The sequence below is a fragment of the Pseudoliparis swirei genome, chromosome 3 (assembly GCF_029220125.1).
Source record: "Pseudoliparis swirei isolate HS2019 ecotype Mariana Trench chromosome 3, NWPU_hadal_v1, whole genome shotgun sequence".
In the NCBI taxonomy this organism is placed as follows: Eukaryota; Metazoa; Chordata; class Actinopteri; order Perciformes; family Liparidae; genus Pseudoliparis; species Pseudoliparis swirei.
In genome coordinates, this window is record NC_079390.1 from 13,838,961 (window position 1) to 13,982,023 (window position 143,063).

Sequence of the window (143,063 nt, forward strand, 5' to 3'; positions counted from 1 at the left end):
CAGAAGACACCGCGATACAGAACATCTTACAGTCTGTCTAAAGACATCAAATGCCTACCTTCAATGAATCCACAGCAGTCTTCAGCTCCTCCAGCTCCTTCACCCTCTCCTGGTATTTTTGTCTAATCTCAGCTTGGGAGATTCCCAAGAGTTTCTGTGGGATAAAAGGCACATTACACACCTGTCTATTTCACTGTTTTGTTCTCCGTGCACTCCCATGCTGACTGGCTTTTAAATTTTTTAAATTATGCAGCAGAAGTTGATCATAAAAGTCGCATTAACTCCGATTTATAAGATGTAGTTGAATGTCATGCTGTGTTATTGTGCCCCACATTTGTTGGTTGAGTAGAAAAACATTCTTTATCATCGAGGACTATCTGGGGAGGCCCTTTGGCATGTCTAATAAAGCCCGCTCAAAGAAGCTTCTTAATACGGCCGTCTTTTAGGGGGAGGGGGGTAAAAAAAATCTGTGCTGGAATTCTGATCACGTTAGGAATGTGAATCTACCGCTGCCTGACTTTAAAAGAGATGTTTTCAAGGTGCACGCAGCACTGACACACAGAATAGAGGGGTTTCTAATTCAGCTTTTACTCGAGCCCACCAACCCATTCTTCAAGATAAGCTTGAGGAATGTGGGGAATCTAGGGGGGGTGAACATGAGAGGAGGAGGAAGGGAGGGGGGGGGGGAGAGAGCAGGAGACGGAGTGGGATGTGTGAGACTCAGGTTGTTAATCTTTGGATGAGAGAAACCAGACTGAAAACAGTGGGATGAATTATCATTCAGCTTGTATGGCTGCTATAAAACACACCTAAATTACTCAAACCAGTTGCTCTGAATGCTGCAGTTGTATACTGCAATATCTGTGAACGTATCTCCTCTTCATCCCTTTACTGTGATTGTTGAGTCATTTGAATGTGCTTTGCCCTAGTTAAAGTGCTGTGATTGGTTGATTGCGAGGCATTTGAAGGCCTTTCCTCCCTGACATTCCAGTAGCATTACAGACCCCCACTCCCACAGGTGGGTATCAATGCTGCAGAAGGAAGTCCAGAGATACACAGTTTCTGTGTATCTTTCCCACAGCTGGAATGCCACATTCTCTGAAAAGCAGCTTTCAGAGGGTGATAACTGGAAGACACTCCCACGGCTTTCCCACAGCTAATCAGAGAGCTGGATTTGTTTTGGCGGCGAATGCATGCCAGTTTTAGCTGATAGTGTCAGTGAAATGGGTCAAGGTACAAATGCCAGTTGTAGTGCAGGGGCTGGGAAAACGCTGTTTGCTTTAACTCAAAACACTCCAGTCACTGGAGATTTAGATTTACATAGGCACTGGACTCCAGTGCCTATGTAAATCTATTGTATCAAGCATGTGTCTCTGACTCTGAAACACGCTCAGCTTTACTCAGCTGTACTGAATACACTGCTTATCTTTCTGACATGACATCACACTTTCACTCCCTGAAAAGCTGAAGTTGTACTTGTATTTGTATTAAAAGGATGTTTACCTGTTTCTCTCCCCTCTCTGCCTCAGCAGAGACAATGTCATGGCCCCTGTGTTCACTGACTGTGCAGATGGCACAGATACACATCTGGTCGGTTCGACAGAAAAGCTCCAGGGACTTCTGGTGCTGCGGGCAGATCTTCCTGTCCAGGTTTCCCAGCTCGTCCACCAGCTTGTGCCGCTTGAACGTGGCTGACTCGTAGTGTGGCTTCAGGTGCTTCTCGCAGTAGGACGCCAGACAGTTAAGACAGGACTTCACAGCCTTGAATTTCTTCCCGGAGCAGAAGTCACAGGGGACGTCGCTCGGCCCGGCGTAGAGGTTCCCCTGGGACGTGCTGAGGTTGAGGTTGAGGCCGCTCTTCCTGATCTTCTCAGCCACCATGTTCAGGGTGGCGTTGGGCCGCAGCACCGGCCTCTGGGTGAATGTGATCTTGCACTGGGGGCAAATGTAAATCCCTGTGTAGTCAGCCTCGTTCCAGTAGCCACTGATGCAGTCCATACAGAAGCTGTGGCCACAGGGGATAGCCACGGGATCCTTCAGCAGGTTCACACACAGGGTGCAGCTGAAATAATCTGAAGAAGTGTGATCAGCCATCGCGATGGGCTCCAAACACAGTCAGACCTGCGGGAACAGACAGAGAGTGCCAGGAGCAGATAGAGATTCCGTCGAGTGTGCCTAAAAGCCCGCCCTCAAGAGTGTGGTGCAGCCTGCCAGAGACAGGACCTACTTGTATTTCTGAATTCCAGAGGTTATTGATTGAAAGCAGCCAAGGTCCTCCCTCTGTGCTGTGAGTATAGTGAGCCCTGCCCAGTTCAGATAGGCAGGTTGAGCAAGGAGAGAGAGAGAGAGAGAGAGAGAGAGGGGCAGGCAGCAGAGTGTGAACAGAGTAAAAAAAGGGAATGAATGAAATGTAAAAAGTACACTAATGGCAACTAATGTGCGAGAAAAAAAGCTTCCCTTTTCCTTGCAGTTTCCTTTATTCTCACATTTTCTCATGTGGCTTGTCTGCGGGTAAAGTGTGCACACAGTTCTCTGCAGCTGTATTTCCACCTATTGTTGTTGGATAGAATCGCCATTGTCTTAAACCGGTTGTAGTCCGACAAACATAAATGCAGCCTGAAGTACTGTTGGAATTTCAGGGGCCACCCAGTGAACAAACAGTGACACACTGAGCTCAAAGGAAAGTTTTTGGAGCAATTTCAAACATCATGGAGGTCGCTGCTCCTTTTCCTTTTCAGAAAACGTGTTGAAAGTTGAACCTGCTACAGGCCGTTTATCTAAGAGTTGCAGTATTTACACAGAGTTCAGTCAGACCGGTTTGACTGCGTTCACAGGTCGACTCTAGATGTGTGGATGTGTGAGCAGCAGAAAGGAAATGTCAAGACAGCAAGCGGAAACACACGTGCACGAGCGTGCGTGTGTGCGCATGCAGCACATTCCTGCCAGGTTCAGGTGTGTTGTTGCAATGCAATGTCTCACATATTTGTGTTTCATCACAAATTCGTCATGTCGCATTTTTTATTTCTTAAAATATCCCTTTCCTGCTTACCTAGTGCAGCTGGGGGGAAATACTTTAGAGGCCGCCCCTGACTCACTGTGCATCATAACATGTCTGCTGGCATAGCGTCTCATTAACATTTTAAACAGGCCTACTGGTTTCTGTTGGTTCAAGAGTCACTACTATAAAGGAGAAGAGTAGTTTCATTTAAGTCTAGTAATGTTATGTTCTGCCTGATGAGGAAATTATGTAGCAATAAAAAAAGTAAATCAAAGTTGTAAAAAGTGTATTGGCTGCACCTTCGGTTCATAATTGCATAACTTCATTGACTCGTCAGTTTCACCTCTCCATATTTGGTCAGGTTTCTGATAAGCCAGTTTTTCCTTCCTTCCACCAGGGTAAAAGGAGCGCTCTCTGCTTACAGATCAACTGCTTGTTTGTGGCTGCTGCCATGGGGGGTGGGGGGGACCTTTTGATTATTATTGATTTATTAGAGTTACTAACTCATGATACAGAAGTGACAACCATACAGTTTACATGTGGCTAAAAATGTCTCTTTATCAGGAAGTAAAAATATGAAGCACGGTAAGGTTTCTGTTTCAAGATACTTTAATAAGACTTAATAACAGACTTCTGTAAAAGAGTTGCATGCCTGTTTAAGGGTTCTTCCATGAGGACAGACAGAAACTGAAGCTCAGTCCAAGACCAGTCAGAGAGAGGTCATGCTGCTTTCAGCTGGGGAAGTGCACGAGAACACAAATGGCTATTTGATTAAGGGAAACAAACGCCCGTATAAAAAAACAGGAAGATACAATAATAAAAATGAATTCTGCAAAATGTCATTTGCATATGCTGGTGTATTCACAGAGGTGAAGAATATGCAAACCGGCAGGGACCGAGTGTGAATGAAACGTCTGCCTGGAGTTGCGCGAAAGGCAGCACATGCTGAGTGTCGATCATGCACACATTCATACGAGGACGTCCTAATTAAAAACTGCACAATCCAAGAATAGCAGCCCCATATTGCTTTTATGGTTCATGATAAAAAGTATGCAAATCTGACATGAAATATAACTTAGCATGGTTAGATTGTGTGTGTGAAAATATTGAATGAATACATATTTGTTTCATCGCAAAGCATTGCAGTGGGTGTGGCAAAATATGCACGATAAGCAAGTCGGTCAGCCAAACTGAGACTTGAACGCTTGATGGATATTCATTTGATCTTGTTTGCGCTTTACTGATATGACACCAATAATTGGGAAAATAAAATTGCCTGTAGGTGTGGAGTTCAGCATGAATGCCAACAGGTTCTTCTCCTCCTCCATAAAATGCTGACATCTTTGTTTTATGGAAGCAAAGTCTGTCCCACGACTAAAAACAGGGTCAAAGGGCCAGCGATGTTGGTGGAAGAAGGCACAGAGAAAACAGAAATCTTTGAAGAGAAGCTTTGCCAGACAATAAGAAAAAGGCCCTCATTGATTTGAGTGCCAGAATCCTGTTGAAGTGTTATTTTAAAGGCTACTGGCGGAATTTGCAATCCGATGAGCAAGCAAGTCACAGTGACTTAACCATTTTCACTGTTATTTTGTATCACCTTCATTAGAGATAGACCAGACTTATTTAATACACTGGACATGTAGTGAATATTTAATTAGAATATTAACCTTTTTCAAACCGTGAGATAAAAACTTAATCATATAAATCATAATAAAGTCATTCTTACACATGTGTAACATCCCCTAAATCGGCGGCTCAAGATCTTTTGTTATTTGAAATAAAATAAAATGTCCCAAGATGTTGTCACTAAAAATAAGCACGCGTATAACTACAGAACATTTTTATATCTGTTTCTGTGTGACAGCTTTCTCATTATTGCCATCAATCTATGAAGATGTTCCCTGTGGACTATGACCCCTGTCACTGAATTTCTTTTGGTAAAATAAGATGCCACATTTAGGATCGCATATCAGCTGTAGTTACTGTTGTTGACGGACAACAGACCCTATAAAGTCTGGCACTCGGCTCGAGCCCTGCTGGGTCTTGCACAATAGAATCTTTGAAGCAGGCTCTCTCGGCCCTCCTGTTATCTGGGCTATCAAGTGTAGTCACATTCCTATCGCCATTTCGACTGCCCTGAAACTCCATCTTGGCTTGGAGGTGTGTTCACTGTAAGGTGAAATCTACAGAGGAAGGTATTTAGCTCACAAGAGAGTTGGTTTCAAGGTGCACATCTTCTTACTTGGGACAGAATAACAGTTGAAATATAGTTTTGGTGTTGACTGACAGAAACTGCAGGCAATCAGAAACTACAGGCAATCAGTGGCAATGAAATGCAAAGTAACGAGTTGATAATTAACTCGTTCCAGGTGAGGTGAAGGTCAGGGAAGTCTCAATGGCTCCAGAACCTAATCATGGCCAACAACATGGTTCATTTGGCATCACTACTTTCTCCGTTGACCCTACATCACAAACTGCTACTGACGGGACACTGCAGCTGTGTTATTATTAGTCCAAGTGCAGAAGGATAATCTCTAGAGGTCAGTTTGTACATGCCCAAAGGGAACAGTCTCCCATGAGGCAATCTCTAGGACTACAATGAGACTACACTCAACTATAAAGAGTGACACACCTGCGGTTCCTTTACGATACAGATTGTAATAGCTGACTTCCTACTTTTCAATGAGCTCGCTTACACTCATATTTGAATGGGATGCACACAAACAGCATTCCTAACAGCACTTGTCATGTTCTGTTTGAACCTCTTTGCTCAGAAATGTATAAAATCCTCATGGCTTATATTTATTTTTTTATTTTTGATTAAAGTAAATCACAAAATAATTTTGAGGAACGACACTTTCACATGCCAAACCTTGTATCTGATGATCACACATTTCATTCGTTGTCATTACATTCTGTAGCTGAGTTAATCACTCTGTCCTTGTGTTGCCCCGCCCTTGTTTGACTGGTTTCGGCTTAACCAGTTTAGCCGCCCTCTCTGTTTACTCTATAAAACTCGCGCACATAGTAGCTGTGGGATCACTCTGCCACTGTGCTGACACGAGCCACTGACTGTTGTGTCTACACAGCACCTTCACTGCATTAGAAGGAACTACATTGACTTGTCACCATGTCATCTGACCAGGACAACTGCCACCTGTGTAAGGAATACCTCAGGGATCCCGTGTCCATCCCGTGTGGCCACATCTTCTGCGCCGTCTGCCTGAAGACATACTGGGACCATGCCGACCACACGGGCGCCTACATCTGTCCAGAGTGCAGGGTCACGTACAGCAAGAGGCCCACGCCGAGACACATGGGAGGCTCCCGGACCTCCACCATCCAACGCAACTCCGAATCCTTCCCGCCTCCGCCTCCGTCCCCTGACTACAACTACGCCGGACCCCAGGACGTAGGCTGTGACATCTGCATCGGAAAGAAGCACAGAGCCGTCAAGACCTGCCTGATGTGTCTGGCCTCCTACTGCGAGAAGCATCTCAAGCCCCACTACGAGTCAAACACGTTTAAAAGGCACAAGCTGGTTGATGAAATCGGCCACCTGGACCGACAGATCTGTCCCCAGCATCAGAAAGGTCTGGAGCTGTTCTGCCGTACTGACCAGATGTGCATCTGCGTGCTGTGTACGGTGAAAGAACACAAAGGTCACGACATGGTGTCTGCCGAGCAGGAGAGGGCGGAAGAGCAGGTACGTTTCACAACGCTGGTTTTCAGACTGGTCACCAGCTCAGCTACAGGTTTACTGGGAGCAATAAAATGTGCTTTGCTCAGCAAGACACGCGCTGATTAATGTGTTCGTGAAAGCTTTTGTTATTTGGGAATCGCCGGTGAAACATGTACCGTGTACTCTCGACAGAGCAGCTTAAAATAGATGAAAAAAACATAATGCGAGACACACCCCTATGATCATAAAGCTGCTTCCTTGTAATAAAATATACAAAGTTGCTTCCCTGTTATAAAATGTGATGATTTTTTTGGTCAATTTGAGATGTTATTTTGTGGGATTGTAGCTCAGTGGGGTAAGAGGGCCGTCCTGCAACCGCAAGGTTGTGGGTTCGATCCCCACTCTCCCCATTAGTTGCAAGTCGAAGTGTCCTTGAGCAAGGCACTGAACCCCCAGTTGCTTCCCGGGCGCATCACTGCAGCCCACTGCTCCTTAATAACTAAGGATGGGTTAAATGCAGAGAACTAATTTCCCCTTGGGGATTAATAAAAGTGTATATTATTAACAACGCCTGTTGTTTTCCCCACAGCAACGTCTGGGCGCCACCCAGGCCGAGATCCAGGAGAAGATTCATGACCGACTCAAGCAGATGGAGGAACTGAAACAAGCAGTGGACTCACTCAAGGTTTGTGCCACCGTCATCGATCACAGTTAAAAACAGACTAACCCACGTGACGCTGAATTGAAAGTTAAATTGTCGACCAGGGTGGACGACATTCCTCCATGTGGAAGCGGTGGCACAGCCTCTCTCAGTGTGATTTATTCCTGTGCGATGTTTTCTTCCCGTGCAGAACTCAGCCCACACCGCGCTGCAGGAATGCGAGAAGATGTTTGCCGACATGATGCGCTCCATCGAGAGGATGCAGCAGGAGATGACCAAGCTCATCGCCGCCAACAAGAGAGCGGCACTCAACAACGCTGAGGGCCACGTGGAGCGTCTGACCCATGAGATCGCTGACCTGAAGCGGAGGGACAACGAGATCACACAGCTGTCCCGCACTGAGGATCACATCCACTTCATCCAGGTAACTGTGGGACAGCCCCTGCACAGAGACACAAGCTAGAGTCAGGGCCATCAATACAAAAGTTCATCAAATACAAGGAGGCAGACCCAATCGCGTTCCAATGTGTATCAGCAATGTAAAAAGAAAAGAAGCTCGACCACCGTTCTGCACGTTGTACCATGGTGGAAAAACAAACACATTGAAAGTAGGCCTACACCTTATCGTGGCTGTTTTTCTTCCCTGCAGAGCTACCACATGCTGATAGCCCAGACGGCGGCGGAGGAGCTGCCAACGGTCACTGTCAACCCCTACTTCACCTTCGGCCCGGTCACAAAGGCCGTCTCTGAGATGAAGCAGCACCTCAACGAATTCAGCAATGACGAACTGGTCAAGGTGGCCAAGACAGGTGAGTTCAGAAGCACGGGATTTAAATACTAATACATTGTGCATGATCTGGTATCACGATGCACGTGTCAACATACTAATTTTTTTCATTGCTTTTTTTTGTCAGTTAACAAAATGACCTTCTGCCAACTGGACGAATCCAAAAAGAAAAAGTTGATAAAAAGTAAGTGACAAAAAAACCACGTAACTGTTATATGGGATAACATAGTGACGCGGTTTTAATAATAGCACACATGACTTTTTGACAATCCATTAAGCCAGCAGAGCAATTATTGTTAGAAATGATTGAAAGCAACATTTAAAGTAAAGCATCATTTGACAATGGGGCGGTTCATTAAGAGTTACTTTTCCCTCGTCCTCAGTAGGGCTTTGTGCAGTCCTGTTTGATGTTGTCCATTAGAGGGAGGCCGGGGGGGTCACTCAGGTGCCACATGGTTAAATGTTTACTTTGATTAGGATGTCAATCTGCCAGCGAGTTCACATGAACAGCCTTCCTTTCAAAGCTGTTATATTCCATTATGCCACTGTCACTATCTTATTAAATGATTTACATTTACTTTCCCAGGTGACGAAGCCCCCGTGTACAAGTCTCTGCCGGTCCAGGACCCTCAGCACAGGGACGATTTCCTGAAATGTGAGTCTCAGTTCCTCCGTTCCTCTTTCTACTACTCTCCCGGCTCGTCTCAGATCAGGAGGCAAATGAACTGCTGATGAGCTTCTGTCAGGCCCCGTAGTCGATAGGAACTCTACTGAACGTCCTCCAGTGTTGACAGAGACGAGGGTTAACTCGTTACAAATGTATCAGCTGGCACTCACACAGCTTTGGGACTTTTGAGGTTGCGGTTGAAGTGCTCCCTCCTTGTTTTAAGTGAGTGAGTGAAGCTCTGATGTTCACTAACCAGTCAGATTACTACACAAACAGAACATCTGAGTAGATCCTTGAGAAAACATGTTCTCGTGTTCTGCTTTGCTATGTATATTCTGTTTCAGGCAAAGGGACAGTTACTGTTATTTAAATCAAACTGCATCGTCTCTAAGGTCAAAGGGGGGAGGGGTTGAAAGGTTTTGGGTCTCGCCTTACAGCTACAGATCTAGATTGGCCTTTGTTAGCCGGACTTCTGTTTGTGGCCAAACTCACCAGCAGTGTTGATACTTCTGGCATTCCAGATAATAGGCCGAGCAGATCTAGGAGAGCCCACCGGGTTTCCCACCAGCTGTGACCCGCAGAGGGGGAGATAAACAGCAGGTGACATCCAACCCCAATTATTAATCTGATTCATGTGTCCAATCAGAAGGTCTCCCAGTTTTCTTTTAAATCACTCAAAAGTTCAGAATATAACAAAAGCAGAAACACTAACTACTTGCCACTGGTGCTGCAATGCTGCGGGAGTGCTTTGTCCATGTTGGGTTTCCTCCTTCACATTTAACAAAATCACTAAACGCGTCCTCTTGTGAATAAAATGACCATTTGTCTTCCTAGATGCCTGCGAGCTCACTTTGGACTCAAACACCGCCTACAGACAGCTCTACTTGTCTCGGGGGAACAGGAAAGCCATCCTCAAGAAAGACCCGCAGTCTTACGGTGACCACCCTGCCAGGTTCGACTCCCTGCCCCAGGTCCTGTGTAAGGAGTCTCTCTCTGGGGGGGCTTACTACTGGGAGGTTGACTGGAGCGGGGAGGGGGCTGCCATCGGAGTCACCTACAAAGGCATCAAGAGGACGGGTTACGGAGACAGCTGCCGCATCGGCTACAACCGCAAGTCGTGGAGCCTCTTCTGCTCCGATGCCAGCTACTCAGCCCGCCACAGCAAAGACCAGATCGAGATCAACGCACCATACTCGTCACGTATCGGGGTGCTCCTCGACCACGCCAAGGGAACCCTGTCTTTCTACGCTGTAGGGGAGACCATGTCCCTCATTCACCGCTTCAAGGCCTCCTTTACCGAGGCTCTCTATCCAGGCTTCTGGGTTTGGTATGACTCAGCCATCACCCTTATCAATAAGTGATTAATTAACACGCCTCCTGTGATCAATGTACAATGTGATTCAGAGTAGTACGTATATACAGACCAAAACCATGATTATTATCTGGTAATATATTATAATTCTTTTACAATACATTTTTTTATTGACTATGTGTCACGTTGTCATTCGGGGGAACTGTTCTTGATGACTGTAAATATTTTGCAAAACAATGTAAAATGTGTGAAATGTACGAAGTGAATACATTTGAATTATCGTTTGAAAATAATGTAGTTTCTACTTGATTGATATATATATCACGTGATCATTTATACAGGTTATGATACAATGTTTACAATGCAATTGATCAATAAACTTTTTTTTAACAAAGATGAACTGTGATATCATTGTGTCATTATTTATAATTTGTTTACCTCATTCTTCTATGATCACAGACTTTCACTCCGCTAGCTAATTAACTTTCACAAATATCATCCACTATGCTTTAAGATTAATTTAAAAGACGTGTTTGCATTACCAACATCAAAATAAAATGCACCTGCTGTGAGACAGAGGGAGAGAATATGTGTTATGATCAATACACCATGTTGTCTGAGCAGTGCTGCATGGCTTTAAGGAGGTCTGAGAGGTTCAAGAGGATTCGTAGAGGAGTAGCTGAGGTGTGGCTGAGAGGCTCCGGAGTTCACAGATGGTTGAACGTCATCTAGCTTTTAAAATGTTTGTGGTATGTGGAACTAGGGTTTGGCCCAGTCTGACTCGAAAGACGTTTATCATTGAGTTCGTCATAACACTCTGGATTCAGTATTATGCGATGCAAGACATCAATGCAATTCAAGCTAGTGGCCTTTTTTCTTTTTTCTCTTTACTTAATCTTAAGTGCCTATAATGTCAAAGTATCCTGATAATAGGACTGTGTTGTTATTTTGGTTTCACTGGCAGAATTTTACAGCTCGTACAATTAGGAACTAGAAAGATAATAAGACATGTTCTTCATCTGGACTTCATTATGTGTCAGTTACATATTCCCATATCTCATTCTTTTAATCATACTTTAGTTGCCATGCAATGAAACATTCCAGTTTATGACATTGACAAAAAAAAAGTTTTTTAGTCCTAATAATCTGTAGCCTTAAGCATCCTTCTCTTGTGATGGTGGAGAAAAGTGATTTTAGATTGTGGAATCCTATCCCTGTAGCCTTGGGGGAAACACTTTGTATGGAGGACTCAAAATGACTTAAGTATAAATAAATAAATAAATGAATGCATGAATAAATACAAGAATAAATAAATAAATGCTTAAATAAATGTATAAATAAATAATAAATGCTTAAATAAATGTATAAATAAATAAATAAATACAAGAATACATGTATAAATACAGAAATAAATACAGAAATTAATAAATATAAGTTATAACTCAACAGGACATCATTAAATAAATGTATTTCTACATTTCTGTATTTCTTCATTTATTTATATCTCTATTTCTGTGTCCACACGTATTTCTTCATTTATTTATGTATGACATTTACGTGTCCGTATATTCAAATGAGCTGGGGGGTCCGAACCTCATTGTTGAACAGGATTGGTCAAGTCAGGGACCAAGACAGAAGCAATCGATCCCTAGCACTTGGATCTGTAGACGAACAGCGTTTATTATGCATTCTTGTCTGTACATTCTAAATACTACTGTTGTTGAGTCACGGAATGTAATTTAAGGATGTTTTCAGCCGTGAAGTTAGTAGTTTAAGCATCAAATCTGTGGTCGATTTATCGAGATTCAGCCTAATAAGGATATGCGACGGAGATTTGAGGTCCTGCTCGCGGGACCTCTGAGCTCCGGGCGCTCAGCGCGCTGTGTGGCCGCCGAGAGAAGCCTGATCTCGGCAGGACTTTTTGAAATGCTCCGCTGGCTCTGACGTCTCCGTAGCGGCTAAACATGAGATATAATTAGGTTTTGGAGGATCTAAAGAGCACAACGAGTTTATTATTTCCTAAAAGATAACGTTACGTCAATTTGACTGAGGGTTAAGATTCATAACTTCATATTGTAGCGACCCTGGGTCAGGAAAGCTACGAGACGTTGTATATTTATTATCGTTTATTCGTAGCCTACGCCAAACAACAGTGAACACCGCAACACATTCTACTCCACTGTAAAGTATTTTACAGTGAATAATTGGAGTAAATTCATGCGCAAGAACAGTTGATGTGGTGACGTCACAAGACCAGAAAGACCGTCCTGCGTCCTCGAGAGTCTGGACTCCCAAAACCAGACTCACAAGACCAGATTCCAAAGACCAGACTCCAAAAGAACACGAGTCTGTACTCAGTGTTCTTGGAATTGATAAACGGCTGAAGTCAAAAAGCTGTCTAGTCTAACTTCTGCTAACGGTGAGCTGAGCGAGTCAACTTCAGCTTCATGTGCCAGGCAGAAGTAGTAGAGCACAACACACCAGGTGCATCACACTCCTGTGACCAATCATGCTTGAGACAGAGGTTCGGACCGCCCCAGCTCATTTGAATATACGGACACGTAAATGTCACACATAAATAAATGAAGAAATACGTGTGGACACATAAATAGAGAAATACATAAATGAAGAAATACAGAAATGCAGAAATATATTTATTTAAAGATGTCTTGTTGATTTATAACTTATATTCATTCATTCCTGTATTTATTTATACATTTATTTAAGCATTTATTTATTCATTTATACATTTATTTAAGCATTTATTTATTTATTCTTGTATTTATTCATGCATTCATTTATTTATTTATTTATACTTAAGTCATTTTAAGTCCTCCATATTGGGGGAAACACTTTGAAGCTACACAAGAGAGGGAAAAAAAAACCAAAAAACTTGGTTATGGCCATTGGGGAAACACTTTGAAGCTACACAAGAGAGGCTATGAAAAACTGACCAAAACCCTTCAGGTTATGGCCAGCGGGTGAGTTTTGCCTTTGTTCAGTGATACCGTATACCTGATTGAAATGTTTCCTGAATAAATATTTTCCCACAATGTAACTAAACGCCAGGTTCTGGATTTGCACTGCAAAGAGGGATTGTGCCATTTTAGTAAATACCTATGCAATCCCTTGTGAGCTGGTGACCTCTGGTGGACAAATGTACACAATGCTCACCAAGGGTGCCTTCGGTCACTGTTAACCCCACTCTGGGAAAGCTTCTGGGTGGGAAGACGATGCACTATTGGAGATACAAAACATACTGAAACAGAGCAAGAACTATGGTAAAAAAAAAAAACGTTTAAATTGGCTAGACTGTTGTTCCAGCTAACTTATAGCTAAGAACTTGCAAAAACCGACCTACTAATTGTGACACACCAAACTGAACAATTTCACCCCACTTGTACAAGTTTGTTGTTTTTGTAAATTCTACATTGTGTAACACATGAGTACGCCGACTTGACATATTGCAGCAGATGGAGTGAAAGGAAACAAGTAACGCTATTTGTGAATTAGTCACCCTGTCTGTTGAGGGCACTCAACCCCGGTACGTACGCGAACAAGAAGGAATTGTTTCTCGTCGGACACAGTTACTCTGCGCACCATTAGAAAGAACCGCCGCATTCTCACGTTTACTCTGGTGTGGTTGCACAGGTGAGTTTATATTCGTAAACTGGGAAAAAATACTCACGACCTGATACCGTAACATGTGTTATACAATGCCAAGCTTTTCGCGTTCGCGTAACGTCTCTGGCGGTGTGAAACAGCAACGTTAGTTACTGAAGACAGAAGACCGTTTCATAGCTAAGTTTGCTAACACAACATTAGCTAGCGTTAGCTTTAACTGTATTAACGTTAGTGCTGTCGATAATATAACGTTTAGCGTTAGGTAAATTCAGATTTAGGCCTCTGCGTGTCATTGGATTCGATCTAGTTGCTGACAACTAAGATGGGTCTTTTATAAAACCGACAAATCTGTCAAATGATAAGTCACAGCAATGTGGTCTTGTGTTGTGTGCCATGCGCTACAACTGTCACTATGACAACCGACTAGACAGGACTGACCGAGCTATATGTATGTAAGCTACCTTCATATCACCTCTGAACCTCTGAAACCTGCTGTTTTTCTTATTTAATTGGAAAATAACTGAGGTATTAACAATATTAACAGAGGTGCAACCTACACGAGGAGAACGCCCTGACAATCTCAGGCTCATTGGTAGAAAGTTTGTTGTCAGCTACAGACTATCATTGATTGTAGTTTATTATTACTGACCTTTTCCTCGACCTTTTCCTCCCGGACACTCAGCCTGTACATTATGGCACGGGGACAGACGATGGAAATCAGCCTTGTGGCTGTAATTTGGTGCATTTACATTTTAATTTAAACTGTTCATCAATATAGATTGTCTCTCTCGAACAAATAAAAAACTTGAAACTTGAAGTTGGAACATTTAAATTGCGTGACTGCGTGATTTTTTTGGAAATTGATCAACCAGAAATCTAACCTGTATTCAACCTTGTTGACATGTGAGACACATTTTTATTTCAGACTTCGATGCTAAGTTCTACTGTTCTAATTTTATTGCAGTGTTTCTGTAATATGTTGTTTTGTGCTTTAGTTTTAATTATACTCGACATTTGCACCACTTTCATTCTATTCCTTTGCCTCAGTGTTATTACAGTGTCCGATAGCCCCTCCTTAACCACCAATTACGTCCTTTTCCCAACAAAACGAGAAACGGAAAAGCTGCGAGGAGTATTTATTCTTTGAAACTTATTACTCTAAAAAAAATTAAACAGATTTATGCTGTCTGCTTCGAACGAAATACAGATGGCGAGTACAAAGGTGCCAGAGGTTCGTGACATCACACGGATCGAGAGAATCGGTAAGCATCCACTTTACACTGTTCCGCTGTGGAGGAAAACAAATTCATGACTGCGAGCTACATGTGTGCTGTCACAGGTCATCCCTTGCATATGTTTATGCCAGATATACATGGTGTTAACTCCCTCATTTCTATCTTGTTTTTAGGAGCGCACTCTCATATTCGTGGCCTTGGTTTGGATGATGCTTTGGAGCCAAGACAGGTAGCGTGCATTATAAGTTCATAGTCTGGAGCTGTGGGATTTGTCCCCTCTTTAGTGGGCATTAAGTTCTGAAAGAGGTGGTATATAGATCTATTTAGGGGTATAAAGCTCAAAGGATCTGTACTTGATTCCAGTGTATGTCAAGAAATTCAAAATGACCACTTTCTAAAGATGCAACTTAACTTTATTAATTAATGTGTAGTTCTACTTCAGAAGAAAACATTGTTGTACTACATTTACTTGATAGACAGCTGTTAGATTCAACGAGCAAATTATAACAGTTTAAAAATAATGCACTATTATTCATTAACCATCCACCTTCATATTAGAATTTAAAGTTCTACCTTTGAAGTAAATTTAAGTACATTGTGCTTTCTTTCACTCTGGTCTTGAAGTAAACATTTCAATGTGCAACATAACTGTTTTATTATTAATAGAAAAATATTTTGAGGAGGCCTACTTTTGCCAATACTTCTGCCATTACCAACAGTTTCAGTTCGAGAGAGAGTGAACAGGTGCACCGCGCTGTTTTACCCGGCGCCTTTTTGCCAAGGCGTTTTTGGAGCGGCTGCGCTTTTGGGAGTCGCGTCTGGTGTGATCGCGCCCTTACTCAACTTCACAAACACCAGTAAAATGCACTCTGGTTTGTTTCTGTTATGCTCTTGTTTGTTGTCTATAAAAAGTTTAGTGACATTGAACATGTCGCGTGTCTAAATTGCATTAAATCTGACAAACGCTTTCTAGGGAGCAACACACCCACAAAGTGTGACTTCGACCGTAATGCGCGGTTCTCGAGATCTGCAAAGGACAGACGGGCAGATTCTCTTGCCTGATGGTTAGATATTGGATTACAGCAAAGAATGCTGTGCATTAATTTGTGTTTGGCTTCAAGGATACATGTTCCCGTTCACCTGCAGGTATCTCAGGGGATGGTCGGCCAGCTCGCCTCTCGTCGGGCTGCGGGGGTCATCCTGGAGATGATCAAAGACGGCCACATAGCTGGCAGAGCGGTACTGATCGCTGGCCAACCTGGCACAGGAAAGACTGCCATCGCTATGGGTAAGGGCCCCATTGGAGACATTCCAGAACACAATATCATTGCATCCTCTTCCTCTGGAAGTCATACGGTTGTTGTAATTGGCTTCAGTTTTAGTTTCGTCAAAGCAGGTGTTCCTTTTTTTTCAGATTCACGAGTGTAGGTTAGCTGAGCTGTTGTTTTAAAAACTTTTTTTATGCAGGCATCGCCCAGTCTCTTGGCCCCGATACACCCTTCACGGCGCTGGCCGGTAGTGAGATCTACTCCCTGGAGATGAGCAAGACCGAGTCACTCAGCCAGGCTTTTAGGAAAGCCATCGGTGTGAGGATCAAGTAAGTGAGCAAGCACAAAGAAATTGTTTTATTTTTCTTTTCTCATTGTTTGAAATGAATCAGTATTCAACGTGGGCTTCTCTTACAGAGAAGAGACGGAGATTATTGAAGGAGAGGTGGTGGAGATCCAGATTGATAGACCGGCCACTGGAACGGTAGGCACTCAGAGCTTGCTGTCGCACGCTGTCGTTCTTTACGCCACAACGCGCTATCTGACTTGCTCGAAGACAGTTGGTCATGAAAGATGAACTTATACATATTTTATTTTTCTCAGGGTGCCAAAGTGGGCAAGCTTACTTTAAAGACGACTGAGATGGAGACAATCTATGACTTGGGCAATAAGATGATCGACAGTCTCAGTAAAGATAAGGTTCAAGCAGGGTGAGTTAATCTCTTCATAGATATTTACTCTTTGGGATCACTCGGGCTTGTCGGATAGCTGTACACAATCTAAACTCTATGTCTCTATGTTCTTATCTCAGAGATGTTATTACCATTGACAAAGCCACGGGAAAGATCAGCAAGTTGGGCCGCTCCTTCACCAGAGCCAGAGACTATGATGCCATGGGAGCGCAGGTATCCAGTCAAGTCTTTACACTTTCTGCCGCAGTTGGCCATCGGCCCTGTGAATGAACTTTTATTTAAAATATGTTTTATTGTATTTCTTTGTCATCCTTTTAGACACAGTTTGTACAGTGTCCAGAGGGAGAGCTGCAGAAGAGGAAGGAGGTGGTCCACACAGTGTCACTCCACGAGATTGACGTCATCAACAGCCGCACGCAAGGCTTCCTGGCTCTCTTCTCCGGAGACACCGGAGAGATCAAGTCTGAAGTCCGCGAGCAGATTAATGCCAAAGTGTGCGAGTGGAGAGAAGAAGGCAAGGCTGAGATCATTCCTGGGGTAGGTGCAACTGTGTGTTTGTGTGTGTGTGTTTTATATATATATATATATATATGAATACTTGCGTTTCTTTTTTTGACTTGCCTGATGTCAAGTATGTTTTGTGGTTCCAGGTGTTATTTATTGACGAGGTTCACATGCTGGACATGGAGTGCTTCTCCTACCTGAACCGAGCCCTGGAGACCGACCTGTCCCCAGTTCTCATCATGGCCACCAACAGAGGCATCACTCGGTACGGTTTCGGTGTACATTTTCCGACCATCCGATCATTTGAGTTGTCTTATTTATAGGGATGCACCGATCTGATCGGCACCGATCCATATCGGCCGATATTCCCATTATCGGTTTTGATCGGCGTTCTCAAAACGGCCGATCAGATGACGTAACATCTGCGAGAAAAACTATCAGAGACGTTTCAATCGCCGCGCACCGCAACGGAGACGATGCGCCCGGCGAGGGCCGCAGAGTGAGAGGTCCAAGAGGGGATCCTCACGCACCGAGCGGCGTCCCCGTCCCCCGAGTTGAATCACTGGGTCAACTCAGCCGACTCACATGTCTGAGCCCCTAGAGACTGATGCTCACGGTAAACGCATTCGATCGGAAGCGCGCGAGGGTTTTGATAAAGTTAGCGGAAAGAACCACGTGAAACAACATCCGTTTATCAAAATAAGATGTCGACAAATCAAACACTAACATATAAAAGTAAACAATGAACTGATTTTGTATCTTTATAGATCGTTTCTGAGATTTAGCTTAAATTATGCTAACATTAAAACATTTGTACTGTACCAAGGAAGAGTTTATACAAATAAGTCAGACTTTTGTATGTTAAACAAAGTCCTGTAAATGGATTTCCCCAAGAGTTCCAGGAAATGAATAATGCAGATGTGTTCCATACATATCTGAAATCCCCATCACTGGCAATCAATCAATTTTAATGTATCAATTAGGAAATTTTTCAAAGTAAAAGTCCTAAATGTTTAAAGAAATCTGTAATTTCTTTAATGTTTGAGGTGCTTTATATATGTATTTCCTCATAGTCGTAGGCAATAATGCTACACAATAGAATGCTTCAATCGACACCGTGATCGGTATTATCGGATCGGCAGATACTGATTTCAGTGATCGGTGATCGGTATTATCGGTGATCGGCAGATACTGATTTCAGTGATCGGTGATCGGCACCAAAAAACCTGATCGGTGCATCTCTACTTATTTAGGAATACAACAATATGGAATTTGTCTCATACCGTTTTTTAGGTTGATTTTAATGACTTGCAACCTGTACGTCTGGCTATGTGTTAGACTACTGTAAACTATTACATCATATTTTACGAGATGTGTGTGTGTGTGTATATATATAAATATTAGTAATTTATTTTTAATTATTTGTCGCTTTTATCACTTAGTATCCGAGGCACAAACTATCAGAGCCCTCACGGCATCCCCATCGACCTGCTGGATCGCCTACTCATCATCGCCACCTCCCCGTACACTGAAAAAGAGACAAGGCAGATCCTCAAGATCCGGTGAGAATCTGCGTTCTTCCTTTTTGAAGTTTTTTTCTTTTTTGTCTTTTTCCCAGCTTTCTAGAAGGGGAAGAATAAACCTTCATGATTTTGTTGTATTCAGGTGTGAGGAGGAGGATGTAGAGCTAAGTGAGGAGGCTCACACCGTCCTGACCCGCATCGGCATGGAGACGTCGCTGCGCTACGCCATCCAGCTGATCAGCACCGCTGGACTTGTGTGTCGCAAGCGCAAGGTAAACTCAGTCTGGACCAGCGGATTGTATTGTTGCAGCTGGAACACATGGAGGAGAAAGAAAGGCAGTTTTCAACATCTACAAAGAACCTTTTTGTTCAAGTCTCCTTGCAGATTATATTTCAGTGGGTTAGGCATGAATTCCTGTGGTCTCAGTATTGATGTCATCACTGTTTTGTTTTTTTGGCTTCTTCAGGGGACAGAAGTTCAGGTGGAGGACATCAAAAGGGTTTACTCTCTGTTTCTGGATGAGGCCCGATCCTCTCAGTACATGAAGGAATATCAGGACTCCTTCCTCTTCAATGAAACTCGTGAGTCTGCTCTTCATCCTCTCTGTTTCTGGTAGTTTCCAATTCGGTGTCAACACACAGCCACACTGCACATTGATGCTGCCGTTGAGGAAAAGTCCAACAGTGCATCAGAATATTGAAACAGACTCTGATCCAGGTGAACCTGCTGTAGTCAGTCAGTGATTAGGGAAGATGTCTGCTTTTACATGACTAAGACTCCACAGTGCTGATTGGGCAACGCGGAGAAGAGAACAGTAAAGATTCCACCTCAGCTTTGCTCTAGCAGGCTCAGTTGTCCCATCATGTTATTTATTATTTTTATAATATTAATGGTAATAATAAAAGGCCTTGCAACTGTAAAAACAAATGTGATGTAGTTTTAGAAGGTGAATAATCTTTCTACTCAATATATTCCAGTTGAATAAGCAGTGTGTATCTGTTCTTACATTTCAGCAACGGGTTCAATGGACACCTCATAATGAAGATGACTGGACTTTCTTACTCTGAAGTCTTTTTATGTTGTCTATCGTTTTACTTTTAAATTTGATTTCAGCATTGAATTACATTGAAGATAGAACTCAAATGTATTAAAGCAATTAAATGCCGCAATATGTTTCTTCTGAGATCACCTTTACTTCGACATTGTTCAAATTTATTGACTGAAATTTGACTTAAAATTCTGAATTGAACACATTCCTGTTCATCGTTGAGGCCTTACGGCAGGAATTTCCATTCCTTGTTTCCTTTTTCTTTTCACTTGTTGACGCAGTTTCTTTTTATGAAAATGATTAAACAGGCTTTTCTAAGCACAATGTGTTCATTTGTTATTTCTTTTGTCTCTCAGTCTTTGAAACAGGTTTTATTGGTGAGAAAATGTTCATTTGGAACATCAATATTACTTTAATATAATAATACTGTAAAGGGTGCACGCATGCACTAGAGACACCCCTTAATCTGTGAAGCCCCAAATAAGAATTACCTTCGCAAGTCACATAATTAGATCATCATCTGGTTAAGATGCATGTTCACTGTAGGTCTGAATAACAGAAGCACAAACAACAATTATTTTTTTTATACAAAAAATTGTTTTTATGAATACAGTTAAAGTCGGAGAGAGCTGGAGAGACTAAACACTTTTGACATCATTTATCATTCCAATTCAAGCACGTGTCAGGTTTTATGAGTTGTCATTTCAATTTCCTCCAAAACATTGAGCCTAAATAAATACATTTGTGCTCTAGAGAACATATAATCATATTATTGATTATTTAACAATGACAATTTAAAAATGGAGACCTGCATGAATAAGATAAATGCATTCCGCTGGCAGAAATCTATCCTCCGCTTATAAAGAACAGAATACACTGAATGCTACACACTGTATATACATACTCAATGCAGGTGATAAACTACAGAGAGAAAACACACGCAAGTGAGGGAAACAGGGATGCAATTAAGAGACTCGGGATGTACCCTGAGACCCCATGACGACCAAAGAGCTCTACAAACGGGTCCAGGACAAGGATATGAAGAAGTACAGATCAGGGTTAAATAAATAATAACTCCAAAACTCTTAACATACCGCAGAGCACCACTAAATCCATTATTACAATATGCAAATAGTTTGCCATCACAATAAGCCTGCTAAGAGAGGGCTGCCTACCAGAAACTCAAGACTAAATAATTAGCGAAAGGCAGAAGTTTGCAGAACATAGTTTCCACCAGGTGGAGCCCAAAGATCTCTCTTGTCGATGTCTGCTCTGCAAAGAATTCACTGTGCACACTGCCTGGAGATAAATGAAAGCCCAGAACACGTTCTTCAATGAACAAGTAAAACGGCATTGCTGACAGCTTAAAAATATCTTCCTTTTGCATCCTTTCGGCGATCAAAGCTGCTTTTCCCAGTGATGGGTGTGAGCATGTACCTTAAATGACAGCAGCTCATCCACACCTCAATCTCACACCCAGTCAGTCGTAGGCTAATAGGTGCTACCCTGCTCTGACACACACACACACACACACACACACACACACACACACACACACACACACACACACACACACACACACACAAACACACACACACATACTGGGGATCAGCCTTTCTCACACCTAGATTCTTCTGTATTTGGATAATCAGATAAACCCAACCTTTTTTGGATTGTTACTCCAACATGGGCTTATAGATAGATAGATAGATAGATAGATACTTTATTAATCCCCAAGGGGAAATTTGTCGTCATAGTAGCAGCACCAATAAACTAAACACACGAGAATAAAATATAAAATATAAAAAACAGGGATGAAAGATATAGATGTATACAAGTAAAATATAAAATACAAAATGAAGTATATATATATGTATATAAAATGAAACATATATGTATATATATATACACACACAAACAAATATAATACAATGACTGTGCAAAGTATACAAAGTAAAATATAAAATATATATGCATACACAATACAATACTAATGACTGCAGTGTAAAATTAAATTAAATATTAAAATATTAAATATAGACAGTGTGCAAAATGCAAAGTGTGTGTATGTGTAGTGTAAATGAAAATGAAATGTATGTGTGTAGTGTAAATAAATGAAATGTGTGAAGTGCAGATCAACATAGTGTAAATATGAAGTTATTATTACAGTTATTGCACTAGGATCTGGCAAGAGGTGATCTGTTATAGAGCCTCATAGCCGTCGGCAGGAATGTTCTCCTGTATCTGTCCTTGTGGCAGCGGAGCGTGAGGAGACGTCTGGAGAAAGTCCTCCTCTGTCCCTGTAGGAGGTGGTGGAGAGGGTGGTCCGGGTTGTCCAATATGGACACAAGTTTCTTCAACGTCCTCCTCTCCACCACCTGTTCCAGGTGCTCCAGCTGGCAGCCGATGATGGAGCCAGCCTTCCTAACCAGTTTGTTAAGACGGCTGGTGTCACCGGCCCGATGCTGCTCCCCCAGCAGACAATGGCAAAGTGCAGCACACTGGCGACAACCGACTGGTAGAATAACTCCAGCATCTTGCTGCACACGTTGAAGGATCGAAGCTTTCTCAGGAAAAAGAGTCGACTCATCCCCTTCTTGTACACAGCGTTGATGTTGGCCTTCCAGTTCAGTCGGCTGTCGATGGAGACGCCCAGGTACTTGTACTCCTCCACCATGTCCACGTCCACTCCCAGGACACTCAGAGGTGTAGGAGCTGTCACCTTCCTCCTGAAGTCCACCACCATCTCTCTGGTCTTGGCCACGTTATGATCTGTTTAGTTGTTTTGAAAATGGTTGCCATAATATTACCTACAGTCCTCTACCAAGAAGCTATGTTTCTTCTTATAGCTAAATATAAAAGATAAATCTAATTTACCTGCATATAGACTGTCTCCTACGTGGGAATGAATATTGAATGTCTAGTGCTGGTGGGAGAGAGTTCTGTGTGGATTACCCTGCTGCCTACATCCCATAAATCCCCCTCAGTCCCACGAGTGTGCTGTTGGCTGCTGCCTACCAAAGCATCTGATGGATTCGCTGGTTGGATTAAAGCTGGGATGAACTTCACGAAGGCTCCGTTGTTTGGATGCGAAACAAGGTTTGGTGCCCTGCCTCCCTCTCTTGGGTTGAACCCATTTCCTGAACTATAGAGAGTCGTTGCAGAATCCCGCAAAGCCCAAATACCTCTCAGCACAATCACGCCAGCCTCCGTGTATCTGATATCGGTTTGAATGGGACCCGCAGACATTAGTGCGTCTCCAGTGTTTCGCCGTGAATCCAAAACGCTGTTTACGGATCATATTCAGATCTGGGCCCTCTGGCCCGTGAGCCGGGTATCTTGGATTGGTTCCCACTCTTTGTCCCCACACCACTGTCCACAGGCTACAAGGCTGCACAGCATGCTGACGTGTTGTGGCATCCTGCCTGCTGCCCTCTCTGCGCCACAGTCGGGCTTGATAGCAGAACCCGACCATCACATCTCTTCATGTGGAGATTGGTTATCACCGGCAAGTTCGGTTTTGCTGGTGATTATGAATCAGGGAGGGACCTTCAGAATAGTACTGATGGTTTTCACCTGGGTCTCTGTGGCGGGCCGGAAAGCTCCTCGCACTATCGACTGCTTCAAAGGTCATTGGACATTCTCAGTCTGGCGAGGCTCTCAGTGTGAATATCATTAGCTTAATGGGTGCGTATAAAAATCAATCCCATCGCTCGCGTAATAAATTTACTTAAATTTAACTGAGAGCCTTTTGAAATATCTACGCTATTTCATGATTTTTGTCATCTCAATCCAGCTTTTGTTCACCTGGATGTTTGAAGCAAAAACACCACGAAGCTTTTGAAGCAGCCATGTAAGCCGCCGCCTTTTGTGAATTTATTGGCGTATTACAAAGTCACACAACTTAATAAGTCCATTTTGTTTGTGGTAGAAACAAATGCAATGACTTTGGATGTGACATGACGATACTCCTGGGACGATGATGACGCTACAAGCTCTCTCGCTTTCTCTATCTGGACTTTTACAGTTCTAACAATTTCTGAAACCGGGCCCCTCTTTGTCAAAACTACACACACAAAAATATACAGCCAAACACAGGGACTTGTCCTTGAAGGGAAGATGTTGTGACGGTATTATGTTCTAAACTAAACACAGTATGTTTTAAAATAACAGTCCTCTAACTCTTCAGAATTGGCTTCCAGTGTTATGCACCAACGGGTTGAACACCTGAATCATATTTATGGTGGTCAAGCTCTGCTCTCTATGTGATCTAATTTGTCACAGGTGTTTTCACAGATGCATTCTGGGTGCAAGTGATAGGTAATTGCGTGTAGAATTTGGGAAGGAGATCAGAAGCAATAAATCAAGTTAGCTATCAACATAAAAAAGACAAGAACAAGAATGGACACTCAACACGAGAATAATTTACATCCATCTGGTACCGAGCCCTCGAGCATATTGTCTGTGCTCTTTTTATTCTATGTTTATTATTCACATATTTTCTTCCCTGATGTCATCGTTCTTAAATAGGATTTTAGGATTCAAGCACCATGTGGAGCGTGGCGCTCGTGAATGGATTGAATACGAGTCCATTTCCTGAGGTTCCAAATAAAAAATAAATCTTCATCCTCTCTCTCTCTCTCTCTCTCTTTGCCATATGTGAGATGTGCATGAGATTCCTGTGGTAAAATTAGAGGATGAGGTCAATGAAATCGCATATGTGCTTTCACACATGGCAGTGAATGTATACATTCTTTGATGTCGGAAAAACTGGGATTCGGTCACACAATGTTACTCATTCTGCATCAGATTTGATGCAAAGTAAAGTCTGGAAGTACTTGAATATAAAATACTTGTGGGCTGCCAGACTGCAGTGGCCATAAGCCATCAATTTAACTTGTAAATGTACATGTCATTCCACTTTGATCCCAAAACTATTTAATATTTTGCAGCATAAATATCAAAACATACTTTTCTGGATAGACTGATGAGAAGGATGCGTGGCAACATGGAGAATACCGTGCCTGGTAGATCATATGCCAGCCTGAATAATCTACCAACCCCATGTATATCTAATTTCAGAGAGATCGGTGCTTAACAGCCCCCTGCTATCCTCCCTCTGGTTGTGCAAGTGGGGGGTGAGAGAAGAGAGCAGGGCATGAAAAGAGTGCATCTTCATCTAAGGGTTGGTCAAGAGTATTACCTGCATTTGAATAAAGGTTCAAATATATTACGAGCGACAGAGAATGTGTTGTAATGTAATGACTGAGGAACTAAAAATAGATTCATAAAGAGGCCGGGGGGCAGAAGAAGAGGGGGTTGTCTTCCAATCGAAGGATCCTCATTAGCATAGTACTTTTCTAGTCTACTGACCACTCGATGTCCATCAATACGGAGGTGGCAGAAGCTGCCATGCAAGGTGCCGAGGTTAAGTATGAGGGGCCGTGAGGGACATTATTCAGAATACCCTCTCACACACACTACTGAAATGCTCTCACACACACTACTGAAAAGCTCTCACACACACACACTACTGAAAAGCTCTCACACACACTAGTGAAATGCTCTCACACACACTACTGAAATGCTCTCACACACACTACTGAAAAACTATACGCTCACACACACTAGTGAAATGCTCTCACACACACTACTGAAATGCTCTCACACACACTACTGAAATGCTCTCACACACACTACTGAAATGCTCTCACACACACTACTGAAATGCTCTCACACACACTAGTGAAATGCTCTCACACACACTAGTGAAAAACTATATGCTCACACACACAACTGAAAATCTCTCACACATACTAGTGAAAAGCTCTCACACACACACATGATATGAAAAGCTCTCATACACACATATAAAAATTTCACTTGAAACGGAAGGCATTTCACTTGAAACGGAAGGTGCAGTGTTGCCAGGTCCGCGGTTTTCCCGCGGCATTGGGCAACTTTTGAAGTGTTGCCGCGGGTTGAATTTTGTGTCCGCTGGGTTATATATATATATGTCTAGGATCCGGTAGAGGACTACCATCCGTGTATGTGCTTTTACACAATGCATGTTCACCTGATCCTCTTTGTTTTTCACGTCCAAACTTTATTTTTTGAGGTAAGAGGCAACGAAGACGATATTGTACGTTTTTTTACTAGTGCTCTGCAATGCATTGAGTCATTGCAACGTGAGGAGTCCAACAATTACGGTCAGGAGAGGCTTTATAGAGAGCTTGAAGATCATACACGAACTCTATCTGCATTTCTTGCTGTGTCCAGATATAATCATGATGATAGTGATGTGAGTAATCTACTAGGATCATTGTATAGATGCTTTCAACTTTCTTCATGAACATGAGGCCAGACAGGGATCCAGTGATGTGACCAACAATTTGATACCCCCAACAATCTTGACTGGCCATCCAGGTCGGCCCCGATACAGCATAGCCACGAACAGATTGCTCACTGTGTATCCATTGGTATGACATGGCAGAGAATTGCATCGTGCTTTGGAATCAGTCGAAGAACCCTATACAGACACAGACAAACTCTGGGAGTTGAGCCATTAAGATATGCAATATTGTCAAATCAAGACCTGGACAGCGTTGTGACGACTATACTACAGAACACTCCAAATGCAGGTGAAGCATACGTTCTTGGAAGCCTGAGATCACGTGGCTTAAGGGTTCAGCGTTGGCGGGTCAGACAGAGCCTCGATCAAGTGGATCCCATTGGGCGGTCATTTAGACGCCGTCATGCCATACGCCGAAGGGTCTATAGTGTTCAGGCCCCCAACCAATTATGGTAAGTTGACTAGTAACTATTTTGTATTATCAATAAAGGTAATCAACAGTTTGCAAGCTTTACCTATATATGTTTTTATTTAATGTACTTTATATCTCCCAACAGGCATTTTGACGGCAACCACAAGCTGATTAGATGGCGGATGGTCTTTCATGGCTGTGTTGATGGCTTCAGTCGGACCATTATATACTTACGGTGCTTATCTAACAACAGAGCCTTAAGTGTCTTGTCATTATTTTTGGGAGGAGTACACAACTTTGGTTTGCCCTTACGGGTCAGATGTGATCATGGTATGGAAAATATACGTGTTGCCCAGTTTATGTTGGAAAGAAGAGGACTGAACAGTCGTAGTGTTATTACAGGAGTTTCAGTACACAACCAAAGGATTGAGAGACTATGGGCAGAATTGAATAGAGTTGTATCTAGACACTTTATTAATATGTTTAACTTCATGGAGGAGCAGGGTATACTGGACTCATTGAATGAAGTACATCTATTCTGTCTGCATTATGTTTATTTCCCAAGAATTGAAAGGGCAGTAACAGAATTTATCAACCAGTGGAATAACCACGGCCTGTCCACACAAGGGGGGAGGACTCCTCTTCAGCTGTGGCATACAGGGTCATAAACAATGTAGGAATCCATCCCGTTATAAATGACATTTTTGATGACGATAACTACTATGGCATTGATGAAGAAGGGCCATTACCTGAACTTCAAACCAATAATGATGTTAGAATTCCAGACATTGATGTAACGATTAATGAGACCACAATGGACAGTATTCGACAAGTGAATCCACTTGAAAATGATGGGAACCATGGAATAGATGTGTTTTCTTCTCTTCTGCATTTTCTTCTCTGAAAACATGCATGTTATGTAAGGTTTTGTTAAAACATTGTTTACTTCACCTGTGCAGTTTTCTCAGTGAATTACAAGAGTTATGTTAAAGTTAACATTGTTTTATTACACAAAAATGAACAAACATTTGTGAACGCATTTTTTCAAAAAGACAGGCAGAGGGAGAAACAGACAGACACATAAGACACGGACGGATAAGAGACAGAGGGAAATGACTCAATATACTTTAACTTTAACGTAACTGCCTAAGGCAATATCTATGGAAGCCGTTTCCGCCACTGTGATAAAAATTAAGATCCTGCAAGTCATTATGACTTCACTATCTCATAATTATTAGATGCTAAGTCATAATTATGAGATAGTATCTCATAATTATTAGATGCTAAGTCATAATTATGAGATAGTAAGTCGAAATTATGAGTGAAGTCATAATTTTGAGACACTATCTCATAATTTCGACTTACTATCTCATAATTATGAGATGCTAAGTCATAATTATGAGATCGTAAGTCGAAATTATGAGATAGTGAAGTCATAATTATGAGATACTATCTCATAATTATGACTGACAGGATCTTAATTTTGTTATCACAGTGGCGGAAACGGGCTTCCATAAATATCAGTGTGAGGGGAAGAACAGTTCCATTTTATTCCTTTTTCAAAGACATATATGTTTATGCCCTGCCAAACCCATACGAGTTTCCGATTGCAAAGTCGAACTTCTCCTTAAAGAGCCGATATGAAACATGTAGTGGCAACTTGAGACAGTTGACACACGTGTTGGCCACAGGGAACATTGGGGTCGAGGAGAAGTCGTCATCTTCCTTCTGGATGAACTGGATGGAAGGAGTTGGAGAGAAGCCAATCGGTGGTAGCACAGATGCTCCAGTTGCAAAGGCCAATATTTTTTGGAGTTTGGATGGCCCTTCTTCCTCTATAAGAACAGAAAAACATTGTAAGTGGTAGTTGGTCCAATAAGCATGTATATGAAACAGCAACTCATTTGATACTAAATAAATTGTGAAATAAGAGTATTGTACTTGAAAAAACTGAATAACTCTTATAGCAATATATTTACAAAACACCTTTCATCTTTTAACAATCTCAAAGGTGCTACTTGATGACATTACAACCAAGAAAGTAAGTAAGTTTAAGCTATAATGTTTTTGTTACACAAGTATTTTTTTCTTCTTCACAAAACACACACAAAAAACAATAACACTAAAATATAAATAGACACATAGCTTTACTTATACACTAAACTGTCAATTACCCTCTGCATCCTGGAGATAGTCTCTCCAGAAGGTAACGACTATCTCCTCAGCAGCTCTCTTGTTGCTCCCTTCTGGAGACAGCCAAATGCTGAAAACATCATCCATCTGGTCAGCAGTCAGTGTGCTTGGCTCATGACAGAGCAGGGACGAGCTGTCTGGATGCCTTTGGATTTTCTCCAGAACCCCAAGCGTTTTCAGTCCTTCACAGAATCTGTACAAATAACATGGAATTTTGAAGAATTTAATTAGGGTTCCTAATTCACTTGTGCATTGTAAATTTACTTAGTTTTATATACAAATAATAGATTTAGTTGGTCTATGGGTAAAATTCTGATTGCTACTCTGATTAATCTGACTGCAAACAACCAACACCTCTGAATACCTTTGAAATGGACCTTGAACCCTGTGGATGATCTGGAACATGACAATGTCATGTACCAGCAAATCCCTGTCTCTTATAGAGCGCATAGGCCTCAGACATCCTGCATTGGCCAAGTAGTCAAGCAGAGGTGCCGTTGTCATCTCAAGGTCCTCAAGGGTTGTACTTTCAGATACCTAGCATCACAAGGAGCATCAGGATAGTTTGTTATGGAGGCTACTTATTAGTAAGAACCCAGACACTGGACGTCTGCATAATTAACAAGGGTGCCCTAACTTGTTTTCTTCCAGATAGCTACAATGTGATAAACAATAAGGAAAATACACTTTGCCGACAACCTATAGGAAGTGAGCATTCAGCAATGAGCAGACTGGGCTGGATTGGTATTCCCTCTCAAATGGAAAACGGCAAGAGAATATTATAATGTAACCTAATTTTAATGCAAGATAACATTTAGACTACCAACTGACCTTTTTTACTTTTTCCAAAAGTTCATTGTCAGCTATGTCGTCTAGCACTGGCTTTGCTGAACCATCAACCAGAAGAGAAAATATTGTTGGCGAGAGGAAGTTTGGTGGCGGACCACCATGTACCAAGCTTACAGCAATGGCTCTGCCAGCTGTGTAGTACCGGTCCTCTCTTAGAGCTTCAAAACAACAGGATAAAAGGAAATGTCATATTGATAAATACATAAAGACCCACTACCACATAAAATCATGGATTTCATTGTGCCATTGAATACATTGTAAATCAGTTCAAAAGCTGAAAGTTGTATGTAAAAAAAAAAGATTACAAAAAATTAAAATGGTCATTACCAGCACTGTCAAGAGCCAAGTTCTTGCTGTTTTCTTTCCCCTCAAACATGGGTGACCTGGCCATGGTCTCCATCAGCAGCCTCAAGAATTCCTCCTTGGCCCTCCTAAATCAATCCCTTCCTCATTTCTCCCCATGTCATCTGAGAATTTCACGCAGATCATCAAGTTGGGGTTATAGGACACCCTTTGAAATCCTCGCACGGCTCCCTCCCAGACAGCAGAGCGATTTATATTAAATTTGCACTGTTGCTTTGTGTTGATTTTGCTTGAGAGTTCCAGCAGTATCTCTTGAACCGGGACCTTTTCTACACTATAAAGACAACATCAAAAACAAATGATCAGATATGACAAAATAATCTTAAAATAAATAGTTCATATCAACTATGTGATCACATCATCCTCAATAGTTGACACATTCTGTGTTTGTGCTACTCACATTTGACTCTCCATACTGGCAATTATAGCCTGGTTGAACTCCTCATCATCTGAAGAGTCATCAGGAAGAGCAGCCATAAGTCTCAAATATGAAGAGTAGTCACCATCTTCACCACTTGTGCCAGGGTTGCCATCACTTCTTGCAAGGCTGCCTCCATCATCACCGCTTGTGCCAGGGTTGCCATCACTTCTTGCAAGGCTGCCTCCATCATCACCGCTTGTGCCAGGGTTGCCATCACTTCTTGCAAGGCTGCCTCCATCATCACCGCTTGTGCCAGGGTTGCCATCACTTCTTGCAAGACAGCCTCCATCGTGACCACTAGTGCCACTTCCTTGCATTGCTGTACGCCTTCTAACAACACTTCTGGTGGCGTGTGTGATGCCATAGCCATGTTCATCACCACTGCCAGTGCCAGGGTTTCCATCTCCATCCTGACTGCTAGTACAGGGGTCATCCCTACTTCTCATTGCTCTTGTAGCAACCCTGGTGGTGCTAGGTCTGCCAGTGTGGATTTGTGAACCATAAACTTCCAAACAGTCATCATCCTGGTCCTTAGCAGTTGCACAACTGCTTAATGTTGATCTGGTAGTGATGTTGGAACATTCATTTTCTTCATCTGAGTCAGTCTTAAACAGAAAAAGAAAGACCAAAAATATATATCAAAAGCAAAAATCACAACTTTGAAATTAAATAACCATATTAGAAACAAGTTATCGTTTGACCGATTAAAACAAGGAACCTTTGTTTGTGCTTTTCTCTGGTTTGATTGCGCTCAAACCTTTGCTTTAATTGTATATATTGTATACTGCTACAAGTAATAAACAGTTTACATTTCATTTTCGAAAGATACAATTCTATTCAGTGAAAAGTATTAAAAACAAATAAAAGAAAGAAAGCAAACTTACTAAAATGGTCCTTGATGGTCTCACATACAGGCCTTTGGTTTTAAAAATCTTATGGATTAGCATTCCATTCAGCTCCTGGCCCTCCTGGAGTTTAGGGACACCAGCTTATTGCCACAAGCCATTAGAAACTGGAGGCTACAAAGAAGATGGGGATATTACAACAACAAAAATGCTTTTAGGCTATGTCGTTTGTTGTACGATGGTGTGAGTCTGTGTGTCTCCTTGGTTTCTTGCTCCTACGAGGTATGTGACCGAGTCATGTACATTTTATAACAAATGCTATTGTATTATGTTTGTAATAATCATGATTGCACTTTGTAAACCTGTGTTTGTTCTTTAAAGTGTTCTATAAATAAAGATTATTATAATATTATTTACAAAGTAAGAAAAAAGTCTTTACCTGACATCCTCTGGAATGTGCACACCAAAACCATCTCTGATGCATTCCACAACAGTCTGGTGGTCCCAGGCCTTCTGAATTCAAAGGCACTGAGGATGTGCCCATGTTTGTGTAACCATAATTTTGGATTTTGTTTGCACACTATTCCCCATGATGGATTGGGAAGTAATATTACGTCCTTGTTGAAATGGTCATGCTGCTGTGATCTAGCTCTGAAATGAGAATGTAACTCTTAAGACGACATGAAAACAGCCACTGCACGTTAAGTCATGCTAACATAGATAAATACAAGACAGAGACCACAGTCGAGAACAACATACAAACAATAGATATCTTAAACACGTCCAGTTTGACAAGAGCAAAATACTAACCGTCACCCCTTATCGACCCTCCTTTGGCTGTGAATTAACTAGGCTGCAACTAACGATTATTTTGATAATCGATTAATCGGTTGATTATTTTATCGATTAATCGGATAAAAAAACTTTAATTTTCAACCCTTTATTCAAAACAGGGTCCGTACGGTCATGGAAAACCTGGAAAAGTCATGGAATTTTTAAATGGCTATTAGCAGGCCTAGAAAAGTAATTGAAAAAAATAAAATCCCAAAATATTTGGAAAAGTCATGCAAATTTGTTTTATTCAAATGTTAATTTACACGGTATAGATACGGTATGCTTTGGAATTCTCATTGTTAGTTTAAATACTACATCTTCTCACTTTGTCACGTATAGACAGAGTTTTCACAAAATGTTTAATCATGGAAATTTGGTTTAAAGTCATGGAAAGGTCCTGGAGATCCACTGGTCACCATGGTGATGAACCCTGTTCACTGGTCACCATGGTGATGAACCGTCACAAACAGACTGACAGCTTTCCTCTCCTGAGCAGTGGTCCCCATGTGGACCCCTGAACAATATCAGAGACGCGTTCCGATTTATTATTTTTCTCACCTGGCCCGCTGCCGTTGAGATTGCAGTGAGACGCGGACAAAATGTGAAGTGGTGCTCTTCACAATAAAACATCTTTGATGGACGTGTCGCGTCTCGGCCAATCAGCGTTCAGATGTCGACAGCGTTTGGGAAGTTAGGTTAGCTTGAATGTTAGTCCGCTACATCTGCTGCTGTCACGCTGCACGGTGTAGCGATGCTAACAAAGTACCCGTACGTTAAACACGATGTGATTTAGCATATTTTTAGTATCGATACTTCATTTAAAGAGCGCCCGATCAGAGCTCACGCGCTGCTCCGCTCCGTTAAATATTGTCTGCACGCGCAGCGCACAGCGAGTAGCGTCGTGGCTTATCTCCGTTGCCTTTCTCCGTGGAATAAATAACCACGTTTTCACGTTATACTCTTGTGGAAATGCCACACGTCGTGACATGTAGCGCCCTGGTGTCTGGGTTCATAACATCACCCGTAGGCGCACTTAGCTCCGTGAATGTCTCCGACTACGTGAATGACTTCCGCATCCAGCGCCACGTGAGCAGCAGCAGCCAATTAGATTCATCAACAGAGGAGCAGCTGAGCGCTGATTGGCTCTCACAACGCAGCGTTACGTCTCTCCCTCCGCTCTTGTTTCTCCTGCGCCGCTCTGCGCTCAACTCAACTTTGTTTATACTCCGTGACTTATTGAGCGCTGTAATAATCGCGACACAACGAATCGATCATGAAATTCGTTGCCAACTATTTTAATTATCGATTTTTATCGTTTCGTTGTTGCAGCCCTAGAACTAACCCTCCAGCTGCCTTTAACATTATATATTTCCTCTCGTTTTCCCGCGAACATTTTGGTATTTGCTTGGCGAAATTGCTAGCCAATGTTCATCGTACATTTCATACACGTATACGCCATTCCTGGTTTCAGTTTAACCTAATTCCCACATTTACTCCTTCGAGTTTAATATCGTTCGTTCATTCATTTATTTATTCATACAGTAGGCTAGGCTAGTGTCGTAGGGGTGAACTAGCCAGCTAGCAAACCACACACGAGGGTAATATGAAAGATAATTTCAAACTGCGACTAGGTGTAATTACCTTTTTCTCCTCATGCCTTTTGATGTCCATGCGCCGAAGTGCTGCTGCGCTGATAGCGGGTGCAGGTGCACAGTTGCTCCTGACTGTACCTGCAGCAGACAATGGCACGCCGCTGCGCTGCCGGGACGGAAAGAGAGCTGCTAGGTGGCTGTCTACTGTATCCACACCTGGAGCTGCTGCAACGACCGGCTGCTGCCGAACAGTTGAGGCATTAGACAGTGTTCTGATTGTCTCCGCTGAGGCCAATATGTTGTTTAGCAACGCCGTTGCTTCTGCAAAATTGCTTGAGGGCTGTTGAGCACATGGTTGATCTGCCATCCTTGATCACCTTCCGTTTCAACTGAAACACCTTCCCAGGGTTGCCAGGTCTGTGTGACAAAACCAGCCCAATGGCCAATAAAACCAGCCCAATATCAGAACTCAAAATATGCCGTGCCAAACCATATACACTGCTTTTAAAGTCCAACAGCATTGCTATCATTACCAAATGTATTGTAATATCTACAAAGTAACACCAAATGTTTAGTATGCCAGCATTAAAAGCAGTTTATGGTAGGATTTGGGTATAAATAAATTATTTCATTTAAAATATGGATTTTATTGAAAGATATTCATGTAATCTGCATGCAAAATAGGTCTACCGAACCAGCGGACACAAAATTCAACCCGGCAACACTTCAAAAGTTGCCCAATGCAGGGAAAACCGCGGACCTGGCAACACTGCACCTTCCGTTTCAAGTGAAATGCCTTCCGTTTCAAGTGAAATGCCTTCCGTTTCAAGTGAAATGCCTTCCGTTTCAAGTGAAATTTTATATGTGTGTATGAGAGCTTTTCATATCATGTGTGTGTGAGAGCTTTTCACTAGTATGTGTGAGAGATTTTCAGTTGTGTGTGTGAGCATATAGTTTTCACTAGTGTGTGTGAGAGCATTTCACTAGTGTGTGTGAGAGCATTTCAGTAGTGTGTGTGAGAGCATTTCAGTAGTGTGTGTGAGAGCATTTCACTAGTGTGTGTGAGAGCATTTCAGTAGTGTGTGTGAGAGCATTTCAGTAGTGTGTGTGAGAGCATTTCAGTAGTGTGTGTGAGAGCATTTCACTAGTGTGTGTGAGAGCATTTCAGTAGTGTGTGTGAGAGCATTTCACTAGTGTGTGTGAGCGTATAGTTTTTCAGTAGTGTGTGTGAGAGCATTTCAGTAGTGTGTGTGAGAGCATTTCACTAGTGTGTGTGAGAGCTTTTCAGTAGTGTGTGTGTGTGAGAGCTTTTCAGTAGTGTGTGTGAGAGCATTTCAGTAGTGTGTGTGAGAGGGTATTCTGAATAATGTCCCTCACGGCCCCTCATAGTTAAGGCCTGGCGTCTTGCTCGAGGACATTTCAGGTAGTCGGGGATCAAACCAGGAAGCCTACCAATTACTTGACGCTCCCTGACCCCCGATCAACTATAATTACTATATGCTGCAAAGTATTAGAGCGTGACTAGTTCAGCCCGGTTGGAGAGCACTTCATTACGCCATCGGTACGTGTATTCTATTCCTGGACTGAAGCACTTTTAATTAAACGGCACATAATTACGGAACCACCTGAATTAATGTCTTTATCTCTACAAGAAAATGCTGAAATCAACCCACTTGACCTGTTGTTCTCTTGTAGACTCCTGTTTGCATTTAAAGCTGTGAGCGTGAGTTTGTTTGATCTTTTCGTGTTCGTTGGCGTATTTGTGGCCCCTCGTCTGCGCACACCTGTGTAACCTGCTATTTGCTGTGTGCGTAAACATGCATACATGCTCTTCTGCTTCCATTCACACACTGTCGCCATTCATTGCCTCTGCCTGCACTCCACACACAAGTCATTCACAAAGCCCCGCCCATGCCTTTGCATTCACGTGTGGGACCCATGCAGATGCTGCTGTGCACACACACGGGCGCATAAATAGCCCCCTGGAAGTATTCCCCATGAATCAGTTCATGCTGCAGTGGAAACAGGAGTTCTAAATATGGAACCATGCGAGCTAAAAACAGCAACGAAAGTCAAATAACATCACTCACTCTTAGCGAAGTCGAGAAGAAAGCTCATGCTTAATTCAGAAAAAACTCATAACTCACACTTGCTGCACCCGCGAAACCGGGCCCCACTGCGGCACATAACAAGCGCAGCCGCGGTCACACTATTCCACTGTCAATTTACATTACATCCTCGTTAGTGAGCATGCAAATCAGATTAATCCCTCGTCGCATTGGAGACCACTGGCACAGTTTGAAGTGAAGCCACTGCTTGGAGGCCTGGAGAAAAGCGTTGATCATTATCACTGGCTGTGGGGTAATGACGTCTTCTGGCTTGGCCATTACTTACTATTCACGTCTCCTTGACTCGTTCGGTGTTGGTTGCTTCATTTATATTGCTCAGCCCACCATGAAGCACATATCTTATTCATTCCACATGGGCAGACACGGAGGAGGAGGAGGAGGGCGACATCTCATGCTTCCCCTGGAATATGTGTCGGCTTTATTAATGACACATGCGGAGCCATGCATTAAATGCAGACCCTGACAGCTGAAGGGGTTAGTTGGCTCCTCGGGCCCGGCCGTCCATTCACACATGAAAGAAGTGAAGTGATGCTCAACAGCAGGAAAGGATGAGGTGGAGGGAAACCTCTCAGCTGTAAGACGCTCAATGTGGGCAAAATAATGGGCACCTTCTCTCAACATCAAATGTGGATCCATTCCTTTCTCCCCAGCTGCTGGTGTATTGGCTGACTTATTATGTTTCCAGGTTGTTCCAGTTTCATTTTCTAAAACCTCTACATTAGATTAAGAACGCCATATCCTTCACATTAGTAATACTATTTAATCTGAAAAATTGGTCGGTAGATTGTTTTATTATCACAGAGATGGTTTGTGGCACCCCTCAGGGATCAGTTATCGAACCACTTCTGTTCTCACTCTGCAAGGACAAATTATATGTGATTTGCATTGCGGTATAGGCGACAAGTAGTAAAAACCCTGTGATTATTTTCTCCAAATTCACCACCAAGATACAAACATCTCTGTTTTAGTGCTGTTGCGTGGTTGTTTGAATAGTTAGTACAGAGGGCTGTATCTTGTCATTATATCTCACAGCACACTTCATGGTCTTGCCATAGTAGAAGAGCACAGCTGTTACTAATAGCACCAACAATGGCTCTGTGCTATTCAAGTGAGAGTCACAGTTGGACAGCATGCACAATTCCTGGAAACCTGAAATCAAAGCAGCTAAATGTGCTTTTGCTGCTAAAAGCACATTTTAGTTTGATGTTTTCCTGTCTTTTAGGTCAATTAAAAGTATATACATTTGACTTATTAATGCAATAAAAACACTGCATACTGTATTATGTAATACCAATGTATTGATTTCTGCATATGTCACTGTCAACGCCCTTGTTTCCCACATTTTCTCAAATTGCCCTTTTAACAGCCTCAGCGTGCCGTGAAGGTCACTCAGCAGTTTGATCCACATCCTGTCTTCTTGTAATGACAGTGGTTGAAAACGTGAGCATGTTCCTGCCTCAAGCCAACCTCTAAAGAAGCAGCTATTTCTGCCTTTTCCCCTCAATTGCACAAACAGCCTGAAGAGTCGATTGTTGTTTTCTGTTTCTCCTTTTAATCCCTCATGTTCACTTGTGTTGGGAGTAAGAAATATGTGCTGTGGGCCGTGAGACGACTTCAGTTAGTCGGTTTTCATTCATGTCTTCCCACAATGCAGCGTGTGCCATCGTCCTCGTCATTTCATCAATGAGGACTAAAAGCAATTCCGTCCAAAACTGGTATTAAACTCTTGGTGTAATAGATGGAAACAGATCCTGGATCTCACGGTCACATCCAGATGAAACTATTTCTCATGGAAGGAGTCTGGAAACATGACAGCGTGCACCAGGTGAGACTTCTGCAATGTTTCCGCCACACTTGCTGTTACTGTGTTTCTACAGTGTGAAGCAGCTCGGAAGAGTTGGGCGGGTGTCAACAGAGAGAAGGTGAGAGATTCACAGTGGAGATGTGATCCTGCTAATGATGGGTTTTCTCCACACAAGAAAGAGAAGTCAGAAGTCTCCTTTTCTTCCCCCGACCTCCCGATTTGTTATGGATAACGGTTCTTGTCGAATTTTAAAATTCACTGGTGTGAGTCATGTTCCCTGGCAGATTGTTACGTTAAAGAAACAGTAATTAAATGTGATTGCGGTTGTCACCGCAACACAAACCTATTGTGTTCTAATGTTGTAATTAGACGCTGCCAGGATGGGCCCGCAAGTCTGGATTTAGGATAGAACCCTTTCTTAAATAGGAGCCTTTGCATGTTTATTGTGTTTGCACCCATCGCCCCTTCGTCGATGGTGCATCGTGAAACCGGCTATTTTGAATCTCTCGGGTAGAACACAAAGTTCTCATCGATTTATTACAATTGTTGGACTGTCATCTCAACCTTCTGCTGTACATTCTGCCGTGCACGGTGACTGGATTCCTTTCTGGATTGGTCTTTCTTGAAAATGAACGCAATGACCAATACTTTTAATTTGACCAATACATTTATTTAATAGTGCTTGCAGTCCATAGAAGTGTTTGTGTTTTATGGGCAGAAGTGTGCAATTGTCAAAGTATTTAATAACATAAATTAACACACTGTACTTTAACTGTATCTTGTAAACACATATTTTAAATTAAACATTGATTACATAACTCAAAATGTTTGGTTCAACAAATTCTTACACGCTCCAAGTATCACCCCTCATATCAGTTATGGAATAATATTTAGAGGTATATTTCATTCATCGTTATGAATTTAAGATGTCCATTTCATGAAACACATGAGAAACATGTTAAGTAATAGTATCATTTTCAGTGTAAACCTTGTGTATAAGTCTGAAAGCAGTATAAATGTATCATTTTGACTCGGATTGAAAGATGACTTTATTCTTCACGAGCACATATCAAACTAGAATGGGCACTCGAGGTGACACCTTTCAAGATATCACAAGATTAGCAATTGATTTATGAAACATTTTGCATTTGTTGCCAATTCGACACAAACAATATGGTATGTGCAATGGTAAAAGTTTGACCTTTTGACCTTTTTGACCGATTGATTTGACCTGATTATCCAAATCCAAAAATCCATAATCTCGGTTAATCATCAATCATCCCACACATGCCTTCAGCTGATTTTTTGACCCATTCTGACCTGACCTTGACCTTTGACCCCCGATCGATCCCAAATCAAAAAATCATGGATACGGATCATAATATAATAAAACAATCATCCCACCAAATTTCACTTTTTTTTTTCAATACTTTTTGAGTTCTTCGAAGATTTGGACCTGTTCATGACCTTTGACCTGATCATCCCAAAATCATAATAATAATAAACAATCACAAATCAATCATATTCAATTCATTACTTTTGAGTTTCTCATGATTTGAAGTTCTCTGTTCATTGACTTTGATAGATGATCCGACGAATCCTAAAATCTAAAACAAAATCTAATCAATAAACAAATCATAAACCACAATCATCCCACCAAATTTCATACTCAATTCTAATACTTTTTGTTTTGACCTGTTCATTTTTGACCTCATGACCTTTGACCTTTCCTTGACAATCATCATCCCCAACTCTATAAAACTGTATCATAATAAACAATCCTATCCCACCACATTTCATGTTTTGGTTCAATACTTTTGAGTTCTGCCTAAGATTTGACCTTTTTCAGACCTTTTGACGGATCCCTGCGATCAAAATCTAAATCTAATCAATATAAATCAATCCACATAACCATCATCAAATTTCATTGTATTTTATATAACTTTTTTTGAACAATACAAATAAACAAAAATAAAATAAATAAATAAAATAAATAATAAATAAATATACTAGAAAGTAGAGCGTAGCGCATACCTTATTGGCATTAACATTATTGAATTTGGATTGTTTTATATTTTTGACATAATTTGATGCAAAACAATCAAAAAAAAAAATTTATGACCTTCCAAATTTTTGACCTTGACCTGACACGACCCGATGACCAATTGATCCCAAAATCCCAATCAAATGGTCCCAATCATCCCACCAAAATCAAATAAATTCAACCACATTCAATTTTGACCTTCAATTGACCTTTGACCTTTTGACCTGACCCGATCGAAACAAAATCTAATCAACTGTCCCCCGGATAATAAACAATCATCCCATCAAATCATGCGATTTTCGTTCAGCTTTGAGTTTCTTCGGAAGATTTTGACCTGTTCATGACCTGACCCTGACCCGATCCGATCCAAAAATTCAATCAGATCCTCCTCGGATCTAACACAATCATCCATTTTCAACAATTCTCCGCGATTCGTTCAATCCTTTTGAGTTCTTTTTGACCTTTTCAACCTTTTGACCTCTTTGACCTGAAATGAAATCGTCAAAATCTAATCAACTGGTCCCTGGTCCCAAAACAATACCCAATCACTTCATTTTCTGGTTTCTTTTACTTGCCACTTTTTTAAACAACAGGCGGCTTTGATTCCTAATGCACAGTGACATTTAAAAAGTGGACGGCCTGAACAAAGCTGCTTTTAAAACCCCTAAAGAAGCTGACATTTTGAAACTTCCTCTCCACCGGTGGCTCTCTCTCAGCCTGAAGGTACGTTGTACAAAGTCTGTCGACTCCTCTGTGAGTTTAAGTGGCAAAGAGCAAATGGAAATTCCAGCTCTCACTAGAACGGCTCCCCTTTTCCTGCCCACGCCCCGCTGTTTCCTGCCTGCTGCATAGGTGTGTTGACTTTGAGATTGGAGGCGTCTGACTTTGGGGTACATATTGGTCTGACTGTGGGAAAGGGTGTTGGTTTCTCCTGGCCATCCACCGACCAAACACTAATTCTTCTTCTGGCTCCTATGTAATCTAGCCCTCTTCAAACTGAGGGTCCATTTAAAATAGTGGCTCTGCCTAATGAAAGGCCTCCCAGCCCACGTCTCATGTCGTCTTTTGTCACAAATGCATACTTACTCTTTGTGTTCGTGCAGCCCTGTCATACACAAGTCCATCAGTGCTATTAGTTGCCCTTTCTAATGAACGTCAGCACACAGAGGGCCTTCACCGGTGGACTTCCTCGCTTCCTGCAAAGGTAAATATAATGTTTTTTCTTCTTTTTTCCACTGCATCCACAGCACGGATGGGTCGCGTCTGGGATGTGCCAGTGAGTCTGTAAACCACTCTGGGGGCCACGAGATTACTTTACAGACCGAGCCTCACGGATGCCTGCCTGACTGCACCCGAACAATGCGGCGGCTCATTCGCGGACTGAAAATCAAGTATTTGTAGGAAAATGAGGAGACGAGGTAAATGATATCCAGTTCTCAAAAATGGTGCGCATTTCAGAATAAAGTAGTCTCCGTATAACCTTTGACCCGACTCATCCTTTTATATCTTTGCTGAACAAGTGTATGAAGTCAGCTTTGGCAACAATAGCTGTAGCTATTGCACAACATACTAGTTATTTCAAGACTCAACGTTGGGGTTTTCAGCCAAAATAGACAATTAGCGAGAATTATTCCACAAACTGCATATGGATATGATGGCAAGCTTTAAATGTTTCTGGTTCTTTGTTTTCTTCTTTTGTTTATCGAGGTAAAAAGTCAAACAAATGACTCTTACCCTCAGGTGGAAAGCCTTTTAGCTTGGTGCACCAATCTCTCTTTTCTCCCTGTCTTGCCACCATCCTGATCTTCCTTTGTTGTTGGTGTACTCTACATAATAGCTTTTGATCAAATCTAGCTATTAATCCATTAGAGGGTAAGGGTATTCTCTCATTACTGCATGATCATCTTATCGTGACTTTATCCTTTTTATGCCCCCGACCAGGAAAGGTGAAGCATCAACCAACAAGTGTGATGTACAGGTACGTCCACTTTTACCAGAGTATTCATAAGTAGTTCCCGAATAACAAACCAGATGCAGCAGGAACCCCCCAAAAACATTTTAACAATCACATTCAGAGCTACAATCATGTTCATTGTCATATGATTGCAGATTGTTTGATGCTCACCACCAAACTCAATACACGCAATTATCTCAAACTAATAGTTTGGAAAAACCTGCAACTGGAAGTGGAACTGGGAAAACAACAACAACATCAACATGTAATGCTGCAGAATACAACACATGGATGGGAGCAATAACGGAGATGTGCTCTGACAATGATCCATGTAGGCATAGCACAGATATGCACAGCATGTTACATCATATAGCGAAATCTATCTGTTTATGATTCATTGTCTGAAGAACAGACGGAGACAACGCGGTGGTATCAAGTGATTAAATAGGTTTATTTGATTTACAGACATGTATATTTTATATCAGCTCCCCCCCCCACCCCCCCCCGAGGGAGCGTCACAGTTCAGTTCTAGAACAATATTCTTTTGATTTCTCGACACTTCTCTTGTATTGACGCGCTCTAAACATAAAAAATAACCTCTGTTTTCTGCTCAACATCAGAAATAGGTTTCTTTATACAGGATTCTTGTATGACAAGAAGTAGCACATTTCTCAGCACATCACGTCAGTGATTAAGAATGTAGAATTACTCGGTACGGATTGATACTCCTCAAGGATTTATGCTAAATCAACTAAATTTGGCAAAGTGAAATTCGTGACCCATTTGACCAGAGCCGATGACAGATGACAACATGCATGACAGGACCTCTGAGGCGGAGGCCGTGGAGTCGGTGGAGTCGATGCCGGGCTGCGGTTCAAATCAGTCCCTGAACTTTAAGTGTGCAAAATGGTTTGATCAGTTGTTCTTAAAATTTTTAAAAAGAAGGGAAAAAAAGCATTTACAAGAGCTACAAAATGGATGCAAAAAGTGTTGCACCCTAAACATTAGAGCCGTAAAATCCATCACATCGCAGTGCCTTTTGTGTGTGTCATATGTGTGAGAGGTCCAGTTCATGATCACAGTCGATGGGATGAATCTCAGTGATGTGAGAAGGTATTGTGTAGTTTCATCAAGATACAAAAGGATGAACAAACAGGCATTTCTAAACCCAACAACATACAACAACATGTAGTATAATCAAACCTTAAACTTCCCTTTATAGATAATTCTTCATTATAACAAACAAATAAATACATTGCATCCAAGCCATCATTTACAATATATTAAAGTTGCTGCGTGATATAGCTTTATATATCTCTCTCTCTGTATATATCTCTATTGTAGTTATTAAAAATTCAAACTCATTTGGTAACATTAAGAAAAAGAAAATCAACAAAAGGAAGGTAAGAAGCTTAGTCCATTAAGAAGATGTAGGTGTGTAAACGCGTCACATTCAGAGAGCTCCACACAGTTGGAGAGAAGCTAAAGCTAACGATCAGGCAGCAAGGGCGGCGCCCACACATCACCCGCACACAGCCGGTGAGTCATGCTCGCACATCAACGCTACAAGAACCACCTCGACGTTTCCCTTTCGTTCCTCCGGTAAAGTCATTCCATCCTCCTCCTCCTCCTCCTGTAGAAGTCTGAGAAGTCCTTTTTCCTACGCATCACTTTTCAAACCTTTGACGCCATTAGTGGCTTCAAGATTTTAGTAAAAGTGTGTCCACCAGGTACGATACACGCTTCTAATGGGTCTAATGGCGCTTTTACCTAACTCTTCACAAACAACTAGCTATAGCGGAAGATTTTTCATCCTTGTGTGGTTTTGCATTAAAGTTGCATGATTAAAAATATAAATTAAAGCATATGAGGTAATCTAATAAAAACACGTTTTCCGTTTGTGTACTTCTATGTCTTGTGGCGCAGGTATGAAAGGAAAGCCCTGCAGAGGGATCTGAAGACCTGCTGGTCTGGTTTCAAAGAGGAGGGGGGTCGGGGGGGGAGATTCCTGTGTTATCTGTTATCAGCGATAAGAGCTCGCCATTAGTCTAACCTGGTTCCGAAGGACTTCCTGTTCCTGTCTGGAATTTTGATTTCCCTCAGTAATAGAGTGATGACCGCGACCCCTGCTCTCCTCAAAGGTCCTTTCTCCTAATGGTGGAATGGGATATGTACAATTGCGAGGGGGAACGGTCTCTCTCCACAATGCGCGGTATTGTCACCAGCATGGACTGGAAGTGCAACCCGTGGTTAGAAGCGACTCCGTCTCTGTGTGGGCCGCGTCTCCGGAAATTCAAAACCAACCATCAGAGAGCTAATCTCTCTGAAGAGAAGCCTCGCTCACTGATAAGGCAGCGTGGATCAGAAAAGTTTCTTCTTTGTATTGCTTCTCATGTACGCAAAGCACATAGGCGCTACTCCTTAAAGGTCGGGAGAGAAGCCTGTCATTTACTTTTGGGAAAAGCATGTACATTATAAATTATAAAAAAACATATAGTCCAGTGTCTGCATAGAATCGGCCAGATTGCATCATCGTCCTTCTGAAACAATCATAGGCAGCGACCTCCAGTTTCAAATCCAACAGAAAGAAAAGAAAGAAAGAAATCACAAGAAAATGTTCATGAAAAATAATGTGCAGAAATCTCTCATCTCTGCCACGTTCTCTGGCACTGTCTACGCCGATGTAAGTGCTAAAAGTTAAAACTATAAAAAACACATGTCGGGGTCAAAGGAAACAGCTTTTTGATGGGCAAGCTCCCATTTTTAAGGCTGATTCACTGACGGTAACACTTTTTGGCTTTTGACGGCTATGTTTACATGCACAGCTGAACTCTGAACGATTGTGAGTGTACTGCATTCACTAGTGACCAGTGCATTTAAGTTGGATGTTGATATCGAAGCTAAGATGTGCAGAGTGATCAGGTTTTAGTCACATTATCGAAAGGCCTGATGAACGGATGAATAACAGCAAACTTTAATGAACCGCATCACTCGCTTCACATAACTTGAATCTGACACCTTCTGTCTCTTTACAGGCTCCAAGTGTTGAAAAGCCAGAACAGAATGAACTGTGGGTAATTTGCATTGGAGCAACAGAGACAGCGATGGAGCTTGATGACTGCAGTCCACACATGCTGCTGCTTCTCCTGTCCGGCAAATACAAACATAATCTGCTGAATTAGGGTGTGCATGTAGACATAGTCAGTGATCAGAAGTCATGAGGTTGTTGTTGGTGGTCAGTGCAAAGTCGGAAGGAATGTTATGACGCTATGGCACTTGGTGCAGATTGACAGCCAATGTAACAGACAGACAGATGGACAGACAGGGCAGGTTCATGGTCAGCATTCAGTAGTATGGCATCAGGAGTCGGAGGGGTGACGGAGGATTGTGACGCCCCCTCCCCCCCACGTCCTCCCTGGACGGTTCAGTGGATCCTTCACGGACAGAGGCGAGGAGGACACCAGCTATCGGCTCACCGCTGTGCTCTTTCTCAGCGACCTGTGATTTAGAGGCGTCTCAAGGAGGAGCAAGACGCTCCCTCCTTTCAGTTCTGAGCAGCCTCCATGAGTGTGTAGAGAGGACGAGCAACAGTAGGCAAGAGGAGGAGGAGAAAGAGGAGGGGGAGGAGGAGAAAGAGAAAGAGGAGGAGGATGATTGTGGCGTGGGCGGCGGTGACGAGAACGTGGACGTGGCTTTCAAGGAGTGGATCAGCTGGCTTTGCTTTTTATCTCCAATTTGTCATCCCCATAGAGTTTGGCTGCTCTTTCGGGTGGCTCCTCATGTTGTTGTCACCTGAGAGAGAGAGAGAGAGAGAGAGAGACAGTGCAGTTAGATTCTGGCCTCACCACAGGACACTCTCATGTAATTAATGTTGAGGTCGAAAGCTCCCGGGCCATCTGTTAGGACCTTCCTGATAATGCCTGCACACCAGGACCAGCCTGTGACCTCAATGTTTTCCTGCACACTGCATACCAACACACAACCGTTTGTTTAATGCAGACCCCCCCCCGCCAGTCTAAACTACAACAAGCCATAAACCGCAGTAAGACACACACTCTCCATTTTGGGGCTTGACATTCGATGTTGATGTGATTATGTCTCTGTGTATATCCAATATGTTACTAAACTTATACAAAAGTATTCATGACTGTAAAGGTTTGCTGATGTAAAGAAGTCTTTGCATAACATGTGTCAAAAACATTGACTGAGCAATTAAATAAAGAGTTAAATGTTGCAATATTCCAATCTATTAATGTTAAAGTTATATTGTTATATATATATAGAGATACAGTGTTGTTTTTGAATGTAAAATATTAATAAATTGTGGTGTAACTTCAGGATTCAAGTACATTTAGTGGAGTAAAAGTAAAATATTTCACACTGGATTGTAGATTTTTTGCATTGTTCAATTGCCCGTATCATTTCCACAAGGTCTCTCAAGGTATTTACTTGTGGAAGAACACACATCTCAAATCATGGGCTACATAAATACAAACAGACTTATTTGTATTATTATTTGTTAATGACTATAATTGATTGCTGAAATGCACATAAACAAAACTCATATGAGGAGAAGTGTGGTGCCTGAGGGAAAACTACTCTCTATTTGGAGATTAGACCAATATACGCCATGTGATGTCTTCAGATTGCATGAGAGAGTTGGCTGTTTGTATGGTGGCCTGGATGCTCCAGTACACACGCTACTACTGCTGCTACAATAGCATGAGTGTAGGGAGCTAGGAGGAGCAGTGTCCCCAAGCTACTGTTTCGCATTCCCAAACACACTCCCAGGGATCCACAGTGTGTTCATATGAACTGTGAATTGTTCGTGAGCCAAACTCAAAATGAGGTTGCTCGAATGCCAGAGCGACATTGAGATAATTAGAGCTGCGGGATGCTTTGATATGCACAAGATGGGCCCGCCTCCTTGCAGATTACAGCGGCGATCGGGTTCTCTCTTTCACGTGTTCGTTGTATTATGAAAGAGCAAGAAAGTTACAGGCCTTTCTGAATATGCTAAACAGGTCACATCAGAGCCTGCTGTACACTGTGTGTGTGTGAATATGTGTGTGTGTGTGTGTGTGGTCTGTGGTCACTGCCCTATCCGGCACCATGAACCCATTCTGCTGACTGAGGACTCAGAGCTTTGGTTGATAAGAGTGTGAAGAAGGAAAGTATGCGCCTGCAGCTGTGTAAACACTTCTAACGGTTAAAGTTTGGACAGCGGTGACCAAATCAGAGTTGGACCTCGCGATGGGAGTTTCCTCCCACAGTAGCATGTAGATTGTGGTTACTAAATAAATGAGTGCCAAGCTCCGCTATCAGATCTCACGGCGATCTTTTGACAGCCGCCTCCAGTGATCACGCGGCGTGGGGTCGATCTGGTCGGGACAGGACGTTAATTGGATCTCAGTGTATCTGATCTCCGTGTGGGATTGCATCACCGGTGATTAATAGCTCGCGATGTCCAACATCTTTGTCGATCACTGCTCCTCTCATTTTGTCCAGCGTCATTTCTCTCCTCCACTAAATTCCTCTCCTTCACTTCCACTCCTTGTCAGTCCGGCACTGTAGCGCCTCACACCGGCCCCTCCCCGTACGTCTCTGTCCTAATGGTTTCCCGGAGCAGCGTAAAGACCCAACACTTGTCGTCGGACAGCGGATAAACTGTGAACTGTATTGATCTGCGAGTCGGACCCGAGGGAGGAAATAGTCCCTGACACTGATTGGATTATCCTCCACAACAGATTTGTTGAAAATCAATCAGTGGTTCACTTCTGAATTGAAAAGATCAGCTCGCAGGTACATTGGACTCTGACCTCACACAGCTGGAGTCGCTGTTCTCTATTATTCGCTCCCTTTGGACAGCAGGGAGAAAATGCTTGAGCTGCTGTGTGACAGACGGAGGACGGACGAAACCCTCAGGCTGAGAGCGTCCACTGAAACCTGATATGTGTGGCAGCCATGTGGGAACCTGTCACGTCACCGTGTGCATGCTAATGCCAAGGACTTGGAGTAAAAGACCGTACAGCTTTAGTTTTACATATTGTCGCCCCCTAATTTGCAAACCGTGTATCCTCCATTTTTCTTCATAGATTTTTCCAAAGCATGCCACAACCTTTTTTGGGGGGGATTAATTTCCTGCTTTCAAGAGAGCCATTGCTTCCCGTTCACAATGCACAATGCAACTTGTGGGGCCTTTACAGTTGCTTGTGATGGGCAGTCTATCACACTATCACAAGGCAGTATGCACTCAAAGAAATGACTCATTGGATGAACTCAATTAAAGTGTTGGCAGGTTTTCCATCCAATAATTATATGCAACTCCAACTCAAATTTAGCACATCAGTGCAATAAAATGTAATTAAGTTAGTCCAACTCATTTGTATCAAATACATCTAAAATAAAATAACGATATTCATTAATCTAAATTAAATTGTGTTTGTCCAACTCAAAATATAAATTGGAAATTAAATATTCTATTCCATAACGCTTATCCTCATTAGGGTAACGGGGCGCTGGAGCCGACCCCAGCTGACATTGGGCGAAGGCAGGGTCACCTGGACAGGTCACCAGTCCATCCAGGGCTCATATAGAGACAGACAACCATTCACACCTATGGGCAATTTAGACACCAATTAACCTGACGGCATGTCTTTGGACTGTGGGAGGAAGCCAGAGAACCTGGAGGGAACCGACGCTGCCACGGGGAGAACATGCAAACTCCACACAGAAGGACCGCCCCGACTGGGAATTGAACCCACGGCCCTCTTGCTGTGAGGCGACAGTGCTAGCCACTACACCACCACGCAGCCCTGAAAGTGTGTTCACCTCATGCAAACAACTGATTTTCAGCTGGCGCATGCGCAAAGGGTAGTCCCCAATTAAACACATTTATTTTGCGTTGATATGCACACCATCTAACCTAAATAAATCTAATAAATGAAAGTATTCCTACATTTTGTGTTACACCCATTAAATATAAATATCTATTTTTGTAATTGATTTATTTAAATGTATCAAACATTAAGAAGGCCTTTAATCGTTTTTTTGAGTGTGGGGTGATGAGGCCTCAGGGTCTCTGTGCTGGCACATTCAAGGACACGCTGCAGATTTGAAATGTCTCCGACTGCAGATACGTAACATCTAAAAGACATTAAATTAAATCCCCTACAAAATCTTCTAACCACAATAGTTATGTCCACGCTCTGAATTATTACCCACAGAGTAGTTTCTAATATTTGCATTCCATCGTCAAATGTTGTGTCGTAATACAAAACAGCACCGCACGACGAGAAGAGGAAACCGGACCTTGAACCTGGAATGCAACGTTTTTCATCGGCCGATGATCAAATGTTTCTTTAAATGTACAAAGGAGACATCTTTTTTTACAATGGACTTGATTTATGACAGACTACCAGGAGGCCCCCGGTGAGGAGGGTCAAACATTTAAAGTAAAAGACAACCATTGTTTTGTATTATAAGTTGTCTGTACTTTTATGTTTTAAATATGTTTAAAGTGCCGTTGTTTAATACTAACTTTAGGTGAATTTAGTTATTATTAAATATGTTAATGAAGGTTTAAGAATAAAGGTAGCAAGATATGAAGGGTTCTTGTATTTCATGGGATTATCCCGTCATCTGCCTCCAGGAATTTGCACCTTTGTTCAGCTTTTCCATCAAATGGACTGCTTCATACAAATACTGCAAGGAGTTGCAACTGGCAGATCATACTGGTTCCCGAACTGACCTCGAACCATTCTGTAAGAAACCCTTCACACATCGACCCCCCGCTTCTCACAACTTGGTGCAATTTCATCGTGAAAAAACATCATCAGAGCTCTTCTCAGCGAGTTCTGGATCACGTCTTGGTTGACATATTTTAATCCTTGCAAACCATGAAATAATTCTTTGGTTTTTTCAGGATAGCGTTTGAAAAAAAATATTAAAAAAAGAAGAAGTGATTTGTTAGTCATCACTCTTTTTCTGACCTTCTCCATCCCACTCAGGAGCATTATTAGGTGTGGGGGGAGGGGGGGGGGGGAGTACACACATCCATGACCTATATCCTTTGCTCTTGAAGTACACATAGTAGGAATGTTTAGAGGACAAATAAACCCAGATAAGGTTACAAAGAATGATTAGGAAGGGGTAAAACCTTGACCTTTTGGCTAAACATGATACCCTTTACAAATAAGTCAAAACATATTCCTTATCCTTCTAATCAGTGAGTCATAGTGTAATCTTGTTATTCTTTCGCGGCAAATACAGTAGTTCCCCATTGTCCAGCAGTGTAGAGTTGCGTGTGTGCTGCCAATTATTGTGTCTTTTTTCTTTGCTCCGTTAATAATTAGAGGGGTTTTGCAACGTGTGTGTGAGTCTGATAAAGACAGGAAGGAGGGAAGGCAGTTTAGGAATTGATAAGAGGCCAGATAGGTGGTCAAACAACCAGCACTCAAAGAGTGCCTGGATACTCCCTGAGTACAATGGGAAATAGATTATAGATCAATAGTATGTGTATCATCACCATGTGTCCACTCCAGCGTTTACACTGTCATTAAACTTTGGACAGCTTTGGGTCAAAGTGCCTTTTAAGTCCTGAATCTTGTTTTTCCTGTTCCTCCTAATGAGAGGAGTCTTGTCAACACGGTGCTTCCCAGGTAATTAGAAGAGAGACCCATAAATGCTGATGTTCCGAGACTGTCTCTTTATCAGCAGTCACTTAAACCGCTAAGGTGAAAAGCACTAAAGTGGAATGCGTCTTTGTGAGAAAAGGTAATTTACCTGGTCATACCTTGACTAATGAGGGTGGTCGTGTCATCTGGCTCAACCTGGGGAGAGAGGAACGGTTTTAGGAATCAGGAATGCACAAACACCTTCAGACAGACTGTCTCAAACCACATTCATCACCTGCTCTTCTAACCCTAACCATCCCACATTTCCCAACAATTCCTCCCAGTTTGGCCCATCACATACTGTCAGTCAGCAGTGCTCAGCCTGCCTTTGACCCAGGCTGACTCTGTATTGGGAAGGCGCACTGGCATGACCGAGGAGACAGTCCTGCTCGCACACATCACTAAGTGTAAATGTGGACTGGGTAGGTGCGTGGAGGGGACACACACACACACACACAAACACACACAACGAACCAGAGCTATTAATAGCAATCCCGCAGCCCTAAAAAAGCTAACAACCTCGAAATAATAAAGCACTCTTTAAGGCTGGAAATAGAAAGGCGTGCTCCAGTGAGCTACTCGTTCCGCGCCTTTTATAAATAGCCCTGAATATCTGAGGACCGACTCAAAGGAGGAGAAAAAAAGCCTCAAAACGCTCCGTAAAGACAGAGCGGATTTATAAATCGGGGACTTTATAGCGTGAATGGAATCTATAAATATTAGTCATGAAAAAAGTCTAGTTTGACAAAGTTGTGGATGTTGTCATCTTTCCTGGTCCCCGAGGTGCTGTTCGGAGCTTGTTACATAAGAGTCGCTGCTGTTCAAGTTAATTTTCCATTGGGAGGCTTAGTGCAACTCTGTAAAGTTTTGGAGAGGCCTTAAGTTTACCATGTGAGGTATGCGACGGTATGAATATATATACTGTATACATATATATGTATACACCTTGATGTAATCTGACAAGCTGGTGCATGATTAACACATCTGTAGCTGAGGAAAGCAAAGCTGGAAGTGAAGAAGGGCTATTCTGGTGTACACATGTGCTAGATACATGATGCACTTTCTAATGAGGTAGATTATTACCATTTATAACTGCAGACTTTCTATTTATTACTGTTAATCAATGAGTGCTGCTGACTTGTTTTCTCATTGGACATACTCTTGACCCTTTAGTAATGTTTTAATGATTTGACTTCATAGAGTGGTACCAACAGTTTGGATACTCTTCTTAGTAAAAGTCTGAAACAACTCTAAAGCCAGCCTCCACACATCTATGTTAAGGATTGTACTTGTGAAAAAGTACATACAGGAACAAGCGTCCAATGCCTCCAAGTGTCTCTGTGTTGTTTCGGAGAATGTTCCACTCCATCTGTTGCTCTATTAGCATTGCCCTACAGTGTGTTGTGTGAAAGTCAAGAGGTTGTGGTTAGATGTAGTTTGACTGTACTTGTGCCATCTGCCCACACTGCAATAATGTGGTGAGATAGCTTAAACCACATACTGGACCACACACTCCTATCTATTACTGGCACGACGGACGGCAAGAGTGTGACTTTTCTTTTCGTCATTGTTTCCGCATTTGACCCTGGATCAGGTCCAACAGAAGCCACAGCAGGGCTGAGTGATGCCTTTGAAGAGACCCCTTTAAAACTACCAACATTACACCGAGGCAATATTAACGGCTTAGATGGTTGCTCGACTCCGGGAGCATAAGATGTCTGAGCCAAGCTCAGTCCCCCACATTTCTTTCACATATTTTCACTTGACATCTCCAGTACATATGATTACAAATGGGGTTGTTCTGCTTAAGTTGTCCAATAATCTATTTTATACAAAGGAGTTTTTGGCGTGGGAACAACAAGCGGCCAACTCCACGGGGTGAACGTGAGGCGGCTGCAGACGGACGTCAGGCATCAGACTGCCATCCTGTCTAAAAATGTCCCCCATCTTCAACAGGAAGGAAGTCATTTCTGAGGGCGCTGGCACCAGGGGAGTCAGTCAATGTGATAAAAAGTAGGAACAAATAGTCAGAAAGAAACATGAAGTCATGTCTCACCATCTGAAAGAGGATGAGTGTGTTTTTTTGCCTTTTAAGGCCATGGCCAGCCCCACCGTGCCCCTCTGGGGTCACGTGTTTGGTGTTTGAAGGAGGAGAAAAATATGAACGCATGAAAAAGAGGGGCAGCAGCTGGTGAAATTAAGTATGGCTAGAAGCGCTTGTGTCAGCGCTGGAGCACTTTTAGCTGACTGGGACTTTGTTTAGACTCTGGGGCCTTTCTGAGTCGTACAGGGTTGGCACCATTGTTGGCATCACTGGGCAGATTGTCTCGGACACGCGTCAAAGCCCCCCCCGCTCGGGTAAAGAGTACAGCATTGTCCAGTCAAAGTCTCCAACCTCTTATGGCACTCAGAATAAAACCAATATTATTGCTCCTTCCCCTGCCTCGTGCACCGAGGTGCTGTGTTTGAATTTGTGGAGCTCTAAGTGAGGAACTCAGCGGAGGACATCTCAAGCGTGTCTTAAATATTTAAAGAATGAACAGCAAATTAAATAATGACGAGTCATTCAAACAATGTCTGAGTCACTTACTGTTTCTCGGCCTTCTCCCTGTCATCCAGGAAAAACAGCGCCGTGGCCAGGAAAAACATGCCCCCCAGGACGATGATGAAGGGACAGAGCATGAGGGCATAGCCCAGACTGAGGAACCGCCACAGCGCTGACGTCGCATAGCTCTGCTGAAGGTCGTCGGAGATCTGCACCACAAATACACACAACAACAAACACACAGACACCATCACCAAAACCACCACACAGACACACACAGAGAGAGAGAGAGAGAAAGAGAGAAGAGAGATTTTATTCAACATAATCATCTTCAAAATATCACTTCAGGAACTGACACACGCCGCGATGTTGACCGACTAACTCAACGTGCAGAGCGAGTTCTGCACGTTTCATCACAGCGACAGACAAAAGTGACATGATGTAAGACGCCCTGTTTTAGTTGAAAGCGAGGCAGGATTTCAGAGCTAAAAGAGAATATTGCTATCAAAGGATTGAGGAAAACAACAGCTGGAGAATGGTGGGTGTGAAGGAGGCTGTTTCTGCCTGCCAGCGTCACTCACAACTCTCTCTCAAGCAAATCACGTCTCGACAATCGTGATGGGGAGGAGGCCGCCGATTATGTGTATGTAAGCACACCAGGAACCAGAGCTTCTCGTCCGTGTGAGTGAGTGTGTGAGAGTCTAAGCAGCCATAGGTCACCACGGACGAAGCACGTTGACTGTATGTTAGCGTCAGCAGAATGAGATGCTCTACAGAGAGAGAGAGAGAGAAGTGCTGACGGGAAGATGTCAGAGGTATTTCCTCAGGTACAGTAAATTGCCTGCGATGGAACGGCTAAAAATACGTAGTGAACCGCTGCATGTCTAATTATCGAGCTCAAAGGCATTTCTTGGGAGATTGCTGAGCGATTGTTCCTGGCGTTGTGCTCATGCAGTATAGGAGGAGTCCATTATGTGTTTCTCGGGGGACTCTTATGTGACAACTGCTTTGGTCTACGTGCTGATGGAGGGGGATCTTGGCTGGAGCTCAGGAGAATGTAAGACTGTTTTTGCACAACAGGAAGTGGTAGTTGAAGTGGTAGTTGAAGTGGTAGTTGTGCGGCATTTGGACACAAATATCTACACTGGGAACACCGTGTTGGTTTGTAGAGTTGAGCGCATCATCTTGTGGGCTGGTTGGTGCGCATCTGAAAACCGAAATTGTGAACTCAAAGGACTGATTCACACCCTCACTTTCTCCTGTGGTTGCCTAGCAATAACAACCGGCCTGTTTTCCTTGAGATTCTCCACTTATGCTCATTCAGGATTTGTGCCAGTCTGCAGGGGGGACTGTTTATCTGCCTGAACTCAGCGTGCGTCACGACGAGGCCGTCGCACTCGCGTGCTAAACCTCAGATCAGGAACCGAGGCAGGGGGCGGGGACGCACCCGGAGAGCTGAGTGCCTCACCGGTTTGTGTAGGAGTAAGAAACTCCCCGACATTCAGTGTTTCAGTCAGAGGAGAGACGTGACCCCAGAGGTCAGAGTGAGAACTCTGGGGCCATGCCTAGGTAATTCTGGCTGGCAGTGTGTGTGTGTGTGTGTGTTGCATTATTCTGACCTATGCAACTTGTCGGAATATTAGCAGAGCAATTTTATTGTGTAGCCTCCCCTTTCTACATAAGTTGTAAGGTTGAAGCTGAAGGTGGAACTAACGATTATTCTAATCATAAATTCATTTTTTTCTTTGTTTAGTCTATGAAATATCAGAAATTAGTGACCAAATGTTCAGAGAGCCCAAAGTGACATCGTTAAAAAATTTTTTTGCCAGTCTAATAATCTAAAACACAAATATATATAATTTGTAATTAATTAGTTGATATTCTGGCTATACTCAGGTTATGTTTATAGGTTTATTCCTCTTTTATTTTTACATTTTAAGATCTTTCAGTTCCTTCCCTCCTCTGGCATCAATTACTCACTCCACTTTAAAAAATCACTCTACCCTATTTAAGTACTCCTTTGTTTCTCCTTTTCTGCTGCCACATTTTGGATTTGTTTGCTGTTCGACCCTGAACTGTCCTACGAAACAAGCCAGCCCTCACATTTGAGAAGCTTGGGTTTTTGTTTGATGGACATCTGAAATGCTTTATTTGTTCTCAAAATTACTGTCAATTATAATCAGTTAATCCTTTCAGGAGTGGTTGAAACATTTTACATCAGTGGGATTAAATTCATCCAGACGGGAGTCACACAGTACTTCAATGTAGTGCATCTCTTAACGTGTCAATAGGACATTCGTATAGGAGATGACACTGAGTTTCATTTGATCTACAGAATCAATACAGCGCCGGTCTCTGAGCCAGATTCTGTTTCTCAGAATGTGGATCTTTTTTATTTTTTTAATACCAGTTTTGTGAAGAGCTTGTCAGTACTTGGAGATAACTTACTATCCCCTTTTTATCCGGCTTTGACAAAAGTAGCACAGTCCACATTTCCATTTAAGGAGCAGAAGAAAAGGAAAATCAGGAGACTTTGAATGCAGCTCGACAGACAGCTGCGTGTGCTGCCAGCTTGTCAGGCCTCGGCAGAGGAACTCAGGGATCAGTTTGATCCACTAATCAAAGACTTCCACTTTGCTTTTGTGAACATGACCTGGGCCGTGAGCCAGGGGCACTACAAAAAGACACAATGTAAACACGTGGCGGTCTTTTCTCTCCCAGCAATTCACTGGCCCCAAAGTTTATCATAGATACTGAGGAGAAAAAAAGTGAAACATTAGGATACGATGTGAAGATTGAGACGCAGCCCGTCTTTGTGTGTTGCATGGCTCTATTCTTCTTTTCTTCCTGTATGCTCAAATAAGGCGTACAGAATGTGTACCTTCATGGAGTTACTATTTAACTTCCGACTTGTTCATCCTCTTTTGGGAATGAGAAGAATGCTGCCCGACAGTCTGAGGTGGATCCTGTTTTATGCTCCATTGAATAGCTTGTATTCTGGATGTATGATGTAGTTGGGGGTTGAGTGACTCTGACCTTGAGAGGCCTACCAGTCGGAACCGCACTTTCACCTTCCGACCAATCAAATACAGTGACCCGACCTCTCCTGGTAATCATGAGATTCACTAGAATATGCCACTGACAGCCTGAAGAGCGGTGTTGAAACCACAACCCTGTTAGCCAGCTCTCCTGAGACGCGTGCTGAAAGCTGCTCTTGTACCTCACTTTGCACTGGCCCACTTCAAATCAAGAACTGAGCCTGTATCTGGCATGTGTGGTTTGAATGTAGATGCGCCCTCCAGCGGGGTACATTTAAAATGTTTATCTGGAGGAGTCTTACCAGGCCTATCAGGTACGGACTTCCTGCATCGCCCAGCAGATGAGAAGTGAAGCTCTGAAAGGCGATCGCTGTTGCTCTCCTTGTGGGGATAACGACGAACTGCACACAGAAAGAAAAGAAAGAAAGAAATTTACACTTTTATTGATCCCAGTGGGGAAATTCTTCTCTGAATTTGACCCAGTCTTAGTTATTAAGGAGCAGTGGGGCTGCAGTGTCTTGCTCAGGGACACTTCGACATGCAACCGGGTAACTTGTTGTTGGGGGACGACCACTCTCCCCCATGAGCTACAGCCGACCCGGGAACAATACAAAGGATCGTGTGAGAGGACGAAGACGCAGAGGTCGAAAGATTCACTCAGCCGTGTTAAAACAACTCCCACAGTCAAATCTCTATGCTGAGCCCACCTCCAGAACACCCGAGGCAGACCTGTCAGTGGCAGCACAGGCTTCACTAATGGCCTATATCTGTCTCTACAAACCCACCAAAACATATATCAAACAAAGGCCCCGCTCCGTTTGTTGCCATGAGCAGTGCATGAATCAATCTTAGAAGACAGTAATGATCAGCTCCACCTAAAACTGTATTCCACTCACATGTTTCACAAAACCTCGTCGGACGGACGACCGACGTTTGTTGCAGGAGTTTCCAATGACCCAGTCGATAAGTATAGGTTCCCCGTACTTACCATTAAAATGTCTGCAGTTATGGCCCAGTTCAGGAAGAGCAGCGTCTCTCCGATGAAGATGCAAACCTACATAAATAAAGCAGAGAGACAAATGTCCATTTAGTGGCGCGAATTAAGATTGGCCAATTTCCTCTGCACAAAGGCCGGGTGACCTGACACGAAGCCAGAAGAGGAGGCTGCTCATGCCGCGACTGTGTGTGGGAACCCTGCGCTGAATAAAAGTGTTTCGGTTGCTGTGGTTTAAAAGCATGTCATTATGCTGCGGCCCAATTATACGTGGAGGTGCAGGCCTTCATTTCGGTCTCACTGAGCTGAGTATTTTTCGCCTTCGAGCTAGAAAAAACAGCAGAGGACGATAAGGACTGTTTATTCTTGTCAAAGCTCATATAGTCAATGTGGAAACGGTTTAACACTTTGGATCCAGCTGCAGGATTTTAATCTATGTCCCACTTCTGAAAGGGTGGAACAGAGAACGCAAACTTTGAATGGCATCACTTACTATACATCATACTATATGGACCAGTACCAGCTGGCGATGCTATTTGGCCACTTTCTTGAAGGCAGACCTAGAGGGATTTGGTTGCAGTGGAATCTCGTGTGTCTGTATTAGCTGGTTTTGTCTGGCACGGTTCAACACGGCCGGTTGTTGTGTCGTTCCTGCCGGGGAATAACCCTTCTGCTTGCGTGCCAGACCTACAGTACAGCACAGAGAGCCACAGAGGGAGTCTGACAGAGGAGATGTCTGTTCCGAGAGCTGCGAACCAGACACTGTGACCGACATGTTAGCTCTGAGAAAAGAGAAGCCCAGCATTTTCTCAGATGTGTTGACGAGACAACAGCTGCGAGGGGTCAATCGTTGCGGCCGCGTCACGCCTTATAACACGACACATCTGTCAGCGCTTCGCCATGAAACCTGAGCTGATCACTTACAACTGCTGTACTGCACGGCGATTTAATACTGTACAGTAGAGTAGTGGGAGAGGCAAGGAAGTCACATGTTTCGAGCCACGGTCTGTTGTGCTGCTGTACGCTTTCATACAACAAGACACTTTATTCTTCCTTGGTAAGATATAGAACATTTGAGAGCATTAGCGGACCACATCTTCACGCTTTAAGACGATACAAATATAGAAACCTGGTGTCACCTGAGTGCAAAAGCCCTCTCTGTCACAGTAAAATCAAGTGGGACGGATCTCTAATCATGTAATTAATATGGACACTTAGCACCTCAGTTCTAATTGCTTAGTCATGCCTCTGTCAAACACCTAATAAATGTGACTCTCTGACCTCACAGGAGTTCATATACATTTGAATTTATTCAGTCAAAATCATCACTTGTGCATGTAATTATGTATCACTTAGTCACTAGTTTGCTTAGCAGCTGTTGAAGACCAGTACAATCAACACAGTATATTGGTCATGGCACACTTAATTAATACGGTTATTATTTAACAATGTTATTTAATAATTCTCTGTTAATTTAAAGTGTGTTTTTGCTGTTTTTAAATCAGTCATTGTCCAATCCTGAGCATAAAAACAAGCTCACATACTTAAATACACCTCAGACTACTGTAAAAAAAAAAAAAGGAGATAAAAAGTCAAGATGTCAAAGATGCCAGGGTCACACATTTAGGATACATAATTCAGTTTGTTATGTTCCTTTACACGCATGGGAAACATTTCCTATCTTTTCCGCTTTTCCTGCGTTATTACCGCCCAAGTTGTTGAGAGTCAGTTCCTATTCTTTTGTCTTTGATAGGATTGAGAAATGTGCGCTGGGTGAGTCCAACAGCCCGGAGTGCATTGTTTCAGTGCAGTGATTGTGAAGGTGCACTCGTTTCCTGCTTCGCGAGGCAATTAGTCACAAGCTCTCTGGCCATTTGCCTGAGACTTTTAACTTTTGGCAAGACGAGGTATGAGCCTCGGCTACCGGCAGCAGTCCCTGAGGCCATCTCAATCTAACCTGCAATTATGGCAGTTAATTATGAGGAACAACACCCACTCAGTGCCTTTGGGCCTGAAAGGGACTTGCGTCGGGCAAGGTGTCCTTTTACTGCTTTATTCCTGACTCAAACATTTGGATTCGCCTCAGGGGCGGAGAATAAAAAGTGAAAGTCTGATAACCAACCTAACAAGAGAGGGCTTAATGAACATGCTAATCGATCTTTGTGTGAAATGCACTTATTGTAAGTCGCTTTGGATAAAAGCGTCTGCTAAATGACATGTAATGTAATGTAATGTAATGAAGGACATCTGTCAATGAGGACCTGTTGATTCTTGGGAAATAGGAAAGCAAAAAGTGACGACGTAACTTCCTCCACTGTTCGATTAAACTTCCTCTGCCGGAGATACAATAGACACAAAAGAGTGACAGGAAGCGACTCTTACATAGGCTCCTACGATACTCTTCTTGGCCACCACGAAGATGAGGCAGATGAAGATGGCCGAGCCCAGCATGCTGACCGCGCACACGAGCGGGTCGGCGCGCTCCGTCTTCTGGCGGCACAGGCGCGTGGTGGCCGCCCCGATCACCACGCCCAACAGGCCCGTCACACAGGTGATCGCCCCGAAGATTAGGCTGGACAGAAGAGGACGGACGAGACAAGTTATTTCACACATCATGCAGTGTGTTTAGTCCCCGAACCACCCAAATGAAGCTTAAGTTCAGAAGAAGTATGGGTAATTAGAAAAAGGTGCAGCATTCCAATATAAATGGATGAACTGGACTGAACAGCTCTACAGTAGTTCAGATCCAGCTTCGAGCACACAGTGTGCTTCTATGGTTTCCCATGACCCCATTAACCTCTCACCTGTCTGTGCTACTGCAGACCTCTTTTGTGCACTCCTCTCCAGTCTTCTGCACCACCTGGGCTCTGGCCAGGTACAGAGGAATCCACATGCCGAACGCACCTGTGGCAAATGACACCGCCGAGGACGCCAGGGAGGAGAACACGTAGCTCCGACTAAATCAGGAAGAAGCACACGCGAGCGCCAAACCAAACAGGTGAATATCTTGGCTTAAGAAAAGCACGCGGAAACAAGATGCTGTTTTCTGTCACACAACCTCACTTGATTTCTCTCTCCGTCTGTAACACAAAAAGACAACGACTGCAAACTCATAATGAAGGAATACGACAGGAATTTGCAAGTGTGTGTGTGTGTGTGTGTGTGTGGGGGGGGGGGCGGCACACTATTATCTCGGAGGTGAGAATTTAAAGGTAAATGGTAAGTAAACTGAAATTATGTGCAGTTTAAAGGTTGACAGTTTTATGTGGAAGACATAAACCCTAAAATAACCCTATTTAACACTTTCTATTAATTGTGAATGTGGAAGACTGTGTTCAGCTAAACGTCTCACAGTGTGGGGAATGAATATGTGGTTTCTCGACTAAAATAGATCCCATAAACCTGCATGGCTGCATCAGAGGAGCTCTATAGAGTTTATAACATTTACTATAGTCCACAAGTCATTTAGTAACAAGGATCTCCAGTGTCATGAATGCAGGGCTCCCTTCACAGGTAAGCAGTGTTCACTGAGTCTGGTCTTACATGCCCATGTCAATAATGGCTATTATAGGCTAAATGCAAGCAAATAAGTGGCAGTGTTTGCATCGGGCTCTGAGATCGTTTTCATTATCTGTTTATATGACAGTTATTTTCTTAGTCAATAGCTTGGTCAATAAAATGCTCATTACAATTTCCTACAGCCACATGTAATGTAAGCATGCATGAGTCTTAGTGATCAGCTGGGCAAAAATGTATAACTTTTTTTGGGGGGAGGGGGCTATACTAATCACTGATCAGGTAAATGGGTAAATATCTGGTGCGTTCTCTGAAGCCGATGCGAGGCCTTACTTCTTGGCGAGCGACTTCATGTCACAGAGCCAGGAGGTGCGGTACTGCACGCGTCCCATCTGGTCAGCGCTGCCTCTCTTCGGCTCGGGCACGAAGAACAGGATCAGGGTCCCTGCAGTGATCCCGAAAATCGGGGACACCTACCCGGGAAAGAGAGAATGATGAGGCCTCTGAGGTGGAGGGGGGGCGGGGGGCGACATGATCCCTTGCCATATACTGTTTTACATTTCCACTTTAATACACATTTAAATGAAAGTCATGGACCGGAAGTTCACGCAGGGCAGTTTGCGAGCGTGAGGATGAGAAAGAGGAGAGTCGCTCTCCGTCGCGATGTTGCTCCGTGTCACAACATTGAGCTTCTCAGAAGTTGATAAGTCTAAGTCTGACTCTAAGTCTAATTCTGACTCTAAGTCTAAGTCTTAATCAAGACGGTTCCTGGAGTCGAATTTAAACAGTGAATGACGTCCCGGCAGCAGACAGGAGACAACCAGAAATGGCGCTTTCATCTTAATTGGCTTCTTTTTCATGTCCATAATTAAGCTAACGTTAGTTCTGTTGTGTGTTAGCAAAATAGTCATTTCAATGTAAAAAGACTATTCTAGCCTTTTACCAGTGGTTTGTGAATACCAAGTGTCTGAAGGGAACTGTATGTGGTGTTTAAAGTCTGCTTTTCTTCGTAATATTCAGCCAGTAGATGCCCCCTCACCCCAAAGCTGGATATCCAAGAACCTGGATCTAAGTTGCCACTGAAACAGCCAGATGAACTCTCTACTTTGTGGTGGGATCGTTCCAGTCTCTTGGAACACAATGTACTTGAGAGAGAGCATTTTGACTCATCAGACTCCAATCAGTCCTCCATCTGATCTGAACTCTGTTCACTCTGACCAGTCGTCCCTACGGTCCTCACACAATGACTTGGAAGTTACTTGAAACTATAAACCAAGCTTTATAAAAAGAGCAATTTTCTCGGGTTTAAAGTAATATTTCCACATCCATTTTAAACGTTGTATTTGTTTTGCTGTTCATGGGCAAACTGAATGATTGTGTTGTCATGTTTATGGTCATTGCACCCAAAAGGTAGCTCCTTCCGAACCTCGAGGGAGGTGTACTTACCCCAGAGTGAGTTACTTTTACAATCTGAATGGACGGCCCCTGTGTTTGCTTGACATCCTATACAAGCCCTCTGGAGCTGAGAACATTCCCTCTGCTCGCTCTATTGGCATCGCGTTTGTGGTTTTTGTATATGTGTTTGTGTGTGTGTGTGTGTGTGTGTTCGTGGATAAGCATATACGATTCTAAAGGAGCTTTTTGGGCTTTGAGAGCTGCTTTGTGAGCGCTACACCAAGGTGAAACCCTCATAATTGCACATCTGCTATTATGTTCACTATCATCTTTTATGGGTTATGAGGTGGCATGTTTGTGCATGTGTGAGTGTGTGTGTGTGTGTGTGTGTGCTTCTGTGTGGGGGAGACAGAGACAAAAGGCAGGATGGGATGTGTGGGAGAGGATTTGTTTGAGGAATACATATTGCTTACAAAAGCTAAACCAATTTCATCTGTCAGAGGAAATTCATCATATTATATTTGGTAGCTTATAAAAGCCATTTATGCTGTGTTTAGTGCTGTGAAATGTGCAGCTGTGTATATGTGTGAGTGTGTGCTTAAGTCTTTCTTTGAGGGAGTAATTCTGAGTATGATGTGGCTCAGTTGAGGATTACACTAATGAGTTCCTTTCCTAGAGTGTGTCTTCTGTCCAATAGTCGTCTGCTTGTGGGGAGCAACTTAATTAGATCGACATCGACATCAGAATCTTATAAATGTACTTTCAGTCAGAGGCAGCTTGATGGAAGATACAGAGCTTGTCTGAAGGAAAAATACATATTTGTTCTGTTTTTCACAAGTTTTTCACTCACGACCCCTCCTCATTAGTCTGTGACCTTTGACTTTGACTCCCAGCGTGCACATTAGACCCTTCCTGTGAGGATGGTAGACAATCAAACAAATTAGCTACTGCCCTCTTCTGCTCCTCATTTCTATGCATCCCCCTGTTCCTTATCAACCGTTTTATAAACAAGGAAGGTAGCTGGAACACGTTGGGCAAAAACAAACGGAAGTGCTATTTTCCTTAAAGCAGGATACCGCTCCACAGAACCCCTTTCATGTCTCGAGTTTTGTTTTTCCTCTGCATGTCACAGTGGTGATTAATTGGCTTTCAGATTGTTTTATTGGAATGCCATTGTGACTGCTGTGGGATAAAGTGTCCCGCTCTTTGTGTTCCTGTTTCCTCAAACCCGGCGAGTTTTCACATCCAGGAATCTTCTCCTCCACGCCATGCTGGGAGGACGTTTAATGTCTTCCTTTAAAATGTCAGTCGGTTCATAAGAAGAGTCGGGTCATAATTTGTTAGAGGGTTTTATAAGCTGACCCTGAAGTCAGCTGCTCCTGGGGAGTCCTGTTAGACTTGTCATTGGTCCTCTCCATTGCTGCTGGTATGCCTTATTGAGCTGTTGGCTTCTCAACGTTTTATCTCGAGTATATCCGTTGGAGTCCCAGTAAAAAAAGTGCTCTGAGGGCAGTGATTTATGCTCCTGATTTAACACCTGTGTTTGCTCCTAAGTACGCTGTAAATATGCTACAGCAGAGAATTGTCCAGTCAGGAATTTTTGCTTTGTTGGAGAGAAACCCTGTCAAGGCGAGACATCTCAGCAACTTTCTCCAGATAAATTTCTCTTGAGAACTGAAATCAGCCATTAATTAAAAGAGGTCCCAGCTTATTGCTTTTGGAGCACCTTTGGGTCATTTTGCGAGCCAGTGCGTAGGAACAAGTGTGTCTTTGTGCTCGGTCGAATCGCCCCACACAGAGGCTCGGGCCTTCTCTGGTACACATCATTTCTTCCAATTTGTTTTTGCTTCATCTAAAGAACATATTCTCCTCAAATTGTTATCCCAGCATCATTTTCATTTCAGGCATTTTTCATTGTTCTCTTTTGTTTGTTTTAAAAAAAGCAGCAGTTGTTGATGCTGTTGCAGATGCAATAGCAAGCTGGTGGTTATTGGTCTGCGGCCGATATTTAACATGTGTGTTGTGACATAGTGACACATTTGGTTGACCAATCACAATCCACAGTACAGCTAGCACCCCTGACTGCACCCAGAACATGCATTTAGTACTGTGTCCTGTGCAGGGACAAACTGTACCCCTAGCAACCTCTCCCTAAAGAATGAAACCTTAGTGTTTCATTAAGTTCCTACACTGTAAAAGACACGATGATCAGGTACTGAGGCCGACATTGATCCTGCCTCACCAGAGACAATCCCCGCGGGTAAATGAAAGTGTGATAAAAGATGAAATTGTTTACAGCGGGAAAATTAATAGAAATCCACTTTCCTTGCAGCAGTCATCGGATCAGAACTGAACCACCACGACACGCAGGCGTTCAGCATGAACACATATTAGAAGATGTCGAATGCGTTTTGATGTTAACGTTTCCTTTGAGAAAGCGTTGTTCACGAGGCTGGAGGCTCAACTGATGCTGATGTGAATGTATGTGAGAGCTGTGCCGCCTTCGGGCCTCTTTGCTCTGTCACATCTCTACAATGTCAGGGCCTGGACCGCCTGTTCATCCATGTGTGCACCCCCGGTGCTTCTGCCACCACCGATCCCTCTGACCCCAGATCCAAGACAGGCTCTTCATCTGCCTCTGTGTGCATGTTTGTGTGCAGTGTTGAAGGATGCATGCCCTTACCCTCAGTGCCCAGTGCCAGTCTCCTGCAGCCACCTTGGCGCTGGAGCCCAGGATGTAACCCAACCCACTGCGGAGAGACAGAAAGACACAAATCGTCATATACATTTCTCTGAACCTGCTTCACTCAGGTCTAGCAGGAAGTGTATATATATATGAGTCAGTGTCCAGCAGCTTACGCCTACACTACACACATCCTGTTTGTCTGCCAAGTTGAGTGTTTGGGCACTTGACATGGAAAGCTTATGACAGTGTAACTGATCAAAGCACCGGTACCAGCTCGGCTACTTGGTCTATTTGTGGCGGTGCGATTTGTGCACAGTCACAAAATGCAGGTGCAAAGTTACCGCCCACGACCCAGCACTAACATGGTTGGCTGAAGGCTGAAGGCTGTGTGTGGCACAGTGAAATTGAATTTCACCACATTTTACTTAGTTAAAGACTGTTTTGAGAGTCCTAAAGGGAAATAACATCGACATTTCCTTTGAGGGAAAATGTTGCTAGATAAGATCAGATCAGATAAAGGGGCCCTTGTGCTGCGATAAGCCTCTGCTGCTTGAAAGCATCAGCATTTAAAGGACAGAGAGAGTAAACCGAGGCTCGTGGCAGCAGAGGACCCAAAGTTAAACATGTGAGCTTTATCTTCAACTCAGTTATGCCATAGTAAATACAGAGCTGACTGCTCTTTTGATATTTGTTTGTGCTCTAGGCCTGAACTATTTTGATAAAAAAGTAATCATCTCAGTAATAATCAGAGTGATAATAACCTGAATATTCTTAGGGGTTTGCACAGTTGATCAGACAAAACACACAATTTTATTAGATCACCTTGAGTTGTAGGAAATTGTGATGCTTTCTTCACTTACTTTAGAAAATAAACAAATATATAATCAATCCATTAATTTAGAAAACACACTGTTGAATAATTGATAATGAAAATAATCGTTATTGCAACACGGTACCCGGACGGCCTCCAGTAAGCACTAAAGACTAAAGATATCCCCCAGATGCTTCCATACTGCACACGAGGCATCATAGACTGGTTTGACAGTGGTGTGAATTATATTCAAGGGTTTTTATGACTGATATTGTCTATCATCATCATCATCATCATCATCCTCATCATTATTATCATCATCATTATCATCATCAAAACATTAAACGAGGGAGACTCTTTGGAAAAGAACAGTGTAAACATTTCCCAATACCTTACTCTCATTTGTCCTCCAGCTCATTCCTACCGTTTTTAAGCCTCTTCACTAGATTTAGTCTAAAGTCAATTAGACTTTCTGATTTCCTGGAGAACCTGTTGGTCTGCATGTGCGGAGCCTCTGGTGAAGAGGTGCTGCTTCCCATCAGCAAAGCAGGTTGATGAATAGATTGATGATCAATTATAGCCAGGGACTTGACAGTGGGCTCTGATCAACCATTGGCTGATGTTTGTAACGGTACACACACATGCTCACACAGAGGGGGAACCGGTCGACGCTTGTGCTTTCCATGATTAGTTCTCCATAAATATCAGCGGGATATAAACAGACTCAGACAGCATATAATATTTCCAGGGAGTGACTAACAGCGAATGTTATCAGTGTTTGGAAAGTTCAACACCAACAATAAAAGTCGAGCAGGAAAAATATGCTCACATCAAATGCCGGTGTCGCCGCACAGAAAGAAACCTGTCTCCACGACCAAGTTTAAATTATGGGGGGGGGGGGGGAATCCATTTCCTGTGAATCCGGTCTAATTCCTGAGGTCATTTCCTGGAGATGGTCATAACAACCTCAGCAAAGACAAACAAGTGGGAGACTGGATAGGATGTTTGACTGCACTTCACTGAGGCCCACTCTTTCACCTTCTATTGTCCGTGTTGCCGGGCAGTTTACTGTGACCCAAACATTTTGGCGGCTCATAACACACCTACTCAGCCCAGTTTAGACTCTCCCTATCTCCAATCTGCCATTGTAACCTGAGTGGCATGTTATCCATACATTTAATGTAATTCTAAATTATAATGTTGACAGTGTACAGAGACCGCAGACCCTTTACTATTCAGCGTTGCCATGTGTACGACAGCTCAACACTGTATACAGGACTGTCTCAGAAAATTAGAATATTGTGATAAAGTTCTTTATTTTCTGTAATGCAATTAAAAAAACAAAAATGTCATGCATTCTGGATTCATTACAAATCAACTGAAATATTGCAAGCCTTTTATTCTTTTAATATTTAATATTTTTTAATTGCATTACAGAAAATAAAGAACTTTATCACAATATTCTAATTTTCTGAGACAGTCCTGTATATAACGATAAACCTCAAGTGGCTCCCGCGCCGCATCCACCAGGACGTTCAGCTTTTATTACTTGGCTTTGTTTGTTTCCTCCCTGTGGTTCTTTTTCTGATTGAATGAACTGAAAAAGCTGGAGATTTGAGCACTATAATACCTCCTACTCTCACACACAAACCGCCTCCCACTCTCCTTTAAGCTTCACATAGCCGATTGTAAATTGTGCTTTTCTTTCTGCAGAGGGTCTGAGCTCTCGGGAAAAAAGAGAGGCAGACAGGAGCAAGCCTGGCCTCCATGAGAAGATCATTTCAATTATTAATGCTCACTAATTCTCCTGATTTCATTGCACCTTTTGGGTTTAACATGCAGAAAACCAGCTGAATTGGAAGAAATCACCAAACTATAGCTTCTCAAATGTCAATCTCCCGAAGTAGAACACATATCTGGTGGTTACCCAGAGTTTGCCTCAAGAATACAGGACGCGTCTGTGTCTTACCTTCCCAGGGGGATGGCCAGGTAGAAGACAGAGAGCATCATGGTGCGGCTGTTATTAGTGAACAGGTCTCCTATGATGGTGGGAGAGATGGAGGAGTAGCTGGACTCTCCGATTCCCACGAGTCCTCTGGAGAGTACAAAAAGCCAGTAATACTGCAGAGAGGGAGAGAGAAATAAATAGGAGTTTTGTTATCAAGCTCTGTGTCAACCCAACAAGCCATTTGTTTTGGTCATAATTATTTGTCCTTTACTTCTAGCTCTAATTCTTCTAGCCAGTAATTATCTCTATTGTCATTGTAATCAGGCTTCCAATGCACGTATAGTACATTTACCAGCTCTCAGCACATAAAGTTTCATCAGATTCAGTATGAATTCACCCCTCATGTGTTCAAAGTCCCATTAACACCCAATTAACACACATGAAGAAATAGGTCATCAAAATGATTTAAATATTGAGATTTTGTTGCGCCCTGTGCAGGAGGTCGGACAAGGTCATTTTGATCAAATATATTCTTTTTCTTAACGAGAATATGAAACGGCATCGCGTCATCATTTTAATGTATTTAATCCAACGTAGCTTCATTTAATTTCCACGGCATATTATCTTCCATGAGACGGAATAAACTGAGGAGTGAAAAGATGAACACTTAAAAGGCTTAAAAGGAGAGTGCACACTGGCGGGGGCACCTGTGTAGGCAGCTGGATTGTTAACTGTTTCCATGGCAACTGCTACTCACTGGATGCAGACCGCCTGCTCGTGAAGCCACAAATAAATCTGCCCCCCAGACACACACACACACACACACACACACACACACACACACACACTGAGGCTGAGCCAACACTACTCTTCATGCCGGTGGATTTTACATCATGTCATGGGGTCATACACACAGCCATCAAACAAGCTCTGGAGACGAAACTCCACATACACACACACACACATACACACACATACCTCACTTTAGGATGACACTTAAAGCGGTGTGTGAAATATGGCGAGTCCAAGACCCCTTTGATGACACCCTGAAAGCCTCAAGTAATTGTGACCTGCTGTGCATTAGGTGAGAAGTTGTACAGTGACACTAAAGTGTGCGTGTGTTAGATTAAAGAGAATGTCCCATCATGGATGGTAGTCCTCTTCAGTGTGTGTGGTCAGCAGACTCTGCCTGACGCTTGAAACAAACAAAGCTTGAAGCTGAAAGTAACAACGCCACCAAAATGAGGTTGCAAAAGCAGATTGAAAACTACGATGATATAAAGGTGGTTTAGGAAAATCAACACTTTTTAAACTGTTTTGTCTCTATATTCAAACAAGACTAAGAGTGCACATTCTCAGAGCCGGAAACATGGATGTACACAATGCTAGTGTGTTGATGTTTAGTAGTTCATATTTACCACGTTCACCGTATTATTTCAGTGTGAAAGCAAGCTGAAATTTAGACAAATCTCAACTAGGATTTTTTTGAAATGTTTTGATAAATAGCGATGCACAGGTTTTGGCATATTTGATGACGCTACTTTGACTTTAGATGGTAAAATCTTATATATATCATCAGTTCAATGACTTCAAGAAGAGATTTTGTAATACAAATGTCATATTATAATTCACTACCCTTCTGGACTCAGCATATGTCATCCACTTCTTACGTTAGTATTCAAATAAAACATTATTACAGCTATAAAGATGATGATGAGAATGATTATCCACCCCTGGAGTCAGGCTGTGTTATAACAGGGGTTCAGCGATCATTAACGTTGTCTCTTTATTTCAGGATCAAAGTGTAACAAGTCACACATTCAATTAGATAACATTATAAATAGCTTGCCACTGATATATTCAATTCAAAATGCCCTTCAAGTGATCATTTTATGACGATAATCTGTTGTGCTCATGCAGAAAAAAGTGGACAATTTCCCTTTACAGCAGTGGCTGTAAAGTTCTGTTTCATAAAATCTGAGCTCAGTATCTGGTGCAAATCCCTCCAAAATGCCCCAGAGTGTGCTGAATGCGTAATGATAGGACTCAGTTGGAAGTGGTCATTAACATTTCACTACATGTCATGTCTTCCATCTCTCGTGGCGACAGCGCCGCGGAGCTATTACATAAGGGCCCTCTACTCTCATTTGTCTCATTTGATTGACGTTCAGGGACAGGTCTTGAAGGCAAAGTTAACGTTTTGAGGAAAAGGACTGCAGATGCCGAGGATAAGTCCACATCTCCTCATCGGCAATCAGCCTTTGAGGCGTTTGTCAGAGGGGATGAGGACCTTAATTTCATCGGAGCACTGAGCAGCCTGAATGTGTTTCCTGCTGAGGCAAATAGCCGTCATCTCGCCTCCAAGCAGACGAGTCTAGAGGAGATTTAAGTCAAAGGACGCCCTCCTGAGACATCTCTGAGCTGTCATTCCCTTCCGCAGGCCTGAGCTGACGAGCCTCAGCAGTGAGCTGGCTTAATCACGGGAGAGACGACACTGCGGGTCTCCGTGACGCTGCTCTGCAGAAACGCTGCATAAATCTAACTCGCCTAGCTTTCAGTGCCACATATCTGCCATTCAAGCGGCTTCAGATTGTCAGTCTGTGAATTTTTATTACGATTGTCCGTCATCAAGGCTGCATAATGGGGTCTGTTTGCACACCTCCACACACAAACACACAGAGCATTTTATTGTAATATGATGGCAACTTTCAGTGGGACACCCCCCCCCTTTCCCCAAGAATAATTTTATTGTATAATGTATTCCGCACGGCCCGGCACAGAGGGGAATTTAGAGATCTTCTAAAGCATTGTAATTGAGACAAGTCTGAGGCATGGGCCTTCATTAGTTGATTGGCTGGTAGCCAGTGTGTAAGAGAGAGACAGAGAGAGAGAGAGAGAGAGAGAGAGAGAGAGAGAGAGAGAGAGAGAAAGGCAAAGCGGGTGTCTGACTTAACAAGCGTGTCGTCTTTTTTCCGCTAGTCTTAACATGGAGCATATCCAGATCATAGCAGAGTAATTAGCTTGTCAGTGGGACAGCGGACTAATAGAATAACACCGTATCCTCTAAAAAACGTGAGCGATGTCGTACCTCTTTACCGATGAAGGAGCTCGACAGAGTGACAATGGACCAGAAGAAAATGCCGCAGCTCAGGATGATCTTTCGGTTGAAGCGGTCGCCCAGGTAACCAAAGATGGGAGCTGCCACCATGAAGCTGCAGATGAAGACTGAAGGGGAGAAAGGAGAAGAGAACATGTTACTTTGGACATAGTGATGGAAAATGACTGTTTCAGACTAGGTTCTGCATGGATTTGGCTATTTACAGTCTCATGTGTTTCTCCATCACACTTTGCTGTAAAAACACAACTCAAATTCAAATTGGACTGAGAGTATCTCAGCGCTCAGGTCCACTTATTGAGCCAAGAACCTGTCCAGATTGACTGTGTGGTACCAGTCAGCCAGAGACCCAGGCAAGGACTGCCAGAGGACACTCATTTAGGATTAAGATATACTTCATGATCGCAACATATAAATACAGATGATGCAGCCCTGAGAGGTGTCAATGACAAAGGTGAGGGGAGGAGACGTAAGGACGGATACAGTTTGGAAAGTGGCCAAATACAGTAGCTCCTGAAAGAGAGATAGGATAGTATGTTGTCAGTTTGTTGGGATCAAACAAATCAACAATTTCATGTTTAATGTTTCACTGGCTGAATTACATGTATACTGGCCAGATTAATAGCAATATATCCCAAGCCGGCGTCAGAGGACCGTGGTCGCCATAAATAATTCCTCCATCTTAAATTGTCACAACCAGACTTATGTGCCAGTGAAAGGATCACAAGTGCTTTAAAGTGTTCCCCTAATTTCCCCACTGCTGACTGGACGACTGGTTCTCAGGCCTATTAGTCAATATTTATGAGGAGCACCATCCCAAAAAGACCTGCATATTTAATGCTCACAAAGCGAGTTTGTGCGTCTTTGCGGAGCGGGAGAGGGCAGAGACGTTCCTCTCGATAGCGGCGAGGGAGGCAGGATGGAGTGTTTTGACACATCATCAGCATAAACATACAGAAGAGGGATGAGAGGGAAACGAGGGGGGGGGGGGTATATATAAGACACAAGCATCAAAGTCCCACAGCTGCTGAAACCAACCAACAGGAAAAGGGACAGTAATCAGATTAGATCTTAATGGTAGTTTTGAACATGAGGTATGAGACTTTCATAAATAATCTTTTACATAAAGTGTTGACCCCCAAAAATGTAACTCGGTTATGAGCTGTAGCCCGTTTAACATCAGTTCATGTATTTGATCGATCGGCCGGCTAAATTGTCTCAATTTAATTTAGGACTATGTGCATTGAATGTCATTACCCATGCATTTCTTTCTATTAATATCTATACAAGAACGAAAAAGAAAGAACAAAAATGATCTCATTTCGGAAAAGGAAATCTAATTTAAAATCTTATTTAAATCTAATTTGAGTTATCATTAAATAATGAATCAATTAGAGTTTTGGGGCTTTCACAGCTGCTGCAATTGCTTTATCTGCTCATCAGAGATAATGAGTCTCTCCCAGCTCAGTGTGTATGTTTCCCCTCTCTCCTCTAGTGCTCGGGCTCTGCCTCTTGTTGCCTGTGTTTCCCTCTCACTCTTTCTGCAGCCTCCATCATGATCAAGTATGTGGCTAAGTGCTGCAGGTCTGTTGTGTAATGCTAAATGACTCTGATGACTACTCAGTGTGGGTCGGGCTCTCTAAAGAGCTTTACCAGCTCGCCCTGCAGCCAGAGCACTAGTGGGCAAACCACATGCGCACACACACACGCACGCACACACACACACACACACACGCACGCACACAAACGCACAGACACACACACACACACACACACAGATCAGGGTGTTCTGCAGTGCAAACTGGCGATAAGATGAGGGAGAGGTCCACAATCAGCTCTGACACCAGCTGGTTCCCCGAGGGTTTCTAAAAGCCAGGGCCCTGGAGATCAACACTCTCACTGTTTAGCAGCTTGTCAAAAATGCATTTCCTCGCCATCATTAAGTGGCCTATTTTAAGTCATTAGCGGGACCCTGCATCTCTATCTCTCCCATGTGTCTTGTCTCATGTCATTTTGTGATTTGTTGAGAGGCTTTGCCCTTTTCTTAAGGCTCATTATCACCTCTTAGCGGTGTCAGCACATGGGAATGAAGTCAGTTCTTGGTTGTGCACTCGCATTTCTTTGGTTTTCACCTTGCTGCTTATTAACGCTACTCCTCTCTCAGGGCAAGGAAAGGGAGGCCTTGTGTTTATACTGCTTTTAATATCCTGCATTTTTGGTGTGAGTTACGCTTCAGTCGGCAAAGCAGATGCTGAGGAGAAAGAAAAAGCTCCATTAACTCTGGTGCAGAACTTAAACCCAAACAAGTGTTTCCAATACCATTGTTAGTTTTAAATTAGTGAAAACATCGTCGACAGATGGACTCAACCGGGGCGCATGTGTCATAAACATTTTGTCAAGAAGTTGCTTTGATCTGACAGAATAATAAGATGATGACTGGCTGTCACAATTAAATGCTTTCTTTATTTGACAAAGGTCACAGAGGAATGTTGTTAGGTTATTTATTTTGAGCAAAATGGGTACACCCTTCCACAGACTCGGCTTACGCTGCTGCCATTTCCTTTTCATCAAAATCGTAGTCGTCACCGACAACCTGCCGTGCTTGACAGATTTGGATCAAGAGAGGATGCCAAGTTTTGTTTGAACTAATTTGAAGATCTTCAAGGGAATATAATATTTGAAAAAGGCCGTTGTTTAGAATGACAGTGGGACATATCCAAGTCAGTCAGGAAATACCTGCTTCTATTAATTTGAGAACAATTTAAAGGAATCTTTCGTGGTGTCATTTCCAGCAATTAATCCACTGTTACACTTTATATATTAGCAGATTGTTCACATGAAAGTGTCGGAATAATCTGCTTGATGTAAAAAACTAGAGACCAGATGTCACATGTAACCTTCATAGAGGCTCATCGGCTCCCAGGAAATGCCCGGTCACTGTAAAGACGGTCTTAAATGATCCCACTGTTCTCTTGTCAGTCTTCAACCTACAAAAGAGGAAATCTGTCACGCTTGGAAACACTGATGTCCTGCTCCGAGTGCAGTTCATTTGGAGTTATCCGGCATGTTTTCTTTAAATAACACTTGAAAAACCTGTTCACACGGGCGGCCATGTCATGTCATTTCAGGGATGTGTTTTTAAAATGTTTGAAAAGGCATCGTGTTTTTACTGGATGTTATGAATGCAGTGCTGACTGGGTGTATGATATGATTCATCTGGAAGAAAGGGCCGACTGACACGAAAATAAACATGCTTATAAACCCTAGTTTCGAGGCAGGACAAACAAACCATGACTGACTAAGTCTTCCCTGATGACAGGTCACACACAAAACCTTGAATTGGAAATGCTTAATGATTCTGAACACCTTTAAATGAACAACTAGAACAAATACAAATGTTTGACGTACTTCATACAGTAAAACAGCTCCTGAAATGTGGAACATGCATAAAATGGGGCCCGTCCTCTCAAGTCGCATTCCTACACTAACCACCATTGTCTCTTTGTTTATTCTTGTTTATGCAGAGATAAGCCTCGGCTAATGGCCAAAGATGGCAATCTCTCATAAATGAAGTAGATAACAAATATGCAGCAAGAAAGCCCAAACAGCGGACTCTGTGGATGTTTACACTGAAGGCCAAAAGGGGAGCACAAGTTTTCATAACCTCGTTTATAGAACAATGGTCAGAGTTTACCACTTTTTCAGTCTAGTAGAGGCAGACGTTGCTTTTATTATTGAATCCAAAAGGATGTCAAACACCTCTGTTTGCTTCTACAAATTCACAGATTAGATGGATAAGAAAAAAATGAAATATTAAACTGAGATGCCGGGATTCGTTTTGATTTAGATGATTACTGTTTTCTCTGTTGGCTTGTTGATATGATATCTATCAGTGATCTACTCAATCGGAGACTGGGAAACACTTTAAACAAGCTCTACACTTTGGAAGATATCTCCAACTATTAGCTAAACAAACGCGTGCATTTATTTTAAAAACATTGTTTATCTCAAACCTCCCTGCTCTTGGGCCGTGAGTAATTGTCTATTCTACACCAGCAGCATAAGTTTAGAAAACAAGTTGTACAGTTAATTAATGTCAAGGACATTTGTGACATAATTATTATCTAATACAATGCTGCACAAGGCCATGTGGTGAATGTGGAGACGATTCCCTGTCCCTTACTGAGTTGATTTGAACAATTAAGGTCTTTTATTAATGCTGCCTCATCCGACTGCAGGGACCCCTTCTGAGGCCAGTCAAGGAGAAGTGGTTTTGTATTTTAAATCTTCTATAGAGGAGATACATGAATCCTTACACCGTCTTAACTATCTTTATTCTCTTTGTAGCCAGAGCTTGAAGAGAAAAAAATATATTGAAGTCTCTCTGTGTCCTTCAGACAGAATATATAACAAAATCCCCACAAAGAATACAATGAATTCGTATTGTGCTGGCATGTCCGTATAGGTGTGTACGTATGTGCACTGCCTCGGAAGTAGTTATTGCAATAGCGTGTGCCAAACCGGTTCTGATTATAGTTCAGGTTCCAAATATGATGCTGCACATATGCTGTGCATGTTTCTCACAGTCACTGAGAGGGCAAATTACAACAATTACCAAATTCTTTGCACATTCCACGAGAAGACAATGACTGTCCGAGAAGTCTTAGAGCAGACTCAATGACATTAGAGACTCTGGAGTCACATATTTAAGTGTGACTTTACTGTGTTGTCTCGTGTTGCTCGACGTCGGTGATTCACGCTGTATGTGTCCGATGGTTACCTCTTTGGGATGTGAATAAGCACTTAGTAACAGTATGGTTCATGTCTGTGAGCCCGACTAATCACCCTTTATTATTCTTTATTATCCTTTCCTTCACAATTTATCATGTCATATCATTCGTGGCACTTTATTAACCCTGATGAACCTTCTGAAATATGTCTCATGGTGAGTTGGTACCACTGCCCTCCAGCATGACACTTTGAAATGACACTCTTTAAATTGGTTGGTCTGATTATGCTTCTTCTTCTTCATGATTCAGACTGGTACCCACCTTTTTTTTACAGTAAAATAAGTATTTAGAAGCACATTAATGAATATTCATAAACACATATATACATATATATATATATATACACACACACACACACACACACTTTTCTCCCACCACCCAAACAGGGAGACTGGAAACACCGGACGTCCAGCTTTGATTGACCAGCAGAACAATAGCTCCTAGGATGACTCACCTCCTATGATTCAATGCCACCGTGAATAGAGCATCAGGAAGAGATGCAGACACACGTATGTTGAGTGTGTGTGTGTGTGTGTGTGTGTGTATGTGTGCGTGTGTGTGATTGAGCCTGTCCGGATACATTTCCCTATGAAACACTAGTTTCCCCTGAAGAGAGCACCTGTGAGGCTCTGCATCTGGCCGGGGGATCCCAAATGCTCAGCAGTCCATTTGATCCTTTTTTATAAACAAAACATGTATATGGAATAATAACGCTGACGGCGACTGACAGTGTTTTTTTCTCTGAGAATATACTTTCAAAGGAAAAATGATTCATCACAGATTCATGTGCTCCTGCTTAAAAAATATCTTTTAGAATATAATCTATAAATCAAGCAGCATGAAGCTACTTCATGCTGCAGTGGTAGAATGCAGAATGGAGGATTTCAGGTACACATTTGATCCTTTGGGTTATTGTAAATACAAATTGATAACCACAATGAATGTCTCCACCTCCTAATAGTTATATCTCACCAATCAGGAATCTCATCTTTGTTTGTGATTTAGTTTCCCAACCTAAACTACTGCACGGTCATCCAGCCGGGACAGGCGGTGTAACCAATGGTCCAGCGGTTTGAGGAATTTGAACGTCCTTCCGCTGCCATAGACGCATTTAGAGGAATAGGAGAAGAACCTTCCTTGTGCAGGTCTGGACATGTCTGCAGGCAAGGCGTTGTCATTCGGTGGCATTTACAACATCGCCGAGTGTCACTTTGACCTGTTCACTGTGGACGAGGTGTGTCGAGGCTTCAGCGTTCAGCACATTGCGTTGATGAATGCAGCTCCCCTCTTCAGGGTCTTTTGAACTCTTTTCATCATTCCAAGCTTATCACGTGAATACAGATGAGTAACGTCTGTTAACTGCTTTGTAACTCTGTCCTTGTATTGGCTGAATCCAGGCAGGGCTCAAGTCTGGGCAAATATTATCTCTATTATTATACAGATTGAATAATCAATTATGAATGGGCTTTACAACAACAAAATCAATCACACAAATAAATGACTGCTTCAAATTGCTAAGAATTATCAGAATTATTGTACAGAGGCATTCAGTCCAAATATACAGGACTGTCTCAGAAAATTAGAATATTGTGATAAAGTTCTTTATTTTCTGTAATGCAATTAAAAAAACAAAAAAAACATGCATTTGATATTCATTACAAATCAACAATATTATTTGCAATTTTTTTATTTTAATTATGGCTGATTTATAAATAAAAAATAGCAAACTAAAGAAAAAAAAAATTTTATAAAAGCAAGATTTTAGTTAAAAATTTTAAAAAGTAAAAAGTTTTTATAACAGCTGAGTGTTGTTCAAGCTCAGGAAACCCTTGCAAGTAATTAGACAATGATATTTCTTGTTAGTGATTTGTTTAATACCCTTAGTTATAACTGTTCAATATATTCTAATGTTTTAGATAGGAAATAATATTTATAAGCTATTGTAATTAAAAATCATCATAAATGCATGACATTTTTTATATTCTATATGCAATACAGAAAATAAATTGAAAATGATGTTTATTAAATATTTCTAGACAATACACCTGTATGTGAGATTTTGCAGCTTGTGATTTGATGACATGTAGTTAATGTTTCCTGTATATCTGTGAGAAGTTAATGTGTCACGGTTACCCGTTAAACGTTGTGTACTGTCGAAGGCCCTGGCAATGATGTGGAAATACAACAGGTCACCCAACTCTACACATTACTGTCATGGATCTCATCACACACAGAATGTGAGGCGCATGGAACCTTTCTCAGCAAGGGAACATAATACCAGATAGTCTGTGACATCAAATTCCACTCTTTAGCAGACAACAGAGATGCATCGAGGCAGTTATAGACAACCGATAAAAATAAACCGAATGAATGAGTCCTTCTACGATATTGGACTGACACTACTGTGTATTTGGCATGAGCTGCTGGTCGACACATCTCTGGCAACACCGCCCACGAAGTCTGTGGCAAAACAAGATTCTGTCGTGGCATTTTCTTAACAGGGTGAACCTTTCACAATAAAGGCCCTCTGGTTCTAAATCCTAAACGAGAAACCTTGTTTGGAAAAGTCTCGACAGAAGCCACAGGCGTCCGTCAAACTATTCGTGAACATTCTCGAACACACGGTTTCCGTTGGGCCGTGTGAAGCCACGCTTCATGAATTTGAGTGAATTAACAGGTCGAGAAATCCTCATTGTTCACAGGAAGTGACTATCAGTTAGATAACTAGCTCCTCTCTGCAAGATGAAGTATTCTTTTTTCGGGAAGAAATGTGTTAATTTTGTTTTTAAAGTAGTGGAGTAAATGCCCTTTTCGAAATGTAGTCTGATTCTGATATTGTTTGAAGGTTTGGTGAATTACATGGTAAAATTGCGTTGTAGAAGTCATTTTTCTTCAAAAGAAGGTCACAAGAAAGCTGGTGGTCATGTGTTCTTCGTAGCTGCGGCTCGTGTGTATTCTTAACAGTTTGTTGTTGTTGGTTTTATTTAAATTTTAAGATTTACTCTGCTGTACTTAGTGTCAAAATAAGTGACAACACATGCTGTTGTGTGGTTGTGGGGGGGTCTTGTGTTATTGTGCGACCAAACGCAGTGTGTGTCTACTGTTTGCGTGTGTAGGTTTGTGTTCGTGGTTATAATAAAGAGAATGTGGACAGAGGTTGAAATGACATGGTGAGTTTATTGCTGTGGACAGCATATACTTGGTGAAGAGATTGCAGCCTGGAGGTTCTTCACTGTCTCTGGTGTCTTGTCTTGAACCCAGCACTAAATCTGAAGCCATTTAGTTCTGGAGTTCTGGGTCTCGTAGAAGGCCGGTGTGTAACCATGCCGACCGACTCATTTTCTCTGCTCTCCCTGCTCGTTATGATATTCAGACGGAATAAGAATGAGAGAAAATCAATATCATTACTACAAAGGTTGGGATGAGATGTTACATCTATTCGTATTAACTTGGTCTTGCTTCTGACTGAAACAATGCAAAGAGAAGAAATGCACTACAACCGAGGGTGGGACAAGGAGTGGTATCGTCCTTTCAGTCATCGCCAACTAATCAATGGTGACCAGTGCACTGTGGCAACAATGTGTTTTCCATCAGGTGTGCTAGGAGTGGCAGCTTTGTTCCTTCTTCCTCTAATGATGCATGGGACTGCCTGTGGAGGGTGTGACACATAACTTTACTTTGAGTTGGACACCAGAGACGAGCGAAGCGCCCTCAGTCAGACAGTCTCATACATCACATTCTGCATACCTCACATTTCTGATCACCGCTAATTCTCTCCGTTCAGACTTCACCGGTGTTGGATTACCAATGCTGTTTGATAAATGCCACATGCAGGCTGGGAAAATATACCCGTGCAGCATTCTCGCGCCTGTTTCTGTCAAACTCTGCTGCTAATTCTACATAACGTCAACTACTCCAGCTTCTCTGAGAGTTGATGGCTTGTCACTGCAGCTGACCTCTCCACTACCTGCTCAGTGCGAGAGCTGCTGATGGGGAGAATTACACGCTGCTACAAATTCCGGGCCCACTGACATAGGAGTGTGCTGGAACATCATCTTTTGCGCATTACCAGCGTATTTCATAACGCATCTAGTAGGAATAAAGGAAGGTTGCTTGATAGTTTTTAGCTTCTACTGAAAGCAAGACACGGCAGTGAGACGTGCACTCAGTGGAGCTCCACACTGCAGATCCAAGCTGCAGCATTCATAAAATCATTGAGTTATTTTTTCCCAGGGTTACTTTCCTGTCGCTAGTGACATGACCAGGATGAGGAGTTTTTCTTTCCTGCAGTAACTACGGGAGCAGCGAGCTTTCTGATAAGCTCCGTCTGAAAGGACAGAGGACTCTACTTGTCTTTGTTTGTGTTCTTTCGTGCTCCCCGTGTTACTGGGACTAATGGGATATGAACACACACAGATTACTTACACATACACACCTTGACCTTGACTTGCTAGGGTATGTATGGATCGAGCACATGTGTTTGACTAGGATGGCCGTAGAGTTAGTGTTAGGGCTGTGGTGTGTGTGTGTGTGTGTGTGTGTGTATGTGTGTGCACGTGTGCGTGTCTGTGTTTCTAATTGATCTGTTGATGTCATTCAGAGCAGAAAAGAGTGGAGCAGCCTCCCTCGGAATCAGGCGATCGATCGGTGTTCAGCCTCGTTTTCTGAGAAGCCGAGATAATATCAGCCCCGAATCTTGTTGCCAGAAATGCTCGATCACTCCCTGCTCTATCAAATAATGGGGCCTCTTTTTTCAAATATGTGTATCTACCACAACTGCCCCTGTGTTTGTGCAGTTCCGGTGGCGCTTGCAACTTAAGAGGCGATTAGAGATCTGATTGGACATTTACACGATGAGCGTTTGAGCGCATGCTCGTTTCATTGGCTTTAAAATCTGGATTAGATTTGCAGGCCCACATGGGCAGTGCTGCTGGTTTGTTGACAGAAAGCGAGGGGTAAGGAGACGGGGAGCAGAGTGCCAATCATCGCCCAACAGCTGCCCTCCGCCGAGACGTGGCCTATAAAAACAGCCTGGGACGGAGACACACACTCTTTCACTCGCGCGCTGTGATGTCGATGCAGCCACAGGTCATCGTTCTATTCCCGTCTCATCAGGAGAGGGGCCGCTGAACACCATCGCAATGCAATTATTTGGCTTTGGGAATCAATAGCGGAGAAGATTAAACCTCGCTGCCATGCATGACCAGAGAGAGGAAGACACAGGTGGCTCCATTTCCTTTTCATCCCTCCGACTCCTCTCACGCTGTAAGTTGACAACAAGGCTGCAACAGCTGCCAAACTAGAGGGAGAGAGGAGGCACCGAGGGATACCAACGAGGACGAAATAGTAGCAGCTGTGAGTGGCCAAAACAGCTGAATAAGCACTGATAGCACAAACTTCCCACTGGGTCGGGAGGAAAATCAGAGATTCAACAGTAGAAACCTTTGATTGACACCTTAACCTACATACAACAAGCCACACCTCAGACCCAGAATATTACAGGATCCAGACAGCCAGCTCAAGCACCAGCATGAGATTTGAAAAAATTCAGACTTTTTAGTATAATGCTGAAGCTTTGTATGTGCAGCGTGTGTTGGCGGCGCTCAGCCTAAAGTCTTACACAGCACCTGTGGCCTCATTCCTCACAGCTCACATACTGGCTGAATGGCAGACTGACACCATGTTAAGACGGGGGCAATGTTAGTTATTGTGTGTGCGTGTGTGTGCGTGTGTGTGCGTGCGTGTGTGTGCGCGTGTTGGTGTCGTGTTTCAGACAAGGTAGGCAGCCACACACAGAACAGGGCACAGACAGTCCGCAAGCTGCTAGGAGAGCCGGCTCCTTATTAATCCGCCGCCTGACTGACCCCAATATCTGATGTTTCCATACTAAACCAGCGGCGGATAATTACTATGCCATGAGGGATAATTCAACCCATTAGGAGTTTTTCTTATTTTCCCTGACATGCCTCAGAGCACTTGGATACAATAACCTTTGCATGTCAACAGGAGGGGAGAATACGTCACTCGGATTTCTATGTCTGGTTAACAAAAGTGCACAAACCCCCCATCCCCTCTCAACCAAAGGTAACACCATCCAGGTGAATCCCCTCACTCCTTCATTAACCTTGCGTGCCCTCCATGCCCTCAGGACTGGTCCTGTTCGCAGCTGCGTGTGAGACTCACTTACTGAGCCGCTGCCCAAGGGCCATTAGCACGGAGGCCTGTCATCTCCGGAGGAAGAGCTGAGCTCAGGCCGTCCTGGTGCTCTGACAGGTCTGCTGAGCTCAGGTGAGGCCACGTTCATATGCTGATGGTCGACTCCAACCACCTTTAGCCCTAACATGACTGACAGCTCTGAACACCGCATCCTCTTACACAGAGAGCTGAGACCTACCCTCCTCAAGCAATAATGACACACGTGCACACACACACACACACACACACGTATGCACAATAGAAATGAGCGCATACCTCAAGTCAATTTGTGTTGTGTGAGCTGCTTTTGAAAGAGGTTGGAGTTGCCAAATAACAGAAATAACTGGTGCTGCGGAGGCTGAGCTCACCACAGGGTATTTTCCATTTGTTGTCCCTAACCATAAAAACACCAGCTAACAATCCCCACACTGCACTGTAATCATCACCCCACGCCCCTCCCATTATTTTCCATCCAATAATTAGATTTTTTATATCCAGTATGTACCTTTAAACAAGTCAGGGAGAGGCAATTATATGTAGCAAATAATAACAAACACTTGATTTTCATTGGAGAAAGACACAATTCTCTAATTCCACTAACTGATTAGGGGCCTTGTTCTAAGAAAATGACATTTTACCGATCGAAAATAGACAACAGATAGACATTTAGTGGAGTGCAGCAATCACAATGCAAACACTGCAGTAGATCTGAAGGGCTCCTCCAGTGCTCAGTCAGTCTAGTGTGTCCCAAAAGCAACAAGTCAGTAACTTCTAGATATGGGGCATTTTTCATTCCAGTCGTCCTGATCGAGAGCGAAAGAAAAGGGTCGAAAATATCCTTTGCTCAAACTGAACCAGAAACGAGTTCACGGGGTGATTCTGACTCAGACATGTTTTTGTTCTACGTCTTAGATCCTGCAGTGTGTGGTGAGTGTTTTTTAAATGTGTGAGGGTGACCTGGCAGTAGAGAAAGCAACTCCCACCGCCTGTAAAACACCTACGTTGGCAACTTGCTTTCCCAGGTGGAGGCGAGCCCCCAGGAGAGAGGGAGTGAGGAAGGTGAGCAGGCAGAGCCTGCAGGTGCTCACAGAGGCAGGGATTGTTCACTCTGGAGACGGAAGCAGGGGGTTGGGGGGAACCGGAAGGTGTGTATACGTATGTGTGTTGTTAAGAAAACACATACACACACAACACTGAGACTCTCCCCTCCAGCTCCTTGGTGACGTCAGCCTCCTAACCTCGCCTTCACACCTAAGCTCCCCGTCTTGGCCTACCCGCTCTCGCAGCCCAAGGTCCAGACACCCAGCATTCCTCAGGCCGGTGTGAGAAAGAGGTCGCCTGGGGATCAGGGGCCAAGCGGAGTCTGAACCACGACGGGCCGGGACAGGCCAGGCAGACCCACGGCAGCCCTTTTAGGCAGGCCAGCTGGGCGCCTCTCAGGGACCTTAAAACGTAGACGGTACAGAGAGCAAACCAGCTACACAGTCCCCTCCACTCACACACTGTGTGTGTACGTGTGTGTGTGGGGGTGGGTGTGTGTGTGTGTGTGTGGGGGGGGCGGGTAGAGTGTGGTAGTGTGGATAACTCAAATAATGGGCCAATGCAAAAATAATTAGGAGTCAAACACCCCTCACATTTTCTTGTGAAGATTTTGTACTAATCTCTGGGTGCAGGTCAGTGTGTTTTCACACATTCATGCACCCTGCTGATTATAATAAATGTAATTGAATGAACATGTTTGATCTGATACATCAGGACCATTATCAGTCCGTTCAGGCATAAAATGAAAAAGTTTCTTTGAAACACTAAACTATTAAATCTTTTGACCACTGCTGCTCACAGAATCAACAAACACATGAAAAGACAAGGAGAGGAAGGAGGAAGGTGTGCAGAGGAGGAGTTGTTTCTGATAGAAACTTAACTGAAACATAAATTCTTCATGTTGCAGTAAACCTGGGTGTAAATGAGATGTGGAATTTATAAAATGGTCTATTCACTGGAAAGCCAACAGAACACTGATTTATTTCCTGGTGGATATTTCTGTCCTCACCACTCCATTCAGCTCACCTAAAGTTAGTCTCAAAAGCATCAAGGGATGTGAGGGGGAGCGGGGGAACACTGGGCTGTATTCTTTCCCCCTGGTTCTCAAACCCGCCTGCTCGCCCTCAATGGCACTTTGTGTGCAAGTTTGTTGGTGTTTGAGTGAGTTTGAGGGCACACGGAGACGAGACGGGCTTTGCACGGTATCTCCCTAAAAGGTGGATTCATTGGGGTCTAGAGTGGAACAGGAAGCCCTGCCCTGAGCCAGAGTCCTCAGACGCTCTGGGTACATGTGTGCAGGCTCTCAGGAGAACAGCCGGCCTGGCTCCTGAGAGTGTCCTGACTGTGTTTTCCCTTCTGTTGACCTGACCTGCTGCTGCTGCTGCTGTTAGGAGATGTCACTCCCTCCCTTTAAGCCTGCTATACAGCGGTGCTAATCATTCAATAATTAAACGCCTTAACATTTTTGGCACTTTTCAAATATGCAACAGAAATATGGCAGTGCTTTATCTTGTGAAGATTAGAATGTCTTTAAGCTATGCAGACTATAAATTAGATGCCGGGAAGTTGAGCCAATCGGTATCTGCTTTTTCTAAGAAAACGGATAAAAGATGTAGTTTATTTTTCAATCTTATGTCTTGAGCTTAATAGCTATAAAGGAGAAGGATTAGAGGCATAAGTAAATCATTAGTGGGGTGATTATGTAAATCAACTCCATAATGTGAAGCATTAATTGTAAATCACGCTGTCGATCTCTGACTGTCAAAGTAAAACCCTTGTCATGTAAATATGTGGACAAACTGCATTGTTGTTGTTGTTCTTGAATTCAAAGCCGCTGCATTGCTCCATCCAATTTAACAACAGAGTTGCACAGTAATTTCCCCACTACATGCACATTGTGTTGAGGTTTTAAGCTTCGATATTCACAGTGCAATTATGGGATTAAAGGAAACATACCTGTTTGCAACAAGCCGATTCCACTGTCAGTTACTTTGTAATGCCGCTGGATGTCGAGCAGCACACCTGTAAAGAGAGGGAAAACGTGAATATAGGTGCAAGACCAAATAATCAGAATCATAACTGAAGCACTGATCTCTATTCGATTTGCAGCTAAATCAAATCTCTTTTGTGGCTTGTGATTGTCGGATATGTTGGATTGACAGGCTATCACTTAACATCCCTGAAGGGCAATCTAATATCCCGATAAGTGCCCTCTTGGCTGCTATACAGTGGTCAACTTTCAGTAAACGCTCGCAAAGATTTCACCGCCGTTTTTTTCCGCCGCTCAATGGACACTTCCATCACACAGCTCCTCCACCATTAGCTCTCCAGCGCTGCGGCGGCGGCAGTTGATTTTGGCTTTTCTAAATGGCACTGCAACCGCCCGTGTGGGGTTGATACTGGTGGCGGCTCTCATCAGACACACGGCAGCAACATGACATCCCTCCACTGTGAGAAGGCACAGGCTCTTTGAAGGCGTGTTAAACCTGTTGGTGTCACCCAAAAGAAGTTGGATTCTCTGACTGTGCATGCCTTCAAACATTAATGAATGAATGGCGCCGGCTTGGCAACAAGAAGCGCAAGGAACGCATTGAGAAGAGTCGAGTATGTGCTGTTAGCACAACCTTATGAATGTGTGTGTGTGTTCAGAGGTTTCTGCATGTAAAACATGTGCATGAAATCTCATAAACTTCTTTTATTTATTTTTTAAACTGTCGTAAACATCAGACTATCGAGATGAAGAAGAAGATCAGACGGGGATTAATTAAGGGTTGGAAGAAACCCCCTTTATGGCTACCATACCATTTTAAACCCCAGATAAACACGTCTCATCAAATGAGTTCTGCTCCTCTCAGGACCACCGGCTTGGAAAGGTTCAAAGGCTTATTTTCTGTTTCGAACCAAAAGAAAAGGAATAGGTTGCAGTCCAGATGCATGTGCTCGGCAGTGCCGGTCCCGAGGGTTGCAACACAGCTCATGAAAATGGAACAGCAGCATGACTAACATTTTTAAAAGCTGGCTGTGTCTGCTCTGTCTGCTCCTCTCCTTTCCGAGCCCAGCAGGCCAGCGTGACCCAGCGTAACCTGACCTCAGGAGACTCGTGCGCCCGAGTCTCCGTAACTTTTCAGAAGCGGCTCGTGCATAACGTCCTTGTGATCTCTGGGATTTCAAGCTAGCTCGAGGCCAGAAAGGTCACGGCCGAGCAGGAAAAAAATAACGCGCTCAACACAATGGACGCTGCTTCTGCCTAATTGTTAACAAAGGCGGCGCAATGCCGGGGCAGGTGCAGGTTGGACGGTGCCTGCATGGGAGCAGAGACATACGTCAGATTCCTGTCATGTGAGTCAAACCACCTGCCCACATTCTCACAGCATTCTTGTTCGAGAGCTGCGCTCGAAACTCTCTGCCTCGTTTCCCGTTTCGTGATGATGTGACTCAGAAGGTGCTCGTATGCTAGTTATCCACCAATTTCAGATCACAAAAAGACCGGCTTCATCGGCGCTGCATTCGCATGTTGTAACCGTTGCTGCTTGTCAGCAGATCTCAGGGCAGTCATAGCGCACAGTGGTGGTAATTATGCAGCAACTGCCTTAAGGTGGGGAATTTGCTTTTCTCGGTAGATAATTCAAAATTGGGCTGATTACTGAAAGAAGTCTGATCACATCCATGCACCTCAGGGATTTAGTTAATCTGATCACACACACATACATCAGGTTGCCATTACTACATGGCCTTGGCCCCCCTCCCCCTTGTCACGTCTGTCAAACGGCGACAACAGTGTTTTAACAATGGACTGTACAACTGCAGCTGTACTCTAATTAGCCTGGAAGAAGTTCTCTCTCTCTCTCACACACACACATGCACAGCCTGCTGAGAGGGGGATTCCTACGCCATATGGTGGAGCGTCCCTCCTGGATAGAGTCTGCATTTGTCTGAGCCCCACCCGTCTACTCTTACCACAATACCACGAGACGATTAATAAAGGTAGACTTGGCCAAACTGCTATTCACTACTACTACACAACAATGGGAAAACAGAGCTGTGGGTGTTGGATGAACTAGAACCACTGTGGGATGAAGTCTTCCAACGTGATTAGATCTATTAAAGCACATGAAGGTATTGGATGGGAAGTTCTGAGGAAGCGGTGGATGTTAATGCCGATCAAAGCAGCCGTGTTTGTTGTTCTCAATTCAAGTGCAATGAGCCGTGTAATGAATTGTGTTAATCTGTCAGGGATTACAGGGAGCCAGCAGCTCTGTTTGTGTAGCAGCCTATCGTAACTATCATCTCTGATCTCAATGTTGGCGATCAAACTATGTCCTGTTGATTTACTTCCTTCCTCAACCATTTCTTTTTTTTTCTCCTCAGCCTGAGATTTATGATTTTGGGACTCGGTGAGGAAATGCAATCCCATTGTCTTATTACGAAAGATAGACTGTGATGTATCTGATAATGCAGCCCCAAGCTGGCAGCTCCCAGTTCAGTTGCCATGGTGATGCTGTTCCAGATAAAGGTCAAGAAACCACAAAGGAGCTCAGCTTGCCGAAATCTCAAAAACTGCCTTTTTAATTTATCTTATATTCTAGAATCCTCAGTGCGGTTGCATGTCGCAATGCAGTATCTGCTCACATGTCCCCTAGTTACAGAGTTATTATAGGATGCCTGAAATACCAGGTATAACACCATGGCAACGCTGGAAAGCGGGACGTTAACATTATCGCTACATATCACAGGGCTCTCAAGTTTTGAAGACAGGCGAGCGTGACATTTCCATCAGCACCCCCCCCCCCCCCCCGGACGGAAATTTTCGGATATCAGTCACAGGGCTCTCAAGTATTGAAGACAGGCAGGACCTCCGAGAAGAGTTGTTGACGGGGGGGGGGGGGGGCAAGTGACTTTTTCTTTGCTCCGTCCCGATGCGCGCAGACCGGCGTCGGAACTCTGCGGCGACCGCGATCGACGCATTGAGCACCCCTGCATTAAAACATTAAAGAGCCGAGAGTTTTTTTCAGCGTGAGAAATACGATGTGTGGCGGGAGTGCGTGAGTTAAGACCGAAATGCGTGAGTCTCACGCTCAATGCCTGAGACTTGAGAGCCCTGATATCAGTTTACCACTGCAGGTGCAACAAGATTGCCTTGAACGTTAATGACTTTCTCGAGTCTTGGGCCTCCGGCGTGCATCTGAGCGTGACGCAGAGCACGAAACATTGGCAGGAATGTGGATCTTCCTGACATCTCACAACACTAACACCGCTTACTTCCATCTTCATTCAAGGTAGCAGCACTTACACGGCACAGGAAGCTTCACAGGCAACTCTATTCTGACACACGGCCCAGTGCAGTGCACACACCCTTAGGTGACCTTTCACAGAGAAAACACAAATGAGCACACCTGAAGACGTTTTTTGCTTGGTCATTTATTTGTCTTTCTGACTTTGACTAATCGTTGACTCCATTTGCTTCGGCGTGATTCCCTTGACACATGACGGTGACGTGCACCAGGAGCCAGAGTATCTATTGTGTGACACTTCAGGACCCCTTTCGTGTATTTCCTGGGATGCTGCACCATGAGTTGAGTTGAGCCAAACAGCTCCCTGTGTCTGACACTTATTCCACTCTCATAACGTCCACCACACATCTAGAGCGGTGGATAGTGAATGATCATTCTTGATTATGAATAGTACTTTCTTTCAGTCCTCGCTGTTTCCATTATATGGCAACCAGCAGTTTGATAACTGTCCAGGGTTTGCGAGTCAATGTAGATCAACGCAGCTCCAGAATACTGAGACCGATGTCTTGTGTTTTATTCAGCATTATATTTTAAATAAATACATCACACGGACAAGTTCACAGGAAGAGGTGAACCTCCACCGAAATCTTAAATTAAAACAACCCGACTGCGTGATCCAGAGGAAACATTTAAAATGAGGATACAGCATGCTGTTTTTGCAAGGCCAGCTTTTCGTGCAGTGACGCACTCTGCCAGCATTGCTCCTCTGGGACCACCATACACTCACAAATACACCATAAGTGAACACACACACACACATACACACACACCACAGCCCATACAACCACACAGATATGCACACACAGAACTCCCGTCAGCATTGAGCGGACACATTTCATAAAAAATCCCCAACAGAGACTGGTGGATCTCTGGCCCCCCTTGGTTCTATTTCTGCACATAGAAACTAGGCTAAGAGGAAGGGGAGAATAGCAGTCCAATTTACTGTTGGAGAGAGAGCAGAGGAGTCATGAGGAGCGAAGAAATAGGTGCGGGCTAAAACCGGATCAGTCTGGGCTGGATTTGTTTTGCAAAGCATATGTTTCCATTGTTTATATATATGGTATATATATGTGTGTGTGCGTGTTCCCCTTTCCCCTGGTTTCACAGTGTGTGTGTCGGAGTGAGAGGGAGCCAATGGATGGAAGTCATTCATTCTGGCTAGAGTGTGACGGGCAGCGGTGAACCGCTCTGCTGATGTGGCCAGATCCTTCCCCTTCATTCCTGCTGAGGGGTGATTCCTTTTCATGTGTCCACCCCAGTAGTATAAATAGTCTGGGAGAGGAAGAAGGGGGATGGGGGGTTTTAATGAGGGAGGAGAAAGTGCATCTTTTATGGTCGCTCACATGACCAATTTTGGGATTTGAGCGTGTGAGAGACAGTGACAGAAAAAGCGCGGGGAGAGAGCGGCGGAGTGCAGAGGCAGCCCACACTGCACAGCGTCTCAGAGGAGAAAGCTGACCACAAATATGCCCGACTGTGGCCGGCGGGCTCCTAACCGACTGCTCTCCTCCCTTTGCCATGTGGTCCGCAGTGGGCGGGGGTGCGCTTTTTCCATTCCACTTCCTCTCCCAGCCACACAAAAAGCAAACGTGCTGCAAGGAGAGGGTCTCCAGAACTTGTACGGGGGGAATTAAAATCGACAAGAGATGGGGAGTGTGTGAGTGCGTGCTGGATAGTCCTGCTTCCCTGTTGCTAGCGAGTCAAACGCACATGTAGGACCTTACGTAATCCTTCTATTGGCAAGCTGAGAGGCGACTGTTTTGAAGCCAGAATAACAGATTTGTGTTATTGTTGTGTCACATTGGCTGTGTCTACTACCGGACACTTGAGCACTTCGAGCACTGACTTTCAGTGTTTAGGGCGCCACACTGACAAAACCAGCAGAATTCAGTGCACTGAAAGTACCCGGATGGCGCACTGCAAACGGGCAAAAAATGCAGTGTAAAACGATGGACACTACTGGCCCTAAACGGGCGCCATCTTGGCTACGTAGCGGAAGAGGAGGAGCCCTTTCGCCAGCTTTTCATTTTATTTCTAAAACAATGGCGGACGAGATGGCTACGGTAGCACAAGCGGTAGACCACGAAGCTACAGACCGTAAATGTAAGTGAAGGTAAGGCAAAATCACAATTCAATTTACATACCATCTCGACTTCAGCCAGAAGGTGGAGGCTCCGACCGCGATTGTGGAGGTATCGCAGTTTCCACATGGGGTGGAGAAAAGGGTAAACAAGGGACAAAAAGAGGGCAAGAAGTGCATTCATTTTGTCAGTTTAAGTTTCGTGGGTATCGCAAGCAGATTTGCGTACGTCACTCCCGGCTTAATTTCGCGGGTGCCGTGAACAGATTTGCGTCCGTCACTTCCGCCAAGTGGTTAACGTAAGTGTTCCATTTGAGACAGCACACGACGGAGTGCACTACAGATGTCAGTGCACTGTATTGCAGTGTACTTCGTAAAGTGTCCGGTAGTAGACACAGCCATTCTTTTTGTTTAGCTGTGTCATTATTTTACTTTGAAGTCGTGGATGTGTTGCTCAGAATGTACTTCCTGTAGTAACTGCGTGTTGTGTACCCGTAGTAACACGCCCACACTAATGAAAATCCTATTTCTGGCCATTTTTCCCCCATGACAACAAGAATTTATTGTCAAACTGACAAATCACTACCATTCAAACGCAATAAAAAAAGTAGGTCCACTGCAAATAAAAAGTTATACCGGTTCCAGTGAGCATTTATTTTCTTCATATATCGCTGACGTTGATGGATGTCAAAGATAAATACAATCGAATCAGAAGTCCTGCCAGTGTGTGAGGATGAATATGCTGTTGTTTCAGTGATAAAAAACACTGATATTTGAGAGAGCTTTCACTCTAATCTTTTAAATGTGTGACAGCCAAACTGGGCCAACATCAAATCAGAGGCCTGTAGGTGTGCCAGCCTTACCATTTTGACAAAATAATTTTTTTCAACCTAATTTTCCTTCATTAATCAAAAGCTTGAATTCCGCTCGAGTGCCGCGGCGCATTAGTTCCAGCCATTACGTGCTAAATATTTGATGGTAGTGGAGAGGATGCATAGTGAAGGGATCAAGGGAGCAGACTAAACCTAAAGCTCATCAATAATGCATCCAGGACTAACCCACCTGCTCGTATATGAGATAATGCTTTATAAGTATTGGAAAGACATGCAGTGAAGCGAAGCAACGGTATTTGAGATGAGATGAGACTGTCTGACTGCCGGGGGGCACTCGTTCACACCAGCGTCTCTCAGGAATACGGAGCAGCAGTTGAACTCAGCCTTGAACGTGGACACGGAGTGTGTTTTATGTGGAATATTGAAAAGGAGCCACGTTAACCAGAGAGAGGCTCCAACGGTGTCCGGTAGTATGGACATTGTCCCTCTCACAAGCCCACTATTTGTCCTGGACCAATAAAAGGAACAGTGTGGAGGATATATTCTCGATAGAAGATAAGAAATGACAGAATCACTTCACGATTATCTAAGTTAATGAAGCTCATTGAGACGAGGCGTCTTTAATTATCCAAAGATTAAGCAGTATATGCTAAAATTCTGTTGATATATTTATTTAAATATACTTTACAGATCTATTTCCAAAAGAATATACACTGTATACGTGTGGTCTTGACTTGACACCTGACTCATCTACTTCATCTGCCTTCCTCTTGATCCGCTCACACTCTGAGCTGTAAAGCGTAACAATAAGATGTCCACAGGCTGGTGAGCGGACTGTCTAGCCCGCAGAACTGTTTCACGAAAAAGGGAGTGCACAGTGACCTCAAGCCATGATAAAAAACGAAGAAAATTGGTGACGATTTGTGTTTTCAGCTCAATTTAGCATCAAACGGCTACAAGCCAACTGTCTCCTCTGGATAATCATAGTGCTTAGGCTCCACAAAATTGAGAATTATGGGGCAATAAGGACCCAGCTGCTTATTTATGGCTGATGTGAATGGCACATTATCTTTAAATCCAAGAATTTATTGTATGTAGTGAGTTTCTATTTTGTTTCTTCATAAAAATGAGTGAGAATATGTGGAATTGGAAATCAGTAATACACAAATGTGTACTTTATAGATGTATAAATATGAATATCAAACATGTTTTGTCTATCTTCAGGTTTCCGCTTGTTTTCCAATCACAACCACAGCCAGAGAGATCTGATATATGAAAACAATTTCATTCTGAGGCGCTGTCAAGGTAACCCCTCCTCCCGCTGCACATACTCCAAAGCAATCTGACAGTGGCACGCTCACGCTGTCTCATCTCCATTTAGGAGGGGGAGGGGTTGGGGTAGTTTTGTTTTCGGCCGTGCGGTTCATCTTTCATTGTCTCATGAATTAGATATGCATCTCATTACCTCCTCTGCTATTTCATGAAACACTCTGAGAAACCCAAATATGTATTTTTTGCCCAAACTCATATGAAATGACCTCAGAGGCCAATTTAAATATTGTTTCTCGAAATGGAAACTGAAAGGTTTGCAGCCACCAACCGAGAGTTTGAGTTCTTCTCGGTGCGGGAGAACACACCTTCCTTTCCACCATTCTTCCTCTCTGACTTCCTGCACATACCACGCGTGTTTTATTAAAGAATGGCCCACTTACCTCCAGCACAGTACAGAGCCTGGGGCCTGATGCACTAATCAGTCATTTACATACAATAAGAAGCTCTGCGCCGGTGTGCTGCTCACATACTTCTATCAGCAACCGGCATGAGGACGCGGGATGCTGGCTGCGCTCATGCCTCCTAAACATCGAGGAACATCTAAAGTCCCTCATTTGATGCCACGACAACCACATTCAGCGACAGATTCAGCTTCAAGTAGAATGCATTTTATTCTGCGTTATAAATACATGCAATCAAAGTGGTTGGGAGTATTGTGTTAACAAGCTGCCTGCAGATTTATGCAGTTAAACATGGACCAGTACACATTTATGGCATCAAAAGAACGCTGTAATAATCCTCCCTTGGCAGTGAGGCGTGACCAACCATTCTGGTGCTCTGTCGAAACAAACACCAAGACTCAGCCCGCTATCGTCTCTTAAGCAGACCATAAGCACTTTTCTGTGGTGATCTTGAATAAAATATCTGCAGCATTTAGCAAAAGTTTTTTTTTTTTGCTTGTAATGTGATAGGCAATATTCATTTAAGATACAAATGCAGCATTTCTATTTGTTTAAGTGCAGGCAACAACAACAAAAACCATACAAAAGCCTGTCTGCCTGCAGATCAAGCTGTGCAGCGCGAAATTAGCCAGATTTGAAATGAGAGGCCCGAAAAGATAATGCGTTGCTGCCAGCCCGACATTAAATTTAATACCTGCCTATGCACTTATGTTGTCCCTGGGACAGCACTCACATCTTGGAAACATAAAACCAATGACACATTCACAGAGGAATTCAATCCTAAGTGTGAAACCCTTATTGCAGAAAAACACTAGGGTCTGTGTGTGTGTGTGTGTGTGTGTGTGTGTGTGTGTGTGTGTGTGTGTCTGTCTCTGTGTCTTTGTGCGTGTGTGTGTGTTTGTGTGTGTGGGTGTGTGTGTCCACCTCTGACCCAGGACCTCTAAGTCTCTGACAGAGGTCAGTGCCCTCACTCAACCCCGGCTCTTCACACAAACACAGTAACGAGTACGCCAAGCACAGAAAATCCTGCTGCAATCTCATCTCGCTCTGACAACATGACTGATATCCACAAATGAATTTTTTTTAAAGAGCTGATAAAACATGGAAGGGAACGTGTGCTCGCGCACGCACACACACACACACCTCATCCTGGGCATGAACGTGGCTATAAAAGATTACACAATCCCTGTGCCAGGCTCCACTATTTACTCCATCACATATAAATGGAGGGTGGAGATTACATTTTCCCTCAACAGGGAAGGCTTTTCAAATATAGAGCTGCTGTAAATAAGCACTCACAAATATTATTCTAGCAGCTGTGAGCGCTTCCAGGAGCTGAGAGCTAATATCGCTGCTAGCTGTATGTCTGCTGGTTTCTGTCTCATGCTGTGAGCTGACAAATATTGTTTTCCAATTCTCTCAACTACAACGTGTTAATGTGTCAAGGAAAAATCCAATTTCAGTGCTTCAGGACACAAAGGTTTCATCACTCGTAATAAATTCTAAGCTGCTGCTTTGTTGATCAATATTCATTGTGTGTGTGTGTGTGTGTATGTGTGTGTATTTGTGTCAGAAATGGATCACATTGTGTTCTATTTCCATTTCTTCATCGTATGTATCAGCGGTCTCAGCCGCAGCATTGGACTCAGGGGAACATTTGAATATGACCTTCACAACACAAAAATGTCACTTGTGTTGCTCTGTTGTTTTCTCTTTATTGTAAATATCTCTTGGTGTGTTTGTGTGGGGGGATTCGTGCGTGCGTGTGTGTGTTTGCATGTGGGTGTGCGTGCGTGTGTGTGTGTGTTTGCATGTGTGTGTGTGTGTGTTTGCATGTGTGTGTGTGTGCGTGTGTGTGTTTGCATGTGTGTGTGTGTGTGTGTGTGTGTGTTTGCATGTGTGTGTGTGTGTGTGTGTGTTTGCATGTGTGTGTGTGTGTGTGTGCATGTGTGTGTGTGTGTGTGTGTGTGTGTGTGTGTGTGTGTGTGTGTGTGTGTGTGTGTGTGTGTGTGTGTGTGTGTGTGTGTGTGTGTGTGTGGGCTGGCTAGAGGAAATAGAAATGCACAATGTAGTCTGAGCAGTCATCTGACTAATGAAGTAGACTTTTGACTGTTCCATCTGTAGAATATCACACAATGATAATATTTTCTCAGAGTTATACCATACAGTCCATAATGAATACAGAAATAATCCAAAGACCAACATATTTTAATTTCAACTATATTGTGCCTCACAGCCTTCACTGAGAAATGTAAGATTATCACGAGAGGCGGAATGCAGGGAGTGAGCAGAGCACATTTCTTTCCAAAGCAGGGATGATCTGTTATTTGACAGTGTCAAACACAGCACAGTTCTCCACACATGCCCGATCTCTCCTCTTTCATTCCCGAGATGTTCATCTCTTTCTTGAGATAAATAGTCTTCTTACATAATTGGACAGGAAGGGTGGGACGTCTTTTTATAGCATGGGGCCTAATTGCAAACTGGGTGTTTTGGACAGGAGCTGTGTGGAGACTGGGAGAATCCCTCTGCTTCTGCTCGTGACTCATCTCCCTGTCACTCTGTCTTGAAAACTGGATTGAAGTTGGCAAATGCTGTGTTCATTTTAGGACTTTAATCCTTCAGCAAACGTGTAGGTGGAGGACACAACACCAAAGAGAACACCACCGCCCCGACCTTATGCCCACACATTCTCCTCTAATGACAAAGGGGAGGTCGCTGATCATCGCGGGGAGCTTGAGCAAGCGCTGCCGTCTTTTACGAGGTGACTAGTTGAGCCACTGGAGATTGAAAGATGCAGTGAAGAAGTCAAATGTGAAGGAAAAGGGCTTGTGTGACACATTCAAAATGTCTGTCACAAGAAATGGTGACAACTGCAAACAAAGTTGTGAGAAGGAGAACGCTGCGAGATTTCAACTTGCAGCAAACCGGCATGAGGGCTTTAAAGTAAACCCTGGTCAGAGCTGGCTGATGCACCCTATGATTTGCCGGGCTGCGTTTCAAGGGGCGGGACTTAGCGAAGAGTCAATCACCTCCATGAGCCGCGTCACTGCCGGGAAGCGGGTCAAATGGGCCTGACTACAATAACTATACATCCTGTCTGTTTCTAGAACACTGGCGAAGCGTGCCTGTCACCTCACAGAGTATTCTCCCCTCTCGTTTCTCCCGTCAACTCAAACCTCTGGTGTTTAGCGTGAGCTGCACAGGGTCAGATTATACTCTCCATAATGCAGCTTGTGTAATGGCCTCACAGCTGTGATGAGTGATGTCGGATGCAAGGTTGGGCCGATGCCAAAATGTCAGCCTTACCAGAGGGGAAGCGTCGCAGCAAAGTGACCATCAGGCGAGCCACGAGGCGGTGCGTTCAAGCCGGGGGAGGTCATAGGAGCGAAAGCTGCCACGAGGGAAATACGTCTGCTTGAGGGTAAAATCCAGAGGAGCCACATGAAAGGGCCTACATTGTCTGGCAGAGTAAGAAACTCTCGTCTAATTCTACCGGTTACTATTACAGACCGCGGCTAAATCGGAGCCTAAAGAACACACAGACTGTTTTCTCACAGCAGCGGGATCGGCACGCCAGGATATAGACATAAAGAGATTAGTGGGAGATCTGTGGGAAACTGGTCAGGAAAAGTCCAGTTGGTAGGATATAATGTCATTGTTCCATTTACCATCTGTTGAATTGCGTCAATATTTTGCTGTCAACAATGAGATGAAATATTTTAAAAGACGTCGAAACATACTGCATGAAAAACGCCTTTCACAGAGACACTTCATACTGTACGGGGCCGTTGGTCTCATTCGGAACAGCCCCACATCAGATGGAGAAAGCACGAGAAGAAAGACGTAGCAACCAAATAGTGAATTATTATAAGTGAATTACTAGAGGCCCTTCCATCATTTCAATGCCTCTGCTGTTGTTTCGGGACATTTTTTATTTGAACGCTATAAAACGAGAGAGGTTGAAATAGGGAAAAGAGTGAGGGGTGAAACAACTGACGGCTAAACCCCAAAGCAACTAGAGCGTGGCCCACACAGTGAGGAGACACTTCCTGTCTGACTCGACTTGACATATTCTGCTGCAGCACTTCATGTTGCTGAGAAGATCTGCAGGGACTTCTTCTAGCAGTTGTTTTTCCAATTTTTGTTTTCGTAGAGTTTGCTTTATGCCCAAATGCCTCCGACAGACACAGACTTCTTCTCTGGCCGTTGTGGAACTGAAAGTGATGCCCTTTTCTTGCACTTCCACCCTCAGAAAGGGTGATTAGTGTTGTAACAACAGACAGCAAAAACATGTAGGAGACAGAAAATAGCCTGCGACTGTTTTATGAGGAAATGCTAATGCAGAGGAATGGTTTGTATGGCTGCTGGTAATGAGGAGCCCCAAAGGAAGTGGACAAAGCTGTCAGGAATTAATCTTCATAGCCAGTCAGGCTGGATTGCTACATCTTTCTTGCAGAGCGCCAGAGCTGGCTTTAGGAGGATTATTATCACACGTTCATCTGTGATGCCAAAAGTCCACATGCAAGGGGTCCTGCCGTGGTCCAATGGGATCTGACCCTGTTTTATATGGGGGGGGCTGGAAGAGACGCTAATCCGCGGCTCCCCAACGTTTCTTTCCACCCCAGATTAGGCTGCAGTCGGTATACCCCCCAAACTGCCCCATTGCAGGCTGAAAAGGGGGCGACTCTGGGTGCACGCAGGGGGGTGGCTGGAGTTGACACTCATCGGGGTTTACTTACTTACCAAGAAGCAAATAACGTTAAGTGCTGAGTGGCTCCCATGTCCTCATATTCTGAAGAAAACACTTAATCCCCTCTTTATGATAAACTGTCGAGGAGCTTGGACTGTCTGTGGGTCTACGCAGAGACCAACACAGGGATTTAAGGTTCCAAGGCCACCTCAAATTAAATTAAACGTGGTGGCCTTCTACATCTCAGCGCTGTACTCTAAAAAGCCGACAGAACATGAATAAAAGTGGCTGTGGCTGCCGAAGGCCAGACACAAGTGACCCAACCGGAGCATCGTAACTCATCCAGCTCGGCTCCAATCTTGTATGGTCCAATCTCCATCTCATTTCCCTGCACACCGCTGTTCCAAAATGCAGTGCGAGGTAAGGGCGCCATCGACCTTATCAGGACACCCTCAAATACCCCTGACGCTCCTCATTTTTGCCACGTCTGCTTCACAGACGATCGTAAAAACGAGCACCGGCTTCTGGAGGAGCCTTCTCGATCAGACCGGACAGCTGGGCCTGATGTCCAGCCCGCTGCATGTAGCTGACTTGTCTTTCTTCACACATGGATTTAAACATGTGTCTGAAACGGATCCTTTTCTCTTTGGTCAATTCCACAATTTATACGGAAACTGACGAAATGTGGACTGTCTACAGCCCTCTGATCCAGATATTCAAAATGAATTTTAAAGAGGGGTGATGAGTTTAGTTTAAGGGATGAGGAAGTGGAAATGTATTAATTTGCTTACATTACAGTACATCGCAGACTTAAAGTGACTCGCTGTTGTGAAATGACACTATTAATATTAAGTTTGTCTTTTCACTCATTCTAGTGCCGTACTAAGATCTAAAACCTCTCAGCGCAAGCCTTGAACAATTACTTTGTTTACAAGCCGTCCCTCCTCACAAACTGGGGGCATTAAATATTAAAGTCTTGTAAAAAAAAGAAAACATATTGGCGGACCATCTATAAAATGCAGAGCAAAACAACCTCTCGTAAGAATTAAACAGTCGTCACGACTCTTCTTTTGTGGCTCTCTCCATCATCTTGGAGAAGTCGAGCATTGGAATCATAAACTTCAGTTTGTATGAGCTGTACTTTTAGTTGTCTTTATTAACGTACGTGTGTGTGTGTCTGTGTTTGTGTCTGTGGGTGTGTGTGGGTGTGTTTGTGGCTTCACCTCTGACACTAGGGATCAACAGAAAAGATGAAAAGATCCAAGTCTTTGACACTGCTGTTGTGCATTGGTTGGTGCAATTTTCCCATCATTGTTGTGGTGCAGAATAGCCCTGGTGTCTGGAATGGTCACCCTCTGTCTCTGTGACAATGCTTTAGTGATCCACACACACTACAGTAATGGCTGTTGGTACAAAGACCTTTTGACGTCGGGGGGAGGACAGCATCGCTCGTGCTAAGCCCACATTCTGCGTGCACTTCCCTCTGACTGTCTGCCACTGCAGCAGCCGGCCCCTCCCCTCATTACTCCCCTCTCTTTTAGCCCTTCTTGAAATGGTGGGGTCTTTTCTACTGTGTGTGTGTGTGTGTGTGTGTGTGTGTGTGTGTGTGTGTGTGTGTGTGTGTGCGTGCGTGCGTGCGCTCATGCTAGCTTAATTGACATTAAGATCTATGAGTTTTGAGTACCTGCTGCTGCAGAAAGAGAACAAGGAAGCTGGAGAAGCGGAAACGCAGAGGGATTAGAAAGGAGGAGGGGAGATTGAGTCCGAGGTGGTGGAAATGGAAAGCGGACAAATTGATACTTAATTCCACTTAGAGCAAAGTAAAGAGCTCAGAAATCACATCAGGAAAAGACAAGATTTAAGACTAATGTCCCATTTTTACAATCGGCAACATCTCCACCGTAGCTCACAGACCTGGAGAGGAGAGAACAGGTTGGAGAGAGAAGGAAGGAGGATGGAAGATCAACTCGTACTGTATTAGTTGTGTTGGATGCGCCATGGTTGCTGGTCCCTCTTTCTGTGAGGAGGTCTGCCGCTAACACCTTCCATGCATAATGCAAAAAACGTCCCGGTATCATTCAGGTGGGAAGGGATGGGAATGAGGGTTAGCCCGGGCTGCTGCAACCAGCCACCCCTCCTCCCTGTTTCCACTTTCTCCCCATCTCTCTTCCATCTCCCATCCTCCTGCCACAGCAACTTGTGCGGTTTGAAGGGCAGAGAAGAACAGTGGCAGGATCACAATGGAGCGGACGGTGGAGAATAGTTTTTTTCTTTTCTTTTCCGCCAGCTCCTTAATGAGGAGGTTCCCTCTGATCACAGAACGAGGAGGGGCGAGGGGACAGGAGTCCTAATTGCTGTAGCGTAAAAGGAGCCTGACACATCCACGACTGAGCACGACGGTGTGGATTCTCATCTATCTATCGATCTGAGTGGTGCTAGAAGATTGCTCAGATATGGTCAGATATGCTCCCCCCCCCCCCCCCCCCTCACCACCAACACCATTAAACACATTCTCAGCTGTAGGTCGAGCAGCTAAAGCTTTCCCGCCGTCATGATCGATCAGGTGCCCAAGGGTGTGTATGACTCTGAAGAGACCGGACCTGAAGCTCTCAGGATGATGAGCCGCAGGCATGTGGCTACTTAGAAGTGTACACATTGTTCCGTTTGGATTAGTCCCGCATTCTTTTTGTCAGGAGTGAAATTCCACCTTTACATTCCCCCTAATTTATCAATTTCAGAAATCTTGATGCCAGATATGCTTTGCTATAGGTAATGGGTAAATAGGTACAAAAAAATACATGAATTTCAAGGAGACCTCATGTGTGACCGTCATCCAAGTATAAGATAGTGAATAAAACTTGGGGGGATCTCTTTGTACAGAAGAGTCTACTCCGCCATGAACACGCTTCCCTCCATTCTCCATGCTGCAGCAGTAATGTTAACCCGTTCAGTGCCACAGTCCGATGTCCAAGTCTGGATAAGTACTGTAGTAACCAAGTGTTGGTCAAACTAAGGTGAGGATAACAGCTTAACCTGTCTGCCACAGTCATTGGCTATAACAATAGGTTATCAACTTTTGTTTTGTCAACTAAAATCAAATAAATTTCTGGTGTGAGTCTACAAACTGGGCTATTTCAATAATATTACTCTGCCTGGCCCTTTTCTATAATATTATAATATGTTCTATAATATTTTAACAGAAAAAAACACGTTGCTCTTCAAAATCTCCGCATTGTCTCACTGTGCTCTGCTCTTGGATTCAAATAAATATATAATTGGTAATTTTAGTAATCAATCAACTAATCGATCAAGTCAATAATTTGGCCCATACAAATGCACTTTTTACATATTACCACCCTCTAAGACTTGAGCTCAATTTCCATCCGTACACAGTGATCAGCTTCAATACATCATGTTGTGGATCTCAGCTGTAGTGAGGAAATATGCGACACTTGAGTGGGACGACCACATGGCCTCTCATCACAGCGGCGCGCAGCGAGCTGCCGCACACAGCACGCGCTATGAGGTGATGGACGAAAGGAACTAATCTCTCTCTCTCTCTGTCTCTCTCTCTCGCTCTCAATTTGCAATCGCTGAAACTCGTCTGACAGTTGAGCCCAAACACACACACGCGCGCGCACGCACACGGACACACACAGTGCAAAAAAAGCATGCAGTCAGCTAAATGACATTACATTTCCTTTAGCTGAAACATTGCTCTGCCGTGGTTTTAAAAGCACCCAAAGTGTCCCGCCGTGTGGTGGGAGCGGATAGCAGAGCCCATTGTTCCGCCCGTCTCCGCGGAGGTGTGCTGGCTCTACGAGAGACCCGAGCGGCTCACGGGCAATTAGCGCATGCACGTACAACCACACACCGGGCTGCTCTGCGGGGTTCGCCGGCACCCTTGGGATAAACACAAAGCTCCAACAGACGTCAGGCAGGTCACTTACCAGCGACAGTGTATCTATCCATGTAATTGAGGACGTTCCCAAAACTGAGGATCCCGGCGGTGGCGGCCGGTGAGCGGCATTTGAGCAGCGCGGCGCGGAATTTTTGCCCCGGTTTGCAGGGGTGACGGTCCGGGTTGGATTTCAGCGTGGGGCTCATGCTGCCCGACAGCGTGCGCACCTCGTCAGAACTGCTGCAGCCCTCGATGTCGCATCCGTCGCTCTCCACACACATCTTCTGGCACGAAAGATCCAGCGCGGGGGAGAGAGAGAGTAATGCGGGAGAATGGAGAGGAGGAGAGTTCACCGAGGACCGAACGCTAAGATGGTCTGTGATTTCTGCTGTAATTATTCGCAGTGGAGTTGCTGTCGCGGGTGTTGAAGTGCAGGAGTCGTTCTTCTCGAGATCATATTTCTCTACCAGTGCGCGCTGACGGACGGGCTGTGCGCTCCTTAGGATTTCTTTTTCCTTTTTTCTCTGAGGAGAGTAGCCTCCACCGCGCTATAGTGCAGGGGGTGTGACCCGGCTTGACTAACTCCTCCCCCCTTCAGAAGCCCCGCAGCGAATGATGGAGGCGCGCACCTGATACCGTGGTACAGATGCCGGGGAATGCAACCGGAGAGGAAAGTGGGGTTGGAAAAACCGTTTCTGTTATTTAAGGAAGCTGGCGGTGGTGGGAAACGGGTGGGTGTGACTTCACCTATCTACAGGACTGTCTCAGAAAATTAGAATATTGTGATAAAGTTCTTTATTTTCTGTAATGCAATTTAAAAAACAAAAATGTCATGCATTCTGGATTCATTACAAATCAACTGAAATATTGCAAGCCTTTTATTCTTTTAATATTGCTGATTATGGCTTACAGCTTAAGAAAACTCTAAAATCCTATCTCATAAAATTTGAATATTTCCTCAGACCAAGTAAAAAAAAAGATTTATAACAGCAAAACAAAATCAAACATTTGAAAATGTGTTTCCAGGTGTTTCGAGTTAATTAGACGATTCAAGTGATTTGTTTAATACCCTACTAGTATACTTTTTCATGATATTCTAATATTTAGAGATAGGATATTTGAGTTTTCTTAAGCTGTAAGCCATAATCAGCAATATTAAAAGAATAAAAGGCTTGCAATATTTCAGTTGATTTGTAATGAATCCAGAATGCATGACATTTTTGTTTTTTTAATTGCATTACAGAAAATAAAGAACTTTATCACAATATTCTAATTTTCTGAGACAGTCCTGTATACATGTATTGAATCTATATATTTGATGCACATATTTCACATATGGCTGCTGACTGAGTGGATCAAAGACAGAATATGTATAGGCTTATAATAAAAGCAGGTCACAAAAGTGTGTTGCACATTAAGAGATGAACGGTAGCTCCCTCTTGGTCTGCTCGTATTTATAGTAAAAGGTCCCAAATAGATCTCAGGGTTTATTTGTGGGGTTTTGTATACATTTAGTCCTGTCTCCATCTAAAATGTAAAAAAATAAGATTTATTTAATCCCCAAACTGTGTCATACTGACCGCCATGCCTCTTTAGCTTTACAGACTGATTGAATTATTCGATCGATGATGACAATCAAATAAAAACACAGGCATATGAGGATAAGTGAATTCGTAAAAGTGTAGAATATATATATAATCAAAACAGGTGGAAGAAATGGAACATAACATCTCACTGAGTGGCAAACTACTGGCACTCAACAACAGGGATAAAGAAGTCTGAATGTGTAATGGATAAGATAAGACACATACAAGCATTAACTGTTCTCCACAAATCCTTAACAGGCGAGATGGATTTTGCATGTGATCTAATCTGGTGCTGACAGCAGAGCTGATTTGTTTAATAAATGTTAAAACAGCATCAAAGATAACACAGAGATTACTTAGTTTACATTCAATGGCAGACACTCATGAGTGTTGATTGTGCCGTTGGAGTAGATTATTGGATATTTAAGGCACAGTTAACACCAAAATCAAAGGTACATCATTTTCCGCTTCCTGTAGTGCCGTTTATCAGTCTACATTGTTTTAGTGTGAGTTGCTTAGTTTTGGAGATATCAGCCGGCGAGCTGTCGGCCTTCTCTCCAATGTAACGCAGCTATTGAACGTTATTAGACTCTAATCAGACAAAACAAGTCTGTGTGAAAAACTCAGCAGCCATGTCTCATTAGTTATTTGATGCTTTATTGTTCAGTATATTAGGATTTAAGGACTCGATTTCTGATTATTTTTTCTTAATTTTTCTGAACATGAAAAAGGAAACCTTTCTGTCAGAATTGTTATGTCCACGCCTGTCATCTGTTATCACTGCAACAAGATTGTTGGTGTCTTATGAGTCCAACTAACAAACCAAATATGTCTAATAAACTGTTTCATTGTGGGCTGAGTTAATGCATTGTGCTTGCGTATTAGGCTGTTTTTATTACTGTAGAAAGGAAACAGATTGTTTTTATGAATTAAGAGGTCTGTTCAGGTTAACAGGAAGTTGCTGTTAGGGTGTATGGAAATTAAATGTTTACGGACCAGAAGTGCCATGTGACACTGAACAGTGCCGGCCACTGAAGCGTTCACGTATAGTTCATTGTTGGATGAGGAGTCCACGACACAATACACAATCAACATAACGGTGACCGCTTCATAGCCTTTCTGAGGTCTAAGCCGTTCTAGTGCACCGTACACATGGAATTAATAATGAGTCCATACTTGTGTCGCTCCACTGTTCAATGAAGCAGAAATGAGAGTTCCGGTGCAGCGTTGTGCTGCATCCGAAACTCCCATGGATCCTGTCATGAGGGGGCAGATATCATCAAGACTCAAGAGTCAGAATAGAAGCATTCTGAATAACACATTTCAAACCCCACAATTACAGCCAAATCCAGTGACAAGGAAATGTTACTGTGAGAGGGATTTGACAGTAATTCACACCTTCTCTATTTATCTCCTGATAATTCCTCTGCAGGTAGGTGTTTTCTTTTTGTGTGGTGATAATGAAGGAAACTCCCTACATTTAAATGATACAAAACACACACACACACACACACACACACACACACACAAAAGCAGGGCATGTCTGGAGCACCGATGAAGATGAGCAGAGCAAGTAGGCCTTAGAGAATTACAGGACTGTCTCAGAAAATTAGAATATTGTGATAAAGTTCTTTATTTTCTGTAATGCAATTAAAAAAACAAAAATGTCATGCATTCTGGATTCATTACAAATCAACTGAAATATTGCAAGCCTTTTATTCTTTTAATATTGCTGATTATGGCTTACAGCTTAAGAAAACTCAAATATCCTATCTCTAAATATTAGAATATCATGAAAAAGTATACTAGTAGGGTATTAAACAAATCACTTGAATCGTCTAATTAACTCGAAACACCTGGAAACACATTTTCAAATGTTTGATTTTGTTTTGCTGTTATAAATCTTTTTTTTTACTTGGTCTGAGGAAATATTCAAATTTTATGAGATAGGATTTTAGAGTTTTCTTAAGCTGTTAAACGACCAGCTCGTCACAACAAGCGGGTCGGGGGACACAGCGGCTCATCCCGCTGGATGAATCCGGCTATTGGACATGCTCGTCTGAGGCATTCCTGGTGGTTACAGAACCAATCCAGAGGGGGATCTCATCTGGTTCTGTTTAAAAAGATGAACACAATGCAACTGGCTCAGTCCTGATAGTTTCAATGGGTTCCTGTACTCATCCGACAGCCACCAGTGTCTCCAACATTATTACAGTCTGTGGCAGAGAGTTCATAGGAAGCCTTTGTTCTCCCATACCGTGTGGTTATAACTGCCTTTTGTTGATTCTACTGGGAGACCGTTTTTAACTGATAACAATGATGGTTTTGCCGCTGAGGGAGGTGACAATGCACATTGTGTGTAAATATTGCGGCGTATTCACACCTCGGTGAATCTTCATTGGGAATGAAGATAATAAGCGTCTTCTTTCTCTCTCTGAATGGCTGGGACAGGTCCAATCCTGCATGCAGATGAGTGTTTCTGGGCCATCTGTGTTCGGTCAGACAGGAGCCAAACATCTCCCGCTAATTGTTAGACTGCTATTCCAATGTGTACTTTGACTTTGCCAAGATAGGAATCCCGAATCGTTCTCGACTACACATCGCTAAAAAAGTTGAGTGTAGCGATTGTGAACCGAGACTTACTGGAGGGAGTTTAAATGGAAAGCTGTGAGTGTTGATTTAGCACCAGCGCAGAGTTCAGTGCGTGAGTGAACGGTGGGCGTGCTAAGGGGGCATTCCTGACAAGTGCAGTTTGATTTCACTAAAAAGCCAGAGGGGACATTGCCAAGAGGCTCTCGTTCCACGCAAAGCGGGTTCCCTGTTAATGGCCGCGTGCGTTTTAACGTCACGTACTTCAACAAAAGTACTCAGCCTAATAACCCAAAAGTGAAATTAGGCCAATATTTTTGTCAGTATGTAAACTAATGAGAGGCTGGTCAAAATCTGGGAAAGAGGTAGCCGATGAAGAAGAAGTCTGGCATCCGTTTGGGACGAGGCCGATCTCGTCTAGCTCGGCAGGCGTTTGGCATTTGCGAGGGTATCAGATTTGAAGGCATTCGCATAAACTGAATCGAAGTGCATCGTCTTATTTAGACTGCAAAGTTCTGCCAGCAGGACCTAAAGCAACCCCCCCCCCCCTCCCCTCCTCCTCCAACCGCCTCATGGAGTTTGTTTTGAAAATACCCCCTTCGGTTTTGAGTTTGGAAAGGATGACGCCGACAGTGCAGCAGAGGACGGCCGAGCCATCCTGACAATAATTGCTTTTGTAGTGCCGCTGATATCCAGGAACAGAGGATGCAGGAAGAGAGACGAGGGCCAAACCAACCAGCGGTCTCACGCAGAGGGCTTCGGAGGGAGCCCCAGTAAACAGTTGTTCCTGTCCCCCTCTCTGGAGCCCCGACTCCCCCCTCCTCATTCTTTGGGATGTGTTTGATATGCTGCTCATGTCTCTGGGACCCGGTGTGTTTTTCCATCGTGCAGACTGGCTGGGTGGACCGGGGGCCTATCTGTCGCGCTTTTCTGCTATGTGGCCCGGAGCCACCGAGTCACTGCCCCCGGCCTTCCTTCCTGTCTCGGCTCAGGGCCGAGCCTCCAGTGCAGGATGGGAGATAACCTGCTAATCGTTGCGCCCAGCGGCTGCAGGACGATAAGGCCGACTCCTTCCGTGCTCGAGCGCGTGGCTGCTAAAGAAGTTTAAATGTCCCGAGTGAAACATGCGTCTATCAGCTGTGTGCATATCAGCTGTGTTTCTAGTGAACGCGACTCCACCTCTTTAGGCTCAGAGTTCACAATAAATGTATTTTGAACTTTTGGTTTTAAACTAATAAATACAAATGCAGATTTGATGGGATGCTGTATCTGACTCTTTTCAGGTCAGCTAAGGTTGATTAACAGGTACATGAATAAATTGTCCAGGCGGTTTAATGCGCATAAAACTATGTATGTTTTTGGGATTCATCATCATGTTGTGAATGCAGATGATTTGGTGTTCCTCTTTGTGCTTCTGCATGGTTTTCTTCATCAGTTACAATTAATCCCACCAAAACTTTCATAATGGGTAATCGATAGGGATCGCTTTCGTCTCATTGCTGCGGTCTTTAATGTGTGTACACGTCTATTTTATTCTCTATCTCTTTGCTTTTAAATGCAGATTGATATAAATAAATAAAAAATGTTGCGCAATTAAAGCAATCATGGAATTTCTCAAACACAGTTATCACACAGCAGCTGGTGATCCTTCCATTGTTGTCTCGATCCTTCCTGTACCAAGTTTCCCTGAGTACACTATGTACGTTAAAGATCCGGAAGGAGAGAATGAACCGGCCTCCATGCCGCTGGACTAGGCGGAGAAGAAAACAAGCAGGAGAACGTTTGTGTTTGATCTTTTTGGATATCTGACATCCGTCTCCTTTAAAGAGCATTTTGACGATATATTTTGGTGCAGCATGTCGTCATGTCATCTCACATCATCCTGTACATCCAGAGCGTGGCCACATTTCAGTTCAACTTACTGACTCACACATTATTTAATCTTCTGCAATTGTTCTATTCTCGTGAGAGAGAAATGAACTCGTTCCATTTCTATTTGACCCTATTTGAAGTGGTAGAAATGGTTATGATCACGCAATGAAGCAGCTAACTGGACTCATTTCACACAGGCCAGTGAGCAGAAGGCACCGTGGGAGATCTTGCTCCCTTCTTTCTGCTGATAGCACTCACACATAGGCCCGCTTCAACAGACGGATGCCCGAATATTGCCAGAATACTTCCATGTGCCCAGCAGGGGACTAAAGGGACATTCAGTAAGACGAGGCTGTTGTCATCAGCGCACAACGTCTGGTGGCAGCGGACCACCCCACTCCCGATCCCGTCACATGCATTTGTTTTTGGAGCCGGAGCCGTCTGGTCAGTCTTGAGGTGTGGGCTCGAACATAGCGACCTCTCTCTCGTCCGCTGTGACCTCCTGTGACCTCCTGTCCGCTTGACCGTCTGTGCCTGACAGTAGCTTTCTGTAACCCCCCCCACCCCCATTCTGCCATGCACTAACTTGAGTTACAGAGTGTCTGGAGGCAGAGCAGCTGAGGATTTGAATAGATCTTGGCTGATGTCTCCACTCCCTGGAAGTCTGATCTGGAGGCCACACTGTGTAGTGGCGCAGCAGCGGGAGGGCAGAGAGACAGCAGTGACTAAATATAGTATTCAGGGGCAGCGGCGGCGTCTTTTAGCTGCTCATTTTAATATTTAGTAGACAGCTCCATCCAAGCTGGACTCCTTGGTTGTGGGTCATCAGTCTCAGTTGGTCTGGGAGATGAAACCAGTGCTGACTCCACTGCCTGCCTTAATAAAGGCCCAAGAGGGTATCTCCCAAGGTCTATCTTAATAATATTGTTATCATAATAAAGGTTATTCTAATGAGATTTCTGTCATGATCAGTTTGTTACTGGGTATATGTAAATAAAGATGGAACACAGCATGAATAAAGGAGTTAATTTCTACCCAACAAAACGGTTCACTTTTAGAGAGAATATAGTGCTGCAGCCCAACACCACATCTGGACATCACCTGTCCCACATACTGATGCTAATAAAGTGAAGCAGGGCAAAGTTGGAGACGTTTTAGCCGAGGCATGTTGAGATAGAATCTTTTCATTTTCCATTTGGGTACCATCTGTGCCATTTAACGCTTTCTCAGGTAACTGCAAAACTCATTTAATGTTATTTACGCGTCACTGTAGGTCCTCAATCCAAACCATAACCAATTGGTCTATTAGACCAGCTCATGTTTGTATTGAAGTTGAATGCCTTTAGGAAGAGTGCAGTATCACGATTAATCCCCGGGGTGGGGACACATAGACAAACGTACGGCTGTTCGATGCTGGAAGAAGGCCGTGCTCCCGGCTGGAATCATTTCAGACATGATTCAGAGAAGTCGGAGGAGCCATTAGCTGCGTTGATATGCACTTGAACGCAACTTTCCATCAAAAAACAGCAAAGACATATTTGTATGGTTATGGCTATATAAAATGAAGACTTTTGGCCGTAGAGTGATAGACATAGCATTGGAATCTGGTGCCTCAGCTTTCATAATTACAGATGGCATGCACCGTGAGCGTGTTAGGAGCATTGTTTGCTGTGTTCTCACAAATACTGAGTTTCGTTTTGGTCAAAATAGTCATCATGAGTCGATCTTCTCCCCAATATGTGGGTATGCAGTTTGAATATGTTGCTGCATGTTTACTGGGTCCTTATCTGCTGTTTGCTGCATGTGTGCAGCTGCCCCTCAGTTAACGGGCATTCTCCACCGAAAACACGTTGCCCTCTGCCTTCTTTGAAGAAATATGTGCTGCTTATGTGCCTGAAGTTGACTTGCAGTGAGACCAGATCTGTGTGGTGCCGTGGCTCATATTTATAGACGGGTCTTTGTAATTACCCCATTGCTGCGACTGTGTCTGGGAATCAGCTCTCTCCAGCCCCACGCCTCTGAAACAGGAATGCTAAATACATAGGACCAGAATGTACGTATGCCATTATGGGACAAACCTCAGATTTGGCTGCATTTCCGTTGTAGTCCACATTTGTACTCTGTGCTGAAGACAAAGTCATTTACATGACAACGAGAAAAGGCTTGATTGATCTGCTACGGAGCCTTGAATCTAAAACTGTTATCGTACACGAACATGAATATGCATTCACATTGTGGATACAACCAAATCAAGCTGACCAATCACCAAACCTCTGTGTTAATTGATGCTAACAATTAAAAATGTGTGTGTGTGCTCCCCCCCACACACACACTTGTATTACCAGACACACAGAGCTGGACATTGTTACAGAAGTATCCCTTCCACCCCAGTCTCAGAATTGAAATAACAATCCTTTGATTTCTCTGGTTCATTTTGTGTGCGTCACCGACCCTTTACAGTAAAATAGGATATGCATATGTGTCCCTGCAAGCTACGGTGTAGAGACAGGAGGCCCATATGATGTAATTGTTCAAATAAGGGGCAGCGCTGAGGGCGGAGAGGGCTCTTCCTCTCCATGATGTCATGTCACTGCAGCAGTTTGCTGGTGATAAGGAAAAGAGTGCGACTTCACATCCACAAATGTGGTTTGATGTCTCTTATCATTGTCCTGGTGGGGAGAGAATAACACAAACATGGAGGAGATAGGATGTCTCTTCTGTCAGAGTAAATATGTGTGATGCACAAGAGACACACTCTGGTTATTGTCGATATCATGACAGCATTCTGATTGTTCCCATATTGTATGTATCAGCATGTTTTTTTCAATATGACTGCATCTGAAAAAGGGCTGTTTTCATGACTGAAGTGCTCCCCATGCCGGCGTAAACACTGACTGTATCTGCTCTGCTCCCCCCCTCCCCTCGACTCCCTCATTGATCGGCCTGGACAATTTATTAGCCATTGTGACAGTTTCCTGTACGTCCAGGGTGGACAGGGGAAGCGGAGAGGTATGCAGATAAAGTGTTTAGAAACATGGCGCACAATACCTATTGTGTTTTAATAGCGGGTTAAACTGTTGCCTCTAGAATGTTTGCCACATACATTTCAATGTGCGTGTGTGCTTGGTTGTTATTCCACGTAAATGTCCTGCTGCCCAATCTATTCCCTCGGCATTCTGAGGAATCATGCCTTCTGGAAAATCACACGCGTCAGGCTGAAATGTTCAAAAACAAAAGGAAATACCAGTGAATTCCACAACAAAGCAATGAAACCTTTAACAATGGCCTGGCAGCCTTGAACTACAGCTTTCATTCATTGGTGAATGTCACTTTCAGTCAACAGTTTCAACACTTAGGATTCAACAATAAGAAATATTTGATATTTGGCTAGGAATTATATTTAATCAGCAAACAACTTCCCCTACACAATTCCTCTTCAGACAGGTTGTCGTGCAAGGGCATTAACCACCAAATGTCGCAAATGCAAGCAAAACAAATTGACTTTCCACATCTGTGTGCCAATAGTGAGTGGATAGAATACATGAGCTAGTGGCCCAACACTTCGCGCATTCATATACACGTATAGCTAGCTGAGAAACCAAGTTTGCAAGAAGAAATGACAGCAGATGCTTCCAAACTCCATTATCTGTGCTCATGTACAGAACATGACATAGACTCTGAGTTTGGAAATTATTGAGTTTGAAAATGCCAGTAATTTGGATCAGTCAAACGGTACTCTAAATTAATACATTAATAGCTGGCAGCCAAAGAAGCTGCTGGGTGGTGACTCATCCAAATGCATCTGGGGTTGATGTTAGAGAGCTTGTAAAAGCCTTCAATCAATTGTATATCGTCATCTGTGTTCATTATCTATACCAGCGCTTCTCAACCTTTTTTCCCTGTGAACCCCCTAACCAGCACATCTTTTTGGGTTGAAAATAATACGTAATACACAGCGCTGTGACATCCGTGTCTGATTTAATATATAATATATATACATTCTATTTATCAATTGACACTTTATTTATTAAATAACTAATTTTAAATGTATTTTTGACAAATCTCACATACCCCCTTTTGAGAACCACTGATCTACACCAACTGTGACTACGAGAAATCCCGGTGCTGAAAGTCACCAGTTAACACGTTCCCTGGTTAAACTAAAACACCTGCTGCTCTGAAACCGTTCGTGATCCTGTCTGAATTCTGTAGAACTGGACTCCCTGGTTGGAATATTGATTCTGGCAACCGAACATGCGATAATACATTTGAACCACTAGGTGGCGTCAGATCCTCTGCACTGCAGTTTTTTAAAGATTGCTCTTTTATCTTGATGGCTGGAGCAAAATTTAGCGTATTTCTGACGATGTCGACTGTATAAGGGCTTTAAACATGATGGCAATCATTGCATGGCCTCGTACCTGAGAGAGACAATGACCTTTGACCTCCCTTCGTGGTCCACCCTGGTTCAAAATAATGGGGACGCGCATATACATGCAGCTGTTAGTATTTACCAGGGGGTGATAGACACGTGTGCAGCAGCAGCATGAGGGGTTGAGAAGTTGAGTGACAAGCGGCTATCACACCCGGGTATGTCAAGATGTCCTGTTTGTCTAGTCTGTGCTCGTCTTTTCTCAAAGCGCAGCCGGCTCACGGGGATGAACGTTCGCACCTCTCGTGTTACACAAACTCCGCAGAGGTCACATACGTAGGCTCACAGTTTCAGGTTCAGGGAATACCAAAAGTAAACACTCAAAAGAAATGTAAGTGTCAGAGGTGGACACTCACAACATATCACACGGACAACCGACAGAGGTTTTATTGATGAGCAGATCCTCTGATATCTGAGAGACATGGGGAGTGAGTGTTGCAGGGTTCATCCTTCCTTTCGGTTTGTGTACATTCACCTAGACCGTTTAATATCACACCTGCCTTCAACACACAAATTGATAACTGATAATACATGAAAGAAAAATGGAAGGCCAACTCTTATATAAAACAAAATAAAAAAAGGAAAAGTGTGAAAATATTGCAGGGACCTGTGAAAAGTAGTTCCTCAATGAATATAAGGTGGTGTTAACATATCTGAATATGAGGTGGTGTTAACAAATCTGAATATGAGGTGGTGTTAACATATCTGAATATAAGGTGGTGTTAACATATCTGTTAGTAGGCCTACATGCTTTTGGACTGGTCAACATACTGATTTGTCATTTGGAGCTTGTTGAAAACCTGTATTTATAAATACAGTTGCTCAAGGTAATGTCCAGGGGCAGAATGTGTATATTTCATGTTGAACATTGATTTGAGTAGGCTATATCCAGTAGGTGACTCGTAGTTGTCATGCCAGGGTAAATATTGTGACAACGCCTTTACACTCATTGATGTGGTCTGGTTGGTTTCAGCCACAGCAGAGCTAACACAGGGTGTGTGTCCTCGGAGTGTGAGGGCCTGAGATGGATGAACTGTCAGCAACAACATAGATAATGGAAACAGAATGGATGTGATAAAACACAAAATGTGAATGAAACCCATATGTATCTATGAAATGAAACATATAGACCATTACTGAACGTATTCATTCATTTTGAGAAACTCGTGATAATATGTATGTAAGCATATATGTATGTATTTTATCAAATAAAAAAAAAGTTAAATGTTGGCCAGGCTGTGTGTACATTGTCTTCACAACTGATGAAGGCATTGCAGCTCAACAATGGATTAAAATGGGGTCCTCGTATAGTATGTTTTACAGGAGTGCAGCTCCGCCATCTAGTGGACACTCACAATAAACTGAAGAAACAAGAAATACTCCATTTATTTATTACTAAATAGAAACACAAATACATTATCTTACTGCACATGATGAACATAGAGTTTTAAGTCATCTCTAAAAATAAAAATAAAAAGTGAAAGTAGTATTATGAGATGGATTTCCAGCAACTGTTACAGTAAATTCAGCAAATAGAAAATAAAGCCCTCCATCTTTAACTCCATCATGTGCATGTATTGTGGTCCAGCCTGAGGGCCCCTCTGGTTCTCATTAGGAGGCAGCAGCTGCATGCTGACTGGGACATTCAGAGATGGAGAGGTTCATCTGATGATCCTCAACATGGACGCATGGATACATTCATCTTATTCTGCCGAGGCATGGCGGACTCGTCTGAGCTGGAGCTCAATCTGGCCAAACTGAACATGGTTGTCAGCAAAAAATGCAGATTAATAATTAAGAAGATAAAAACAAGTAGTTGGACACAGCTGATCACAGCCGTCTTAAAATGCTGGTGTCAGCAAAACAGGTGTCTTGGGGCTGTACATGGAAAAAGTTTAAAGGGCCGACCACCGTATCTCTGCTACACGGTTGGCACTTAAGGAAGTTTCAGTGTGGAGGATTTGGCAACATCTAGCAATGAGGTTTCAATCCACTAAAATACTACATAGGCTACTGCAACTTAAATAAAAGTGTCCTCAACTTTATATTTTAGAATGTATGGGAAAAGATGACAGCTCATTGGCATAAAAAAAAAGTCTGTGGTAGCCTGTCAGTGTGAGTGAAAGTAGTTTTGGGGGGGGGGGGCGGGGGGGGATCTATCTTGTTGATGATCGGGGCACTCCGCCCACTGTTGAGACTCCGCCCACTCCTCCTCTCTACCTCCATCTGCCTGATGGATCGTGGACGTCTCCATCGTGGAATATGCCTACTACGAACTATTCATACACTGTCATATTCATTGAATGTATTTTAACTCTAAATCTGTCCTTCTGTACACATTACATCTATTGCACCTGTCCATCCTGGAGAGGGATCCTCCTCTGTTGCTCTCCTGAAGGTTTCTTCCCTTTTTTCCCCATGAAGGGTTATTTGGGAGTTTTTCCTGATCTCATGTGAGGTTTTGGGACAGGGATGTCTATGTGTACAGATTGTAAAGCACTCCGAGACAAATTTGTAATTTGTGAAAATGGGCTATACAAATAAACTGAATTGAATTGAATTGATGATCGGGGCAGTCGGCCCTCAATTCCAATTCCAAATCTTCCCACAGAGTCCAAGCGCCAAAGACTCTCAGACTTCATCATTTCATATCATCTATGAACAATAAACATTATCCTTTCTTCATCCAACTGGTCTCTCCCTGATTGAAATAACATTAGCCAGAGAGGGATGAAAGGAGGAACGTACAGATAGACATATCGACGTATAGAAATGAGAACAGGCGAGAGTTCTGCACAATAACAATAACATAACTTAAAAATGTATTAAAACACAACATTTCCATTAAGAAATCATAAGCATGTACTTTTTAAACTAAGAAGAAAGCAGCACAGGGTCCCTGAATTGATAATTTAGCAAAAAACCTCGACTTGAGTAAAATAATACCAGTAAAATATACAATTGAAGCCGTCTTTTTTAAAGGGATATGATGGTCTTACCATCATCAAGTCTTTGCTTTCTGTCATCAGTGTGTGGTTGTATAGTGATAAAAAAGGGATCCATTCAAGTCAACTTCAACATACTGTTGTCATAAGTAGTTTTTAACTTAGCTTACGATATTTACAGATGCATTATTTATATGGTTGCTTTTGTCCTCGTTGCTCAGTTCTATTGGGGGCTCAGAATTAACATCCTGCTGTGGTTGGGGAGCTCCTGGAAACACACAAACACACACACACACACACACACACATGTTTAAACATTTGAAAATAAAGAACAGAGCACTCATTTTAATGGCAAGGACCAGGTTAGGGATCACACTGACATGCATCGCTGCAGGCATGGCCGCTTTAACAACTATGTCGGCCTGTTGGTGCAGCTGCTTCACAAACCTGTAATTGTTGATTATAAACAATCTAATATAATGTAGAGCATGAACTGAACTGATCTAAACTACAAAGAAAATGCTTTTTTTTGTTTTGTTTTTTAATGATCAAGTCAAAAGAAAAACTAGACATAGTGTGTTACTGGGGCATGTGTGCAGACAAGGAGAATTTGAATCAGGAGGAGTGCTATTTTGTCCTAAGGGACTTGAATAGAGGGCGATTGTTCAGGAAGGGCTCTCCAGCATGTGTGACAGTGACGTTAACAAGCAAACACAATGGTGAGGACTTTATGTGCCAGTGTGTCATCACCACAGAACTCCTGCACAGACATTCACGAATGACGGACACTCAGAATACATTGATTTTAGCAAGTAACTAAAGCTAAAAAGAACAAAGTTGTTTTGTTTGAGTCATGGTCATACTGTATCACCATTTAAAGAGAATAAAGGGGAAATAATGACCCATTCACAGTACCTTCAACTAATTTTAAAACTGCCTTCCTGTCTTCGTTAATGTAGATTGAATTCACGAAGAAAAACAGTCCGCCCAGGATCCCAACAACTGGGCAGAGCAGGAGGCTGTACTGCAGACTACGGAAGCTCCAATCCACAGTCGCAGGTTTAGATTTGCGTATAGCATCAGAGATCTATTGGCAAAGGTAGGAAGACAGCTTTATGATATGCAGACAATATGGTCACAGAGGTACTATTGATGAAACGGTGCAGTTAAAAAGAAGTGGGGACATTGAACTCTTTCTCACCAATCCTACAAAGTAAGGACTCCCAGCATCCCCCAGGAGATGAAGGACAGAAATCTGGAGAGCCTCGGCTGTGGACCTTCTGGTTGGTATGACAACAGACTGAAGTAAAGAAATAGCACAGAACAACCAGTTGGCTTCACGTTTCAGCAGACCGATTCATATTCTTATTTTCACACACAGATGTTATACTCACCAGCAGTATGTCAGCCATGACAGCCCAGTTCAGTGATATACATATTTCAGTAAGGAAAATGAATACCTGAAATAAGACATTAAAGACACAGAGCAAACGATTCATCAATTGATAAAATGTCTCTTGTTCTATACTTTTTGACATTACCACATATGAGCTGACATTTCTTTGGAGCTGTAATGCCTCAACTGAGTGACATGTCCAGATGGCATGGCTGCAGTGTCACAATAATGTCAATTATTTCAGATTTCTTGTGCATCATGTTATCTACATTACCCCTAGCATAAGAAGACAATGTTTAACTGATATTAAAGTGCTTCATGTTAATTATAGGCCCTACAACTCCATCCATCCATTTATTTTCTTCCGCTCATCCCAGCAATGTTTTTTCAGCTCTTTCTGGAGGATCCCGAGCTGTTCCTAGGCCAGATGAGATGAGAGAATCCCTCAAATGTGTTCAGGATCGTGGCCAGAAAAACCTTGAACAGGAGGAACCCAGGAGGGCCTGATCAGATGCCCAAACCACCTCAACTGGCAACTTTCAAGACGAAGGAGCAGCGCCTCTTGTCCGAGCTCGCCCCGGATGTCTAAGCTCTTCACCCCATCTCCAAGGAAGGAAACGCATTTTGTCCTCTTGTACCGTGATCTAATTATATCAGTCTCATGACCATAGGTGAGGGCTGGAATCAGGTGGACTGGTAAAGCTCAGCTTCCTCTTCGCCACAACGGTCCGGTACAACACGTGCATCACTGCTGACGTAGCACCAATCCTAATGGACAGGAATCTCTAGAGCCATATATCAAAAGTATCATCCCAGACATTTATCTCTTACATAAGTTGCGGGAATGCTTGTTGATGCGGCAAAGATGGTGGCAAAGAGGCAGGGAGCCGATCCCAGCAGGCCTATTGCGCAGATGAGTGGGTCCGCAATTGGGAACCTTTTCCCAAACCATCTAGATAAACCACTGCCTAGAGCCGCTCCCAGAATGCCCGCCACCACCGTCACAGCACCAAAGATGTAACTGTATCGGGGGCAGAAGCAGACAGCACTGTTACAACTAAAAATAGGGGGAAATGAAGGGTGATGCAGGTCAAAGGTCATGCTTCACCTGTCTGTGGGGTTGCAGGGCTCTTTGATGCATGGCAGTTGAAGTCCTTGACTGACCTGAGCTCTGGACAGAAAAGTAGGCGCCCAGAAAGCTAGGGCTCCAGCGAGGAAGGCCGTAGCAGTCACTCCCAACGATGACCACACAAAACTTTTACTAAGGTCAGAGGAACAAATATAGATAATATCTGTATATTTTAGGGACTTATGCAAAGTATCACAGTATTAAGTAGAGCCTGGCCAATAAATATCAATGTTGTTCATTGTCAAAGATATCCGCTGATATATTTTACACTCTTATACCTGTATTTTTACTTTGGTTTCTTTGATTAGGGACAGTGCACATAAATAAACAAATTTCTGTAAATGCACCAGTTAGCCAGGCTATTTTTCATCTGTAGTCCCTGTATTGGCCTCATGAATTCAGTACGCGCTAAACTCCAGCGTTAATCTAGTATTAGTTTCTGTGTCCTACTTTTTCAGAAGATACTTGACGTCCTCCAGGTAAGAGCTCTTCCCTGTAACTCCCGCTCCGTGGGTTTCTGCAGCACCTCTTGTTGGGTTAGGGCATAAGAAGACCAGCAGGACAAGTCCCACTACACCCAAGATGGGAGTGATCTAATAACAGAAACATTTAGAAATATCTATCAGTGTTCAGCTCAGATTTGCATGTCTGTTAATGAAACCGTTCTCACCCTGAGAGCCCAGCGCCAGTCTCCTGTTAGATGAGCAACCCCTGCCCCTGTTATGTATCCAAGACCACTGAAAATACACGGGAAGGTCAAACCACTCGAGTGATCACGACGAAACAAGCCGAACAATAGGGGTTCACTTGTCCTGTGGAATTCACAGTCTTTAATTTGACTTGAAACTGTTTAAAGGACATTTTAAGATGTTCTTGCCGAGTTAGACTTGATTGTGTTGTCACAAAATTCACATCATCCTTTTCACAAAGTCACAATTACTCATTTTATTTTCCAGTAGTATTGTTAGCCTAGCCTCACGAAAGTCTGAGTGAGCAAGTGAAGTTCCTAAGGGATAAAGTTACGCCATTTGTTTTCTATGAAGTAGGGTTGAGAGATATTTAAAAATCTTACAACCGGCCCCCGTTGTTGCAGGTGCATGTGTCTGTGTGCTCACCCAGTAGGTGCAGCGAGGCCGGCTGTGGGTGTGGCTTTGTAGCTTGGTAAAAGAAAAATGTTTATGCAGAACTATATTACCGTCGATTGACAAATAGTGACCAGGGCCCGATTCACCTCAACTACAAAATACCAGCTCTATTTGAAGAAGTAGTATATTGGAAACAGGCCTTTATGTCTAAGTTCACTCAGTTTAGGAAAATACATTTAATCATATTTTAGAATAAAGCTTTGTTCTCTTACAATGTAATCCTGTTTGACTTGTTAGATATTTTTTTTACAGGATTATGTTGTTAAAACAAACAATACTTTTGTATTTGTTTGTGCTTCTGTTTCCATCACATTGTATGTAAAATATGTGTCCAAGCCAAACTGTCATGTGTCGTGCCACGCAGGTGCCACAAGATGGCAGTGGCTACATTTGAGTACGGGGAGAATCACTGAACAATCTACAAATGTTCCTGTATCCATTTCCAAACACCTGCAGCGTTCCAGTGGACAGGACGACCTTTTCATACCGTGCACGATGTGTTGGAACAATTAATGCGTTCAATTCCACTCCCACACAACAGTAGCCTACAGGTTTTGAAATATGCAGCAGCAATAAAAGATCAAAATACAGTTATTGACTTAGATTTGAGTTTGTTGCTCACCTTCCTACAGGGATACAGATGTAGAAGAGACAGATCATGGTGCTCCGTCGAGTCCCAACAAAGAGGTCACCAATGATGGTGGGAGCAATGGTGGAGTAGCTGGCCTCTCCTATCCCGACCATGGCTCGCAGCAGCATCAGAAGCCAGAAGTACTGAAGAAGAGAGGCAGTTCAACAAGATTCTGTCCGAAATACCACAAATATCCTGTTTAATACGCAACATTCCTTTTTCTGTTCAGGTCCATGTTGTACACTGAACAAATTGACAAGAACATGTTTTGCAATAATCTTTTTAAATCTTGTGTAATATTTACACACTTGAATATTTGCTTTGCTTGTTTGTTGTCCAATGAGAAGTTTACTGTACCACAAACCCATTGCACTGCAAATCAATTTCCATTTGAGCAGTAAATGCATGATGAGGTCAAATGATGGAAGAAGACAAACTACTCGAAACAGGAAGTGACACCTGCTGTAGTCGCATATCATTTTTCACGCAGTGTAGAGCGTGAACACATCTATTTCTCACTCACCGACTCTGTGACCAAAGAGCTGGCGGCTGCAGTCACAAGCCACACACTCAAACCACCAATCATGATGTATTTACGGTTGTAGCGGTCCCCCAGGTATCCAAAGAGAGGGGCCAAAAGCAGGAAGCTGCTGATGAAAACTGCAAGTGCATTGATGAGAATGAATTCTTTCATCACACTGTGACACATCGACTCCTTACTTTATAATCATTGAAGGAAACCCACCGTGAAACGATTCTAACTAAAGCGGCTGCAAGTAGGGGGGGGGGGGGGGGGGATCAACCTACAGCCCTCACTCATTTAGAACCAGAACATCTTGCAATAACCAACGGCTCTCTGCAATTCACTTGCAGCACATGTTTCATAACTTTCTGAAGTAACACAAGGTGAAATGCAGACTTTCAAAATACGTGTGTTTGTGTAAGAGTGTGTTTTCTACATTATTATACCTGTTTGTATAAGTGCAGCGGTACTGTCACTTATGTCAAAGAATTCCTGAATTTCGGGAAGGACACCTGTATGAGAATAAGAAACCAGTCATGTGTGAGCTCACCACATAAGTAACAGTCACGGGTGTTTGTTAATGCACAAGAGGTCTTCTCACCTGCTATTGTGTACCGTTCTGTGTAGTTGAGCAGGTTGATGTAGCAAAGCACGGCCAGAGCTACGTAGGAGCGTCTTGGTGATATGGCCGGTTTCTCCTTTTCCTCTTCCGTTAGTGACCGCGATGAAAGGCTGTTCACGAAAGAGCTGTACGGTAGACCAGAGCCGGACCCCAGACTACATCGAGGCATCGGCCTGTCTTTTGGCTCCATAGTGAGCAGCTCTTCCTTCACCTGGGAATCGGAGAACGTGTGACCTAGTTTTAAAGAGGTCATTGACCCTCTGCATTCTCATCAAAGAATGCAGTGAGCACACAATAGTAGTATAAAACAACTATAAGATCAGTTTTATCTGCAGCTGAATTAGAGATGATCACACATGCTTTTATCTCTTCTCGTATTGATTACTGTAATGTACTTTTCTACTCTCAATAAATCTGCGATAAACCGGTTGCAGGTAGTCCAAAATGCTGCTGCCAGAATACTGACAAAGACAAATAGATGGTCTCATATCACCCCGATACTCAAGCCCCTTTATTGGCTTCCTGTTGAGCATATAATCAACTTTAAAATCCTCATCTAACATACAGAACACTGCACGGCCAGACTCCTTCATCCATGGCTGTACTACTTCACCCATATTCAACAGCCCGCCATCTCAGATCCAACCTCAAAAAACCTTCTGTCAGTCGCACATACTCTCCTTAAAACTCGTGGTGACCGAGCTTTTGAGGCAGTAGCACCAAAGCTGTGAAATGCTCTGCCTGCACCACTAAGGTTTACTGATTCAATAGTATGATTTAAACTCATCTCAAAACATACCTGTTTGAACTGGCATTTTGTTAATTTAAATATATTTTATGGCCTGTTTTTTATCTTCTTTGTTTTTTCATTTTTTAAATTTGCTTTATTTAATTTTTTTCCGGTTGAAATGTTTTGGTCCCTGTTATTGCCAAATTGTTTTAATTGACTAGTGTACTGCACTTTGACATGTTCTGTGATAAGTGCAATATAAATACACTTTACTTACTTACTTTCAAAGTGAATACAAATGACATCTATTTTAAATACAGCCGAGTGACTGTCTGTCCCACAGTACATGGCTCATGCTGAGAAGTGTTGTGCATTACAGTATGTGTTGCCTCTGAAGCTCCGTGCCCTACGAGTAACATAGTTTTGTGGGGAAGTCCGTGAATGTGGTTTGTGGAGACACTTTTGAATGAGTCATTATGCCACAAAGGCACAACGGTGGAAGAACACAGCATTGTCACTATGTCAAAGAAAGGAGAAGGAGCGTTTTTTGGTTAAGCTTCATTTCAGCTGCTTCGCGGTTCTCCAACACCATGAACAGAAGAGGATGTGGTCAGAGCTTATTATACACTTACGAAAAATATCAAATGCTGTCCAATTTAAAACTACTGTATGCAAGCATGCATAGGGCATATCATAAAGTAACAAGATAGTGTAAAAGACCTAATATTGTAAATAAAATCATTTTAGTAGATCATTTCGCACATAATTTTAGAAACCATGCATTCTGCCCTAGCTCGAGTTAATGCAGTGTCAACAATGACAAAATTGTGCAAAAAATGTTTTTTCTTTACCAACATGCGGGAAAGCTGCACTCTTAAACATGACTCTATTGTATTACAATACCGTTACAGGTGTAAACCTTCAGACAGAAATAATTTATAGACCCACCTGCTTGTCGTTATTATCTTGGGGTTTTCTCAGTTCATTCCATATTTGCAGTTTTCAGAGGATGGTTTGCCTCTGAGGCTTGATGAAGCGAACAAGAGCCTCAGCTCAAACAAGCCTTGAGGGATATTACGTTTTTGAAGGGACCTGCCCTCTCTGGGTTATATGCGTTCACAGAGATCCTCACTGTGATGCAATACCATAAACACGCCACAGCGTCATGCACCTCTGGTCTTCCTTTTGATTTTGTATTATTTCTCGGAGTAAGGATGTAAGTAAGTATTTGATTCATATTCAATGAGGAGTTTTACCAGCCTTTGTGGGTGTCAGCTGACTTTCACCGGTCGTTACAGTTCTGTCGTTGAAGCAGGAGTTGTTTATGCATTTGAATTTTGAAAGGGTGCTATTGCATCTGGTAAATATCATGGTATGTCAGTCCAGATACGTCCAATTGTTTGACGGATAATTAAAGGGTGGTACTGCCCATCACCCACAGTAACTTGTGACTATGTCCTCAAATTCATAGGTGTGTGTGCCCTGAAATGCATTTGAATCTTTCGTTCTTGGTATCTAGAAAGCTGCTTCCTCCTTGTTGTTTTTCCTGAAGTCAAAAACTTCAGTCCGAAACCCACACAGCTTTATAATTTGTGACACCACTCTAGTAGTTTGTGGTATATTCGATTATATATTCCTATTTATAAAGATAATGTAAACATATTACAATACTGAACAGTCCTGACTGATCAGTGTGAATGAGAAGTGATATTAATCTGCCGTAGAACTTTTCACACTATTTCCTGTTGCAATGAGTCAGTGCAGGAGCTGGCCGGAAGTCAACTTGGACTAATGAAAAGGTCTCTACGAAAGGTGTTTGTCTCCTCAAACATCACTGAGCATTCCTCAGTTTTAACATTATTACTACCTTCACCATTTCCAGCTCTCCAAAGTGATCTTTAGAACAGTTAGAAAGAAATGCTTCAACATTGTGAACTGCTCCCCCAGAATTTATGTTTTTGTCAGCAGGTTTGGAGAATCACTAAGACACAGAAAACTCTTAGTGGCCCTCCAAAGAAAGTATTGTTTCAGCTGTGCTACAAACATTACTATTTAACATGGATATTCAAAATGGAAGTGAAGATTTTAACTGAACCTTTAGCACATAGCCCCAGGGTTCAACTCTCAGCTAGTTTCCTGGCTCATCCACCAACACAGCTCAGTGTGGACACCCCTCCACAAGAACTTGCAATCGCGATACACAAATGGACTTCCTCCTTCACTGCCGCGACGGGCATCAGATCATTTCTCACCTTCAGATGAAGAAATAAACCGTGATATTAGTGGTAAATGAGAACGTAGCAATTTGTATCGCACTGTAAGAGAAAAAATGTGAGCCAAAAAATAAAATGACCAAAACAATTGTGACTTAAATGACAAAGCATTTTATACATCTTTATATTAGTTTTCTTTCTATTTCTTCCTATTGTATCCTTTAACAAATCTTGATGTTTTCATGAGTGTTATGGCGATTCTTCCACATATTTGATATTTATTGTCATTCGGGTCCGAGCGACTCCACTTTACATATACATACTTTTTGCAGTCAAATATATTAATTCAATTATAATTATTAATTTGCAGGCAAGTATGCTGATGAATAATTTAATGAAATTTGCCTCTCTCAGTGACGTATGTGGAAAGCTCAATGATTCAAATCCTCATCTTCAAGGCAGAGATCAGCTGCAGACCAGATCAGGTGTTTTGCACCGGTTGCACGTTATTGTTTTGAAAAGATATTTAGTGTGTGAGGAGTCACAAAAAGTTGTTATTTTAATAAATATTCAGCATAAACCATTTAGTGACAATTGTGTTGCGGTGGTGGGGCGCGAGCATTTATCTTCCTCTGAAGTGGGGCGCGACAAACAGTTTGAGAACCACTGCTTCAACTCTTGCAATCCTTCCTAAGACAATCATGCATGATGCCAGTCAATGCCTGAATACATTTACATGAAACATTCTAATTTGTCATAGAAACACCTACTAAAAAATTAAATGACAAGATTCAGACCATAATGTATTTTATTTAGATCGTAATGTACTCTATTTAACCTAGTAAAACAAGTATTTAACTCATCTGAAGGTCGAGCTCACCTTCCCTCTGTGACCCAGAGAATTGGGTTCATAATAATAATAATAATAATCATTTATTTTATATAGCGCTTCTCTAGAAACTCGAAGTCGCTTTACAGTTCAGAGTCCAGTAGTCATACACACACACAGTCATACCGGTGGTGGTAAGCTACATCAGTAGCCACAGCTGCCCTGGGGCAGACTGACAGAAGCGTGGCAGCCAATCAGCGCCTACGGCCCCTCCGACCACCACCAACATTCATTCTTATCCATACGAACCGGGGTGAGGCTGCGGTGCATGTTTTTATGATGGTGGGGGAAACCGGAGTACCCAGAGTAAACCCACGCAGACACGAGGAGAACATGCAAACTCCACACAGAAAGGACCTGGAATGACCGGGACGACCGGGATTCGAACCCAGGGCCTTCTTGCTGGGAGGCGACAGTGCTAACCACTGAGCCACCGTGCTGCCCATTATTATTTATTGATGTGGAAAACCCCCTCTCTGTATGCATCGCCATTTTTATTGCATATATTATTGCATAGACATTCACCCGTGTGTGTGTGTGTGTGTGTGTGTGTATGCGCGTGCGTGCGATAAGACAGGTTTCTTACAATGATGGTTTGCAGAAATGTGATGAATTATTGTTATAGATAATATAAATATAAATATCCGAAACGCGACCATTCAGAGTGACAGCTGTTTTGTTGGAGTACCTCACTGGTGAAAGTGTACTTATAAAGTTCTGATGCAGCGAGCACAATATGCAACCATTTGTGAAACGGGATGTCTACATCCATTTAAAGCTCACCTCGGGAGAGGAATTGAGACTCGTGCATGTGTGCCAACAGATCCACAATGATTGGCATTTTAAAAACAGGATCAGACAAATGTGCTTTATAAATGTGACTGTGAAAAAGACTGTGTATGCATATTTATTTACTTATTACCAGTGGTGTATAAACTACCCAAAAGCCATACTTGAGTAAAAGTAAAGATACCGTACTGTGAAATGACTCCATTAAAAGTGAAAGTCACCTATTAGAATGCTGCTTGAGTAGAAGTCTTAAAGTATCCGATATATTCTGTACTTAAGTATCCAAAGTAAGTTTCTGATAATAAATATACTTAAGTATTGAAAGTAAAAGTACAAGTAAATGATGTTAATAAAAAAGCAAAGGGTCAGAATCGTGTTGAATTGATCCATCCAGGAGCAACAATGTTCAATATAATATATTGTACAAAAGTATCCTTTTGCATTTACTATGAACTTATCATCATAATGATAAGAAAAGCTATATGACACTATGAAGGAGTTGTAACGGTGCGTTTCTAAGTGCTCATTCTGACCAGAGGATGTTGAGGGCAAATGCAAAATATTTTGTTCAGCAAAAAATATCAACTTGATGCATTAGGTCAGTGTTTTGAGAACGGACAGAAAAGGACAGAAACATCTTCAAAATTGCGATAATTCAGTCTCGCTCTTCTTGGGGTCTTAGCGGGAGGGCACCCCTTGTGATTGGAGATTAGGACTGATAGTCCCAAAAATGTCCTCCTAAAGTCTAAAACGTCACGGGTTCAAGTAAAGATGGGAAGAATAATTCATGAGCAGTTAGGAAAAGACAACCGCGCTTCTGTCATGAAAAATGTAAAAGCTAAAATATCACAATAAAATATGTCATAAAAAGACATAGTACAGTGTGTTATGATGAGTTCAAGTGTTAGCTTGTAAAATGTAGTAGTGGTGAGTTTTTTGAAGGAGATATTTTCACAGCAACATGAGTTGATATTAAAGAGAGAACTATACACATAGTTTAACTTGCTAACACTAGCTCTAAGTAGCTTTTAATATATCAGCAACACTGCAAATGACTACATTTATTTGTATTAAATATAAATGCAATCTTTTATTTCTGAGTCATTTTAATCATGTGTTTTAATTCAAATAAACACGATAGAGTCTGTAAATAACCAAAGATATATCATCAACACTGATGCAGCTGATATATTATGATTACTATGAATGAATATTTATTCACACCTGCAGAGCTGCTGCTCCAGAATACACTTGTACTGCCTACATGTTACATTTCTTTTCTTTTCAGAATATAACCGACATCTGTAATGTGAAAACATCACATTTCCACACAAGTGAAAGGACTAAAGTAGTGAGCAGAAGCCTGAGGAGCGTCCCTGTGAACGTCTTTATACTGACAGCAGGCCGTCCTGTGTTTTTTCCACACGAGGCTGGATTAGTGCTGGACATGTTTTCTGTCAGTTATAGTTATGTTCATTACTTGTTGAAATCAGCAGTATAGAGCATGTATCATAAGAACAAGAAGAGAGGTCTCTTCTTGTTCTTATGATACATATTCCTAATAACAAGATAGATATGAGATAAATAGTGCTTGGTAAAAGTATCCGCTGTCTCTGATTGTGCACTAAGCCGATGCACTATATTCCACTATATAACAGGTTATTAATGGATTATTGATCATAAGGAGGAGGCAGAGGTGAGTCTCTCTGCAGGCTCATCTGTCATGTTAAACGTGACTTGAGTTAGAACCATTAGTTATAAATAGATAACAGGTTATCAACAATGTGGTTCATGATTACCAGAATGTGATTCAGGTTACAGTAAAAATGAAGCATTTTAAATTAAGCTAACGAGTAGCCTGAAAGTGCAAGAATTATGTTCTCAGTCTCGTGCTTTTACATCTGAATTTATAAACAGGAAAAACATCTTTACAGTCACATGATTAAAATGATCAATTTAACATCTTAAAAATATATTTAGATTGACATCTATCCTCCAGGTATTGAATCATTTTCTGTAAAGCAGTGAAAAAAACAGTATGTTATGAAGATGAGTATATACTGTTTACAAGTAATTGTAACTGTAATTATCAAGTGGGAAGTTAAGGCATCAATAGTTTATAAAACATACTAAACTCTGAAACACACAAGAAACTGTCCTCATCCACAGTTTGTAGTACCAATCAATCAATCAATGTAATTAATAATAATAATAATAATACATTCATTTTATAAGGCGCCTTTCAAGGCACTCAAGGTCGCCGTACAACATATTTAAAAATGGACACAATTAAAAAGCAGAACAGTTAAAAAGCAAAACAGTTAAAAAGCAGAACAGTCTGCAGCAGAGCAACCAAGAGGGGAACAGGTCAGCCATTTGATACATTTTCAAATTACATACAGTGTCATTCATTTGATATCACATAATCCATAGTTATTTATTTGTCTTGACCATCCAACGTGTAAACTCATTGTAATACGTAACTGCAATCGCTAGGAGCGCTATTACACCTAGTTCTCACAAATCCCCCATTACTCACTGTTTATAGTGAGTATACTAGATTCCTGTAAGACTCTCTGATTACATTACCCTTTGCTTGGTGTTACAGATGCTGAAAGTTATCACCTTACTGACTAGATCATGTCCTCCTAATGCCAGATTCATCACACATTCACAAACCTGATATTACAGCCGAAATATAGGAAATAAAACATTTTTAAAAAACGAATTAAAACATTTGCAAGATCACATCAAGTCGAATTCGATCACTCAAGTGCAAATCAATGTATTTCCTAGGTCGCCCCTTCACACTACCAGGAACCCAGCCGTGGCAGGATGAGCATTTCCAGGTCCATACTGATATATTTATGTCAGCGTCGAGGTAACATTCTGGATTTGGCTGATGTAAAACAACTGACTACTTTGAAAATTAATATAGATATATATGAATGCTCAAGGCTACAGACATATTAACCACTTGTCTCTTAGCTTCGACCTTTTGTTGTTGGTGAGTTGATGAAAACATCAGTTCATGTGTGTGTCTTCAAGCTGAAAGGATTTAGGCTTGGCGGTGCAAGGGCAAGATTTAATTATGTCACCTCACTGAAACCGTTACCGTCACTCATTGTCACTGTTACAGGTCTGAACCATGAGTGTAATTACAAGTAATAGTCCTGCATTCATGTTTCTATTTGAGTAAAGTATAGAATAAAGCAAAAAAAATGACCAATATGTATAGTTTTTGTTTACAGTATTAATTGTTCCTATTGTCGTTGGTTTAGATGTAGATATACTTCTACAAAAACCTCCTGGTTTAACCCTAACCCTAAGCCTGCATTTTATGTTTGAAGCTTCTCATACGTTTTTCTAATGTAATATCTAAATCCCAAAATGCCTGGAAATTATTATTGTCAAATAAATGGTGTGGTGTAAAATGGTAATATTTACAGTAATGTATAGTTATCCCCCTGCCTCCCTTAATGATAACGATACATGCAACAAGTGTAGTTTATTTGCTAGGTTGGAGGCAGGTCTAAGTGGGTTAGATGCACGGCTCCGCGCTATCGAAGCTCAGACAGCTATGCTAGTTAGCCCGCCCTCTCCCGTAGCCGGCGCGGAGCTACAGTCAGCTGTTAGCTGTTCCCCGGTGGTCCCCGAGCAGCCGGGATCGTGGGTAACTGTTCGCAGGAGTAGTAAGTCTACACAGAAGCCCGCTGTGCACCAACCACTTCACGTTTCGAACCAGTTTTCCCTGCTCAGCGACACACCCGCTGAGGAACACACCCTGGTTATCGGGAGCTCTATAGTCAGGAACGTGAAAATAGCGAAGCCACGGACTAGAGTCGTGTGCCTCCCGGGGGCCAGAGCGGGCGACGTGGAGTCTTGTTTGAAGCTGCTGGCTAAGGATAAGCGGAGATACAGTCAGATTGTAATACACGCGGTGGTGATGATGCACGAGCCCCGCTCGGAACTCACTAAAATTAATGTGGAATCGGTGTGTGCTTATGCCAAGACGTTGTCGGACACCGTAATTTTCTCTGGCCCTCTCCCAAATTTGCAGACAGACGAATTGTATAGCCGAATGTCGTCTTTCAACCGCTGGCTGTCGAGGTGGTGCCCAGCGAATAATGTGGGCTACGTAGACAACTGGAAGACTTTCTGGGGAAAACCTGATCTGATGAGGAGAGCCGGCATTCATCCCACGTTGGACGGAGCGCGTCTCATTTCTGCGAATATGACCAAGTTGATCACCGGACTTAATCTATGACAACCCAGGGTTCAGATCAGGAACCGGGAGCAGAGTTGTAGTTTAACAGCCTTCTCTGCTCTTCCATTCGAGCAGTTACCCACCCATGACTTTAGAGTAGAGACTGTGTCTGTCCCACGGCCACTTCAATTAAATAAATCAAAAGTAAGCAGAAGAGGAGTCGTACACAATAACCTTATACAAGTTAACACCATTATTTCAGCAGTGCAACAAAACAGGACTATTAAATGTGGTCTCCTAAATATTCGATCTCTGTCATCTAAAGCTGTGTTACTAAATGATTTAATATCAGATAATCACATTGATTTATGTTGCCTAACTGAAACCTGGCTGAGCCATGAAGAATATGTCTGCCTGAATGAATCGACTCCTCCAAGTCATATTAATACTCACATTCCTCGAGGCACCGGTCGAGGAGGTGGAGTAGCAGCCATCTTTGAATCGAGCCTATTAATAAATCCTAAACCAAAATTACACTACACCTCATTTGAAAGCCTTGTTCTTAGTCTTTCACATCCAACCTGGAAAACACTACAGCCAATTCGATTTGTGATTCTGTACCGCCACCAGGTCCATATTCAGAGTTTATATCTGAATTCTCAGAATTTATATCAAGTTTGGTTCTTAAAACCGATAAAGTTATTATTGTTGGAGATTTTAATATCCATGTGGATGTTGATAATGATTGCCTTAGTGCTGCATTCATCTCCTTGTTGGACTCGATTGGCTTCTGTCAGAGTACAGAAACCCACTCACAGCTTTGGCCACACGCTTGATCTTGTTCTTACTTATGGCGTTGACATTGAGCATTTGAACGTCTTCCCACAGAATCCTCTTCTGTCAGACCACAACCTCATAACTTTTGAATTTATACTACCGGAGTGTACTCCGTTAGTCAAAAGTTTCTACACCAGATGTCTAACTGACAGTGCTGTAGCTAAATTTAAAGCGATTCCTTCTGTATTTGATTCGATACCACGTCTCAATATAACAGAGGACTCCTGGTCTAACTTTAGTCCGTCCCAGATTGATCATCTTGTTGACAGTGCCATAGGCTCTCTGAGAATGACACTGGACTCGATAGCCCTCTGAAGAAGAAGACAGTGAGGAAGAGGAGGTTTGCTCCTGGTATAACCCTCAGACCCGCAAACTGAAGCAAGCGTCACGAAAGCTTGAGCATATGGCGTTCAACTAATCTCGAAGAATCCCGCTTAATTTGGCGAGATAGTCTTAAAACATATAAGAAGGCCCTCCGTAATGCCAGAGCAGCCTATTACTCATCAGTAATAGAAAAAAATAAAAACAACCCCAGGTTTCTCTTCAGCACTGTAGCCAGGCTGACAGAGAGTCACAGCTCTGTGGAGCCGAGCATTCCTATAAACCTTAGTGGTAATGACTTTATGAACTTCTTTAATGAAAAGATTTTAACTATTAGGGACAAGATTAATATTCTCTTGCCCATAACCAGTGCCAATCTGTCCTCAAGTGGAATGGCCTTGGAAACCGCTGTATGCCCTGGTGTATATTTGGAGGCTTTTCTCCCATCAACCGTGACCAATTATCTTCAACGGTTTCTACTTCGAACACGTCTACCTGTCTCTTGGACCCCATCCCGACGAGGCTGCTTAAAGACGTTTTGCCTTTAATTGGCGGCTCTCTATTAGATATTATCAATGTGTCTCTGCTAACAGGCCACGTACCACACTCCTTCAAAGTGGCTGTTATTAAACCTCTCCTGAAGAAGCCCACTCTGGATCCAGAGGTGTTGGCTAACTACAGACCGATCTCTAACCTCCCTTCCTCTCCAAGATCCTTGAGAAAGTGGTCGCAAATCAGTTGTCGACTTTCTACATCATAATAGTTTATTTGAGAAATTTCAATCAGGATTTAGAAAACACCACAGCACCGAGACGGCACTGGTGAAAATTACAAATGACCTCTTAATGGCAGCAGATAAAGGACTCCTCTCTGTCCTGGTCTTGTTAGACCTTAGTGCTGCATTCGACACCATTGACCATGACATCCTGTTACAGAGACTGGAGCAGTCGATTGGCATTTCAGGCACGGCACTAATTTGGTTTAAATCCTATTTATCAGATCGATCTCAGTTTGTATTTGTAAACGATGCCTCGATAACCACTAACGTTAATCACGGAGTTCCACAAGGTTCTGTGCTTGGACCAATTTTATTTACCTTATACATGCTTCCTTTGGGCAATATTATCAGGAAACACTCCATAAACTTTCATTGTTATGCAGATGATACTCAACTATATTTATCGATAAAACCAGAGGAGAGCAACCAACTCGGTAAAATTCAAGCATGTCTTAAAGACATAAAAACATGGATGACCTGCAATTTCTTGATGTTAAACTCAGACAAAACCGAAGTAATTTTAATCGGCCCTGAGCACCTCAGAGATCAATTATCTGGTGATGTGGATTCTGTAGACGGCATTGCCCTGGCATCCAACACCACTGTAAAGAATCTTGGCGTTATCTTTGATCGGGACTTGTCCTTTAACTCCCACGTAAAGCAAATCTCAAGGACTGCATTCTTTCATCTCGTAATATTTCAAAAATCAGGCACATCTTGTCTCAAAAGATGCAGAAAAATTGGTTCACGCGTTCGTTACTTGAGACTGGATTACTGCAACTCCTTATTATCAGGCTGCTCTAATAAGTCTCTTAGGTCCCTCAGTTGATCCAGAATGCTGCAGCTCGTGTTCTCACTAAAACTAAGAAAAGAGATCACATCACTCCTGCACTAGCTGCTCTGCACTGGCTCCCAGTAAAATCAAGAATCACTTTTAAAATTCTTCTCTTAACGTACAAAGCCTTGATTGGTGATGCACCATCATATCTTAAGGAGCTTGTAGTACCATATTGCCCCACTAGAGAGCTACGCTCACTAAATGCGAGACTACTTGTAGTTCCTAGAGTCTTAAAAAGTAGAATGGGAGCCAGAGCCTTTAGTTATCAAGCTCCTCTTCTATGGAACCAGCTTCCAATTTCAGTCCGGGAGGCAGACACAGTCACCTCGTTTAGGAGTAGACTTAAGACCTTCCTCTTTGACAGAGCTTATAGTTAGGGCTGAATCAGGTTCACCTGGTCCAGCCCCTTGATATGCTGCTATAGGCTTATAGCTGCCGGGGGACGTTTTAGGATGCACTGAGTACCTATCTCCTCTTTTTTCTCTCCTTAAGGATGAATTTTCATCTCTCAATCACACGTTACTAACTCTGCTTTCTCCCGGAGTCCTTTTGACTTCACGTCTCATGGGGTCATCGGACCCTATGAGACGGCATAGATCCTATCTGCCTGATGGATCATTGAGGTCTGGGTCGTGGAATTCCTGCTCCTGACTACGCCACTGTCCTGTTGAGACTCCGCCTACTGTTGAGACTCCGCCCTCCTCCTCCCACCGCCATCTGCCTGATGGATCGTGGAGGTCTCCATCGTGGAATATGCCTACTATGAACTATTCATACACTCTGTCATATTCATTGAATGTATTTTAACTCTAAATCTGTCCTTCTGTACACATTACATCTATTGCATCTGTCCATCCTGGAGAGGGATCCTCCTCTGTTGCTCTCCTCCAGGTTTCTTCCTTTTTCCCCTGAAGGGTTATTTGGGAGTTTTTCCTGGTCCGATGTGAGGTTTTGGGGCAGGGATGTCTATGTGTACAGATTGTAAAGCACTCCGAGACAAATTTGTAATTTGTGAAATTGGGCTATACAAATAAACTGAATTGAATTGAATTAATGGTAATGTTAATGTACTTCCTTAACCTGCTTTCCATCACTAGGATTGGTACAATATACTGTTGTATAATACACAACCATGAGTGCATTCTTCTTTGCATTTTTTAGTTGTTTTTTTGCATGTTGGTTGCTTTGAATATGTTATTCAATAGTGGCTATTGAATTCCACATCTTTGTAATATTTGCGTCATTTTCTACCAATAAGAGCTTGTGAATAACATCTGGGAAAAAACAGTGGCTGGCAAATTACTTTTAAATTCATCTCAATACAATGCTTCCGAAGCTTAAAACTCTTCAATTAAAATTATCTTTCAATGCCAACAAGGAATCATCACATACAATCATAAAATATAACCAGTATCTCTTTTCACATAGAATGGGATCTGAGCCTCGATTTAAGGTTTTTAACTGTATACTTTGACCTGTTTCTGTTAAGGCAGGTTTTTTTTCCTCGAATGGCTGCCTTGGCATTGCCCCGACGCTGTATGGGCCATGGTGGGTAAAGGAGGTTAATGCACTCCGGCTGTGAGAGCTGTTCCCCAGCTCTATCCCGCGCCCTGTGATTGTGTTATTACTCGATAGAATTGTCAGTGGAGTTGTTGCCGGTCAAGGCAACGGAGCCAAGTCTGTGGAGGGAGGTTAACTTGACACATAAATTGCTATCTTCCAAGATGAATGGAGCTCGCCAGTGAGCAGACGAGGAGAGCAGTGACCTGACGTTGCTTCTGACAGACTGCGTACTTCCCCCGTCATCTTTCTCCCTTCCTTTGTCTGCACGGTGCCAGTTGATGCTTCCTCTAATGTCTCACTGAAGCTGCCAAAAATTCAATAGTAGTGCTGTCCTGTCTTGTATACAATTGTTATGTTTGTTTGTGTGTGTGTGTGTGTGTGTGTGTGTGCGTGCAAACACATCAATGTAATTCACGGTTTTCAACTGGCTCTTCACTTGGGCAATTCTCATGGACATTTACTCTATTAAATAAAAATTCCGTATCTGAGTGTTTATTGATTTGTTTGCGAGAGCAATTTCCAAGATAGGAAAAAGGTAGAAAGGGGCAGGGGTGATATCCTACAGTTTCTAATAAAACATGCAAGTTTAGTTATGGTTGTTATGCACCAAATGACTATGTTGCAGTGTGCACAGATTTGACACCATGCAGGCTTGTGTTTGTCGAATTATAGGATGGGGAGAGGAGGATTGACTGGTCTTTTAGATCACTGTGATGACAAGACCTTTAGATGATGCCACAGCTTCAAATCTGTCCGCAGTTTGCCGGAGGGAAAGAGTAAGTAAGTAAGTCAGTAATTTATTTTCCGTAGGTACCTACATAACGTGTACATACTGACAGACATTAACAACAAAAATGTACGAATGGAGGACCGTCCAAAGACCGAGGTCTGTAGGCTCCTCTGAGATGAGGAGTTGGACGGCCCCGCCCAGAACCCTTTAACCCAGAACAGGAAAAAGAAAACAAAAAAGAAAGAAACATAGTAAAAATAATAATAAAGGCAAATGTGAACTACTGATAACTTAGAAAAAATAATAATATCAAGAACATCAAGGTATGTATATACAATTAAATTTAAATATCTTTCCTCTATTGTACTGTGCCGCCAGGCTGTATATCAATAATAATAACTTTTAAAGTGAAGTGAGATGGCGTTTAAGGCGGGAACCAAATGCCTTGGTGGTGGATGCTGATTTGACCTCGTCCGGAATTTGGCTCCAGAGCTTTGGACCTCTACGGATGAAGCTTTTAAATACAATGTCGACTGTATGTTTATTAATATGTATGCCACCACGCAGGCGCGTGTTGTGGTTGTAGACATGTGTGTTCCTTGTGAACATACGTAACAGATTGTGGGGCAGATTATTGTTCATAAATCTGTACATAAAAATTCCTGTCTGACACAAATGTAGATCGTTAAGAGGGTGTTGGCAATCCACCTCTGGTCCTGCACAGGGAGGGTCTTTCTCATCTCCGACGGCAACCAGAATGAAGCTGCAGCCCCAGCAGCGGCTAGCTGAACTCCTCCAGGCTCACCCTGTTTGGAAGACGACAACAAATGATAATTACGTCTTTGCAAAAATAAAGGCAACACAAAATATGACTTATAATAAAGCAAGACCAATACAGTAAGCTGCATAGTACTCACATCATCTTCTGGGCTGCTGGGTGTCCTCACAGAGGATATGAAAGGAGGAGGAGGAGAAGGGCTGGGGGTCCTCCTAGCCACTAAATGTGGCTTTAGTGAGGCCGACTTTGTCCCACCAAAGCGTGATTTACAAAACTGAAAGAAGAATCAGAGTGAATTTGAAGATGCAACACATTCAAAATAATTCATTCTAAACTTTTGGGATTTTGAAATTTCCCCACAGTGGGACTAATATAGGAATACCTACCTACCTATTCTATATTCTATTTTATTCTATTCTAATATCAACACAATTGAACCGCTCATTGGCTCGGGGTCAAGGAGCAAGCGACTCAGACTCCTCCACCACCTTAAAGGGGGAGGAGGAGAAAATAAGAACCCGTGCACGTTTTTTGAGATTCGTCATCCACCGGAGATGTGGATCAACGTGAAGTTCGGCCAACTCCACCCGAGTCCCGCCAGCTCAACCCGGACACAAGGCTACAGTATGTTGACGGGAATCGTACATACTGGTGGCCCTCGGGGGCCGCTGCCTCTCTTAAGGATACTACAGAGGTACCAGTCCTGTATTCCTGCGAGTTCTAGGGTACCCATCCAACACAGACACTCCGGAGACCATCACGTCCAGTCCCGGCCCCTCCTGCAGGGAGGGTCTTTCTCATCTCCGACGGCAACCAGAATGAAGCTGCAGCCCCAGCAGCGGCTAGCTGAACTCCTCCAGGCTCACCCTGTTTGGAAGACGACAACAAATGATAATTACGTCTTTGCAAAAATAAAGGCATCACAAAATATGACTTATAATAAAGCAAGACCAATACAGTAAGCTGCATAGTACTCACATCATCTTCTGGGCTGCTGGGTGTCCTCACAGAGGATATGAAAGGAGGAGGAGGAGAAGGGCTGGGGGTCCTCCTAGCCACTAAATGTGGCTTTAGTGAGGCCGACTTTATCCCACCAAAGCGTGATTTACAAAACTGAAAGAAGAATCAGAGTGAATTTGAAGATGCAACACATTCAAAATAATTCATTCTAAACTTTTGGGATTTTGAAATTTCCCCACAGTGGGACTAATATAGGAATACCTACCTACCTATTCTATATTCTATTTTATTCTATTCTAATATCAACACAATTGAACCGCTCATTGGCTCGGGGTCAAGGAGCAAGCGACTCAGACTCCTCCACCACCTTAAAGGGGGAGGAGGAGAAAATAAGAACCCTTGCACGTTTTTTGAGATTCGTCATCCACCGGAGATGTGGATCAACGTGAAGTTCGGCCAACTCCACCCGAGTCCCGCCAGCTCAACCCGGACACAAGGCTACAGTATGTTGACGGGAATCGTACATACTGGTGGCCCTCGGGGGCCGCTGCCTCTCTTAAGGATACTACAGAGGTACCAGTCCTGTATTCCTGCGAGTTCTAGGGTACCCAACAATACATAGGACGTGTTAAATTGCTTTCAACTGTACAGCATGCTACATTTAAATACAGCTCACATGTTTATGAATCAGTATCAATAATCCAACCGTATCCAATATTATATCGAACTTTGAAATGAGGCAGTCTGCGTGATACAGACTTATTTTATAGTTATTGTATTGCTAATACGTCTGAACCAGTAAAGACACTCAGGTTCAGACTCACGAAGTGGATAGCTAAAAAGTAAAGTGTACAAGATAATACAAGCTAGCTAAATTGTATTAGCTCTTAAACTTTACTGAAGCATAATTGATCGTCTGTAAATTGTTCACTTCATATATTTGTTTAATACAGTAAAGACAATAAGGATTAAACAACTATATGAAGTGAAGTATTCACAGAATAGAGAAAATATGCTTAAGTAAAGTTTAAGAGCTAATGCAATCTAGCTAGCTTGTAATATCTTTTAAACCGTACTTTAGCGAGCTACTTGGTGCGTGTTTAACTTGGACTCGAGGTGAAAACACACGTACAACTAGCTAATAAGCAGTTTGAGTTCTTACCCTATTGTTCACTGGGTGCTTGTTGAGTTGCTTTTCGTCCAGAGAAAACTCCGTGTTCACTGGTGAGAGGCGGTTGAGTGAGTGAGACTCTCTGAACGGAACATCCATGTTCTGGAGGAACTCCGAACCTTCCATTTGACCACGCCCCTTGCTGTGACCACGCCCCTTGCTGTGACGTCGCCCCTTGCTGTGACCACGCCCCTTGCTGTGACGTCGCCCCTTGCTGTGACCACGCCCCTTGCTGTGACCACGCCCCTTGCTGTGACGTCACCTGACCGGGTCACGTAATTTGAATGAGATATGTTTATTATTATCACCTGTTATTAAACTGGTAAATGTTTGTAATATTGTATCATGCATGGATTGTAACATTCATGTCAATCACAACCACAGCGCTGTGTATACATTTTTTTTAATGTAAAAAAATACACCTTCAGTGTCAGAAATATGTCCAGAAAACATGAACGAGTACATCGTTCCTCCTGTCGGCAAACTTAAAATTAAACAGCAAGCATCTGTACACTAAAATATTTCCAGATATAGTCAAGATATTTTATATTTTCATTTCATCTCCACATTGGACTCGTCCAATGCATTATAATGAATACAACATGTAGCGACCCTGGGCCAGGAGCGCTACGAGACATTGTCTCGCTTATTGCCGTTTATTCGGGGACAGTCGAGGCGACTGTGGGCCGTAGCCTCCGCTAAACAGGGAACACCGTGAGACATTATACTCCAGAGTAACACAAACAACAACATCCCCCTTCACTCGCTCAGCCAATCACAAGACACTTGATATACAATAAATATTCTCACTTTTTGATTCAACTTGACTCAAAGGCATTACTGTTATTACTGTTAACTATTGATACTGTTGATATGAATAAAATGGAGAAACGGCCAGCAACGTGCAGGATAATTATTCCCAATTTTATTCAAATTAACTCAAACAACTGTTATCTTTACTGATTGTGTACCAGAACAGAAGGTAATTGATGTATCATTATCCATAGATGTAGGTGCAAGGGAACACAATGTGACTGAAATATAAGGGGGAAACTGGGAATTTAATGAATTAATGTCATTATTATAATTTGTATAACACTGCGGGTGCTTATTTCAAAATTTAATGAAGAAATTACCAACACTGAAAAGGCACCGATAACAACATAATCAAAATCATAATCAGAAACTTTTTATTGCCATGTATATTTATATATACAAGGAATGTGTCATGGTGTCATAAAGAACCATATTGAAAATATCTGCAAGGTACATTTGCGTTTTTACTTTGCAACAAACAAAGCTGCATAGTACTCACAGCATCTTCTGCAATGCCATAGTTCCCAGTAGGGCTGCTGGGTGTCCTCACAGAGGACATACCAGGGGGTGAAGGAGGAGCAGGGCTGCTGGGTGTCCTCACTTTTGGGTCAGGATCAGTTGAAACAACTGTTGGTGTGGCGGGTCCAGCTGGTTTCAGACAGTCTGACTCGTCCACAGGTATTGTGTGGAGACCACCTCACGGTGTCACTCAGAGACAATCTGACATTTGATTTCCAAATTAAAGCACGACATAAAGAAAATAATATCAATAATTTTCCAATATTTGACATTTCTTTAAAGCAGATCATTACAAGTCTTAACAAAAATGACACTGCATTGTTGTTATTGGTGGCCTCTGCTATGTCCATGATTATTTTCAACAGATATTACTGCACAGATTGTCAGGAAATTAAAGTTAAAGTCGGCTAAAAATAAATATTGGTCATATTTTTCCAATATTTGAATTTTCTTTACAAGTCTTGAAAAAAACGAGACTACATTCTAGTTATTATTGACCTTGGCTATGCCCATGATTATTTTAATGAGCTATTACTGTACAGATTGTCAGGAAATTAAAGTTAAAGTTAGATACAAATAAATATTATTAATATGTTTCCAATGAGAATGTTTCAAAAAGCTCTGCACCGCTCCGCCACTGCTTTAGCGTACCAGCCACAAGCTCTTCTTTAACAAAACTCAAGATGTCCCGAGAAGTTAAAGTGAAAGAAGTGTTTCCGGAAAGATATTATGTCACAGTAGAAGTCAGACTATGCCACAGTCCTGACATCTCACTGGCTGACTGAAGTGTTTCTAGCCAAAAGGGAAAGATTATAATCAAACAATAATAGAGCTCAAGCCATCCCTCTTAGAGCAAGGGAAACATAAGTGTTTGTAGAAATGGCAATAAACAAACAATATTAATTTACTTTGTCATATTATTGATCAAATTTATGTGATAATTAGTCTTTTTATTTCAGGATTTATATTTGTATTAAAAATGTTTAAAGTAATTTCTGTCCCACAAACTTGGAGATGAAGGCAACATCGAGCACATATACAACGCAATGTGGAGACACAAGTACACTCGATGTGTATTAGGATCATTTTATCTCTGTCTCCTGTGTTAATTATAAAGTTAATATGAAAACATTTCAGTTATAAAGTTGTATTAAACATATATTAAATGCGTTAAATAATAATAATAATAATTCGGACTTCTATAGCGCTTTATCTAAATACCCAAAGACGCTTTACAGGGAACAAGAGAACAGACAGAACAAACAAAAGGATAACAGACAAGACGAACAAACAGGAACAGAAACGTAAAGAAAGGAAAAACAAACTGGGGAAGCTGTATGAGTCATATCAGGGTAAGGGATTAGCAGGTGAAAGCAATTTGGAAGAGGTGTGTTTTGAGGGCTTGCTTAAATAAAGGTAGGGTGGGAGCCTGATGGATGTGGATGGGGAGAGCGTTCCAGAGGGGGGGGTGCAGCTGCTGAGAAGGCGCGGTCACCCCAGGTCCGGCGCTTGGTCCTGATGATCTTCAGAGTGTTTGTGCCGGCGGACCTGAGGCAACGGGTTGGAGCGTGGAGGGGGAGGAGGTCTGAAAGATATGGAGGGGCCATGTTGCTTAGGGCTTTGTAGGTGATCAGTAGAAGCTTGAAGTCTATCCTGTACTTGACCGGGAGCCAGTGGAGGTGGTGTAGGACCGGGGTGATGTGTTCATAGCGTCTGGTGGAGGTGAGCAGACGGGCGGCAGAGTTCTGGACACATTGAAGTTTATTGATGACTTTGTTGGGGGAGCCGTAGAGGATGCTGTTGCAGTAATCAAGTCTTGATGTTATGAGGGCGTGGATGAGGATTTCAATGGTGGCAGGGGACAGGGAGGGCCGGAGTCGTGCGATAAAGGTTAAAGGCTTGTCGAGTGCATACCTGCAAACTCCTGAGGGGTGAAAAAGGTGACAAGGTAACTGAAATGACGTTAGTTAACAGGACGTTAGCCTAGTCCGTACTTGGTGGACTGGGAGTCCATATAAAAGAGAAAAACAAATGAAATGAATGAACATTAAATCCAATTAATTGAAATTGTATTTATTGGAAGAAACACCAAACATAAGAGCAAACTAAAAGCCAAAAGGTGGTACGCTATGTGGGCAAATGTTTGGTTTTCAAGAAGGAAACTTAAATCAAAATATTATTCATTCTTAAACATGTTTAATACCAAGAACATAATAATCTTAACTCAATTGCAAACAACGAAAATGTCAGGTTTCCATTTCATCTTAACCATCCAAATCCTCTTTGTTAAATGTGTATTTACCAGCTTGTCCTCACTCCTACCCCAGGTTAGTGTGGTAAAGTCTTCCTGAGGTCCACTATGAGAACCGGGACCAGCTTCAGTCTCATCCAAATGAAGGACAGACTACATGGTGAGTTTGGTCTCATGGGGTCCACTAGTAGATGGATTCTTTGCCACGAGAGGAAACACCTGAAACCGGTTCACATTCCTTTTCCCCGTAAGTCTCAGTGTGCAGACAGATGGCGTCTGGCGTGCGGTCAGAAGGCGTGCGGTCAGAAGGCGTGCGGCCAGCGCTCTGCCTACGCCACGGCAGGGATGAAATACTGCAGCGACACATCTTCATGCAGCAGAATCAGGTGGACAACCCTCTCATGGACGATGTCTGGGGGGCCAGATCAAAACAGGATTTAACCAGTGATGGAACATGCCGTCAGATACTTCAAGTCAAACAAACAAAACCATCTATTAATGTACATATCTCCCAGCTACAGCAAACTTCATTCTGGAGTTTCTTTAACTTGATAAAAGACATTTTAGATCTCATGGTAGAAATTTGGATCCTACAAAGAAATCTGAAGCTGCAGCCGGGATATACAAAAAAGATTTGTTCCATTCGGCTCATGTTAATCCAGTTCACTGATCATAAAACAAGATATTTCCCTTCTTATTTCAGTGCTGAGGTTATGATGACCATATGAATATAATTGGCTGGAGGAGGGGCTTACTACACATGGCCTTGCTGGGGTTGACCTGCTGTCCCATGAGGAACTGCTGCAGCTTCCTGATGTCCACCCGGGCCTGGACCATGGCCTCTGGGTCCCTGCTGTGAGAAGGACCACCATCCTGGGAGGCGTCATCCCCTGGAGGGAGGAGGGAGGAGGCAGGAGAGACAGAATGTGTCCTCATCCTTTCTGATAAGAGGTCCCTCTGCAACACCCCCATTGGGAACGTTGAGAGCTCCAAAATGTCCAATCAAACAGAATCTAAAACGCATCTGAGGTTATAAATTAAGTTCATCTATGCCGTCGTGTTGTTATCGTTAGAAAAACTTGTCGTTGATCTTTGAGTTCATGTCGATGTTTGTGCCGAATTTAAAAAATTGGACAAAAGGAAAACTAGATGCTTGAATACAAAACGACAATTGACAATGAGGACATTAATACCTCTTTGCCCATATTTCCTGTAAAAGCCGTTCTCATGGAGCATTGACAACAAACGGAGAGCAGACTGTCGCGCTCATAGCTAGCGCGAGCTGCAAACTAGCTTAAACGTGGTTATAATGTCTAATTTATAATTTTTTGACCTACTTTTATAAATGCAAGACTTGCAATCAACATTATGGTACTAATCTGAGTTGAGGCTGCTCTTGTCATCATCGGTCTCCACGTTTTCAGGGTGACCAGTCTCCCCATCGCAGGTGCCAGGGAGCGCCCGCCCGCTGATATGCTCCGCAGGGCTCAAGCAGACAGTTAAACACGGTGCATGCCTCCGCTTTCAAATGGATGGCATGCGTTGCCAGATGCTTCATTAAATTGGACTTGTAACCCCCTCTACACGCAATTATTTTGTTGCATTTGCTGCATGTTGCATATTGGCACCGGTTTTCAGTACCCAACCCTAGCCATTACTGAGGATTACTTTTGCAGGTATTTTTCATGAATCAGAGTGTTGGACCAAATAAAACACGTTGTGCATGAAGAGTCAGGGCGACGGTCACCTTCATCCTCAGGGAACCATGAATGCCAGACCCAACGTCAACAGGAAACCATCTGCAGTAAAGCCAGTGGGGTTCATGAACGTCTGCGACACACAAACAGCTGACAGGAAGCTCGTTTTACCCCACGGAGGGTTCCCCAGGTCCTTGAAGTGAGTGGTGACGGAAACCAGATCCGTCTCGATCTTCAGGTTCATCTCTCCAATCAGGTTGGCCTCTATAACCTGAGACACACAGAGAGATAGACAGACAGGCAGAAAGACAGACAGGCCGACAGAGACAAGCATTTCATTTTAAACTCATGTGGATCTGGGTTTTGCTTCAACGAACCAAATCTGGACTTGAGAGACGTTTGGAGGATTGTGATCCTACCAGGAAGTTGGAGAGGTTCTTCATTCTGTCAGCTTTGAGATGGTGGTGACGACTCCTGGAGACACAGGTAACAATCAGCTGCTCTTCGTCTTTCCACCAGGAACACACAGCGTCTCATTCATTCACACCTCCTAGAGTCACCTTTATTGTTGACCTGGGAGATCAGCTGATGCTCCAACCACAAACTAACCATTGTGAAGTCTGAAGAAGAGCTTTGATTAAACTCGTGAAAACAAACACAAACACAGTTTTCACAAACCAGTGCTGTGAATAATGAATATCTTCACACATTATTGTTTTAAAACATTGTTCAATCTTAAAATCTCTTGTTTTCAGTTTGAGTTATACTATTTGAGAAACTCAACAATGATATATCACATTATAATACATTTCATATTATACTATATCACATTATACTATATTATATCATGTTGTAATATACAATATTACATCAAATTATGCTATATTATATCATAGGATATTATATTATAATATATTGAATTATAATATATTTTATCACATTAAATTATAATATAACATTTTATAAAATATTATATTACATCATATTATAAAATGTTATATTATATCTAGGGCTGTGAAACGATTAAACATT

The 143,063-nt window shown here is 42.9% G+C and overlaps 7 protein-coding genes and 2 long non-coding RNA genes across 14 annotated transcripts in view; 2 read left to right on the forward strand and 7 right to left on the reverse strand.

The window, feature by feature from the left end:
- ftr82 (finTRIM family, member 82) overlaps positions 1-2,273 on the reverse strand; it is a 5,090-nt gene extending 2,817 nt beyond the window's left edge. Inside the window, exons 1-2 of the mRNA XM_056411347.1 lie at positions 1,504-2,273; positions 59-154 (exon numbers count right to left, since the gene is read on the reverse strand). Coding sequence (XP_056267322.1) covers positions 59-154; positions 1,504-2,094 — 687 coding nt within the window. The 5' untranslated portion in view covers positions 2,095-2,273. The remainder of the gene's footprint in view (positions 1-58; positions 155-1,503) is intronic.
- A 3,786-nt stretch (positions 2,274-6,059) lies between these two features.
- ftr83 (finTRIM family, member 83) lies at positions 6,060-10,507 on the forward strand. Of its 2 annotated transcripts, XM_056408447.1 has the most exons (8): positions 6,060-6,704; positions 7,270-7,365; positions 7,532-7,765; positions 7,991-8,150; positions 8,256-8,312; positions 8,715-8,783; positions 9,317-9,395; positions 9,630-9,716. In XM_056408447.1, the coding sequence occupies exons 1-7, from the start codon at positions 6,129-6,131 to the stop codon at positions 9,367-9,369; spliced, it is 1,245 nt and encodes a 414-aa protein (XP_056264422.1). In that variant the 5' UTR covers positions 6,060-6,128; the 3' UTR covers positions 9,370-9,395; positions 9,630-9,716. The 2 variants fall into 2 exon arrangements, with proteins under 2 accessions (XP_056264422.1, XP_056264414.1); XM_056408439.1 differs by lacking the exon at positions 9,317-9,395 and having other exon boundaries at positions 9,630-10,507.
- Positions 10,508-13,704: 3,197 nt separating this feature from the next.
- On the forward strand, positions 13,705-20,330 carry ruvbl2 (RuvB-like AAA ATPase 2). The gene is made up of 14 exons (XM_056406583.1): positions 13,705-13,758; positions 14,939-14,993; positions 15,140-15,195; positions 16,113-16,254; positions 16,434-16,563; positions 16,652-16,718; positions 16,838-16,944; positions 17,046-17,139; positions 17,245-17,463; positions 17,577-17,695; positions 18,873-18,992; positions 19,096-19,225; positions 19,421-19,535; positions 19,968-20,330. Exons 2-14 carry the CDS (start codon positions 14,939-14,941, stop codon positions 19,991-19,993), a joined length of 1,380 nt encoding a protein of 459 aa, XP_056262558.1. The 5' UTR covers positions 13,705-13,758; the 3' UTR covers positions 19,994-20,330.
- A 9,886-nt stretch (positions 20,331-30,216) lies between these two features.
- On the reverse strand, positions 30,217-31,541 carry LOC130191708 (uncharacterized). Its single transcript, XM_056411371.1, has 2 exons — positions 30,572-31,541; positions 30,217-30,445 (listed from the first exon to the last, which is right to left on the reverse strand). Exons 1-2 carry the CDS (start codon positions 31,036-31,038, stop codon positions 30,217-30,219), a joined length of 696 nt encoding a protein of 231 aa, XP_056267346.1. The 5' UTR covers positions 31,039-31,541.
- An 11,445-nt stretch (positions 31,542-42,986) lies between these two features.
- Positions 42,987-101,591, reverse strand: spns2 (SPNS lysolipid transporter 2, sphingosine-1-phosphate). 2 transcript variants are annotated; one of them, XM_056409681.1, is made up of 13 exons: positions 101,124-101,591; positions 84,500-84,565; positions 70,491-70,627; positions 67,424-67,575; positions 64,641-64,707; positions 60,896-61,035; positions 59,851-60,003; positions 59,429-59,618; positions 57,041-57,106; positions 56,355-56,453; positions 53,060-53,223; positions 50,589-50,625; positions 42,987-45,586 (listed from the first exon to the last, which is right to left on the reverse strand). In XM_056409681.1, the coding sequence occupies exons 1-13, from the start codon at positions 101,353-101,355 to the stop codon at positions 45,572-45,574; spliced, it is 1,518 nt and encodes a 505-aa protein (XP_056265656.1). In that variant the 5' UTR covers positions 101,356-101,591; the 3' UTR covers positions 42,987-45,571. The 2 variants fall into 2 exon arrangements, with proteins under 2 accessions (XP_056265656.1, XP_056265662.1); XM_056409687.1 differs by having other exon boundaries at positions 50,579-50,625.
- Positions 101,592-112,928: 11,337 nt separating this feature from the next.
- Positions 112,929-120,144, reverse strand: spns3 (SPNS lysolipid transporter 3, sphingosine-1-phosphate (putative)). The gene is made up of 12 exons (XM_056408414.1): positions 119,924-120,144; positions 119,769-119,834; positions 119,323-119,459; positions 118,791-118,942; positions 117,694-117,760; positions 117,474-117,616; positions 117,003-117,155; positions 116,726-116,915; positions 115,893-115,958; positions 115,700-115,798; positions 115,414-115,585; positions 112,929-114,766 (listed from the first exon to the last, which is right to left on the reverse strand). Exons 1-12 carry the CDS (start codon positions 120,132-120,134, stop codon positions 114,660-114,662), a joined length of 1,563 nt encoding a protein of 520 aa, XP_056264389.1. The 5' UTR covers positions 120,135-120,144; the 3' UTR covers positions 112,929-114,659.
- A 13,516-nt stretch (positions 120,145-133,660) lies between these two features.
- Positions 133,661-136,878, reverse strand: LOC130189107 (uncharacterized). 4 transcript variants are annotated; one of them, XR_008830714.1, is made up of 4 exons: positions 135,596-136,204; positions 134,757-135,484; positions 134,548-134,645; positions 133,661-133,858 (listed from the first exon to the last, which is right to left on the reverse strand). It is a non-coding gene; the product is annotated as an uncharacterized LOC130189107 (long non-coding RNA). The 4 variants fall into 4 exon arrangements; XR_008830708.1 differs by lacking the exon at positions 133,661-133,858 and adding an exon at positions 136,740-136,878 and having other exon boundaries at positions 133,891-134,645; positions 135,596-135,730; XR_008830710.1 differs by lacking the exon at positions 133,661-133,858 and adding an exon at positions 133,891-134,044.
- A 256-nt stretch (positions 136,879-137,134) lies between these two features.
- Positions 137,135-139,009, reverse strand: LOC130189120 (uncharacterized). Its single transcript, XR_008830715.1, has 2 exons — positions 138,064-139,009; positions 137,135-137,446 (listed from the first exon to the last, which is right to left on the reverse strand). It is a non-coding gene; the product is annotated as an uncharacterized LOC130189120 (long non-coding RNA).
- Positions 139,010-140,135: 1,126 nt separating this feature from the next.
- The window catches only part of hus1 (HUS1 checkpoint clamp component), a gene marked incomplete at its 5' end in the record, with an annotated part of 4,064 nt that continues 1,136 nt past the window's right edge, over positions 140,136-143,063 (reverse strand). Inside the window, 4 exons of the mRNA XM_056406510.1 lie at positions 140,136-140,746; positions 141,090-141,224; positions 142,203-142,302; positions 142,451-142,505. Coding sequence (XP_056262485.1) covers positions 140,664-140,746; positions 141,090-141,224; positions 142,203-142,302; positions 142,451-142,505 — 373 coding nt within the window. The remainder of the gene's footprint in view (positions 140,747-141,089; positions 141,225-142,202; positions 142,303-142,450; positions 142,506-143,063) is intronic.

Coding starts and splice junctions, on each gene's coding strand:
- ftr83 (XM_056408439.1), top strand. CDS start 6,129: ATGTCATCTGACCAGGACAACTGCCACCTGTGTAAGGAATACCTCAGG. Junction 8,151..8,255: donor GGTCAAGGTGGCCAAGACAG/GTGAGTTCAGAA, acceptor TTTTTTTGTCAG/TTAACAAAATGACCTTCTGC. Junction 8,313..8,714: donor AAAGAAAAAGTTGATAAAAA/GTAAGTGACAAA, acceptor TTACTTTCCCAG/GTGACGAAGCCCCCGTGTAC.
- ruvbl2 (XM_056406583.1), top strand. CDS start 14,939: ATGGCGAGTACAAAGGTGCCAGAGGTTCGTGACATCACACGGATCGAG. Junction 17,696..18,872: donor ACCAACAGAGGCATCACTCG/GTACGGTTTCGG, acceptor TTTATCACTTAG/TATCCGAGGCACAAACTATC. Junction 18,993..19,095: donor AGGCAGATCCTCAAGATCCG/GTGAGAATCTGC, acceptor TGTTGTATTCAG/GTGTGAGGAGGAGGATGTAG.
- LOC130191708 (XM_056411371.1), bottom strand. CDS start 31,038: ATGAGAAGTAGGGATGACCCCTGTACTAGCAGTCAGGATGGAGATGGA. Junction 30,446..30,571: donor GCCAGTATGGAGAGTCAAAT/GTGAGTAGCACA, acceptor TTGTCTTTATAG/TGTAGAAAAGGTCCCGGTTC.
- spns2 (XM_056409681.1), bottom strand. CDS start 101,355: ATGTGTGTGGAGAGCGACGGATGCGACATCGAGGGCTGCAGCAGTTCT. Junction 61,036..64,640: donor ACTGGCACTGGGCACTGAGG/GTAAGGGCATGC, acceptor TTTCCCGGGTAG/GTGTCCCCGATTTTCGGGAT. Junction 57,107..59,428: donor AGAGTATCGTAGGAGCCTAT/GTAAGAGTCGCT, acceptor TTATTTATGTAG/GTTTGCATCTTCATCGGAGA.
- spns3 (XM_056408414.1), bottom strand. CDS start 120,134: ATGGAGCCAAAAGACAGGCCGATGCCTCGATGTAGTCTGGGGTCCGGC. Junction 116,916..117,002: donor CCCTGCAACCCCACAGACAG/GTGAAGCATGAC, acceptor CCCCCGATACAG/TTACATCTTTGGTGCTGTGA. Junction 115,959..116,725: donor CAAGCATTCCCGCAACTTAT/GTAAGAGATAAA, acceptor GTCTTATTTCAG/GTATTCATTTTCCTTACTGA.